The sequence below is a fragment of the Eubalaena glacialis genome, chromosome 3, assembly GCF_028564815.1.
Source record: "Eubalaena glacialis isolate mEubGla1 chromosome 3, mEubGla1.1.hap2.+ XY, whole genome shotgun sequence".
Taxonomy (NCBI): Eukaryota; Metazoa; Chordata; class Mammalia; order Artiodactyla; family Balaenidae; genus Eubalaena; species Eubalaena glacialis.
The window spans coordinates 35,293,817-35,437,477 of NC_083718.1; the positions used below are offsets into that span (position 1 = coordinate 35,293,817).

At 47.4% G+C, this 143,661-nt stretch overlaps 1 protein-coding gene across 2 annotated transcripts; it reads right to left on the reverse strand.

Annotated features, from left to right (window-relative positions):
* Positions 1–6,239: 6,239 nt before the first annotated feature.
* Positions 6,240–97,431, reverse strand: ATP2B4 (ATPase plasma membrane Ca2+ transporting 4). 2 transcript variants are annotated; one of them, XM_061187476.1, is made up of 22 exons: positions 97,340–97,431; positions 54,292–54,953; positions 42,540–42,737; positions 41,662–41,919; positions 41,070–41,195; positions 40,503–40,628; positions 39,334–39,369; positions 37,599–37,760; positions 34,635–34,849; positions 34,070–34,312; positions 33,090–33,331; positions 31,868–32,099; positions 30,746–30,925; positions 29,945–30,032; positions 29,188–29,294; positions 24,442–24,633; positions 23,772–23,985; positions 22,551–22,762; positions 21,445–21,552; positions 19,275–19,451; positions 15,483–15,590; positions 6,240–10,772 (listed from the first exon to the last, which is right to left on the reverse strand). In XM_061187476.1, the coding sequence occupies exons 2-22, from the start codon at positions 54,482–54,484 to the stop codon at positions 10,458–10,460; spliced, it is 3,732 nt and encodes a 1,243-aa protein (XP_061043459.1). In that variant the 5' UTR covers positions 54,485–54,953; positions 97,340–97,431; the 3' UTR covers positions 6,240–10,457. The 2 variants fall into 2 exon arrangements, with proteins under 2 accessions (XP_061043459.1, XP_061043458.1); XM_061187475.1 differs by lacking the exon at positions 15,483–15,590.
* Positions 97,432–143,661: the final 46,230 nt, after the last annotated feature.

Below are 143,661 nucleotides of genomic sequence, written 5' to 3' on the forward strand. Positions count from 1 at the left end.
CCTTCTCCAGTCCAGGCATGTCTGAAACAGAACAAAGGCAGAGAATACCTTCCTTTTAAGTTAACGTTGTGAGAAAGCAGGATTAGGACAAAACGATTTAGAAAGTACAGAAATATTTCTTTCACCTCTCTGCTCCCTGCCCCCACTCAACCAAAGGTCCTTGGGAAGAGTGAGGAGAATTTGGAAGCAAGGAGTGTGACCAGACTAGGGGATAGCTTCTGTCCCCTCCGCTAAGCCCCAGTGGAGGAGGTGGGTGGGCACTGCCGACAGGTAAGCGAGCCCTTTCCTTAAGCCTGGTGTCCTGAGAGAAGGCCGACCTCGGCCAGCTTGGTCCTTCTGGAGTTCTTCGTTTGGCAGCCTGCCCCTGAGTCCTGGCAGCTGGAGAGCCACGGAGCATAGATAGCTGTGAGGCTGACAGCCCGGTCTTCCCTCAGCCCCAGAGCTGTGAGAGAGCTGGCTTCCATCCCCTGAGCCCATACAGGCAGAGAGGCTCTGGCAGGAGGGTGATGACTCCTCAGCAGAGGGAGCAGGGTGGGTAGTCACATCAAGAATCAGATTAGAGCACAGCGCAGGTCAGAGGAGGTGCTGAGAGCAGAGGGCCTGCCTGGGGACCAGGCAGCAGCATGACAACAGGACTGGGAAGCTGGAATGGGGAAGGCACAGGTCAAGATGGTTTTCTTTGTTTCCTTCTTGTGTGAGTGAATAAAATGTTATTTCAATCATTTCATTAACTAGGGCATCCTGAACAAGCTGGGGTGGCAAGTTTTTCTGAACAAGCATTTTCTTTTCACTATTTTGTGTGTCATAGGACAACAGCATGACAGTGGGGCTTGAATTTACCTGTATCCCTTAGTATTAGCCTAGGCCCATGTGTGGCATGTGTGCTAGCTAAAGCTGCATTACTGTCCTTCCATTTTCCCTTGATTGCAGCCACACAATAGCCAAAGTGATCCCCTTAAACTGTAAGATAGATCATTGGAATCCTCAGTTAAAACCCTCCAATGAATTCCTGTTTCATGAAAGCCAACCTTATACTGGCTTATAGGTTCTTGCGTCCACTTCCAGCCCTCCATCTCCGAACTTATCTCTTCACTTTCCCACTTGGTCACTCAGTGCCAATCCCTGGCTTCCCTGCATGTCCTCAAACAAAGCAAGAGCACCTGCCTCAGGGCCTTTGCACTTGCTATGCCCTTTGTTTTGAATCTCTTTCCTCTCCATATTTACCTAGCTCACCCTTTTACTTCCTTCGCTTCTCTTCACAGTCTCCTTTGTCAGAGAGGGCTTCCCTGACCACTCTACAAAAGAGCAACCCTCATGCCCTGTGCTCCCTATTTTCCTTACACCACTTTACTTTTCTCCTTGGTCCTTGTTACCATTCCATATGCTCTGTATTTACTTGTTTGTTTTGGCTCTCTCCACAAGACTAAATTCAAAAAGGTCAGGGTCTTTGTTTTGTTCCTGTTGTATCCCCAGTGCATACATTGGTATCTGGCATAATAAATACTTGATGAATGAATGAGTGGACCAATATTCAAGTGGAGGAGATGAGACCATAAAAAATGACTAGCAGGGCTTCCCTGGTGGCGCAGTGGTTGAGAATCTGCCTGCCAATGCAGGGGACACGGGTTCGAGCCCTGGTCTGGGAAGATCCCACATGCCGCGGAGCAACTAGGCCCGTGAGCCACAACTACTGAGCCTGCGCGTCTGGAGCCTGTGCTCCGCAACAAGAGAGGCCGCGACAATGCAAGGCCCGTGCAACGCGATGAAGAGTGGCCCCTGCTTGCCGCAACTAGAGAAAGCCCTCGCACAGAAACGAAGACCCAACACAGCCAAAAATAAATAAATAAATTAAAAAAAAAAAAAAATGACTAGCAGAGGCCGCTCACAGGCCTTGGCCAGTGCTAGCTAGTTTGGTGCTAGATTTGACTTGATTTAGAAAAGAAGAGAAACAGATTTCTTGTACTTTAGGGGCTATGGAACAATTTGTCTTTGTTGCAGGTGTGAGTGTCTGAGCCCCAAGTGAAGCCTGCAGGTACTGTCCCGGTATGCAGTAGTGCTCAATGCACACACAGTGCCGCATTTCAGGGAAGATAAAGCAATGCAGAAACACCATCTAGACGTTCTCTTATGGTTATTAATAGCAATTTTAGACACCAGAGCAAGAAAGAGTGTCACAGTTGGAGAGACCCTTAGGTCACACAGCAAATTAGCAGCAGGGTTGGGATTATAACACAGGCCTTCTAATTCCCAGGCCAGCTCTTTCCACCAAAGCTCAAATGAGCTACTTTGCTTCTCTAATTTTATGCCATTCCATTGGGTTAGATCTCTGGATTCCCGAACTACTGTTCTTCTTCACAGCAAATTCCAAAGCAGAACAGCCAGATAACAATCTCTGCAGAATGGACTATAATCACTAAGTTTTACTCTATATTATTTATGCTTACGTTGATAATTATAATGGGAGACAATGAAGACAGGAACCCAATTATGCTTGCTTGTGTGTTTAATCACACAACTTGTGACATTGTCACCTAAGTTTGGATCATTTCAGCACTGATTATTTGATTTGTTAATTAGAACCTTAGCATTCCAGAGCTGGAGGACCTTAGAGATAACTAGTTCATAGTGCTTTTAAGTCATTTTTTAAAGCTACAGCTGACCTGGAAGCCAAACACTTAAAAAAAAGAAAAAATGAACACCGTGGGCTCTGAATCATTGCTGAGGAATCCCTTTCAGGTCTTCAAAGTATAACTGGAAAATGATTCATGTAGTTCCACTTTCTCATTGTAGAGATGGAAAATCAAGCCAGTCAAGAAGCAGACTTCACATCAGGATTTTACTCTATCTAATTTTTCTGTTTAAGCTCCTCCACCAAAGGGTGAGCAGAAGAACATTCCAACCCCTTTTCTCTCCTACCTGATTAGCAGCAGTTTCAATTCAAAGGTTTAATGCAAAAGGTGCAGGAATGCTTGACTCAAATGAAGGGTTTGGATAACCGTGGCTGAAGGCAATCACTAGTTTCCAGACCTTCCCTCCTCACCTTCACGTTCTCTTTCAAAAGTTTTCATATATATTTACTTTATTTTTTTAATTTAATTGTTTTGGCCACGCCAAGCGGCTTGTGAGATCTTAGTTCCCAGACCAGGGACTGAACCCACGCCCTCGGTAGTGAAAGCATGGAGTCCTCACCACTGGACTGCCAGGGAATTCCCTATATTTGCTTTAAATAAGGCCAGGATATGAAGATCTGGAATTAAAACAAGAAACTTAACCTAATCAACTGTGCTGTTTGGAGGATGGTCTGCATGGCCATTAGTACAGGGGACATCAGAGAAACCAAGTGGGGCCTGAGCCTGAACTCAGGGGCCAGGTCTATCCGAGTAGGGACGGTGCAACTGGCTCTGAATGTGATGGCGCCAGCCACTCAGACAGCTCAAGTACTCCATGAGCATCAGTTAAACTTCTGATTCTAATTTGGGTTTCCAAATACGTGGGTCATTTAAATTCTCATTGTAAGTAAGTGTGAAGTGGCATTTTGGTTTTGACACCAGCCTCCCAGGAGGTGACACTGGGAGGACATTCCAAAGAGACCACTCCCTTCTATGTGTGTATTTACTGAGGATTGGGAGGTGTTCTTTGAAATAAATTTCAGAGAAGATTTACGATTAGTTCCAACAAGATATGGGCAAGCCCAGAACCCAGAAGTCACTGCCTAAAAGGCTAAGGGTCAAGGCTAAAAGTATTCTGGTCTATGAATCTAGCTAGTTATTACTTCTCGGGGCTTAGGTGCATGTTGGGGACAACTGGATGTTAACAACATAACACAGAGATAGTAATAGGTGTGTTTTATTTACAACAGGGTTTCAAAGTTTGCTGGTAAAGGACATAGCGTTTTTATCCTGCTTGCAGTGACATGGACCCAGGTCAGGGGTTGGTAACCAGCATACTGGTTGGTAACCAGCTTACTCACTCAAATCCAGTGAGTAATCCTTGGATTTGTGCAGAGTTCAAGTCAGGGAGTTCCTAGTTGTGTGTATATACTTGGGGTGGGGGAATCAGTCAGTCTTGATGGAGAGTTTCAAACAAACCCGATGACCACAGGGAGAGGATATGGTAGCTGAGAAAGAGGAGATTCACAAGCCATTATTAAAGATGGAGGGCAAAGAAACTACTTTTTTTACAAGCAGGGGTAGGGAAAAGATGGAAGGAAAGAGCATGCTTTTTTTCCATATGGTAATTTAGGCCTAAGGAGCTGAGCTGGCTTTACACCCCATGAAACCAATGTCTTAGGAAACACTGGTCTCTGCCAGAAAGCTACTTTGTAGCTCTTCTTCATGCCTCACCACACAGTGGGGTTAGGAGGTATGGATCCTTAAGATCCTGTTTGGCGAACTTCTCTGGTGGCGCAGTGGTTAAGAATCCGCCTGCCAATGCAGGGGACACGGGTTCGAGCCCTGGCCTGGGAAGGTCCCACATGCCGTGGAGCAACTAAGCCCGTGAGCCACAACTACTGAGCCTGCGCTCTAGAGCCCGTGAGCCACAACTACTGAGCCCGCGTGCCACAACTACTGAAGCCCATGCGCCTAGAGCCCGTGCTGCACCACAAGAGAAGCCACCGCAATGAGAAGCCCATGCACTGCAATGAAGAGTAGCCCCCGCTCGCCACAACTAGAGAAAGCCCGCGTGCAGCAATGAAGACCCAATGCAGCCAAAAAATAAATTAAAAAAAAAAAAAATCCTGTTTGGCGTAGCAGAGAGGCACAGTTCTAGGGCCCAACGAAGACAAGGTGAGAGTAAGAGGGGAAATATAGGGCCAAGCTTTAGAAAGGACTCTAGTTTTGTGTGTGTGTGTGTGTATTTTGTGTATTTTGCACCCCTTTTAAGCAAGGGTATTTGGGATGGAAGCTACAGTGCAAAGAAAGAGACTTTAGTTCTGTTTTGTGAATGATTTGTTATCAAATAAGTCCCAGCCCGTTTGTTTGGTTGGTTATTAATTATTTTCTCCCCAACATGTTTCAAAGAAACTAAGGCAGTGTGGCTGTGCCTGTGGAGAGCAACCTGGGACAGGCAGGAAAAGTGGGGATAAGACTTCTCACTACAGAAGACTCTTTCAAGGGCTCATTCCTCCTTCGGAACCAGCCTGTTCAAACAGCCAGTAGAGTTGGGCTATTCTTCAACATCACACTTTTCCTAAAATACCTTGGGGAGCCAACAAAGTCCTTTCCTTCCTTGCTGTTCTATTTATTTATTTTATTTTAAAAAAATTTATTTATTTTTAATTTATTTTTGGCTGCGTTGGGTCTTCGTTGAGGCGCGTGGGCTTATTGTGGTAGCTTCTCTTTGTTGCGGAGCACGGGCTCTAGAGTGCAGGCTCAGTAGTTGTGGCATGTGGGCTCAGTAGTTGTGGCACGTGGGCTCAGCAGTTGTGGCTTGCAGGCTCTAGAGCGCAGGCTCAGTAGTTGTGGCTCATGGGCTTAGTTGCTCCGCGGCATGTGGGATCTTCCCGGACCAGGGATTGAACCCGTGTCCCCTGCACTGGCAGGCGGATTCTTAACCACTGCGCCACCAGGGAAATCCTCCTTGCTGTTTTAAAAGAGAGAAGGGGACTTGATTGTGTGCCTGGATGAGAGTTGCTGGAAGGAGTTCTGTGTTCTCAGATATGAGAGCTCAGAACTTAAATGACCTGCCAGGAAGCTGTTTTGACCTGAAACTAAGGCCTACTATTAGTCATGCTAGAGACCCAGTGAATGGAACAGCTAAAACAAACAACAAACAAACTCCCAACCTCTCCAAAAGCCTTTGGGAAGGTGGGAACTGGAGAACCCCAGAAGGAAGACAGGGAATGCTGCTATACGGGAAACTAATTTTCCCGATAGGTGTTTTGTTAAAAACAAAAAAAATAAAACAAAGAAAAGAAAGAAAGGACTGCCAAGCCTGACTCTTTTTCATCCTTCCAAATTCATCCTTTCTTCAAAAGCTTCAGCTTCACAGTTCTCTGACTGCAGATTCTAACCAAGGTGGGCAGAGCAAAGCTTGTACTCCAAGGGAATGAAACTGGCAACCAGGGCTGCGAGTCACCAGAGGCAAGCGTTGGCAGAGAAGCATGTCAGGGTCCAGTGACAGGCTAAGTTCTGGGCTTGCACAGGTGAGCTCTCCATGTAGCCATGGCAGACCCCTTCTCAACTTTGACAACCATTGACATTACCCAAAAGTGGATACACATTGAGCACAGCACAGTCTCAAGTGGGCATGGGTTTTTATTCTCAGTGCACAACAGTTTGGTTTCTGCTCGTCAGCAACAGCTTTATTGGTTCCAAAAAAATTATCCTTTTTTTCCCCTTCTTTTAAAACTCCCCTTCTATTCTTCCTTTCTCAATGGAACAACATATTTGAATTTCAGATTTGCCAGTTTATAGCATTTTTTTCCTAAGAACCCTATAAATACATGCAAAACATTGTACAGAGAGCTTAAATAATATCAAAATGCAAATACAGATTGGGCACACGGTTTAGCTGAACTGCAGATTACGGCAACACACACTGGGGTACACATTGCTTTGATATCACCATTTGTTTGTTTATGTCATGCAGATCACAATAGTCAATCTTTTGTTTTGTTTTTTTTTCCTTTTATACAAAAATACCAGTGCCTGTTATACTAGTTACTGAAAAAAAAAAAAAAAAAAAAAAGAAGAAACTCAAAATTCCTATCTGCTGATTTGAAAAGAACAACACAGATAGGTTTGTTGGCACATATATATGGCATATTCACATATGGCATATATACATATGGGGAGAAACATGAACGAAAGGCCAATTCAGCCATGGGGAGCTCACTTCCCTCCATCTCTCCTAATCAGGAGGAAAGGGGACAGCAGGCCCAACAGCAGGGCTGGGAAGGCAAAGGACAGCACTGAGCTAAATGGAAGGGTGTCTGGTCTTTTCTGAGGAAAAGCCTGGAATGGCTTAAGAAGAGCAGACATTTATAAGTGCCCCACCCCCACCACAGTAGTGGGGTGGTCCTCAGATACGGAGAGCGAGGAAGAGTGAGGAAGTACGCACTTCGTGATGGCATCATGGACTGCTTCAATCACTAGGCAGGGAAAGGAAGAAAGAAAGGAAGTGACGTGTTCAGAGGTTTCAGGGCACATGTGAGCTTGCCACACCCCTCTGGTTTTTGGCAGTAAGGTCATCACTCAGATTTAAGTGTGCAGACTCCCCCCTCTGAAGCTCAACGGGAAGAAGGAACGCAAACTCTAAAGAACTCACAAGTGCTGGCGGGATTTCTCGGTGGTCTCTCTACAACCTTTAGAGTTGGAGAGTCATTTCAGAGGGCAGAGGGCACCTGTGGGAAGGATCTACTCAAGACTGTCACCCAGGCTAGAACCAGCCTTTATTTTTCCACTTAGAGCTCTACCTCCCAACTAATATATTACGTGAAACTTTTCTAGGGGAGGGAAGGAAGTCTCAAATCAAATCCTTGCACAAAAAGTCGCTAATGGAAAACTCCAGGGGAAACAGGAGGTGAAAAGAACCATAAAAAATGCAAACCCCAAATCAGAGAGAGTATCCTTGCAGCCCAGCGTCTTGGGTACCACTCTGCCAGCTGTTCTTCAAGAAATATAAATCTATCTGAGGTCCCTGATCCTGATCACGAGTTCCTGGTACCCATTTCCATGGGGGTGCACACTCATTTCCTGCTGGCTGTCCCTTCTTCCTGGATGCCTTCCTTCCCATCCGTAATCCACTGCCCATTCTTCTAGGTTTATCAAGAGAGGAATCTAGGAAAATATTTCCCCCTTTTCCCCATCAGACCCTTTTCAAATCCAAAGCACCATTTTTGGGGAAAGCTTTATTAACTTATGCCATATTTATTCACTGCCAGTTGGATCACTGAAACTGAACAGGAAAAAAAAATTATATAAAAAATATATGCACGTAAACACTCAAACTTAATTCCATATCAACAAATTTATATTAAAAACATTCTAGAACCCAACAAATTTTTTTCCCCTAAGTATAAAGATGGCTGTTTGGAGAAAGGAAGTTTGGTGCATTGGTTTTAAAACCAATTGCAAATATACTATAAGTCACCTGCCATGTCTAACAGCTGGTTATGTGCTCCCTTCCACAGGGTTACATGACAGCACTTTATTTTAAATCCTTTAAACAAAATACATATGGCTGACTCAAAAAATATCAGTTTCTCATCTAAAGAAAACTATATTTTTTTGCATAATATGTCTATATTTTCTCTCCTACTATGGAAACTAGAATACACACAAAATCCCCATTGACTTTAAACAAGTAGACACAAGCCCTCACAAGTAACCTGTCAGGCACCATGAGAGTCTTTTGGGAGCAGGAATGATAAAATAGCCTCCAAAGTTTGTTTTAAAAACTGATCTGAGGTAATAAAAAGACTCGACAGAACTAAATCTTCCACTGTACTTAATAAATATATATGTGAACACCTAACGCCTCGGGTGAGCTATTTTTCCCCCCATTAGTATTGAAGACAGAGAAAAGATCACTGAAACATGTAACCTTTACAAAACCAAAATCAGATCGGTAGCTGATGTAGTAATAGGGATGTGCAGGGGATACTGTTTCTTTATTCTTCCTTCCTAGGGCAGCTCAGGTGAAAGGGTGAGGGAGGAGGGATCCAGAAGAAAAGGCCGGAGAGGAGAGGTTCGGGTCACCTGACTCCCAAATGGAAATTTGGCAGTTCCTAACAGCCTCAAGCCCCTTCTCCCTACTCCCATCACTCTAGAAAGAGGGGGTAGGCTTCATTTACCCAGTGGGAGATGGGAATTGGCAGACATGAGCTGACCCCTACACTGAAGAGCTTACAGCAGCATGGTAGGGATAGAAATGGAGATCCTGCAAACGCGGCTCCACCCTGTTGCATTAAGGAACACTTAACAAATCTCCTAGCCAAGTCCCTGGCTCCTGAGAGACAGGTGGGAAGGGGACGCTTTGGGCAGTGTTCAGGGAGAGAAGGCACAGGGCTTAACTGTGCAGCATTGAGCACATTCTGGAGGGGGCTTGAGTGGGGTGTGCAAGAGGGAGGGTGGAAGGAGGCGAGCTTTTCAGGGTGGGTCTTTTGCTCCTTTAAGTCGGCAAAGCGTCACTGAAGCCTCCCACTTTGGATACATGTTTTCAAAATCAGAATATTTGAGAAAGGCTGGGGCCTTTTCAGAGACTGATGTTAGCGGACATGGCAAAGAGTAGAATTAGAAAACTAAAGGGCATGTCAAAGCTGGTCCCCAGCCATCTAAGCTCAAGGTTTCTGGTTTCTGACAGGAAGGTTTGCTCAGATGCTGCTGGAATGGCACTTTGGTCTCTCCCAAGGCTGCTCAGTACTCACTCTCCCAACAGTCAGGTCCTGCCCTGGAAGAGCCTTGGTGGATGGCTTTGAAAGCAGTAGTGGTCACCCCGAGGAGGACTCCACAGAGTTGACTTTGATGGTCTGTTTTCCAAGTCCAGTTAGGAGGCAAGGTCATTCTTAATTCATTCCTTTGCCACCACTTTAGGAACAGGAGAAAGCTCAGGCTTCAGGTAAAAACTACAAACCGCATATATGCAAGCTTCACGTCAATGCTGATCTCCCTGGCACTTAGAAACCACACACACCTGACAAGATGGCATTTAGAAGTAGATAACCTGGCAACAACAGGAATATATTTTTACCAGCTCTCAATTGTTTCCAAAGGACCCTGTTAGCAAAGAAACCTATCTGCCTCTAGAACTAAGTCAAGGGCTCCACTGGGGCCAGAAGGGAGAATGGTCAAAGTCGACTTAACTCATCCATGTCCTTTCCATTTTCTAATCATCACAACTTAAAAAAAAAAAAATAGTGAAGCTAAGGAAGACAATGGTCACAAAAGACCAAGAGACCATGGGGAGGCTTGACTGGAAGGGCAGAAAGAGGTAAAGGGCTTTAGGTATAAGTTTTCAAAATGGAAAAATTGTTTTAAAACAATCACTCTATAGGCTGATTCTATACCTTCCATTCTTACCTCAACACATTTCATTTGAGGATATTTGTCACTCTGAACTTTTAACTGAGCTTGTAAACAGCACAGACTCATAGGGTAAAAATCCAGAAGTGAGGAGATGGATGACACAGGTATGAATACTGGTAAGAATTTGGGTTGGGGTAAATGCCAAAAGGATTCTTGTCATTTCTTTAAAAATGACAACTGATACAGGCAAGGAGTAGACCTACCATTCATTACTTGCCTGGGGTCTAACTGGGTCCTGCTACAAACCCCAACTCAGGTTTCAGCTTAAGTCCTCGTAGGTCTGTGCTCTTGCCTCTTCATGGCCAGGTGGGGGTTCACACATACTTGGGAGCAGCTGACATGACAGTGAAAAGTCCCATCATCCCCTTAGTGACGGGGTAGATGAAAAGGGAAATAAGGAAGGCAGGAATGGGAGTCAGAGAATGAAGTTCAAACTGATGTCTCCAGGCTGTGTAGAGGGCTGTCTGAGTGGCAGGCAACAATTTGCACTTGGCAGCAATCCACTGCATTGTTGTTTTTGTTGGCTTGTGGAGTGACCTCACCATCCAACGGGAGCATCCTAGTCCCAGGCTTAGAGACCTTTTCAAAATTTTCCTCTTCTTGCTCATCCAGGAGTGGTGTTCGTGGCCCCTCCTCATCTATGGCGAATTCAGGGTGGGTCATGAAGTTGTGGATGGAGTTTTGGTTCTTGGGTTTCTGAATGCTTTCGTGGAGGGAACTATGGAATGCTTTGACCACTTTGATCTACACCAGGGGAAGGAAAAGGAGGATGAGAAAATACGGAGGCAAGAATTGGTTAGTAGAACAAGGAACTGGGGGGTTTGAGGACAGAAACAAAACCCAAACTACAAAACACTACTGGCTCAACAACCAAAACCAAACATATGAGAGGAGATCATGAAACACTAGAAACATCACGTGGCTCAAATTTCAAGCATTGAGGTGGGGTGGGGAGAGTGAGTAATGGCAAACAACTGGAATATTTCAAAAGCTGCATAAAAAAAAAGAAGAAAACCCAAAGCAAAGTTAGCATTCCCAAACAATCCACTCTTAAAATGAAACAGGAAACAAAAAGATTCATTAGTTCTTTTGGATGGAGGGCAAGGACGTTGGAACTAGGTGCAAATTAATAGCCGAACTTAAAAGATAATTCAGACATGTGGATTTTTGTGTTGAAGCCAAACATTTTGTGAATGTGGAATGGAAAATTACACACTGAAGTTTAGTTATCTGTTTAAAACCCTCAAAGAGCCAAACACATATCAATTCACACACAATACACGTTGGGTGATAAGTGACCATGAATACCATTCAGCAAGGCAGACAAACCAATCTTCATTTGTGTCAGCAGCATGCAAGAAATGAAAACTCTTATACTCTCCAATTTAATAATTGCTCTTTCAGTCAGGAAACATGCATATATTTATATTCCACAGCCTCCACCATGTCCTCTTCCCCCAAAGAAAGTAGAACTCCATTCCTTCAGTCCCTCCCCTGGAAGAGGTGAATGAATACAGGCATCAAAAGATGCCTCCCCCTGACGCTGACAGAAGGCCCGCTCCCTCAGATCAGATGAGGCCGGACACGCATGGTCATGTCTCTGACACACAGCAGCTGTGTCCAGTCATGCAGCTTTCTCCAGCTGTTTGTAAATTATGAAGAGGAATGTGATCTTATGTGGAGAAGGGAAAGGATGGGACCAGGACAGAAAACACCCCATCCAGGAGGCAGTGCTACAAACAAGAGGCTTTTCTGATGGGGTGGACCAAGAGGATGGGGGAAAGGAAACAATTTGCAGTTTGACTGGGCAAAGGGAAATGCACTGCCCTATAAGTGTCAAAGTCTTTGTTCTACTGCACAACAAAGGAAGGGATTCAGTTTAGAGAAGAGGAAAAATCGACAATAATTGATCCCTGGGCCTAGCCTTCACCTTATCCACAGGGAGCAGCTCCTTTGGCAGCTGCTTTTCTGAACTGGGGGCCTCGCTGAGGGATGCTTTGCAACTTGGGTTGGTAGAATTGGAGGAGGGGAGAAGGTTGGATCCTGAGAGTTTGGAGAGAGAGGCCAGGGGAAAAGAAAGTGGTCCTAGGACAGTTTTAGTTGTTGGGAGGTGGCTGATCCTAGTCTTGTCCCAAAGTTCTTTCCTCAGAAAAGAAATGGAAGTAATGCAGGAGAAATTGTTGAGGTAGGGAGGGGGATAAGGAGAAATGATGGGGGTTGGGGTAGGGCACATCTTTCGCTACTCTGCTCTTTACGCAAAGAATATGTTCCTGGAAAAGAGGCAAGAATATGGAGACATCAGAGCACCCAAAGAGGCAGGCAAATAAACTGGTTGGATTGCTTGCCTCCATGTTTCCTATCACTGTACAGAACCTTCAAAAGTAATGCACAAAGAAGGTTCATTAAAGTTGTGTTTCTGCCGGCTAAGGTTTTCCTTACCTTGCCTCACTCCACAACAGACTGGCAGACTCACCCAGGATGGAAGGTGCTCAGAGCTCAGAAGGCAAAGGACTCTGTCACTCAATGGAATCCGCTCAACGCTTCAGCCAAGAAGAATCAAGGAACCTGGGCACACATTCACCATGCTGCACAGAAAGTTAGGACCTACATTTCCATCTTTAGGTGAGATCAGATGGAATATAGGTTCCATCTGGCTTTCAGGAAATCCCAAGTTTTAATGGATCTATGTCAAACATCTTAGAGCAAGGCAACTTGGATTAAGTGAGTGCAAACCCAGTGCCTTCTCCCCTGGCCCTAGTCAAGAAATGGGCTCAAAGCCATACCACCCCCTGTAGGAGTGATAATATAGCCCATACTTTTCACTCACTCTTCAGATCTCAACATTTCTAACAAGTGCTACAGGAGAACAGGTACCTTTATACCATGAGTTGATCATCTTCAATATCTGTGATTTCCAAACTTCCTGCTTCTATTCTTTTTTTTGAAGCAATTGAATACAGGTACCTTTATACCATGAGTTGATCGTCTTCAATATCAGTGATTTCCAAACTTCCTGCTTCTATTTTTTTTTTGAAGCAATTGACTACTTTGTTAAAATAATTATATGTGAAGTCCTATCTAGAAAACAGATTTTTAAAAATAGGAGTTGGAATGGGGGTCTGGAGCCCTGTTTGCTGGCTTTTCCTCTCACCTGTTGGGGTGATCAATCACTGTTACAGGTAAACAATAAGGGAGATAAGAGTGAATTGGGGATGGGTAGATGGAAAAGATAGGGACAATTTCTCTTTTGGGGGAGCAAGGAACAGTCATCCAGCTAGATAACAGGACTTCTGGAATCTAAAGGGAAAGCAGCCACCTGTAAGGGAAGCTCAAGAGAAGAGGAGTCAGAGAGCTAGGAAGCACCATCTTGTGGCCTGGCAGGTGGAGAGAAGGGTGGGGCTGCGTCAGAATGCTCCTCAACTCCAACACTGGCCTCAGAGACTATATAGTACGTGCCGATGAACAATCACACAGCTGCATCATCACCAATCCACCCCAAGTGGTGGCATCTTCCTTTCTTGATGCATGGTGCCTCGTGCATGAGCAGTGTATGGGGAATAAGACACAGATAGTGAGGCGGGTGCTGTGAAAGCTTCAGGTCCTCTCCACTCGGTCAATCAACCCTTCCTTCCCCAGTCATCATCTCTCAAAGTCTCTGGGAAGTGTCTCTTCTGTGGCCCCTATCCTACAGGTGAAAGTGAATGACTGAAGGACAACCCTTTCTCATGGCTCAGAAGCCCAAACCAGGCTGGACCTTAGGTTAGGTATGAGCACTAAAGACCACTCTCTGGAGCTCAATGAATGGGCAGATGAAGACTCCATTTCCTCAGCTGGTATTCTGTAGGTTTCTGCTCCTTTGTCAGAAACCAGGGGAAGAGAAGGGATTAGGACCTTCTTACAGAGAGAAATCTTAGAGATTTATCTACTTGAAGGTTAGATAAATAAATGAATTCATTTGGAACTCTGGAATGGGAAATGGGTTTTAAAATGCATGACTATAACTTCTAGGCCCCCCAAGAGGAAGGTACAGCTGGAGAAAGAGCAGGTGCGGCCTGACTCTCCTGAGTTTCTAGTCTTTGAGGGTTTGCACCATATCCTCCACCAGCAACTCTACTACATGAGCCCAGTGGGCTCTGTCTTTTCCTTAGTCTTCTTCTACCTTCAAGTTACCAGGGCAGCTGACACTACCCTTCCTAACAGAGAGGCATGATTTAAGAAAGAACAGTAACTAGTTAGAAGGACATGACAAAACTAGAAGAAAAAAGGAAATGAGAGGAATATGGAAGGACTAGAATGAGAGGCTCTTGCATATTTGTGGGGTAAGACTTACTTAGTTCTTTGACTGCCTTTGAGCCTAAAGAATATGCATCTATAGAAACCTCCTCTCCCCCTGCCCCTCATATCTCACACGAGAACACTTAGAGTTGGCTAGAAAGAAAAATAGATAAGCTAAGTCTGATCAGCCTACACACTCACAATCAAGTGAACCACAGATAGTGCAATTGTTCTTTCTTTAACCCCCATCCCAGGGTTACGGTGGTGGTGACTGGGAGTGGGGGAGGAAGAAACAGACTAAACACTCAGATATTTGAAGCCCACAATATACTTAACACAGAGAGACTCCTTCCCCACCAAATACCTTAATAGCATTATCAGCAAAGAGCCTTCCATTTCCTCTCTGTGTCCCACTTGGGGAAGGCAAAAAGGTCAGGAATAGGAAGGCATAAGCATTAGCAAGAATCCAATAATCTACCAATAATCCACCAGATCTTAGGTTGAGCCTTCACAGCTTTCCGGTTGATAGGCTGGCTGAGAAAGGGGTTCCTAAAACTTTACATGCAAAGTAAGATATGAAGTGCTGGCTATAAGTAAAACAAACTAGAGGAAAGGAGAAGAAAAAAAAAAAAGTTTGCTCTTCAGAAATTCCTAAAAGAAAACAAAAGACTTCCTGAGTCTTCATTTGGCTTAACCTTACACCTAACCTTGGGAGATAGAGTTGAGACTCAGAGGAGCAGGAGGAGAGAAGAGGAACAACAACATATTCAAACAAAGCAACAAACAAACAAAGTAAAGTAAAACAAACAAACAAAACTCAAGGAAGGACCAGGCAATGCAGAGGAACAATCAGAAAACAGGATTACTGTCTTTAAAATGGTTACGGTTTAATAGCTTTTCAACGTTAAAAAAAATTAATAAAATTAAATAAAATGGCACACAGCCCGGTTCTGGAGTGGAATTTTTGCCCTGCTTTTCTTCCCTTAAGTCAAAGATCAAAGGGAAAAACCAAAAGGAAAAGATAACCACAGCTGGTTAAAGTGAATGCCACGTGCTCTCTTGTGGTCATTTTAGCAAGTCATGCATCATAATAGACCATCACTCACTGCCCAGAGTAGGAGATGAAACAGCAGCAGCAACAGAAGTGGTGGGGGGAGATTTGACTGGTGCAACTGTTACATAGGATGAGCTAGGAACATGTTTTACATCAAGGTGTTGACCCATGGTCTGGCGCTTTAGGACTCCCTTAAAAGAGGCTCCCGTCTGGAATGTGTTAATTACGTCGATCTGCAAAGAATCAGAAAGTGAGACAGCTTTGCTCCACAGTCAGAAACAAGTGAAGAAAGAGGAAGGGAGGGTCCAAGAGGGTTAGGGAGGGGGATGGAAAGAGCTGGGAAAAGGGGACAGGAGACGGAGAGCAAGAGAGAGAGTCCCTTACACACAAAACAATGGTGAAGAGAAGGGGGAAAAACATTAATTGCACATCACACTTCATTTAAGGAACAATTTGCCATGGAGTCTAAATACCCAGCCAGAATCCAGTCTTCTCTTCCCTTTTAGCCTATGATGGACATTTTAGGTGTGCTGGTATCCAAAAGTATCTAAAAATTTAAATGGACTTTCCCACTCATGATTCCTGACAGAGAGTGACAGCTTATTCATTGCTCTGACCTGTACTGTCTTCTTTTTTTTGACCTGTACTCTTAAAAAAATAAGGAATGCAATTTAAGATAGTAGGCAAAGTGTATATATTACTGAATTTTGAGGCTCAGGAACCTCTAAACCAATTAAACTGACTACCTATTTTTGCAGATTTTCCAGGAAAACAATCATGTGTTTAAACAGAGGCATGTAGTAGTCCATACACAGGTGCCATGGTGGAAAGGCTCCTGGACCATGAGTTGCTGGGCTCACCCTCTTCTGGGTTCTTCTCTGAGACTCCCTGTCCTTGGGCAGAAGTGGACAAGGCCCCTGAAAGTGGAGCTCAGGAACCCAGTGGCCAGGCTCTGTGGAGAGAATGCCACTAGCAGCATTCGCGCACTGGAGATCCTGAGAGACTGGCACAAGTGCAGACGAGAACTCAGCAGTTAGACGGGGTGGGGGGAGGAAGATTTGGTTGGCGGTGGTGGCAGCGGTCAGCAGCTGCAAGTCTAGCCCCATACAAGTTTTCTCTGGTTTTCAGTGTCCTACTCCTCAGAGACAGAGGCAATGAATGCCATTTGTTTTCCGACAGCGGTCTTGATCTAGGGCCTCAGTCAAACCTACCATCCTCATCCCTGACCTCTGCCTGACCAAGGGCCAGTTGACCAGGGATGTAGGAAAGGTGCTGATTTCACTCATCTAACTTTACTTCCCCAGGTGAGAAGGTGGGAAAGCAGGTACCTTGTGAGTCAGATAGTTGTTCTTACTTATAAAGCTTCCTGAGAAGCCATGAAATGTTTAGGGCTAGTTTCTGGACTCAGACCAAGTTTGAGCTAAAATACCACTCTTCATCACATGATACAGTTTTCAGTTCCAGGGGACCAAGGAGCCTGATGCTGTAAGAGGAAAAGGTCTGCATGTGGGGAGGGTTCAGCCACACGGAAGAAGGGGCTGGAGAGTCACCTTCCTCAGTGCTTATTAGGGTCACAAGGTCCCAACCTCCACAATGAAACTGGACCCCAGATTTACCTTCCCAAGATTCTAGACCTCAAGTTTCCCAACCTTCTGCTTTCTAGTGCTTTTAGCTCTCCCAAAGCTAAAGGGACCAGGATGGGACAATAGCCTGGCAACACTTCCCACCCATACGTGTTGCAAGAATGACAACAAGGAACAACAATCGGATGGCAGGGAATTTCGTTAGAACCCTTTTGAGGTGAAGAGCTGATGCCAGGAGAGAGCTTTAGGATCCAGGATGCAGGTTAGCACCGTCATCTGCTTATGGAGTCAGGTGGGATGGCATAGATATGCTCATCATGGCATCTTTAACAGGTTGCCTTTGCTGCCTAAGTTTAGGCTTTAACGTCATTCTGGTCCAACCGCCTTTTGCTCCAACAGAGAAAGGTAGTATACCTAAAGCTATGTAGACAGCGAAACCAGAGAGGTATATAGTCGAGGGAACGGAAATTGGTAGTGGAGGGGAAGGAAGATCCATGAATCTCAGCCCCGGGAGAGAAGATTGGGAAGGAGCCAGGAGACACTGGAACGAGGGCATTCTGGCTAGGAAAAAAATTACATAGTAGAAGAGGAGGCAGATGATCCTGAAGGGAAGAAAAGCAGACAGGTTATTCTGAAAAGAGCAGACCTACAGGGAAGCACCGAGGCCTTAGAGACATGAGCCAAAGATGCCAAGTTCTCTGGGCACGTGAGGCCCTTGCTCGTGATGGACTTGGCAGCCTGGAGGGTGGGGTGCGTGTGGAAACTCTGGACATGCTGAGGTAGTGTTTGCAGGTCCCATGCGGATTTCCCTCTCTGGGAGGGGGAACTCAAGAGAGGGGAAAGGAGCCCCAGTGCTTCCCTCCCCAGCCCTGCTTTCCCATTTCCATCTGTTGTGTTGTCTATAGGAGACAAATTCCCAGCTGCTACAGTAGTCCTCCCTTATCCATGGGGGATATGTTCCAAGACCCGCAGTGGATGCTTGAAACTGCAGAGAGTGCTGAACCCTGTATATACTATGTTTTTTTCCTAGAGTAATGGGTGGGTAGTGTATACAGCGAGGACGTGATAGGCAATGGGATGACTTATGTCCAGGGCAGGACAGAGTGGGGGGCGTGAGATTTCATCAGCTACTCAGAACGGCATGCAATTTAAAACTTAAGAGCAATTTATTTCTGGAATTTTTCATTTAATATTTTCAGACTGTGGTTTACCACGGGTAACTAAAACCAAGGAAAGCAAAGCCACGGATAAGCGGGGGACTACTGTATTTAGCTTAGACTACTCATTTCACCTCTTCCCTAGGAAGTGGTGGGCTCCACTAGGGAACTTTTGAAACCATCTGCAAGGCTAATTTTAGAGAGTGAAATTTACTTCTGGGATCTCTAGCCAATCAGCAAAGAGGGATAGGCCTGTTCTCTGGTGAACACCTTTGAGAACTTGGGGATTTACAATTCCTTGAGATGGGAAATCTCAGGACTAACACAATAGAGGTATGTGGGGTAAGAACAGGGAAAGTGATAGGATTATCAATGTCTAGACCAGCCCATTTACCCAGGAGAACGTAGTTACAGTTGCTGCGCAGGAAGTGGGGAAAAAAAGTTACTGTAGGGCTATAGGAAGGGACTTAATAGCAGCAGGAGCAGCTTCTATCCCATTTTAGAAATTGCAGGAAGGGAAAAGGTTTGAAGAAATTATAGCTTCTTCCTTTCTGGGAAGCAAGTCTGAATCCTGTAAAAGATACTCAGGCACTGAGAGACTATTGTCGTTTATATACACTTAGCCATCAGATTCCCCATCATGGCCTTAAATTTTGAGTGGGGAAGACATAAGAGAGCGAGTTTCTTTTACAAAGATCAATCCAGATAACACCTACATTCCCCGAATAGCAGCTTGAGGATATACAGTAAATGTCTGCTGGGGATGCTGGCATAGAGATATTGTCTAAATCCTTCCCTCTGCAGGGTCAGGAAAGACTCTGAACATTTCCCACCCTGAGGTTAGGCCTAGTGCTTACAAGAGACCTTATGCAGGAAGATGGCCCACCCGACAGAGGGTGGGAAGTGGGCTTCAGACGAACCCAAAGCTAGAGGATGATGCTAGCACTTAGTGTCCCATGTTCTCGGCCCCCCATGATCACTCTCCTCTCAGAGGAGCCCATACCACTGCCTCTGCCTGTCTGTCCTGAAGCAAGGGAGCTCGGGCCGCCCACCAGTGAGAGGGCCTTAGGAAGGGGAGAGACGTTGGCCAGCAAGAACTGCTGCCCTCCCAACACCTCTCAAGAAAGATGGTGGAGATTCCTTCTCCCAGGGCGAGGACAGGCCACTATCACAGTACCTGAGTCTGGATACGGTTCAGGCCCCGGAACCAGAGGATCTGGCCTCGGCGCAGCTCCATCTCTGCATGGTCGATCTCGTCCAGCCCCTCAGCATCCTTGGTGATCTCCTCTTTGGTGGTGCCATGCCCAGCCTCCTTTAGGAACTTCAGGGATTGGGTAGGTATTGTGGAGATGACCTGAGAACAGGTGCAGCAAAAGGGTAGACACCAGAATCACGGCGAGAAGAGCTGTCACTCAACTTTATGGGTCAGGCCCTTGGGTAGGTCACTCTTTGCCCTATCAACCTTCCCACTGGGAAAGCAGTGGGAAAAGTGCCAACCCATTCAGGCAAGCGTTTGCCAAGTGCCTACCAGCTGTCAGGCCCTCAGGAAGATTTTCTGTATTTGTGGACGTACAAAGGAGAACTTATATTCTAGTATTTGACCAGCCATCTGCCTTGTTATATACTTCATTCTCTTTCTCCTGTCTCAGTTCTTTCTTTGCATTTTGCCATCTGTCTCTTAAAGGAAGTAGAACCATAATGCATGATACACAGTAGGAAGAGACAGAGACAGACCTGGGAGAAAACAAATCTGGAGACAGGATGGTCAAAATGTATGTGTATGGGCAAGGGGAAAAGAAGGGTGTTGGAGGGGAATGACCCTCTTCTTAGTTACCATATGCTAAGTAATTCCTCTTTTATAAAACTATAGTGAGAGGATACTAAAAGTTTTCTTGGGCTTGAGGTGAGGAACTGGGTGGGATAGCCCATAGAAGAAGGGACATATGAGTATTTTCAGAAGACATGGAGCAGTAGGTTGGGGCTTGCAATTCAAAATAAATCACTCTATAAGCTGTCAGTCAGTTCTCCTTTACAAATAAGACAAGGGCTCAGCTGGGAAAGGGGGACTGTGTGAGTAGTCCAACATGGAGTCAAGTGTTTGAAATAGAAAGAATGTCCACGTTCTGCTTTTAGATGTTAGAAGGAGCTGTTGTGATACAGAAGGAAGGCTGTTGTTACCTGGCATCAAGGCCACATGGCCACATGTGAGACTAGACCCAGGTGAGAGTTTCAAACAGTACGTGAAATAATCAAGCTCCACCCAAGTGTAGAAGTGCTTTAGGGACCCACTGGTAAATAAACTTCAGCAAACAGAGCAGGGTGGAAGGACCTGTTAGGAACGGGGTTAGGGATTAATCAGGGAGGCACCTAGGAGCTATGAAAGAAACAACTAGCAGGTCTATGGGGGAAAGCCTGCAGCTCTAGGGAGGGATCTTTGGGGCCAGTTAGAGCAAAGCCTCCATTACCCAGGTGGCTGGGCACCAATCAGTAGAGACCTGGGGTCTGCAAGCAGAGGTAAAGGCCAGGCCAGAGCTGAGGATGAGAGGGACTCACAAAGTGGTATTAGAGAAGGAATGAAACTCTTATCAAACCTGATTATATTACTATAATATTACTAGCTAACATTTATTGAGTACTTACAGGGTACTAGACATTGTTCTAAGTCATTTCTGTATTGAAACTGATTTGCTGATTAACAATGATTCACAATGATCCTGTTATCCGGAGTTGAGGAAACTGAGGCAGAGTTGCTAATAAACTTGCTCACTATGATGCAGCTTGTAAAAAGAAGAACCGGGATTCAAACCTAGATAGTCGGTTCCAAAGTCCGTGCTTTGAACCATATGCTATACTGCTTCTCTAGAGACCTTGTGAGTCTGGATTTATCTTAGATGACAGTCAGGCACCCATCCTGGATAAGGCGATGGTGAGAAACAGAAGAGGCAAGGGAGCCCTACATTATGACAGCACAGCAGCTCACGGCCAGACTGCGGCTTCATTGAAGACATATGCTTTGCAAACTCTTCTACTTCTAAGACCCTTAATTTTTTTTTAGCAAAATTCCATTGAAAATTTCCACTTCCATCTCAGAGAAGCTAAGGGATTTGTCTGTCTCCAGGCATGATTAGAGAAGAGATCAGAAGCCTCTGAAGTGGTGGGCACTGATCATTCTGCTTTGGGATCCTACAAGATGGAAAGAACTTGCAAACCTGGTGGTAGAGAGAAGAGGGAAGAAGAATATGAAGGCGAGGAGCTGGGCGTCTCCACAGTTGCTCGTTCCATCTCATCTAGGGGAGGGGGGGTCTGCCGGCCATGTGACTGCACGGGGAGGGTGTGCCCGTACTCACCTGGCCCCACAGCAATTCTCCAATACCGATGAAGAGACACCAGAACCACTGGGACAGGGTGAGGTTCGTACAGCTGAAGGGTTTCCCCCCAAATTCCACAATGATAATCTAGAACAGAGAAAGAGGCAGCCCATCATTGGGAGGTAACAGGTAGCCAGCCCTCCAGTCAAGGCCATCAAAGCCACGTCAGCCCCCTACCCCAGGATCCCTGTGGTATAAACCCTGATCTGCTTGTTGGGAAAGGAGAGAGAAGATATCCAGGTGGGGAGAAGGGAAGACAGACACAGTCTTTATAGAGCACTCTGATGGGGAGACAGATACAGCTACTATGAACATTATTAATGCAAAGGCTGGGGGATCAAGGGGAGCTGGAGGCTTCTTGTGACTAAAGCCAGTAGGTGACAAAGAGAAGGCACAGTGATGGAGAAGAGGAATTTAGGAGCTGGCAAATAAGAGTGAGGCAGGAGCTCTTTTGTTACAGGGCAGGCTCATAATCTCTTGTATTGGCAGATGTCTTAGTGTACCTCTGACTGGGGCAAGAAGGAAGGGGCTCAATCCTTTCACCACCAGGGCAGCCATGCCCTTGACCCCACTTCCCAAAGAAGGAGCCTACGTCAGGCCTATCTGTCAACTACATATGGCAACATTCCATGTCTTCTCCTTTTCTCTGAACTGCGTACCATTTTCTACCATGAGCCCTTTCAGAACAAAGGGGCAAGGAGGGACAGGGAGAGATCCCATATAGCACTTGCATGCACATTTCAAGTATGCTGGCAGGAGGCATGGAAAGGGGTTAGAAGACAGTGATCTTCCTCCTGGTCACTATGTGAAATTGCGGTGTTTTAGAAAGATAAGGAAAGGATTCCACAAATTTTATTTTATTCGCTACCAACATGCTGCCTTGCACTGGAGCACTTGACACAGCAGGATCCAATTCTAGAGCAATGAGCAAACAGAAGCATTTGGGAACCCCAAAGTGTTCAACCCACAGCCTGAGTCCCCATCACTCCCTTACTCCTTTCCCCGGGCGCTCAGGGAATCCTGGCTCCCAGCTTCTGGCCTTTGTCCTCCCAGACCTCCTATCCCAACTCCAGCTAGAATCCCACCTGGCTGATGAATGTGCCCAAGACCACAGAGCAGAAGATGAGGTTGCGGAAGATGCCCGAAAAGACATTCCTCTCTCCATGGATCTTGCGGGAGTTAATTTCATTGAAGAGCTGCATCAGCACGAAGGTGTTGAAAATAATGGTGTAGTGCTGGCTGGGTGGTGAATGCAGAGGTGCTCTCCTCCCACTATCAATGTCAAAGAATTTCTCACCTAGTTGGGAGAAGGGATGCATCGGAGGATAAGTATGCTCTCAAGGAGGGTTCAGGGTGAGTCAGAACACTTGAGTATGGCCTCACTGGTTGCTTATGACTGGTGTCCATTCTAACTGGTCAGTATCCGAACCACAACAGTCATCAAATATTTTCAGTGTTAGCCCTGGTCTCAACATTTCTTTTTTTTTTTTTAATAAATTTATTTTATTTATTTATTTATTTTTGGCTGTGTTGGGTCTTTGTTGTTGTGTGTGGGCCTTCCCTAGTTGTGTTGAGCTGGGGCTATGCTTCGTTGTGGTCCGTGGGCTTCTCATTGTGGTGGCTTCTCTTGCTGCGGAGCACACGCTCTAGGCACGCGGGCTTCAGTAGTTGTGGCGCATGGGCTTAGTTGCTCTGCGGCATGTGGGATCTTCCCGGACCAGGGCTCGAACCCGTGTCCCCTGCATTGGCAGGCGGATTCTTAACCACTGTGCCACCAGGGAAGCCCCCCTTTTTTTTAAAAATTTTTTTGGCTGTGCCATGTGGCATGTGGGATCCTAGTTCCCCGACCAGGGATCGAACCTGTGCCCCCTGTATTAGAGGGTGGATTCTTACCCACTGGACCACCAGGGAAGTCCCTCAACATTTCTGACCCTCTCTCTCAGTTTGCTCCATCACTATTTGCCTTCTCGTAGTGCTGCATTGCGGTAGAACTATGTGCACGAGAGTCTGGAAGACATAGGTCTGAATCTTCGTGCCACTATTTACTCAATATGTGACTTAAGCTTCAGTTTTATGATCTAAAAAAAAGGTAACATAAAGCCACCCTTTGGAGATTCTTAAAAGGAGTAATAAAATGGCACAATGCACCACGTAGCGGGAACAGAGGATGCTCTCAGTAAGCGAAGCTGCTATCATTCCCGTCTTGTGCTCAGCTTGCTCCCTGCTACTTTCTTTCCTTGGGCTGCTCTCTGCCCCCATCTCCCTGTAGCACTCCAAACGCCGACGCCCACCCCGCCTCGGCTCACCGGCAAAGACAAGGAAAAAGATGACAGTGAGCTGATAGACGGCGTGACCCAAGATGTTCTTCATCATAGTGCGTGAGATCAGAGGCTTATTTCGGCCATAGGGGCGACGCTTCAACAGAGAGTCTGTAGGAGGCTCTGTGGCCAGGGCCAATGAGGCAAAAGTGTCCATGATGAGATTAACCCACAACATCTGCACGGCTTTCAGTGGGGAATCCTGGTGGAAAGAAGAACCACTCCTTTTAGCTCTCCTTGGAGACCACCCCCCACCTCACTCATCAGCCTCATCTTTGCCCTTGAAATGGCCTACCTCCTGCTATCCACCATTTATTAGCTGAGTGACATTGAGAAACTTATTTAATCTCTTTGAGCCTTGGGTTCTTCACCTGTAAAATGGGGATAATACCTACTTTGCAAGGTTGTTTTTGAAGAACAGAGAAACTACATATAAGTGCTCATCACACTGGCTAACATGTAAGTGCTACATTAATGGTAGATAAATTATCATCATCCCACATGAGCAGATGGAGACCTAGTAGAGCTAATTCTTGCCCCAGCACCCCTTCGGAAACTCTGGTCCTTACTCCTCAGTCGACATACTGTACCCCGCACCCCCTGTTCCTTAGCCCCAGCCTCATCCCTCCCATCTCAGCTCACCCCACATTCCCTTCACCTGGGTGATACAGGCTCCAGTGAAGGCCACAATCACAGCCACCACGTTGACAGTGAGCTGGAACTGCAGGAACTTGGAGATGCTATCGTAGACGTTTCGTCCCCACATCACTGCCTTCACGATGCTGGTGAAGTTGTCATCTGTTAGGATGATGTCAGAGGCCTCCTTTGCCACATCCGTGCCTGCAATACCCTGAGGTAAGAAGGGGAAGGAAAACAGTGAGGAACTGGACAAAATTCATGTACATTCTGAACTCATATCTTGACCTCCAAGAAGCTTCAGAACTCAGCATAAACACTAGAGGGCACACTAGCCACACAAATCCTACAGACTAAACCACCATATTTTGAGCGGTCTTCTCTCCCAAAGAAAATAAAGGGAAAATATGTCACTGTCACTCTGTGGGAAAGGGGACTGGGCCATGATGCCACCACCTTACTCCTGAACTCAGACTGGAAATTACAGTTATCTCTGATATTCCTTTCTCCCATCCCTCCTACTTCCCCATCTTAGAAAATAATTAGAAGATAGGGAAAAAGTCCTATCTGTTCTACCTCTAAATTTTAAAATTTCTTTTGCCACTGCCAATATCTAATTTAAATCCTTATCTCCCCCGCACCTTGAAGTTACTCTACATTTTTTCCCAGGAGGAGTAGTCTGGCAGTACAGTTCAGATGTCCTGTCCTTATTCAAAATCCTGTCACTGGGGAACCACTAAAGGTTTCTAAATAGACAGATCAGTGGTTGAAAGCAGTGTTTCAGAAACAATAAACTTTCTAGTCTGGTAGTCAAAGCCCTCAACAAGTGAACTCTGGTTCATTTTCCAACCTGCTATATCTTTCTGCTCAAAACCTACTGCTTTATTCACAATTCCCTGAATCTCTCATTCACTTCTAGAGTCCAGTCTTCTACTTACACCCTTTTCTCCAAGCCTGGAACATCCTCTTTCCCCATCTATTTAAATCCTATCTGTCCTTAAGGTTCCATTCAATTAATTAAGCCCTGCTTGCTTGGCAAAGCTGTCCCTAACATCCCCAGCCTATTCTTCTATTCCATGTCTTACCACCCGTATAACCTACAGAGGGGCTTGTTTGTGAATCTGCCCTGCACTAGTAGATTATTTGTACCGTTTACCTGGTAGTATTATTTTCCTATCCAGATTGCAACAAATGAATATCTGTCAGATAAGACTATACAATTCAATTTCCCCATCAAAAAGTTCTCTAACACATCCACACAATGCTGTACCATGCACTGTAAAGAGAAAGGACAGAAAGAAAGAAAGAAAAAAAGAAAGAAAGAAAATCTTTATATATGTACTACTGCAGAATAATCTCTAAGTTAGGTTGTTAAATGAAAAGAAGCAAGGTGGAAAAAAGAGTATATGGTGTGTATATAGATAAATATAGATAAGTATCACTTATCTAAGAGAGTGGGATATAAATAAACTACACATTTGATTGTATTTTAAAGGAGCAAACAGAAAGATAAACCAAAAATCAAAGAAGTAAGTTATCTGTGGGATTAAGAAGGAGGCAACAGGGTAGAGGTGATAGGGATAGAAGCTAGACTTCTATGAATAGACCTTGTTGGTATATTTTACTTTAGAATTATGTAACTACTTTATACAAGTATAAAACAAAATTAAGTTTAAAATAAGCAATCTCAAAAATGGAAGAAAAAAAAAACCATGATATAAATGAACTGGTATATAACGAGTTGGTAGCACAACCATACCAAGGGAAAAGTTCCAAATGACTTTTTGAAAAACACAGTAACTTGATGTTAGGATACAGTAGGATATACCTACAGGATAAAAAGAACTACAAGAAAAATCTTTAACTGTTTTTAGTAGAGTAATTTTATTATTATTGCTATTTTGAGACTATTACATATATTTTAGGATAAAGCAAATAATAATTATGTTAATGCCGTTAGGAATCAAACTTTTCAGCTTAAGAGATAAATATAAAATCAGGGAAGTAAAATAGGAAGTTAGAGTTCTAGAATTCTAAATTTGAATTGGAAATGCCAATATGAATTCATGAAGTATTTATCTTTAAAACAAAGAAACACAAAAACAAAAAGAGACATAAAAGACATATTTCCTAGCTTTGTCCACTGAAAAGTTCTAGAAACAATAATTTACTCAGAAGTAAGGAACATCCTGACATTCAGATTGTGTTCTCTAAATATCATTTCTCACTGAAATGAAGCAGAACTCCTTTGAGAAGTGGATGATTCTAGATCTAGGACAAGAAATATGCATGATGAATCTGGAACATCTTATCATGCAAGAGACCAAGAAAGCTATTAAAGACAGCTGAGGTTGTACCCAAAGGACTTAGCAGTGTTGAAGAGGCTAATGATGGGTCAGTATAAACATCAAAATAATAATAAGGGCAATGGATCAAAACATATCACATATACTTAAAACCATGAGCTCATAATGATATTTTAAAAAAATAGACAATTAACTTTTAGTAGAATAGTTTAGTAAATTTTAAAAAGTGAACAATTCATTGGTCACCTTTGGAGGATCCTAAAAAGTCAACTCATTATTTTGAAAACTGGTAAATAAAGGGAAAAAAATCAAGCATTTAACCTGTCTTTCATGTAGGAACTGAACCGCACAGTAACCAAATAGTCGACGAGGGCAAATTTCTTTTTACAGAAGTATTCAAGTTAATAAATAAAGAAAATCAGAACATTGTCATTTTGCAGCCCCTAATGAAAGATGGGATGTAGAATCTGATTGCTCATAGAACTAAGTACTAGTTTATAGGAAATACAAGGGCTAAAAGAACAGGTTAAAGGACACTATAGGGATACAATCAACAAAATCCCTGCCATGGTATATTCTATGTAGAAAAACAACCTTATTCCTTCAAAACTAAGTAGCTAGAAAAAAAGATGGAAAGGGATTGTGCATTAAAGAGTTAACATAGCAGGCCTGAGACTGCTTTCTTGAGAAAGTCCTGTTTGCAAGGTTGGCCCTCGGCTAGCACCTGGAAACTTGGCCCTCAGTCAACAATTAACTGAAAATTAATTAGTGATTCACTGTGCCTACACTGTGCCCAAACATATGGTTTCCACTGAAAACCTGCTTCCTTCTGGAAGTCTGGAATCTTAGCACGTGCTAGGCAGAAGGTGCCTATACGACCAACCCCAATAAAAACCTACGACACCAAGTCTCTGGTGGGTTTCTCTGGGCAGAAACATCACATGTATTGCTGCATTTTCATTGCTGGGGGAAGAAGGTGCTCTCTGTGACCCCTCACGGGAGGAAGAGATCATAAGGGACCTTGCGTGTGGATTCCAGACTCTACCTGTGACTTTCTGCCTTACTAGATTCTTACTGTACCAATGGACTAAATCTTAACCATGAGGACAACTATATGCTGAGTCCCCTGAGTCCTTCCAGTGAATGCACAAATGTAAATGGTGGTCTTGGGGACCCCTAACACATAGATCCTATAGGGTCAGTGGCTGCTGAACTTTAGGATGTGTCAGAATCACCCAGAGGGACTGTTAAAACATGGACTGCTGGGCCCCAACTCCAAGCTTTCTGATTCAGTAGCTCCGGGGTGAGGCCTGAGAATCTGCATTTCTATAGGTTTCCAGGTAGAGTTGGAAGGAAGAGCACACTTCAGGAAATACTGTTATAGATTAATAGATTCAAGAGATATATCAACCAATTGCAATGTATGGATCTTGTTTGCATTCTGATTTAGACAAATAATCTATAAAAACAACATTTATGAAGCATTTGGGGAAATGTGAACACTGACTAGGTATCTGATGATAGTAAGGAATCAATTTTGTTGTGAGACAATGGTACTATGATTCATTTAGATATATTTTATTGATACATATTTATTTTTCAGAGACACATACTGGATGAAATGACATAATATCTTGGATATGCTTCAGAGTAATTCAGGTGGAGATGGGGAAATGTGTATGTGTGGGCCAAGATTGGCCAAGTGTTGATATTTGATGCTGGGTGACAGATACATGAGGATTCAATAAACTATTCTAGTTTTGTATATTCTTGAAATTTCCTAGAGTAAAAACTTTTTAAATTTATCTTTTGGTTAAAGAGAGCACCCTAAAGACAGATTTCTTCTTGAATCTTCTTCCCCTGCTTAAAAATCACCAACAGTGCAATGCGTATGGGAAGCTTACAATCATAAGTTACTTGAGTGTGAGAATGTACTTTGCAATCCGGGGACTTCTAAATGTTCCTGAGCATTAGAATCAATAAGTGTGCCTGTTCAGAAAATCCAAACACTTCCGGGACCCAGCTCAGATGCTACTGAATCAAGATAGCCGACTGTGGAACCTTAGAATATATGATTTAAAATGAACTTTCCAAGTGACTCTGATGCTCCGGGCCTCACAAGTGAAAAGCAGAGTGACGAACTATAGAGTGCACATTTTCCATATAGAATGTGAATTTTCTAGTGTGCCTAGGCAGACAATATCATCATGTTCTTGGGCAAGTTTCAGTTGGTCTTGCTTTGCTGGGTAATGATACCTCATGATTTCCCTGCCTTTATACTTGATGGGTCCCTCATTATACATATTATTATTGGCCAGGTAGGTAGGTGAGATGGAGTTAGAGAAAGAGCACAAAGGGGGATGTGAAGGTACAGGAAGCATCAGGTTACCAGAAGCCTGTCCTGGCTTCCCACTGGAGGAGGCAGCTTGCAGCAGAGAGAGACACTACGCTGAGCTGCTTACCATGGCAAAACCAACATCTGCTTTCTTCAGAGCCGGCCCATCATTTGTGCCATCCCCAGTGACAGCCACCACCTGCCGCTGTTCCCCAACAGTGCTGTCGATGATGCCTGGGAAAGACAGACACACTACAGTGAGTTCCACATGTGCCATCTGAGGCCATTTCCCCATGAAAGGCAGTTTTTTGGTCTTCCTCTCCGGTCCCTGCCACCACCTCCCTTTCTACGCTCTTTCCTTCATTTTTTCCCTATGCTAGAGGTTCTATAGTGTCACCCGATGGCAGTAAATTGTTTCACGGGTAGCACTCTAAGCTAAGAAAGTCTGACCTTGTCCAATATCCTGTCCAGTGCCCCAAGGCAGCTATTATGTGGTGGAAAAAGCACTGGATGATTTGAAGGCAGAGACCCAGGGATTGAATGGTAACACTTCGACTTACCAGTTGGGCAATTTGGATAGGTTACTTGTTGTCTCAGCCTCAAACTTCCTTATTTGCAAAATGGGACTAGCTTAACCTGTACTGCTTAATTCACAGTACTATCAACAAACAAGATAGGATAATGTTTAAAAACAACTTTATTATATTATATATCTTATACTCACCAGGGCCTCAGATGTTTGCTAAACTGTCCCATGAGCGGGGAAGCTCTCCTAGGACCTCCCTACTCAGGACGGGAGAGTTGCTTTGGTTGATGGCTCTTATCTGTGCTCATCCCGGCCTGCCTTCCTCTATCCTAGGCACCTACTCAGGAACCAACCTCACCTTTCACCAGTGTGTGCTTGTCAGTGGGGGAAGATCGCGCCAGCACCCGGAGCTTAGGCCAGATCTTGTCCAGCTTTTCTTGCTCTACCTGCCAACACCAGACCACACCTGGGTCAGTCAAGCTCAGAACAGCCATCTGGGAAAATCTTACTTCTTTACCCATGCTGAGCTTCTGGGAGAACTGGTATTCCATGGCCCCCGGGGGAGTGTTATCCTGGCCTCCAGTGGAGGTGAAGCAGCCAACTCAGGCTCCAGGGCGGATTCATGGATGGTGACCATTCAGGCCCTGCTTGTCTTCTTTTTCCTACCAATTCCCTACCTGGGAGCCAATTCCGTATTTCTTAGACCCTTGACAGAGGTGGGCCAGGGTTAGCTGTTGGCTCAGGTGGCTGAAGTAGTGCTTCTGAGGTCTTAGGTTCAATTTCTACATTGACCAGGAAGCTTTGGCCTGCTCCACACCCAGACCATGTCCTCTTACCAACCTGTGCCACTGTCAGTCACAAGGCAGTGACATAGGAGGGGTGAGGTAGAAGGAAATCAGTACAAAATCATCCCACAATTGAAAAAAATGGAAAGACATGAAAAGTTAGTGACACTGTCTCAAAAGATAGCTTGTGAATGAAGATAGAAGAAAAAAATCCAATTTTACTGTCTGAACAGCTTTGGTAAGCTATTCATAACACTATGAATAGATTTTAGTTTAAAAACCACCCACTTTCTCCCACCTGTCCCAGATGCCTTACACATGAACCAGCCCTCCCCTAATAAAAGAGGCCCTGATTCCTCCCACCCAAGACCCACCTCGCCCTTCTCGTTTCGGATGAGTCGATTGAATTCTTTGCCTTCTAAGCACAGAAAGTCATCCCCAGGTGTCACAATGCCACATTTGGTGGCGATGGCCCGGGCTGTGTTGATGTTGTCACCTGTCACCATTCTGACAGTGATGCCAGCTCGTTTGCATTTGGCAATAGCTTCCGGTACCTGTGGAGAGTGAGGCAAGAGGAATGGAGTAGGTGGGGGTGGTGAGGCCTGGTAAGCTGCTCCTGTTCAGTTGTCCCTTCATTGTGGACAGGGGAGAGGCACCCTGAAAGCAGAACCATGGGGCATGGGCTAAGTCTGGTCATTTTTATATTGCTTGGTGCCACCTCACTTCTGTCCTATCCATGATACTCACATTTGAATTTGCCTTATTGTACCATGAGTTGAAGGGGAAATTTGCTTCAGAAGCCAGGTGTAAAAGCTTACTCTCCCACTTACAATCTAGATTTCTTAGCAGGGCACGCCTGGCCTTTTGAGATTTTGCCACTGCCTTCCTTTCTAGCAGAAGTTTTAACCACCTTCCACCCCCCTGGCACATACTCCAATAATATCAATTCTTTTAAGTTTCCCAAATGCATGACACACTGTCATGCCTCTGGGTCTTGATGGTTGATAGCCCATTGGTCTGAACTCCTTAGAAGCAGAGACTTTTTCAATGCCCTAGAATTGAGAGTAACGCTCAGCTATTCTAGGGGTGCTCGACAAGAATGTGTTGCTTGAAAGAAGGTGGCTAGAGACAAAGTTGGTGTTCCAGTTAATTCCATCTCCTGACGATTCTTGAGTACCAAACAATAAGCCCAGTAAAACCTATGCTTCTTACCCGTCAGACAGCATGAACCGTAGGAATGCCACTTTCTATTAGTTCAGTACTCTACAGCAGTTCTGTGAAGCAGGAAGCACAGAAACATCTATCCCAGCAAATGAGAAACAGTTAGGTAACTTGCCTAAGTTTCCTAAGTTACAACTAGAAATGGAGCTAGTACCCCAGTTCCTGCGACTCCTGGGTGGCCTCGCGTTAGGTCACCCTGGGCCGGCGCATGGACCGGGGCCACTGGAAGACTTCCATTCATGTTTCCTAGCCCTTTTTTCAAGTCAAAGCCTCACCTCTGGGCGCACAGGATCCTCAATGCCCACCACTGCGATACAGGTCAGTTCAGTGAGGATTTCGCTCTCGTTGTCCCATGGGGGCTCTCCGTCATTGAAATCCCGGTAAGCTATGCAGATAGTCCGGAGTCCCTCACTGGCCATGGGCTCGATGACGGTGTGGACCATCTCATCTCGGTCCTTATTCTTGAATGGCACTGCTTCCCCTTTCTTGTCCAGGATTCGATTACACCTGGCGGGGCACACAGTCAGAAAGCAGCATCCCCCCTATGTGCTTGCATAGTCATTTACAGACATTCTGGCCACTCTGCATTACTCCTAAAGACACTGTTCTGTGGCCATAAATCTCCACTCATAACCCAAAGCTGAGCCCCTTTTTCCAAAGTGGGGTGGCCAGTAGGTGGGTAATGTCTAGGTGGGCAGAGCATTTGATTCTCCCATGTTGTCTGCTCCTACTCATATGTGAATACAATATCAAGGCTCATTTGTGGATCGCCTGCTCTTCTGAGCTTCGCAAAGGTAGAGACACTTCCTCAATCCTCAGTATCTAGAGTGCTCAGTGCAGAGGGTGTTCTCAACAAGATCGTGTCACTCGAAAGGGGGTGGCGAAAGCCAAGCTGGGGCACTGGTTTTTAGCTACTGGCCCTATATCCACGTAGGTGATCCACGTAGGTCACCTTTTAATGACCTATGGATCATCTAGCCACTTTGATTATGCAACTTCCTGTGATCAGAATTGAGAATAAAAAGGAAAAGGGAACACAGAACTAACATTTCTAGTATCAATACTTGCTATGTGCAAGGCATTTTACATACATTGAATCATTTAATCAGAGTAACCCTGTGAGATGGGTGGGTATTATTATCTATTTTCAGAATAGGAAATGGAAGTTTGGATTGCCTAGGTCTGAACCGTGGCTGTGCCACTAAGAGCTGTATCACTTCCAGCAAGTTACTGAACTTCCCAGCACCTCTGAATTCTCATCCGTAAAACAGGGATAATGACAGCATCTACCTCGCTGAGCTGTGAAGAGTAAGTACAGTATCCAAAGTACTTAACAGCAAGGCTTGGCCTGAACCAAGCTCAGATGTTAGTCACGATGTCACCGCCTGGAAGGAGGGTTTGCTCATCATCCAGGTGGATTCAGCGTGAGGCCTGGCACCCTGACCTCCCTGAGGGGAGGATCCTGAAGGGAGGAAGAAGCGGGGTAGGGGCGCTCACTTGCGCAAGATGATCTCAGAAGCACCCTTGCTGTACATGCGGTAGCCACTGCGGGGCTTCTCGATGACGGTGCTCATGGACTTGCGCACCGAGTTGAAGGTGTACACCTTGTAGAGCTTCTCCTCGGGCACCTCACTGCGCACGGCGTGGTAATCCTGCTTCAGGTCCGTGACGAAGCCCAGCAGGGCGCACTCGGTCTTGTTGCCCACCTGCCGCGGCAGGCCGCCCTCCTTCTCTGGAGGCTGAGAGGAAAAACACACGTGGGAGTGTTGGATGAGGTGCCGAAGCTGGGGAGAGAACCTAGGAAGGGAAGGACTCCGCTTGAGGCTTTCACACATGTACCCAGGGCCCGTGGGGGTGCTGACTGTGGTCCCTGAGCCACCCAGGGCTTGGGGATTTTTTAGTTGCCCTGGGGGTGGTGCTGGTGTCTCACCCTGTGTGGGTCTTATTCTAACACTCTCTCTTAGTTTCTAGAAACTGAGTAATTTACTCCTGACCAGCATGAGGTCTCTTTTTATTTATTTATTTATTTATTTAAAGATTTTTTGATGTGGACCATTTTAAAAGTCTTTATTGAATTTGTTACAATATTGATTCTGTTTTTTGTTTTGGTTTTTGGGCCCCGAGGCATGTGGGAGGGATCTTAGCTCCCCAACCAGGGATCGAACACACACCCCCTTCATTGGAAGGCGAAGTCTTGACCAGTGGACCGCCAGAGAAGTCCCAAGATCTTTTTAGAGATACTGCCTTTACCTGGTGATTGGAGGTCATTTCATAGCCATAGATTCCTACCTGCCTCCCCCTTTCCCTCCCATCTCCCAATCTACTCCCACGGATTATTTCCTAGTTTCACCCCAAACATGTTCACTGGGGAGTGGGAAATGGGATGTAGGATGGCAATTCAGGCAGAATAAACAAGAAAAAATTAATGGTTCCCTCCACCTACCCATTTTAAGTGTCCTGGCAAAGGAAACGCTTACCAGAACCTTGGAGGTGTAGGCGCTGTTGATAGAAATACCATTGACAATAAGGTCCAGGACCTTGGGCACGAGGACATCAGGGCTTGGGATTTGATGGTAATGGGTTTCTCCGATATAAGCCTGCACCACAGTCATGCGGTTCATGGTCAATGTGCCTGTCTTATCAGAGCAGATGGCTGTGGCATTGCCCATTGTTTCACAAGCATCCAAGTGCCGTACCAGGTTATTGTCTTTCATCATTTTCTACAAAGGAGAAGAGAAAAGACTTCCCAAATATAGGTCAAAGGCCATTTCCTAGCCAGCATCTCTCCACATTTCATTCTCTGGCCCCACACAAAAATGCAGGATACCATTTTTGTAAATACTCTTAAGATTCTACTGGGTTACTTAAACGTTGATGCAACTGATCCAGACGGTCCTTCCAAAGTGCCAGTGGCTTCTGCTCCTGAAGGCATCACCCAGAGTTTATGAAGACAGAGTGGCCCATCCTTTCACCAGAGGCTACACGGTACCCTCCCCTCCGGTCTCTGTTCTGAAAGAAGACACAGTTTCATTCCAGTCTCACCTTCACAGAGTAAGCCAGTGAAATGGTGACTGCCAGTGGCAGCCCCTCTGGCACAGCCACCACCAGCACAGTGATGCCAATGATGAAGAACTTGACAAAGTACTGGACGTAGATGGGAGTACACTCAGCCAGCCATGGTCTGCGCTGTATCACAAAGTTGTCGATCACAAAGTACAGAATCAGGATGAGAACTGTGATTGCAGACATGATCAGACCTGTCCAGGAAACAAGTCAAATGAACCCAGGCTTCAGGGTATTCCTAGGGCCCTAGCCAGAGATGGACTGGCATAAATTGTAGCCTTTGCTACCCATTTTTAAAATGACTATCTAAGTCATACCCAAAGCCCCTATCCATTCTCTGGTGCTTGTACATTACAGTGTAGGGGAAAGAGGTGGCTTTGCATTCTAAAGACATGGGTGCTATTCTCAGCACTGCACCAACTTGACTCGTGGCTTCGGACTGGTCTTGACCCTTTCTGGGCCTATTATTTCCTCATTCATAAATAAGAGGATTGGTCTAGTTTTCTAAAATAGTATTCTATGATTCTATCTCAGACCTACTCTCTTCCTACAAATCATAATGTAGTGACTACAGGTGCCTATTTCCTAGTAGTTTATCAATTTTAACTTCTTCCCTGGTAGCCTGAGAATGTCAGGCAATTCACAACTTGTTCACAGTGTTGCCCCTATGGTGTTAGCACATCACCTACATAACTATCCCTTAGAGCGGTGCTTCCCAACCTTTCTCCTGACATGGCATAGACAGAAGATGACAATAATAACAACTATTAATATAGTGCTTACGATGAGTCAGGCAAGCACTTCACAGGTATTAACTCATTTAATCCTCACAACAATCCTGTGAGATGTTACTATTATCATCCCCTTTTATGTGTCTCTCTAAGGCACAGAGAGGTTTTGGTATGGCACACTGGAGGGGGACCAACCATCCTGGTTTGCCTGAGACTGAGCAGTTTCCTGGGCTGCGGGACTTTCAGTGCTAAAACTGAGAAAGTCTCAAGCAAACTGGGATAGTTGGTCATCCTACATATCCTACAATGGAAGAATCTGCTCAAGATCAGAAAACAACTGGTCTAGGGGCTCCAATTGCCTTGGGTGCTGCCTGGCTACTCTGAGGGCTGAGGGGATCAGTATTTGGGCATCTGTATCTACCTGTGGCACAATATCTGGGAAAAGTTCCACTTCAAATCATAGTTTGATTTGTGTCTTTGCTTTTCCTGAGGGCCCAGTGATTCAGAGGAATCAGAACAAGGCTAGAGGTGATTGTATCACTGAAAGCATATTCTTTTGTACTTTGCTGCATCAGGGTCAGGCCTAAGAGGTGAGGCAAGCAAGGCACCTAGGCTGCAAAATTTAAGGAGGCATTCACTCTCAGGGTGGTGCAAGGCACCTCACTCGCTTCCCCCTGGTCCTTGGTCTAGATAATATGTGAAATTAATAAACAGAGGAGACCAGTGGCTAGCCCTCAGGTAGCTTGTACTCCCTAAAGAATAAGGTAGGGATTAGGAGCACAACAGTAGGATCTGTTTAATGTTTCAAACCCGTGTGCCAGGCTCAGCAATTTGATTCCACACTTGCAATTTATCTCATCTGTGTATTGTTTTTTTAAAAATTAATTAATTTATTTATTTTTGGCTGTGTTAGGTCTTTGTTGCTGCACGTGGGCTTTCTCTAGTTGCGGCGAGTGGGGGCTACTCTTTGTTGCGGTGCGCGGGCTTCTCATTGCGGTGGCTTCTCTTGTGGAGCACGGGCTCTAGGTGCGCGGGCTTCAGTAGTTGTGGCACGAGGGCTCTAGAGCACAGGCTCAGTAGTCGTGGCGCACGGGCTTAGTTGCTCCGCGGCATGTGGGATCTTCCTGGACCAGGGCTTGAACCCATTTCCCCTGCATTTGCAGGCGGATTCTTAACCACTGCGCCACCAGGGAAGTCCCTCATCTGTGTATTGTTTATATGCAAGAGACTTCATGGTGGTCAAAATTAGCTAGGTACTAGAACTGGATGAATAGGCCAGACTGACGCTCTATAAAACTCTCTGTGGTGCTTAAAATGTTCTCTATTTGCACTGTCCAATATGGCAGCCACTAGCCACATGTGGTTATTGACTAACTGAAATAGGTTAATGTGACTGAGGAGCTGAATGTTTAACTATATCTAATTCTCACTAATTTCATTAATTTTCATTAATTTAAATGGAAACAGCCACACATGGTTAGTGGCTGCAGTAGTGGACAGCATAGATTCTTGCTATTCAATGTGTGCTTAGCAGCACTGGCGTCACCTGGGGGATTGTTAGAAATGCAGACTCTCAGGCCCCACACAGAAATGTACTGGACTAGACTCTGACTGTAGTAAACAGAGAGGTGAGGTCAGCAAATAAACTGTGGGAAAAGACTGTAGTTTAAGGGATATGTACGCTGAAGGAGCAATCTTCCTTTGTTCCCTCCTCCAAATCCCCTGCCCCACCCCACCACTGAAAGAAGGCAGGAGAGAGGAGAGTGCAGAGGCAAGCGATGGAGAAGCTGCTTCCTCTCACGATGCACAGGAGTGCCTTTACTGACCTCTGCTCTGCAAAGCGCCTCTTTAATCACTGTCTTCCTTTTCGCTCCAGTCCTTATTCTGAACTGATTGCTCTATGCCTGGCCATTCCTATGTAAGGAGTTTATAAGCCAATACACAAGCAGGTGAGTAGCTATTAAAGTCTTCCTTCTTGCTAATGTAAATCTCCCATTTGTTTGCGCCTTTAACCCTAACACACAGGAAAACATCTCTCTCTGCAAAAGCTAAACAGTCGCAGAGAGAGACACAGCTACCTGGACTGCACTAGCCACTTGGAATTTTTAGCTTCTTTCTGCCAGACCTGGTTGGTGTAGAAAGAAGGCAATCAAAGTAGCCAGGATCCAGAATAGCACTGATAAACAAACCAAGAAGGCTCCACCCTACTCACCAGCTTTCCCAATCTGAACAGCCAAGCGCGTCAGCTTGCCCTGCAGCACCGACTTCTCCTTTTTGGGCAGCTTGGCTGCCTTTTTCTCCTTTTCCTCATTGTCGATCCCCTCCTGGCTGTTGAGTGGCTGGATTTCCAAGGCCACTCCATCCTGAGTCTTTGCTAGGGTGTACACACAAATAGGACAGGTAAGCAGGCAAGGTAGTAGCACTGAGTAGCAGGCAAGTGGAAACTAACAAATCCTTCTGTCTTATTCCTGGAATATACCTTGGACCCCTGACATCAGATCTGACCACCCTCACCCCATGCCAGACAGGGAACTTGACTTTGACCCTCTGTTAGGGCTTTTGGAATGATATCTTAACAACTGGAGGTGAAATCTGGTGCTTTTAGGGTATGGATTTCCACTTCAGTGGCAGCTTCCTGGCACTACCTCAGAGCCCCAAGCCATGTTTATTCCAGCAAGAGGATTAGTCAAGCCACTAAGTGCTATTACCAACAACCATCCTTCCTGGAATTCAGTGCTTAATATAGTGAATCTTTACTGCAGAAAGGGGCTGAAGGGGAAGGCTGGTAGATATTCCTAGAGCATAAGGGTCCTAGTCAGCTCTTTGAAAGGTTCATCTCTCTCTCACTATATCTATAGCTATATCTATCTATATATATATAGACTGTCAAGGAAGAAACACAGACCCCAGACACAGGGTATTTTCCAGTTCCCTCTCGTATTAGTTGAACGATAAGGGAAGGAAATCTCTTTTCTCCCCTGTCTGATGAAGGTAGGGAGGTACAGAGTGGGACCTAGGGGAAAAGGGAAGAAGCTGGTGTGAGGGACTCCCTGGAATAAGAGAAAGCCAGGATAAAGACAGACATATAAATCCACTTTGCTTTAAAAAGAAGAGTTAAAGAAATCTAAAATTAAAGAATTATTTTTGTGGAGTCCTGGTTCTCCGACATGATGCCTTTATTTCTAAAAACTACTATGATGTGGGTTACAAAAGGAAAAAATCTCTAGGAGCTGTCTCAAGAGAGCAGTTCTTGCTGGTTCCTGGCAGCCCTCCAATTTCACCCCTGCAGAGCTCGACCCCTTTGGTTAGATGCCCTTCCTGAGATACTGTCTCTGCTGTCAGACTCACAAACAAGACAGAGACAGGATGTAAACACAGCCACCAAAAAAGCAACACACATCAGATTAGGAGGAAGAAAACAGACTGTGGAGAGAACAAAGAAAGAGGTGGAGAGCGAGGTTATGGAGAAAGGGCTCTCTCCAGCCCCGAGAAGACTAGCTGAGAAGGAATCCAGATCAGAAGAGGACACCGATGAGGAAGCCAACAAGAGGAGGGTGCAGGGACTGCCCATCCCAACTCCTTCCACCATAAGGACCCTGAAGTCTTCCAATCCAGAAACTGATGACCGTTGTTGTTTACATCTGGCCTAGGGCAGTGAAGCAAAGAGTTCAGCACCCTGGGAAGAGCAGATCAATCTCACAGGCTCTCCAAGATTGATATGAGGTTCCTTGAGCCAACAGCAGAGGATGCTGTTGTCCCATCTTAGATTGGGTTTGAGAGCTTGAGACCACCCCCAAATCTCTGCACCTTCCTCAGGATAAGGCATCTGGGCCACAGCAGCAGATAACAAATTTATGGAGAGGAAAAGGGAGGAGGCAGATGGCCTGGGAAGGCCTGGTTTGAGTGTGGGCAGGTAGAGATGGCAAATGAGTGGGTGGAAAGGTTACCTTTGTTGCGATTTTCAGGGACTCCTTGTTTTTTACCTGTTTGAACAAGAAAGAAAAAAATGGGGTGGAGACCCAAAGTGACTATTAAGAGATCAGATATCCAATGTTTCGGTCCTGCTCAGAGCCCAAAAGGGCAACAGCAAAGGGGATGAGTTGCAGGAAAGGGAATGTAAAGGAAGCTCACATCTGTTTACCTCCATTTTCATTAGGGGCTCTCATGAATCCTTGGGGTATGGACCAGGCCACTCATGCAGGTGAGTGCACACCCACTTCTGAGTTGCTTTCTTCTGGAGCACAGTTGTTGTTGGGAGGGTGCTCCCAGCCTGAGTCACACCACTTGGAGAAATGGGGTGGGGGTTAGGAAGCGAGAGGTTTGAACTGTTTCTGCCTGGTGGCAAAGGCCCTGCAAGGTGCCTCCATGTCAGTTTACCAGCGCCAAGCAAGCGTCCTCCTTATTCACTTGCAGGCAGCTGCAGAAACGGATAGTCTAGTTCCTGAGTGAATGTGTTTTGTCTCCTTCTCATTAACTGCCCTTCCCTAAACAGCCCAAGATGGTCCTCCAGCCAACTGGTAGAAATCCTTCTCTCCTCCAAGGGAAGAAGGAATGCTTAGGGAAAGGTGTAGATATGGTTTGGTATCTTTTTTTGCCTTCTGTTTTCCCTTCTTTCAGGAACAAGTGAATGGCAAAGACAGGGCTAACTTCGGGGTAGACATTCCCTCTCTGTTCCCACTCTCCTGGCCGTGTCTCTCTTCCACCGACAGCCCATAGTTTCAGCAGGAATCCAGTTTCTTCTCCTGGACAGTTTTCCCTTAGCCTTCATGATTCATATAATCCCCCATGTCTGAGGCAAAAACGGGCAAGGGTTGGAGGACTACGCAGAGGGGAGTTGAGCACCTCGCCAGCTCATTTGGGGCAGGCTTTCTACCTCATCCCTTTACAATCCACCAATAGACACAGGAATCAATGCAACCTGACTGGGGAGCCTAGAGCCAGGATCTGGTTTTCATTAGAGCACCGTGGGGAGCCAGGGATGATACCCTTAGCTCAACAAGGGGTTTGGATATCTGCACTCATCATCCTGCAGATTCTTCCAACCAGGTACTGCATCCTTTCCTAGTTTGTCCATGGGGGTGGGAGGGAAAAGACTCTCGTCCCGAAAGCCCTTTACCTTTCTTCTTCTTCTCTTCCTCTTCCCCCTCACTGGCCCCCAAGAGGGTAAAGATGATTCCAGTCTGAGAGTTGATACCCACAGCAGTCACTACCATTCGGCCAGAACCTTCCATGACATGGGTCCCTAAATGAGAAAGAAGACGAGAGATGTGTTGTTTTTTTATACCTGGCCATTCTTTGGTGTGAAACATAAACCTGGAAAAAAGCAATCCCTCTTTCTTCCTCTCCCATGGATAGTGATATACTCAGCAGATAGTAGGAAAAGATCAAGAACAAGCAAACTGGGGGGTAAGGAAAACAATGTGTCTAACTGCTTTAGGGTAAGGCTCCTTTCCCACCACCCATCCCCAGCCAGCAGAGCCCTTCCAAGGTCCCTATAGCACCTGCTTCATAGGCAACCTCTTTTAGGTTGCTTGATATCCTTGTATTCAACCCACTAATACGCTACTGCCTCAGTTGAACCTTGGGGCAGGGCCAGAAGGGAGAGCAAGGTCTGGATATGGTCTCTGTGGCTGACTGTCTGGGGGGGAGGTAGAATAGGAACTGGTGTAGCCAGAGGCCATACCTGAGAGCAACATGGGGTCTCTTTCCAGGGACTTTTTGACATGGTCCGATTCCCCAGTCAGAGAGCTCTCATCAATCTTGAGATCATTGCCCTGGATCAGGATTCCGTCTGCAGGCAGCAGGTCACCTAGTACACAGAGGTGAAGGGGCAACAGGGAAAGAGGGTAGGTAAGGACCATCCAACCCCATCTCAGGGCTGCTCCCATGGGCCCTGCCTGTAGGGCAAAGGCCCAGGGAGAATCTGGAGAGCCTTTGAAAGACAACTTCAGCTCTGACAACCTGGGATAAGACTCCATTCCGGGTATTATAAATTCAAACAGTTACTGATCCCCAAACACCTTCCCATGGACTGAATATTATATACTTTTAATCTAAGACACACAGGGTACAGTCTAACAGTCTTTGGGAGTTTCAGTTACTGCTTTCTGTGAATTTCTCTCCCATAACCTCCTTAAACTCTAACCTAGAAGCTAACACAATTTGGGGTCTTATCTTTTTGGGTCCTCAGCAATTCCAAGCAGCCCCCTTATGCCAAAGGACCTAGCCTTCAAATAGGGAGGGTGGCACAGGTACAAGAAACACAGAGCTCTCACCGTATTTGATTTGGGCAATGTCACCCACCACGATCTCAGCCACAGGGAGCTGAATGATGTGACCATTTCGGATAACGGAGAATTTCTGTTCCTTTTCAATGCGGTTCTGCAGCCCCCGGAATTGCTTCTCTTTGCTCCAATCATTGAAGGCAGTCACTAGCACCACGATGATCACTGAGAATAAGATGGCTGCCCCCTCAATCCAGCCGGCTTCTGCCTCCCCTTCATCTTCTGGGCTAGTTACGGCTAGACCACACTCTAGCCCAGGGAAAGTAGAGAAAAGAAGGGTCACCTAGGGGCTTTTGTTGACATTAAAAATGGGGGTTGTGCTTCTGCAACCGCCCAGAATAGAAAGTCAGGGAAAGAGAATAACAGCTATTCTCTTGGGTAGAATAGCTCTCCTCTGAGGATGCTGGAGGACAGCAGGATTGGGCGTCATCTCACCACCAATATAACTGTTTATGTTTACCCAAAAGAAGCAAATGACTAAATAGCATGAAACATGTCAATACAAATTACAGGCAAGTCACATATAAAGAACTTGTGACCGCCAACATGGTAGCTCCCACTACTACTTCCTAAGATGCTCACACAACTGGGGGAACTCTGAGATGCAGGGCTTTGTTGGTTGAGTGAGCATAGAGGATTTAAGACATTCTGAATAAGGATTTGATGGGAAAAGGGGGACAAGACCCTGGAATCAGGATAGGTTGGAAGAATAGCTTACTAGCTACTTGTTAGTTTCCTTTGGAGAACCCACTCTGGATAATGGGGGGGCATTTTTAAGCTATAATCTGTCAATGTGAATACTAAGTGCTTTTCGGTGGTGCTGGAAAGAACCCAGATCAGAGTCATGCTGGTCTGTTCAAGATACTCACGTTCATTTTCTTCCCCAGGGGGGCGATAGAAGGACAGGACCAGGGAGATGATGGCTGCGATCTCCAGGATGATGAGTGTGACATCTTGAAGGGCTTCCCACACTAATTCTAAAAAGGTCTTGGGCTTTTTGGGGGGAATCAAGTTTTGTCCAAATACTTGTTTACGTTTCTCCAGATCTGCAGGGTTTCCAGATAGGCCTGAAAAAGACATAAGAGTGGAGCAAATGAGCAAGAAAAAAGGGGTAGGGATGAATGGCAGAAGAAGGCAGTTAAAAGATCCCTTTAAAAAAGATCCCTTGCTTCCCGATCTGCCCAAGTATGAGATCCAGTTAGGGTGACTGGTCTCTGTGGCTGACAGACATTTTGCTCAGACTCAGGGGGTGTGAAACTTTCAGTCTAAAAATGGGGGCAAACCAAGACAAGTTGGTCACAAGTTGGTTACCTCCTCTTGGTCTCCAGGGTAAACTAACCTAGACCTAAAACTTCATCTCTTCCTCATGGAGTTTGCTCCAGGCTCCAGCTCTAAGAGCACAAACATTAAAATGTTTCCTGAGACTCACACAGAACTTTCCTCTCACATTAACATGTAAATGCTGGTCATGATTTAAAAACAGAGCTGGAACTTCCCTGGTGGCGCAGTGGTTAAGAATCCACCTGCCAATGCAGGGGACATGCGTTCGATCCCTGGTCTCGGAAGATCCCACATGCCGTGGAGCAATTAAGCCCGTGCGCCACAACTACTGAGCCTGTGTTCTAGAGCCTGTGAGCCACAAATACTGAGCCCACGTGCCACAACTACAGAAGCCCACACGCCCTAGAGCCTGCACACCGCAACTACTGAGCCCACGCACCACAACTACTGAAGCCCGCGCGCCTAGAGCCCATGCTCTGCAACAAGAGAAGCCACTGCAATGAGAAGCCCATGCACCGCAACGAAGAGTAGCCCCTGCTTGTCGCAACTAGAGAAAGCCCGTGCACAGCAATGAAGACCCAACACAGTCAAAAATTTAAAAATGAAATAAAATAAAATAAAATGTTATAAAAAAATAAAAACAGAGCTGGCTTCCACCCACTGGCTCATACACAAAAGCCAGAAAGAATAAGCTATCTGCCCAAGGTCATGCTAGGAGGCTAGGAGACAGAGCCCAACCAGTTGTCCTGTCCAAGTTTCAGTGGTTTCAGGAGATCAACAGAGTAGAGGCTTTGAGACTCCAACTTTGGGTATCCCCGTTTTGCACACAGCCATCCTTTTCTGTCACACACAGAGGCGTACATGCATAGACACACACACATCACTAAGAGGTACTACTGTTCTGCTAAGTACTATGTACTTAGAGATGTACTAGGTGCTAAGAGAAGTACTACTTAGACAAAGTACTAGGAGAAGCACTATTATTCAGGTTGAATAAAAAGAGAACAATGAAGGTGAAGCCACTGAGTTAGTACTCAGTCCTTGATTATCAGCATGCTCCCCACTAACACACGTGTGCTTACATACCTGTGTGAGTGTGCACACATAGTCCAGGCATGTTGCCAGAGAGAAGAAGAGTGAGGCAGAATTATTCCCAGTGTCTTCCTTATATTTAGGCCCTTCTCCTGGGCCCCAGGGGTGTTATACTTTAAGGGAAGAGGAGACAGCTTCTAACTTTAATTAATGCCAGGTGACATTTATCAAGTTGTTTACACAACTTGATTAGCAAATTAGCCCTGGTTTTGGCACTGGACATTGTTGGCTATACTGTGGGTTCCCCACAGGCAGGGTGAGGCAACCTTTGTCTTGAAAAAAGATCAGCAGCTGAGGAGGGTTAGAATCAAAGGATGGGGACACTTAACACAGCTTCACACAGAGGTGCAAGAAAAGCAGATGACCGGAAGCTGCAAGGAGAAAATGGGGATACTGATGCCAGAGGACTTCTTCACACTTTGGTCAACGTGAAGGGCTACTCCACTGGTGGGGAATGGGGGCTTAGCAGGAGGGCAGACATCTATTCTCCATCTCCACTGAATAGGATGCAAGAGTGTTACTTTAAATGGCAAGGAGAGAGATTTGGGTTAGAACTAAGGAAGACAGAGCAAGATTTTGAAAATGGGAAAATAGGTACCCAAGGGAGTATTGTTTGCAGGGTCCATTTCTCCACCCTAAAAACAAAAACCATCAGGAGAGGTACTTGAAATCTACCTGGGGACCCTGCCTGGAGGTAAAGTGGGGGTGTGCACTGGCACCCACGATTGTGGAGTGGGGACTGCAGACCACTTCCTCTTGCCAGTGCTCAGGAGAGGGAAACAGGGGAAGTGGCACCTGATGCTCTTATCCAGGGCCTCCTGCCTCCTTGGACCCAAAAGCACCACCTTGGCTGGAAATCTGAGAGGCACAGCAGAGCTCTGCAGGGGAGCAGTTTTGGCCAAAGCACTAGAAGCAAGCTGGGCTGCTTACCAGAGAATCCCTGCCTCCACCACTCTGAGGAGTCAGTTCTCAGCAGGAAAGAAAATCCAGGGCCTGGGAAAGGAGTGTTTCTGGGCAGGGCATCTTGATCCCCAGGCAGGCAGAGGCAGAGGTGCCAGGGGACAGGGCCTTGCTGCTTCTCTCTCTCAGGGACCTGAGATAGCAAGTCTGTGCCAACCTGGAACTGCTGTGCTGGACGGCCAGGCTTGCTGGAGGGAAATAGGAGTTCTGCTAATTTGTTAATCTACCTAGGATGTTTCTCAAGAAAACAGGATTCACAATGTAAAGGAAGGAGATGTTATTCCCTCCTTAACAAAGGTGAGTAGATGACCATGAGGGCAAATCAAGACATCAGATATTAGAGGTTATCATCAACGGACATCCCAATAAGTCTAATGAAGGCCAAAATGACATCAACAACAACAAGAACGGTCTAGCTAAAAGCACCCCATCTGAGGTAGCCCTGCCTCTCCCTGCTCTCATATTAATGCCTTGTAATCACCCTTGACTCCTCTCTCTCCCTCTCATCCACTATATCCATTTAGTCAGGGAATCTGTCAGCTCTACCTTCAAAATATATCCAAGTTCCCCTCACTTCTCATTTTCCACAGCTCCCATCCTGGTCTAAGCCATGGTTATCCCTCGCCTGGACCACTGCGACTGTCTAACTGGCCTGCTGCTTCCACCCTTGCCTTTCTGTTCTCAGTCTCTTCTCTTTCCAGAATGATCTCTTACAGCCCAACCCATGACACTCATCTACCCAGAATCCTCTGGTGCCTTTTACTTGGAATGAAACTGGGTACAGAAGACCTTACGATGGCCTATAAGCCCCCTTTATGAGCCCCCAGCCCCCCACTCCTTAACTCCTACCATTTTCCCCTTGTTCATTGAGATGCCGTCAAGTTAGCCTTCCTGCCATTCTCTGCATGCACTAGACACGTTTCTATTTCAGGGCCCCTGCACACGTTTCCTTTCTCAGATTCCTCTTCACTAGGTAGGGCTCATCCTTTCACCTCCTTCAGGTCTTTGCACAAATGCCACCTTCCTCATGAGGCCCACCCTGACCACCGTATTTAACACAGACTTTTCTGCCCCTAGCACGTTTGATCCCGTTATCCTGCTTAACTGTTTCCCTCTACAGGTCTTCTCTCAGAACAGATTATATACTTATCCTACATTTGTCTATCCCCCTCCACAAGGGCAGGATTTTTGTCTTTGTTCCTTAGGTCTAGAACAGTGCTTGACACATAGTATGCACACAAATTTATTGACTGAACTGCATGAATGAGTAATAAATAAGACTGTGAACATTTAAGCGATTACAATTGTGCCAGATGCTTCACCAGGCACATTTGTGTCTTCTCACTGAAACGCTGCAAAGCCCTATGTAGTAGCTGCTATTAACCCCACCTCACATATAAGCAAACTATGGCCTGGAGAGGTTTTGTAACTACTCAAGTAAGTACGCGGCAGTCTATACCGCTCTACAGGAAGCAGCTGGATGCCAACCTACACACAGTGGGGCTGGGGTGTGGAGGCAGCTGCACTCAGCTGAGGCTTCATTCTGGTGTGACTAACTTGTCCTGGTTTGTCTAGGGCTTTCCAGGTTTTAGCACTGGAGCTCCTGCCTCCTGGGACGGCCCCTCAGCCCAAGGCAAACAGGGATGGTTGGTCACCCACCCTCCTTTATTTACCTCAGGGCAGGCCCACATGCTGCTTTTCTCTACACCTCTAGGCAAATCAGTCCTGTTCCCCCTCTTTATTTACAACCGGGGTGAATTAGTCCCATCTTTTCCTGTCCTCAGGGATGGTGACACCAGGTCTGTCAGAGTCTAACCTATGAATTTTGTATTCAATAAAAGGTTCATTATTGGCCTTTTTTGGTCCCAAGCAAATGAAACAAGACAGGTTATGGAAAACAAAAAAGGTCAGGCCTTGCTCTTACCTAGATGCCCTCAAAGTCACACATTTACTTCCCTTTTGCCATTTTCTCTCATCTCTCTGCTCCACCTTAAGTCACCCTACGCTCTTACAATAGCTACCTTAAGAAGTCAAGTGGCTGCCCAAGTTCCCAGCATGCCGTGTGGCAGGGAGGGGCAGTTTGGGGCTGTCAGCTAGTAGCCTTGGGAATCCTCTCTGACATGTGGCATGGCACAGGAAAGCCATGTGGGACCGGGAGCTCAGCCAATCCCCAGTTTTGGGCTTTCCATTCCCATTCTTCCTGCCCCCAAGAGGCTCTCAGGCCTTGATCTCAGCAGCTGTGATTTCACATAAATACTTGTCCAGCCCAGGAGGGGGTTTTAGTCCCTTATCTCCACAGTTGCTTCTAAAATATACCGCTTCCCGAAGAGGGGAAGGAAGACTTGGCAGGGAGAAAATGCTGGAAACACTGGAAAAGGGTTTCCCCTAAAAATACATCAAGAAAATGAGAAGAAACCTTGTCCCCAAGAACATAAGAGAGAAAATCCACCCAAATCGGGAGTACATCTGGCCCCAAGAACCAGACTTAACACATGAGCTAGGAGAGGTGACAAGAATGTCAGTCTGTGAAGTCATCGCCCCCACCCCACGCTGGGGAATTACACAGCCCTGCCCAGGCTGGCGGGAGACGGAATAAGCAGCAGTGGAAAATCTGTGTCTGCTATGAGCCTGTGCGGGGACTCAGGGCTTGGGAAGAGAAGCGGCAGCCCAGCCCTCAGTGGCCTGGCTCCAGCAGGGAAGGACCAGGGCCAGCTTCCCTAGGAGGCCGAGGACTGTCGGCAGGGGCACCCCTTATCAGAGCCAGCTCAGGCCCAGAAAGGGTGGGGCTAGGTTAGACATCATGAGGGACTTCCCAGCTGTCTGCCAATGGGAGAGCAGAATCTTCTCCTACAAAAATAGTATAAGGGAGAGGTTTCTCTGGATTGATTTGAAGGCAATCCTATTTGGTATATAAGAACAGACATCAGAATACCTTTCAAGTCCTACCTTAAAAACCCTGGATTAGGGGGCAAAAGGGAAGAGTAGCCTAAAATCAACATAAGGACTGACAGCTCCTGCTGCTAACCCATTGCCACTCCTCCGAGGATTCAGAGCAGTTTCCCTGCTTCTGCATCTCTAGCTTAACACACCCAAAGCTTGGAGATGTGCTCTGTACCTGCTGGCCTTCTAGCCCCCAGAGAGAAGGCAGTCTCCCTAAGGTCACAAGAGGATGTTGGACTTAGAGAAGAATGCCCCTTTCTCACTCTCAATCCTAAAGCCCTGCCCTAGGTGGACAGCTTCCTCAGGGAATGTCTCCCCTTATCTGGCCCTCTGCTGTATGCCTTTTTTGAACACTCCAACTCCGGCATAGAGAAGAGACAGCTCCCCGGAGTGCCCTCCTCACCCTCTGCTCGGGCGCCCTCTCCCACGCTGCATGCACACACTCCCCTCCGGTGTCACACCTCCCAGTACTCACACCTCAGAGCTAAATAAAAAGAGCGAAAGCTCCACTTCCAAGGGTGGATGCAACATCTGCCTCAGCCAAGGAGGGAATGCTATCTTTCTTCCCTCCCCTAGCTGACGGTTCAGTGCAACGCAATGACAAGAAGGTTTAAAGCAAAACAAAACACGCAAGAGTTTCTGCTGAGCTGCCAAAGGAATGTGGCACAAAAGGTTCTAGGCCTGGTGGAAGGGGAGAAAGCAGGGAGGGCTCTCAGGTTCAGGAGATGTTAACTATTCTCCCTGCCTCCAGACTTCTCTACCCCCTGCTTGGTAGCATTATGCCAGCTAAGCCAGAAGCCCAACTCTGGGCAAGGAGGAGCTGGATAGAAAAGAATTCACAGAGCCTGGGGTTGGCCTGGGAAAGAGCAGGCCCATAGCTGTCATGCACGGTTGGCTTAATTCAGCCCTAGGCATATAACTCAAACCAGACAGGGAACTCCCAGGATGCAACGTGGAATTCCCTGCAGCGGGAGGAGGGACTGAGGGAGGGCGCTTTTTCTCTCCTGTCTTTCTCAATCATCTACCATCCCACTGTTGATGCTGCTTCCCCCAGGTTTTGTGAAAACCTTTCCCACCCCTCTGCCAAGTACTAAATATTTCACAGCTACTCACATCACAGCTTAGCTGCTCTCTGGCTGTTTGAGCTGGTCTGCCCATCTCTACCCCTTCTCCTCCCTCTAAGATATTCTTTTGGCATGAGTTTCTGTCATACCTTAAACTTAATATGTCTGCCCAAAGTGTGATGGGCAGAGAGGACCACAGATTGTTATTCTCAGCAGTCATGCCCACATGAATTGTTTTTAGAATAATTTATTTGGCATCTTCCAGGTGATGGCTATGGGGCAGAGGGCATGAGGAAAGAGAGGTAGCTTGGCTATGCTTCTAAGTTGAAATTGATGGACTCCTAAAAGTGGATTTTCTAAAACAGACTATAAGCCCTACAGATACGGAGGAAAATCTCAGAGAAGCCAGTTGCCCATCTTCTTCTCATATCCGTTCCATCCCATATCCAACTGCCCATTTCTTTACATCCCCTGCAACATCAACATTCTCTAAAGCAGTGGTCTCTAAATGGGGGGCATGCATTCATCTGTTAGAGCGTGGGAAATGTACTGGAACTTTTTGTATTACTTCATCCATTTCTATTTCTTGTAGATCCCATTATGTAAAGAATATTAGTGTTAGAAGTACTGTAGGTGAACATTTATTGGGGCTACGTGTGCAATTTTCTTTCAGATTGACAATGCTACTAGAAATTTCAATCTCCCACACTGAGGAAGAGCCCAGTCCCAGTATGTCCCAGCGTATGGGAAAATGGATAGTTCTTGGTAGAACATGCCACTGACCTCAAAAGGCATGGCAACAGGAACACAGCTAAACCCCAGAGACCTTAAGGTGGCAGGAGATATTAACCTAAATCCTGCAGTTAATGAACCAAAATCAAAGTTTGGGCTGTCTTAAAACAGATTCTTTCCCCCTCCTGCTGTTTACTCCCCAAAGAATCTCAGCTCCCAAAACCTAGTAGGTGCTCAGTAATTAGGCAAGGCAAAGATGCTTGCATCTTATGCCAGGAACATTTAGTAAGTGGTAGCAATTACCACAGAGCATGGCCAGGCCAGAGCTTCCCTAGGCAATCACATGATGGAGGAGTCCTATCTCTGACTCCTAGGCCCCCTTTTCCTTCCCTACAATCCCCTCAGCTTAGGTCCCTGTACTATGTGCTCCCATAATACCATCATAGCACTATGACAATATTTCTGAAGTTGCCTTAATTTTTGTGTATCCTGTTATTGCCTGTAAGCTCTATGGAAGGAAGAACTGTCCCTGTCGTGTTCACCATTGTGTCCCCAGCACCTGCTGGACATTAAATATTTGTTTAATGTGGTTGAAAAGAAATTAGAAACCCTCTGTATCCCACTGTCACACCCTCAACTCTGCAGAGGAGAAAAGGAATAGCAGGGTACAGAGGGAACATGAAACAGAAATTCCCACCAACATTCTTCTAGATCCAAATTCAACATAAATAGTCTTTAGCTTTCTGAAAGAAGCCCACAGGTAATGATTCATTGTTTAGTCAAGGCTCCCCTTCTCTGCCCTTTCTCATCTGGGCCCAGACCTCCCCCCTAACTGCTGGCCTAGCTCCTCCTCAGAAAACATCATTCTTCCTCCTAAAAAGGGTAACACAGCTGAGGACCAATGTGGAAAAGTTCTATGGGGAAGAAGAATTCATACAACTTTCTATCTAGACCAAAGAATCTCTCAACTAGGATTCTCTCTTCTTCCTGCACACAAAGGGAGACTGAGACTAAGGAAAATACCTCTCCTTTCTTCCCCTTAAGCCACGGGTAATTCTCATTCCAGATTCACAAAGGTTTCTCTTGCTCTTGCAAGCCAGGAGATAGCATGCAAAACTGATCAGAAGATAATAGGCTATCTTCTAGCGGGTATCATCCAAAATGCTCAGCTCTTTGGGGATTGGAGAGATTGGTTGGGGCTGGGATGTAATGGGGAAAGAAGAGGCAATAGAAAGAGGGGGGATAAAGAAATTGGAATGAGGAAAGAAGCAAGCAAACTAAAAAGATTCCATTGGCGCAAAATGCTCAGGTTTTCCCTACTGATAAACCTCAGGCAACACAACAACCACTTATCCAGGAACTAGAGCCTCACCTCTGCCTCTCTGCTTCTCTTTAACCTGGCCATGAAGGCTGAACTCTTTAGTGGCTTAGACGAAAGCATGTGTCGTCTTTCACGTCTCCCCCACCCCTTTTTGTTTCCCCAACTTTCCTTCCCTTTTTTGCTTTCACACTCAGCCTTGTGTCTGGTCGTTGCTGAATGCCATGGAGGCTGAGCACCTCCACGTCGTCTCGAATGTAACCAACTCTTGGCCACTGGGGCACCTCCTCTTGTTCCAACTAGCCATTGTACTCGAGGAACACAAGCCAACATTAAATTCACATTAGCATTGGGTCACGGTTAGACATTTTATCAGGCATTGGAATACAAAACAAATTGTAAAATTATCTGTGATTCTGAGATTCTCCGTGTTGCTGCTCTAGCCAAAGGGGCAGCAGAACATTAATGGACTGTGAATCAGAAAACATGAATTATTCCATCGAGTTCTACCCTGTGGTAAGACTTTAGGCAAGTCATTTAAACCTTTTGGTCTGTTATGAGCAAGAGAGAGAGAGAGAGACAGAATAAAAAAAACATGTTAGTGTTTGAAATGTTATAAACTCCAAGTTCCATAAGACCACTTAGTAGCTATGGTTTAAAACAATCTACCAATCTATACTAAAGATACTATCAATCCAACAGAAAATTAAGGGGAAGAGTCACATTCTAGGAACCAATTCCCCCTATCTTACTTCACCTTGGTTTCCAATCAGCAGAATTCTAACACCGGAAAAATTTCTTTATTCTTATTATTAGCCTGCAGGGGCCTCCCACAGCTATGCTAGGCTGTCAGGCACCTCAGTGGTCTTCTGTGAACAGGCTGTTTTTTTATGGCACCTGGATATTGATGCTCTTTTCTCAGCCTGTCCAACCAAACTGCTCAGCACCATCCCTGTCTGGGGAGAGACTTCTGTGTCATAGCTCTTCTGTGTCTCCTTTGCCTATCCCTTTACTCTTCTCACATATGAGGGGGTCATTGTTGGCACTGGGGGCTAAAAATTACTCACAGAAAAGTTATTTTCTGACACCCTGCCTCAGCAGCTCCAGGACCAGCCCTATGGGTAAGTCGTAATATTGAAATAAATCAGGATACATATCTGTGATCTAAGGAAGCAGGAGAATGGCAGTGGACAACTGTGACAATGGTAGGGGTACTGGGATATAGGCATGGCCAGGGTCTGTAGCAACAGAGGCACCTGACATCAGAAGGGTGACTTTCAACTACAGGTCTGAAACCAGGACTGGGAAAGAATCTAAGCATTTGATATCTGATGTTGAGATTAAAGTACAATATATATGCTGGCCTTTGGGAATGGAAGCTCTCTGGGAATCAGGAAGTTAACAATAACAGCTATGAGAAAGGGTTTGGAAAATCGGGAGGAAAGTCTGGACCCTGCTCTTAGGAGTTTCTTAGGTTCCAGCTTATTTGCACTTCTGAGTTTCACTTTGTGAGAGAAACAACTGACCCAAGGGATAAGAACAGAAGAGGAAGGGGAAAAGAAAGATCCTGCTTAAATTCTGATGAATGTTTCGAAAGTATTGCAGTATCTCAGTTAAACATAATAGAATACCCTCTCTTTAAGGTCAATGCTACTGTGAAAGTGGCAGAATAAAGAAATCTAGCTGACAAGAAGCAGGCATTATCCAAAGGGCAGTCATTAGATACTAAACAGAAGGCCTTTGCTAAGCCACATGAAAGCAACTAAGCACTGCCATCTTAAACAGCTTTTTGACATCAACAAGTGAATGGAGAAAATGGACAGTGGTTGCAAGTAGACTGCAGCAGCCTCTCCAGATGTAATAACACATTGCACTCCATAGGCACTCATATTCTGGCAAATATCTTCAGACACATGGACTCCATTTTAATGTGAGACGACTAATTTATTGAACACCCATTATAAGCATAAGCATTGTACATAACATTACATTATTTAATTCCAATAACTCTACAGGCTAGATACTAACATCATTTTCAAAGAAGAAAATGATGTTTACTTAGGGAGGCTGAGCAAACTGTTCAATGCTATTCAGCTAGTAAATGGTAAAGCTAATATTTGAACTTAGAGCCTATGAGATAAGAAACTGAATTCTAGAAGTACAGAGAACGTGTAGGGCAGCTCTCTTTGATTGCAAAAAATAAAATAAAATAAAATAAAATAAAATAAGACATGGGCAATGTACAGATATCTAGATAAAAATCTCTTCCTTTTTTTAATCCTAGAGAGTCTGGACTCCAAGTCACTAACTTATAACATTGGCTAGGGGTCAAAACTTCTTAGAATTGGCAAGAAGTATGATGTGGCCTCCAAGGAAGGGTCAGAAATTATATATCTCAAGAGGCTGAAGGCATCTAAAGGACAAGATCTTTGCTCTATCTCAAGCTACTCAACCGTGGCCTGCCTGACTGATAGGACCAAGCAAGGACCTGTAACAGATGCTGAAACCAGGCAAAGGAGAAAATAAGATTCCTCTGGTGCTCTCTCCATTTCAATGAGGCAAAATTACCATGGCTCACTGGGCAACTGGGCTGAGCCAGGTAAGCATGAAGCTGGATTTTTCATTCTCTTTTAAGAATAGATTAAGAACAACTATACTAAAAGTGCATAGGACAGGGTTGAAAAAGTCATCAATAATTCCCTGAAAGAAAACAGAGTGAGTAATCCAAAGATATGGTGGGTACAACTCTCTACGTTATGACTTACCATCCCGTTTGTAACTGTGTACCATAGAGAAGTGCTACATTAGGTAGATGGACTCACCCACTTTTCTTCATATTACAATGTAAGATCAGTGTGGGGAAGAATTATATCTTCAACCCTTTGCAATCAAAGACTGATACAGAATAAGGGACTTGATCACTGATAAACGCATCTCTAACATAAACATTTATAAAATAGAGATCTTCTGCCTTCTGTACATTGATACAGAAAAAGGAGGAAAGAATGATCTTCAGAGAATACCACAGTCACTCAACATCATCTCTGGGAAAGAAATGACATTTCTCTCCATAGCCGCACCTCCTTTCAGCTCTTCAGATACTATACTTTACCCACGAGACACAGATATACCAGCAAGGTCTCCAGAAATGTTTCTTCTCTAGAAGTTGGGAAAATAATATATTTTAACACTAGCCACCTTCCTCCAATTCCCCACCCCTGGTATGGCCTTTACCTTCCACAGGGTTGGTTTTCAGTCTATTGCAGAGATTCATTACTCCTCCATAGTGGACATTGATCTGGTTTATTGCATCAGTTGAACGCAGCTCCATGAGCTTCCTCAGGTCCATTACTGTGCAGCCAAATTCCCCTTCATGGCTCTCAATTATCGAGTTGGCTGGCAAGGCGTGTTCTGTTGGGTTCGTCATTTTGCCTGCTGTTACCAAGCCCCTCAACCAGAGAAAATGTGAAATTTCCCTTCCACTGATCAGGGTCTCTTGCCTCTCTGCCTCACTTCTTCTTACTTTTTGCTTCACTGGGAGCCCAGATGGGAAATAGATCGACTATATCTTGTGCAATAAGCTTCAGAGTAGCAACCCGTAGCCCAGATCCTTTTCTGAGTATGAAGCTTGGCAGTGGGAGGAGGAAGAGGATGGGGGAACTGGGTGGAACCGGACCACGTGTCACGATGATTGGTGTCCCCAGGTGGTGATGGAAGTGGTTGTCCAGGGTAGGTAGGTTCCTAGCTTAGACCAACTTGCCCAGATGGAGGTGTAAACAGGATGTGCATGTTACCATGGAGGCAACCTTAGCAACAACCAGCGACTGCAGTGGTAGAGAGGCGGCAGGAGGAGGAGGAAGAGGAGGGTTCCCTGGATACCGATGACAACGGGATCTCTGGAATAAAGATTCAAAGATAGACAAAAAGAAACAATTAGAGCAGCATGGAGATCCAGCATCTGCAAGGGCAAGAGGTACTCATTCTAGCACAGGGTTTAGGTGACAGTTGATGTCTGAGCTGAACTGATAGCTGAGGCCTGAGCTGAGGCCCCTTCCTCCCTGGGAGGCCCCAGCAGCCTGTAGACTCCAACGATTTCAGATACACCCCAGTCTTCATACCTCACCTCTTCCAAACCAAGCAACACACATCCTACAACTTCAGAAACTTGGAAATAAAAGGTTATGACCTCTAATTGTTCTAATGCACTCCCTGTCTATTTGAGGGACCTGCTATAGAATCTTTTAGTCTGACCTTACTTCTAAGAGGTGAGAAGAGGTCAGAAAAGGAGTCCAGACCAGAGTGATCTGGAGGGTGGCCTGCCAGTCTGCCACCCTCCCCCATACCCTGCACCATCTTCTACTCCTAATACACACATTTACAAACCAGGAGGACAACCTGGTAGAAGATGCCCAATCCTCTGCAGCCCCTCAGAATACTCAGCCTGATGCTGTATAGAAATTCTTCAGGATGCCGCAGTTGTCCATAGATCAGGAGCTAAGCCCCCCACTGCTCCAAAAAGCTTTTGGGGGGAAAGGATGAGTAAAATGCTCTGTCAGTAGGCGATACAGGGTGGAACCTTTTTACATAAAGGGGACAGAAGGACCTCTGAGGAGGAAAGATAGTGAGTTTGAAGCCTATGAGTGTTAAAGTTCCTCTGGGGTGGCAGGAATACGACAGCTACTGATTCAGATAGAGCCTAGGGCCACAACAGGGTGAGTAGGGGAGCAAAGTTAGTCTGCGTGTGAGTGACACCGGAGGGTCTCAAACCAGCATTTCTCCCCTCAGGAAGGCATGTGTTACCTCTTACACGTGCTCACTAGGGAGAGAGGGTCAGGAGTATGTACAGGTGAGAACAGGGAGGATGAAGGTGAAAAGGCTTATCCTGAGCCCCGTTCTCAGCGTCAGAAAGGGGCTGCTGTGTGGCATGCAGGAGGACTGCCACACATTGGCTATTTAAATGTGAAGGGGCTCTTCCTGAACACAGCACCCAAACACTGGGGGCCCAGCCCCTCTCTAATAAATGGATGACATCCTTGCTTCTAGAAGGTGAACAAAGGAGCACAAGGACCATCAGATAAGGACTTGACTCTTTTATCAATTAATTTTCCAAAAATCACATGTGGCCAAAGTTCCTGCTAATTATAATCAATCCTGTTCCTGGCAGGTTCCACTGGGATGGAGGTGGTTAAACCCCTCCCTCTCCCAGTCTGCCCTCTGCCTCCTCCTTCTACTATAAATTTTTAGAGCTACTCTGACTTACAAAGGGTTACGCAAGCAGGGTTTTGTTTTGTTGTTGTTGCTATTGTTTTTTAAACATCATATTCCTTTTCTTTTTAGATGTCATCAGAGAATCCTGGGGAACAAGGAGGTCTGGAGAGAACCTGAGGCAGAGTGTCAAACTCCCTTCAATCATACTGGCATAGGGATAGGCAGTACCACAGACTTTTCTCTCCAATTCACCTTCTTCTCCAAGTCTGGAAGCAGTGGGAAGGGCTATAGCAGCAAGAAGCCCAGCTGACCCTTAAGTTGAACTCCTTAACCTTTTAAGAGGATGTTGAGGACAGTGCTGATTGAGAGCTTAACTGGAAATCAGAAGATTTTACTTTTTTTTACTCTCTACCCACTGCCATGTTTGTTCTATGAAGGCAGAGATTTTTCATGTGTCTTGTTCACTGCTTTCTCCCCAGTGCCTAGATGAGCACCTGCATGGAGCGGGCATTCAGCTAATTTTTTTGGTTGAATAACCAGTAGTAGATTCAGAACCAGATTCACCATCTTCCCAGGTACCCCTCCGGCAAGTCACTTGGCCTTCTTAGTGCTCAGTTTTCTTAGGGCTCAGCTCCTCCCATCTTTATCTGGGGGAAGAATCAGCCCTACCTTTTCACACCATCCTAAGAAAGTGGTAAAGGAAAGGGATTATAAATAGAAATAGCGCTTTGAAATCTTAGATGAAAGATGACCAGTGTCCAGTATAGGACACTCAAGTGATGCGAAAAAGCTTAATTTGATCTTAATGAACTTTTTTTATCTAGCCCTTAAAGCAGAAGAGCAATAATTTCCACGTGCCCCTCCATCTTTCCTTGCCAGGGGGAACTCCCACACCCCCAAAAGAATGGAAAATTCCAAGGCAGCTTCATTAGCAGTAACCATTAGCTAGGTTAGAACCATTAGCTATAACCACTAGGCAATGTGGCCTGGGATCTCTAGAGAAGTAGGGGCAGTCTGAAGAGATCAAAGAGGAGAGATTCTTCCACTCACGTAGACAACCAATGAGAAAAGGTCACTTAAGATTAGAACACATGGGACAAGTAGAAAGGAATGAGGTTTGTCTGCTTCAGGTTGCTCTAGAGACACATATGTAGGTCAAGCACTAAGCTGCTGGCACAAAGTCACAGGGACAGTGCCCATTTGGGACCCTTTCTTAAGTTGGGCTCTCCGTGAAAGTTCTTCCGGAATTCAGAGGCATAGCTGGTGCCAATACTTCTCTCTGAGCTCTTAGAATAAGAGCTCTCTGCAACTGCTGAGCTTGCCTAGCCCCTAACCTTATTAGGCAACTGGCAAAGAATAGTATGTAAATGCTCACACAGGCTCAGCCTCAGATGCAATGCTCAGATGCCTAGGAGGTACCACCTCTTGTCAGGTCAGGATTAGTCATTCGGCTCAGGGCCTCCTGGGTTAGGTATGTTCTCACTCTCCGTTTCTAGCATTTTGCCAGCTTAATGATGATGGGATGGAAGAGCAAACTCTCATCTCTTCCTGCGGGGGCAAGAAATCATACTAGTTATATGATCATTAAATCATTTTAATTTTTTTCCTCTTAAAGTTCTGTAACATCTGTTCTACAACTTGCAGTGACATGTAAAAGGATTGTCATATCAATTTTAGGTAGGACAGCTGTGACTCCCACCTTACAGATGAAGACACTGAGGTCCAAAGACATAAAAAGTGATTTGTTCTTTGGCAAGTCAGTGGCCTTGACTGCCTGGTCCTCTTTTTGTTATACCTTACTCCTTCCCTCAAGTCTGGACCTCCCCATTTTCTGACAAATATAAGTCCTTTAAAAAGTAGGCAGCTTTGGGGTACAGAGAATACACATAACCACGTAGAGGAAATGCTGACTCTTACACTTGCTCTTTCTCTTTCAGAATCAACTACATCACATCACAGGCAATGAGGGTGAGAGAGACCCCCTCCTGTTCCTACACATACCTGAGAAGCAGACCACCCTATATTTCCTGATGACTCAATGTGCAGCTGAGCTCCCTAGCAAGTTCTAAACTGAGGCGCTGCCAGAGACAAAAACCTCATGCCTTAAGTCACCAAACCATAAACAACAGTCAGACACTGTTTCCTCCAATTTTGTCAAGAAATCCCTTACTCTTAACTTTCCTGGGGTGCATCCCCAGGCTATGAGGAAAAAGGGTAGGGAGTAGGGTATTCTGAGAATCTGAAAGGAACCCACCCCCTGAATCTCCCCTGCCAAAGGCTCCTAATGAATCTGGCATGATGCATGGGAAATGAAGTATGAACGGAAAGAGGAGAAAGGAAACAGGAGGGGCCAGGGGCCTAGGGCTTCAGGCTGGTGCAGCACTGCAGCCAGATCTGCCTGGAATAATAAGTAGCTATGCTCAACTCTGGCTTCTGGGCTGCAGGCAGGGGCTGTTGAGTGGAGCGGACTCTCATGCCCTGCCCTCTTCGCTGGGCTGGGAGCCTCTGCTTAGAAGTGAGTTGGTAGCACTTGGAGATGCTGTGGTTGGAGCGTCAGTGCCAAGAAGGGAAGACCTTGTGCGGGTGGGGAGGGGGGTGGCACAGGAGTAGGCTGGTCCCACCTTAGAATGCACCAAACTGAAATATGAAACCTGCTTCAAGCCCACACTTCCCCGAGAGAAATCATATATGTAAACACACACACATGCGCACACACGTGTGTACTGTAGAGGCAGCAGCCTAGCATAGCAGCTGATATGTAGTGGCTGGTCTATAAATAGTAGTTATTTATCATTATTCTACATATTGCTTCACTGAATCTTCACTAACAGCCTTATAAGGAGGGCACCCCATTTTATAGCAGGGAAATAGAGATTCAGAGAACCAGGATTTGTGTCCTAGTCTGAATCCAAAGCCACCCTGCATCAAGTACAAGGACAATCCTGTAAGAAAAATGGAAACAAAGCTACAGATTTACTTTCTAAAGCTTGATCAGAAGGCCCATATAAACCTATCTATCTGTCCCTGGCCCACAACCCCTGAAGTCTCTACAACACATCAGGGCAGGCGTAGGGGCAGAGCTACAGCTTGTGAGGGGCAGACACTCCCCACTCCATCCCCACCCCCACACATACGTATCCCCCCAGCCAGAATGCACTTAGCTCTGGATTGGCATGATTCCAAGTATATCCAGTTCCCACCTAGAGACTGAAGGAGTGGAGCTGAGGGCTCCCTCCACTCCTCATCTCACACCCAGGGACTGGCAGCCTGTAGGGACTGGGGAGAGGCACAGAGAGCCCCGGCTCTAGATTCTCTCCCTCCTTTCTCCAGCAGGGGCAGTTCCTCAGCCATTACCTACAGTGTTTTAAGCTTCACTCCTTTTCTCGGCACTGTCATACCTCTTAGAGGGGCTTTCAAGAAAGCTGGCAAGCACCTGAACATGGCAGGCTGCCCAGCATGAAACATCCCTGGTTGGCCCTTCTCTCTGAAGGTCTAAATTCTACACGAAGGCTGCTCTGCTCCCTCCTCATTACAGGCCCCTTATTCCCATAACCCAGAGTCTAGCCCACCTGTGCTAGTTCCCACCATTTGGGTGTAGCAGCCATCCTCATCGTGGTCCCAGGTTCTCTTTCCCTCCCCATGCCCGCCCTGCCCTAATTGCTCCCCTAATGCCTGCTGACTTGCAGAGCAGACCTGCGCACATACCCTCCTTCAGTCTACTGAGGCCCTTTGGAGGCATATGGGAAGAAGGTCAGAGGCAGAGGATGTTGGCTAAAGTTCAGGTAGTGGGCGGCACCACCTGTCATCATCAGCAATAGCCATGCCGGTGCCAGGAAGCCAAGTGAGGGCTGAGGCACCAAAACCACGCCTCTGTACTGACTACAGCATGGCACACTGTAGCCTGTGGTTCTGGTCCTGGTCTTGGAACTCGATGCTAATTCTCAGCCAGCCCCTAGGATTTGGGTTCTGGTGGGTACTCCCTTCCTAAAGAGAAAACATCACTTGCTGGTTAGGAGGTGGTATACATGAGGCTCCCTCCCTTACCCTCCCCCTCCCCAAGTCTGCTACCCTGAGAGTGTCTTCTTAAACTCAGCAGCAGAAATGCAGTGCTAGAATCAAAGCATCTATCTGGAGAAAATGTCTTGCCCTCAACCCCTGGGTCTCAGGGATCCAGAATGTCCCCTCGTCCTTGGAGCCACCTCGTACTTGACCGAACTAAGTCTATGCATACCCTGGATCCAGTCATCAAGTGGGTACATCTCCCAAAGAAATTCTCACACAGGTTCAGAAAGGGGCATGTGTAAGGATGTTCACTGGGACATTATTTGTGGTGACGGAGAGTTGAAGGCAACCTGGGATCCCCTCTCCCAGTGATGGACAGGTAAAATATATGAGCTAGATAAGAGGGGATATTATGCCACAGTTAGAAAGACAGATCAGATATACACACAACAATATTGCTATCTTAAAAATAGTGCTTAGTGGGGGTAAAAAAGGTGCTTTAACAAAAGTTAAAAACACATGCATCTAAAGCAAAACTATACATTTTAAGGGATGTATTTAAAGAAAAAGATACATATTAACACATTAGAATGCTGCTCCTAGGCAAGGAAGGGAAAAGACATGGGATACGGGGAAACAGTGAGCACAGGAAGGGCCTTGCATGGACCAACGATAATACTGGGCCATGAATCCATAGTATGATTGACTCAATAGTCTGTACCTGAGGTCTGAAAAAAATAAAACATACTATGATGCTGAAGCCTGGAGGGGCTGTACCGTCTAAGATATGCTATGACAATGAGGACAAAACTTATCAGTTCTGGCCAGATGCCTTCAGAGGGCAGGGAGAAGGTCAGGCGCATAGATAGCACAGCCTTCTCTAAACAGTGATACCAAGAGTTGACCCAAGGCTGATGACAGTCTCTTCCTGATCATCTGGCCTGTTGATCCGGCCCCTCTCAGAGACTCCAGGAACCATCAAGATGAAGACAGGAAGCTTCACAGCATGGGTTGGGAAACTGAAGCTGGCATGTGCCTAGTGGGGCATTGTCACCCCCCTGCATTCATCCTAATAATAGCATCAATAGATCAAGATGAAAACGGGCAGTCCCTTGAGCCTAGAGCCATAGGGAATATACCCTCTTTTCCAAATATTATGAGTCATACTGGCCCGGGTCACCTCCGTGGCCTCCTGTGACTCAGGGGTGTTGAGGGAATGTTCACAGCAAGCTAGAGCTCAAAAAAATGTAGAGGATGGAAGAGCAACCTCCCACTCCTTCAGCTGATTAAGGAGGACAAGAGCTGACTTCAGCTGGGAGCAACAGTGCCATCCAGAAGGTCTGTTGTCTAATGAAGGGAGTGCTGGCCAGATTGTGGGAAATGCTCAGGATATGGGTTAGAAGGGTACCTGCCTCTAACACTAAGGTGCAGCTGCTCGAAACTGGGACGGTTAGAGGCAGACCCTTGGGCAGCAGCATTCAAATATCCAGTACACACACTCTCCTGGGCAACACAGATTGCCTTTCTTGGGGCTGCGGTGGTTTTTCCACATTTTCGTCCCAAGGGAAGCAAGGGGCTTTTTAGCAGCTGGATTGGATCCTGTGTTATTTTTAGAAACAAATTTCAGCAGAATCACGCCATGCTCGTGGAGGCGAGGGGAGGGCCAATCTCCCTTGACTACTGGAGTCAGTCAGGATCTCGCTGCTCCCGGGCCGCAGGCTCTGGGGAGGCCTCGGGGTGAGAGGGAAGTTGCCTGGCCTCAGACTGAGGAGGCCACATGGCATCTACCAAAAGAGACTGCCGGGGCAGCTGTCCCAGGGGCTCAGCAGGAGAGGAAGCAAAATAACATTCCCGTGGGACCCAGACACTAGCCAGAGTACCACCCCCTGGACACCGTGCCTGCCGGCGTCCCATCGCCTCCCCCGCTCCACGGCAGTCTTGCCGGTACAGCGTACAGAGAGCCAGCCCCCGCCGCTGCCTCTTCCAGCCTCTCTCAGCCCAGCTGCTTCCCGGAATTCCCAGGCGAATGGACAAGGGCTCCATGCTGAGAAGATGGAGTTCACCAGGAAAAAGAGCCGGGAGCATTCCCGAATAGCTGTCGCCTCACTCCCCAGCTTCACTCTTCCTTCTTCACACAGGAGGCGCTAAGTCAGTTCTGGTCTTTAGAAAGTGGGCAGACCATACTCTCTTGCACTTCTGTTGTGCCTTGGAGCAGTGATCCTGAAACTTGAGTGAGCCTCAGGACTCCCAGGAGGGTTCCCAGAGTTGCTGGTTCAGGAAGTCTGGGGTGGGGCCTGGGAATGTGCATTTATAACAAGCTCCCTAACAAGGGGATGCTGATGCTGGTCTGGGTACCACACTTGAGAACGATGCAGAATTTCCAACGTCGTGAGAATCTCCAGCCAACACCAGGCTAAAGCAGTTTGAGAGCCTCGATTGGGGGCCCAGTCCCGACACTGTCCTCAGATCCAGCCTGACAGGGGATGCACAGGAGGCTCTCGTCACATCTCGCCCTCCTTTAGTCCTTCCAGAATGTTGATCTCTGCTTCCATTCATCTTGGGGCAGCCCCCTTTCCCAGAGAGACCCATGATCCTCCCAAGGAAAGCTCCTCTCCTGTGAGTCCTTGAGAAAATCAGACTTGAGAGGACCTCCCTGAACAGGCTGCAACTGAAGCCAAGATTTATTCAGAAAGTTAAAACAAGATACCTGGTGAGAGTCAGAGGAAAACCCAGACCCCTTTTGGGTTCTGGTGCAGCTACGCACCCTCTGCACTCCTGTTTCCTACTCGGCAGGAGATGAGAGACGGTGTGGTACCCAGGGGTGGGGAAAAACGGACACAAAAGAGACCCACCACTCACTTCAGGCTCCCCAAATATTACTGCCCCCCAGCACATCTGAACCCCATGCTGCTTTTTTTTTTTTTTTTTTTAATTTATTTATTTTTGGCTGCGTTGGGTCTTCGTTGCTGCACGCGGGCTTTCTCTAGTTCTGGTGAGCGGGAGCTACTCTTTGTTGCAGTGCGCAGGCTTCTCATTGTTGTGGCTTCTCTTGTTGCGGAGCACGGGCTCCAGGTGCGCGGGCTTCAGTAGTTGCGGCATGAAGGCTCAGTAGTTGTGGCATGAAGGCTCAGTAGTTGTGGCTCGTGGGCTCTAGAGTGCAGGCTCAGTAGTTGTGGCGCACGGGTCCAGCTGCTCCGTGGCATGTGGGATCTTCCCGGACCAGGGCTCAAACCTGTGTCCCCTGCATTGGCAGGAGGACTCTTAACCACTGAGCCACCAGGGAAGCCCCCCATACTGCTTTTGCTCTGTCAGTTCCCACGGCCCCTGCAGAAGGGCTGGCCTGTGGCCCTTGCAACACCTCTCGGGGGGTGCCTGCCTGCTGTGCTGAGGCCAAGGCAGCTGCTATTTTCCAGCTGGGGCGACAGGCTGCTATAAACACTCGCCGAGGTTGCTATGGCAAAGTGAGTCTGCAGCCTGGCTATGGTGCAGCTATTTATGTGCCTGTAATGGCAGAGTGGTCTGTTTTGTATTATTTTACTTTTAAAGTTTTCCTTTCCCAACCCCCTAAAACAGCTTAAAAAAAAAAAAAAAAAAAAGAGCACAACTTTCTCAGGAACAAAAAGAGTATGGCCAGACTATAGAGCATGCGGTTTGAGCCAGCAAGGGGAACACCGAAGTGAGGAGTACAGTAAGTAAGTTCCTTTAAAGAAGGGGATGTATGGCTTCTTGCCCCTACATGCCTCTGCCTCAGCTCATCAAGGAGAAAGGCCCAAACTCAGGGTTTTCTCACCTCTGCACCACTCACACTGAGAAGAGACAAAGGCGCTTTGTCCTCTTCCTTCCTGTCAAAGGCTGGCTCCAGCCAGCAGCATTCCTCGCAGCCCCTTACTCCCCACCAGGCCCCACTGGATGCCTGTATCATCAGGATGAAGATACGGAGACTTCCACCAGGGGTCGTGGGAAGAGAGCCTCAAAGCAAGCCCCACCCCCTACAACCTGGGTGCAGTGCCACCCAGCATGGAGCCTGGTCACTCCTGGCTGGAGGGCTGCAGGAAATGACCTCTGAGGTACCTCTGAAGGGACACATGTTTCCGCCACTTGTACAGAGAACTTTCATCCAATTCTTACACCTCAGGGAGCTCTGGGGTGAAGGGATACTCCTGCACAACAAGATTCAAGGTTCTAGTCAGGGTGGTGAGGACCTCTCACCAGCACCAAGGAGTCAGATGCTGAAGGATGACCAAAAGCGAGGTTGATTTATCCTTGGACACATATGTCTCCAGGGCACTAGGCACTTGGGAAAAGATTTTGGTAGAAATAGTGAGTACCTCCTACCTCCGGCTACTGGATGGGGCACTATAGCCTCCTACCTTCTCCACTTGCCCAGTCAAACATAGAGTAACAAATGAGAACAAAGAAATGGGCCATCAGGCATAGGCAGCTCAAGAGGGGCAAGAGAGTGGAAGATTACCATGTGGTAATCTCACACACACACATATACACACCCACACACATACACAACTGAGCTGAAAGTGTGTGCTGACTGATAAATATGCCAGCCACTAAATGATATCTAAGGAATAGAGAGACACCTTCCAGAAACAGCTGCTTGGAATACAAAAGATGCTGCAGGATTTTTACCATTCTTCTTTCTCCACCTTTTGGATTGTTATACACTTAGTAGGAGAAAAAATCCCACTGCTGATGGACATATTAATCAGATTAAAAAATAAAGTTAGGGCAGTGTTAAGAAGAGCAAATCTCACAGACTGTTCAATTCTGTCCATCTCAGATTATAACTGAATGTCTTGCAGATACCACTACGGCTCAGAAAGGCTATCAATGAGAACAGCTCCCAAGGGGAAGAGAGAGGAAGAAGGGGGAAGCTGCTGCTGATTCCACAAGGGAAGCACCCTCTGCTGCCCCAGGAGAGGTCAAAGTCCTAACTGACAGCCGGGTGAGCTGATATCTTGCTGGGAAAATCAGAACTTGGGACACAAATCAGTCTTGGCAGCACCTTGAGGTCAAAAGAGCAGAGCAGGCATGGTTTCTAGGCTTGTCAAACCAACTGTCATCAGCATCCCGTTGTTCCTGTAGGGTAGGAAGGGAGCAGGGAGGAGGTAAGGAAAGGGCCCAATATGGGGCACCGTCCTGGATTGTCGGGAGTAGGCTGATAGCATCATAGACACCAGTGTTTCTGTTCCTAAGTCTCAGGGTATTTACTCAGGCTGAGTGGCCGTTACTTGGGAATACATAAAAGACAAAGAAACAGACATGTCTCCGAACCCCCAAGGTAGAGTAAGCTTCCAAAAATCATGGTTAGAAAGAGCATCTATTCAAAAGGGCTCAGATCCACAGTGATGGACACAGGGCCCATTGTTGAAAGAAACAACGGGCAGGCAGAGAGGTGACTCAGCCCCAGCTGGTGGCTGTTTATGGAAATCTCACGGGAGAGAAAGAGGAAGGTACTGTGTATTCTTCTGAGCGAGCAGAAAGGTTGTATCACCTCTCTCTCCCAGTGTCTGTCCCAGTGTCCAACCTAACATGTGGAGTTCATGAATGAACCACCCTTCTCTGCTCCAGTATGCTTTTGTTTCTAAGGGAAGGAGAAAGATGGAAGGCCCAGAAGGGGACCCAATCTGCACAGAGAATCAGTTGTCTGTAAGTCCCAAGAAACACCCCCTCAGCACAGGCCCCATCTCCCCCTCTTGCCTCTGGGGCTATATCGTGTTGGTGTATTGGAGGCACATCACCTTTGTTCTCCAAGACACAGTCACGGGGCTTTTCTGGTGCAGACAGAAGGGAAACCAGCCATCACTGTAGGAATCATCCGCTCTCTAGGCAGAAGCAAAGGTAAACTATAAAGAATTCAAGTTCTCCTAACACCCATTTGATTCTAAACTCCCACACACAGCATTTTGAACATCACTGCCATACCTCCAAGGAAAAACCTGGGAGAACTATGATGATGGTGGTTGGGGGGAGGTCTGTAGGAAGTGGCAAAAAAGGATGTTTTCTGGATTATTTTTGAAGCACTGAGCTACCAGAAATCATGGGAAAAATACCCAGTACCAATCTCTTTCCACCTCCTCATTTTTCTCTCTATACCTCATTTCCAAGCCTCTCACTTTGTTTTTTCACATCTCTGTATATCCCTTTCCCCATCTCTCCCTCTCTTCTTGCCTCCTTCCTTCTCTCTCTCTCTTCCTCTCACCTCCTCTATCTATCTATCTATCTATCTATCTATCTATCTATCTATCTATCTATCTATCTATCTATCTATCTATCTCATTCTCAAAATCTCTCTCATTCTCTCTTTTCCACATCTCCGGGGACAACCTAATTGGACAGAATTCCATTCTCCTTACCTGGGTAATTTCTGAAACCAATCAGCCCTGTCAAGTCCACATTGGCTCAAATAGTGAAAGAGTATGGAAGTGCTGAGAGGCAAGCCGGGCACTCATGGGGCTGCCAGAGCTAGCGCCAACACAGGGCTGATCTGTATCATGGGTCATGGATGACGGGCCCAAAGGCACACAGGATGAACTCTATGAACCAATCTGCATTCTCCCAAATCTACCTGGAGCTTGCCTGGATAAGTCGAATATGTAGTATCTAACCATGCTTGAAGCAGAGGCAAACACTGAGGACTCAGAAGTGAGAAGCCCTTACAGAGATGGGGGGAGAGGAAGGATATGAGACTATTCATATGGATTAAAAAGTAAAGTCAGGATTTAGTATGCTCAGCCAAGTTCCCAATCCAGTATAAATAGGAAGTGGCCTGATGGAGGAAGAGGCTGGGAGATCAGACAGATGTAAAATACAACTTGTGCTACAACTGGACTCTGGCTCCTTTCAGTACTCCCACAGAAGGTGAAAATTCAGAACTGAACATGATAAACTAGTCTTACCCAACCACAAGCTGCAAGGTGGCTCCACTATTCCACCTGAATTCCACTCTGAACCTATAAAACTGGGGCTGGGAATAGACAGATGGAGGCAAACGTTCAGCTCCCTGGTGACATGGCCACCTTCTCCTAGCTCTCCCCACCACCGTGCAAGGATTCAAGGATTTGCAGAGGGGACCAGAGGAGGAGCAGCAGAAGGCATCCTAACCCAGCAGAGCCAGAACTCTGTAGGCATCTCACACTATTTACCTAACATTTGCTTCTGCAAAGGTTTGTGGGAGCTCCAGTCTCACATGCCCTGGCCAGCTGTTCCAAATCAGTTAAGACCTCTATCTCCAGAGAAAATCCTTTTCAGCATGGGGGGAGGGCTCAGTGCCCTCCCTTCAAGGCTTCAGCCACTAAACCCTCCCATGGCAAGCCTCCAAGTCCAAAGAGAAGCCAAGGACAGGCCAGCCCACTCTCCCCCCTCCCACCTCCAGTGGCCAACTCAAGAAAGAGGACTCCTTTGTGGGGGAAGTCCCTCGGCAGTGAGGCTATGGAAACTTTGCCGTCTAAGGCTGTGGAATTCTTCTACCGGGCTCCTGCAGTTAATCATCACAGCTCCCTGGATTCCCTACTTGGGGCTTTAAAAGGTAGCACCAGAGCAAGAAGTACAAACATGTCAAGAAGAAAAAGAAAAAAAAGTTGGTATAAGCTAAAAGATAAGCACCTCCAACAGAGTTTTCTAAGCAACCGAGTAATTGTGAGAAGGGAAAGGAGAAAAGAGCGTAAGAAAAATAAGTGTGGACCAGACGCTCCAGAATACGCTTCAGGATTCCCAGCTAATGCTGCCTATATTCATACTCTGGATCTCACAGGGAACGTTGCTCCCATTCCTAACCAACTTGTAAAAGGATTATATAGGGGTTGGTTTGTTTGAAACTTTCTTCCTTTAGCAGAACTGAAAATTCAGAGGCTCCTGTCCCACTTTGGAAAAACGTGTTAGAGACCTCGCAGCTGTGAGTACAAGGCTTTGGAGCATTAACTTCCAAGGTGGTAGAAGTGGCCTCTTAGGCCAAGTTGCCATGGTTTCCAAGAGAACAAACAGAATATGGCCCTAAAGAGGGGTAGGAGGGTGAACTGCCTTTTTCTTCCAATGGGAGTAGTTTCAAGAGCCAAGATAGTAGGGGGATATTGTAAAATGAAGAGAAGTTTACAGAAGGTTACAGGGGACAGAAAATGGACTTGATAGTCCCCATTCTTCCTGGGGATGCTAGGGTGAAGGCCCCATTTTTAGGATGGTAAGGCACTATGTAGGGGGTGAAATAAACCTAGGAATTACATAGGAAGATGAGCAACTTCTCTTCTATATCAAATGCCCAGCCAACCTAACCTAGGAGGCAAGGAGAACAGAGGCTGAAACTGAGTCGCTTTGGGAAAGGCAAGGACCTCCAAAGCCTCTGAGTTTTGCCTGCAAGAGGACAGGTGAGACAACTATCCCCAGAAGTGATGCGTAGAGGTGCTGTTCCCCAGAACTGAGGCCCACCCCACTGGCCGCTCCCTACACCAGCATCAGCGTACTGCCTCTCCAGGTCCCCTGGTCAGGACTCTTTACTCTAGTTCCAAAAGGAGCCAGATGGGGCAAAATAGTGTCAAGTGCCAAAATGCTACCATGTCTTTCCAGCAGGAGCTGGCAGGTGAATGGGGCCACCTGGCCTAGGAATTCCCTTTCATGCTCATGGGCAGCTCTCTGCATTGTACAAGAACCCCCTGGATGCCTCCTCTAGAGCTGCTGCCAGCTTGACCCACACTGGAGAGATGGAAAGGAGACAGACCTGCTCAGGACTCCACTACACCCAGAAGCAGTGATTGCAGCACCTTTGTAGGTTAAGTACCATGTATGCCCCACTACCTTCTCAAAGCAGAGTGGGACCAGGGGTTGACTGGCCACAAGCTAGGAGGCAGGCCAGACCTAATCACAACTTCATTATTAGTAACTGCACTCAAGAGTAAGTTCCTCGGCTTTTCAGGCAGCAGATCCTCTGCTCTTCCTACCAGCTACAGCAAACACCTCACAGAATCCCAGAATCACAGCCCGGCAGGGAACTTTGGGGAAAGCCTAATACAAATCCCCTCATTTTACACTGAAGCCTCTATGAGTCAAACACTGTGCTGGGCACTAGGACAAAAAGACTATACAATCTAGATGGGGGACTTCCCTAGTGGTCCAGTGGTTAAGACTCTGTGCTCCCAATGCAGGGGGCCTGGGTTCAGGGAACTAGATCCTGCATGCTGCAACTAAGAGCCCACATGCCACAACTAAAACATCCCGCATGCTGCAACGAAGATCCCACGTGCCGCAACTAAGACCCTGCCGCAGCCAAATAAGTAAATATTAAAAAAAAAAAAAAAATCTAGGGGCTTCCCTGGTGGCGCAGAGGTTAAGAATCCGCCTGCCAATGCCGGGGACACAGGTTTGAGCCCTGGTCGAGGAAGATCCCACATGCCTCGGAGCAACAAAGCCCGTGCGCAACAACTACTGAGCCTGTGCTCTAGAGCCCGCGAGCCACAACTACTGAGCCCATGCACCTAGAGCCCGTGCTCCGCAACAAGAGAAGCCACTGCAATGAGAAGCCCAGGCACTGCAAAGAAGAGTAGCCCCCGCTCGCTGCAACTAGAGAAAGCCCGCGCGCAGCAACGAAGACCCAACGCAGCCAAAAATAAAATAAATTTTTAAAATAATTAATTAATTAATTTAAAAAAATCTAGATGGGAAAGCGGGGGGCAGATGATGCAAAGAAATCTGTCTTAGGTGTCAAATGAAGGGCGGAAATACCTCACTTACCCATTCACCTGTGTGTATCCAACACCTCCAGGGTCTGCTCTGCAGGCCAGCTTGCAGCCATCACGTGACTGCCAGGGAGAGCTCACTCACAGCACCCCCACCCCCCAACTCTGGGCTCAGCCCACACCCTGAGCAAAGCAGAGGTTTCTTACAGCTTTCCAGAGCTGCTACATACAGGTGTGCAGAGTGTGCCCTGAATATGATGAGCCATGGTAAGGAGGGGGTTGGGAGATGAGACATGCTAAGTTTTGCCAGGTAGGCTATGCACCCATGTGCTGCGTTCATCTGAAGGGAGCATCTTGCTAACATCTTTATAAAGGTGTCTTATGGGCTGGCAGTTGCACTTAACCGTCAACCTGGCACATTGCCTTGGGTCAGTAGACCCTAAGAAATATCTAAAGAAGAAAACCAGAAGTGAATCCAGTGTGACCAGAGGATACACCAGAAGCAGCCAGTCCCGTGGGCCCAGGCCCTGATGGAGCTCTGCCTGGGGGCCAGATCCGCCCACTGTTGGCCAGGCTCCTGCCCCTCACAGCTCACAGGCTTTCCCTTAACAGTTCTTCCCAAGTAGCACTAGGCTTGCCTTCCCCTCAGCACACTCTCCTCCAAATCCATTCTGCCTAGGCCTTAATTTCCTCATCTGAAAAAAGGAGATAATGAGAGTAACTGGCCTCATATGAAGTTGAGAGGGTTATTACTTCTTTTGTATCCAAAGGCCCATTGCCTTTGGATGAAGATCAGTTGCATTAAGGAGCTTTTGCAGAATGGAGGCAACCAAGGCTGCCCCTTTGTCAGAGGCTCACAGTGCCTCTGGCCACCTTGTTCCTATACCTCCCAGTACTGGGTCTGGATCCTGGCTCTGTGTGCCAGGAAGACATTGATACTCTCCATTCACGGACCTCTCCATAATCTCCAACTTTTGCAGCTTTATCTTGGGAATCTGTCTGCCTGAGGTTTTCTGTTAAGTGGTGTCAGGAAAACTGAGGAGAAAGGCAAAAAAGTTCATGAGAGTCAAAGAAGATTGTGGTAAGAACTCACATCCGGGTACTGCCTCGTAGTTTCAAAGCACTTTGATGTGTGATCTGAAAGCAGCCTTTTAAGATAAACAGGACTGATGATATTATTCCTTCTACAGACTTTATAACACATGGTCTTAAAGGTGACATGACTCAGTTAAGGCCATGCAACCACAGGAAGAGCCTAGAAGCTAAGACATACTACATGCTACAAGTTCCTATAAAGAAAGTGGAGAGAAACAGGAATAAGAGATAAGAGAGCAGCCTATATAAAACAGTCAGATGATTTTAGGCCCAACCCAGGATGTTGAAGCTGGGAGATTCCTGTCCTGATGAGCTCAGAGGATTAGTATAGGTTCTCCCACTTCCCCTGAGAAGTAACTGTGAGACATGCTGAGGGTATGTGTGATGACGGTGTGTGTCATCATCTTAGCCACGGACACCTTGAGGGTACAGATTGTGGTCCACATAAAGGCTATGCAGCTCTGGTGCATTGAGGGGGTGTGAAAGGGAGAGAAGCAGAGAAGGGAGAACAAAAAAGGGTGGAGGAAGATTCAGAGAAAGGAAGAGAGCCCTTCCCGTAAGGGAACTCCCAGATACAGAAGTCTAAATAAAGAAGACAGGACACGTCTCTATTAGTAAACCCTACGATTATAGTATAGTACACACAGAAATACTGACGTGCCAAGCAGGAGACCAGAAATGACAGAGATTGATGAGAAGAAATATAAAAAACAAAAACATACAAACAAAAACTTAAAAATATAAACAGGAAAACCAAAGTTGCTCTAGAGTCTCTAGACCCTTTGCCTACAGCACTGAAAACAGAGCATCCCTGGGGCAGCAGTAGGCTCTGGACCCAAGAATGCAGGCAAAGGCAAGCTTGTAGCCCCAGATAATCCCTTCTCTCCTTTGCCACTAGCATTTCTGTGTTCAGGTGACGTCAGCACATTATGTACCTGTTGGGAAGAGACCTCTGGAAAGGTGAAACCCCAGTAGAGGCTTCAGAGCAGAGTTTACAAACAGCACACTTGGCTGCACCCTCTCCCACCATCTAGGACAGTGACACCCCTCCGTGTTCTGCTGCAAGAGGCTGTTCTCTCCATATTATTGCAAATTATGATATGCCCAAAGAAATTCGATTAAAGGAAAGAGAGCAGGGACTTCCCTGGTGGCGCAGTGGTTAAGAATCCGCCTGCCAATGCAGGGGACACGGGTTCGAGCCCTGCTCCGGGAAGATCCCACATGGCGCGGAGCAACTAAGCCCGCGTGCCACAAATACTGAAGCCCGCGTACTTAGAGCCAGTGCTCTGCAACAAGAGAAGCCACCACAATGAGAAGCCCGCGCACTGAAACGAAGAGTAGCCCCTGCTCACCGCAACTAGAGAAAGCCCGCGTGCAGCAACAAAGACCCAACGCAGCCAAAAATAAATTAATTAATTATTAAAAAAAGAGAGCATTCATCAACAGATGAATGGATAAACAAAATGTTCTATATCCATACAATGAAAGGAATGAAATTCTGATACATACTACAACATGGATGAAGTTTGAAAAAAATTATGCTAAGTAAAAGAAGCCAGAAACAAAAGGACAAGTATTGTACAGTTCCACTTATGTGAAGTGCCTACTCTGGACACAAATTCATAGAGACAGGAAGTAGCATAGAGGTTGCCCAGGCTTGAGGGGAAAAGTGTATGGGGGCTACTGTTTAATGGGTACAGTTTTTATTTGGGGTGATGAACAAGTTCTTGAAATGGATAGCAGTGATGGTAGCACAACAATGTGAATGTAATTAATGCCACTGAATTGTATACTTAAAAATGGTTAAAAAGGATACATTTTATGTTCTGTGTATTTTACCACAATAAAATTAAAAAAAAAAAAAAAGAAGACAGGAAAGCAAATGGAATAGTGCTGGTACAAACAGGTGAGAAGGGAAGAACAGAGTCTAGTCCAGGACTGTGGAATTCAGCTGCTGCTGTCACCAGGAGCTCAGCCTCGTCTTGGTAGTGGAGATAGATGGAGGCCCAGTGGCGCAGAGGTCAGTTATCGCAGACTTGCCCAGAGCTGAGAGCCCATGGAGGGCCTAGCACAACATCAAACAACTCAACAGGGGACCTGGCAAGGCTGAGTGGCAAGGCCAGGAGGAGGGGAAGCAGACTGGGGCTTTCTTTCTTTCTTTCTTTCTTTTTTAATATAAATTTATTTATTTATGGCTGCGTTGGGTCTTCGTTGCTGCATACGGGCTTTCTCTAGTCGCGGTGAGCAGGGGCTACTCTTCATTGTGGTGCGCGGGCTTCTCATTGCGGTGGCTTCTCTTGTTGCGGAGCACGGGCTCTAGGCGCGTAGGCTTCAGTAGTTGTGGCACGTGGGCTTCCGTAGTTGTAGTTCGTGGGCTCTAGAGCGTAGGCTCAGTAGTTGTGGCACACGGGCTTAGTTGCTCTGTGGCATGTGGGATCTTCCCAGACCAGGGCTCAAACCTGTGTCCCCTGCATTGGCAGGCAGATTCTTAACCACTGCGCCACCTGGGAAGTCCTGACTGGGGCTTTCTGAATACCATGCTCTGTGTGTATGTGGTGTGTATGTGTGGTGGGGGGGTGGGGACGGGGATGTAGAAGGGTTGAGGGCAATGGATAAATCATCTTTTAAAGGAGCAGAGAAAAAAGTCAGCTTTCATCTACTCACTCTCCCAAAGTCACCCCATCATCAGCTCAGAGCACATAGGCATCTGCTTAGAACAGGTACAGCTAAGGCCTTCCTGACCCATGATGGAAATACAGGGTCTCCAGTCTTTCTAAGGACCTCATATACGATCTCATTTGATCCAACAAACTAAGTGGATACTACCACCCTTATTTTACAGAGAAGAAAACTGGTTAAATACTTTGTCTAGGGCCACACAGTAAAGCAGAGCCAGAATCCAAACCCGAGTTTGGCAAAGGCCATACTTTTCCCACATTATTGCCTTGAAGGTGCTTTCCAGACATGAGGGTTCTTTTTCTCAGGGACCAGTCACCTTTTAAGGTATAGTGCAGTGATCAAGAGCACAGGCTCTGTGGGCAGGTGGGCCCAAACCCCAGATCCACCATCACTACCTGTTTGACCTTGGGAAAGTTAGTTAATGTCTCTGTTCTTCCATTTTGGCACTGATAAAATGGGGATGATAATAGTAACCCCACTTAAAATATTTCAAAAGATTTTGAGATAATTGAATAATCCATGTAAAAGCACACAGTGCTGCCACACAGTAAGCACTCAAATATAATTATTGTGGTTATTATTTAACACTATCAATCAGCCCATTTCAACTGTTGGGTCTGGAGTCACTAGAGACCTGCTCACCTTCAGAAGGTGAGTGGAGAAGCACTGCAGTATTTCCCTTGCTTCTGCTTAAGGAAGAAATGAACACCTTAAGGTCATCCAGACTAATCTCTTTTCCAGTGTTAGAAACCATTCTCTTCTTACTGCTCCCTAAAGCTCTTACTCTCTCTTATATTAAACTGGGATCTAATTTGTGATCTCCACCATCAAAGTGATTGGCATGTAGTCTCACAATCTTACAACCACCTTTTTTAATAGCTTTTTTTTTTTTTATCCCCTTTCAACAGTTGCAGAAGTTGAGGCCCAAAGTCCTATAGTTAACTAAAGTCCTATAGTGGTCAAGCCCGGCCATGGACCCAGGTCTGCCTGAATCCAAAGCTCCTGCTCTCAGCTATTATATGGATACTTCTGCATCAGAGAAGAGAGGGAAAGTCTACTACATGGTAGAGGGGAAAGTAGGTGTGGTTGAATTCCAAATACCTGGATTGGAATCCAAGCTCTGTGACTTTGCACAAGTTCCCTACCAATAGCATCTATCATTTAGTGAGCACTAAGCATTTAATGAGCATTGCCATGTGTCAATCACTGTTTGACTTATTTTCACAGATAAGAAAATTGAGGGGAATTTATGCTCAAAACCACAAAGCTCCTAAGTAGAAGAGCCGCCGAGTTTCATTCTCATGCTGCCTGATGCTTTTCTTTTTATCGTGTTTCTCAGAGACTCAGTTTGTTCATCTTTAGATAGGGATCAATATTCACTCCCATTTAATTAATTTTTCAATAAATGAGTGCTTACTAAGTTCCAGATCTTGTTTTAAGCACAGACATATAGTAATAATAGAAACTGACATTTTAATGCCTACTTTGTGCCTGGTACTCTTTTGTATATTACATGAAATTATGAAGATTAATGATTCACAATGACTAACATGACATCTACTCAATAAATGGTAACAGTTATTATTTTCTTCCATATCATAGCCTTAACCTTTTTAAACTGTCACATTTCCTATTGTCTTCATTCTTTTCTTTCTTTCCATTTTCTTCCCCTCCACTAGTTTGGAAGTTATATTATTCCTAGTTTTTTAGTGTTAGCCTAGAAATCTTAAGAATCCTAGAATGTATATTTAACTTAAAAACTTCTGATAATCAATATCTTTAACCTCTTCTCAAACAATACTCGGACCTTAGAACACTTAAACTCTACTTATCTTCCAATTTATATGCTATTGTTACTGGCAATTTTAATTACAGCTTCACTTTATTGCTATAAATTAGACACTGTTATCTTTATTTTCTTTGTGAGTAATATTTAGATTTAGCACCATGTTTACAATTTTCTTTGCTTATCATTCTTCCTTGTACCTTCCTTGTGGGTAAATTTTCTTCTTCTTGAACTATTTCCCTTAGAAGTTGCTTTTGTGGAAGGCCTATTGGTAGAAACCTGGTTTTGTTTGTCTACAAAGGGCCTTATTTTGCCCTCATTCTTGGAAGATTTTCACTGATGACAGAATATTGTGTTAGCAGCTTTTTGCTTCAGAACTTTGAAGATATTATTCCACTATCTTCTCGCTTTTACTGTTGAGGTTGAAAAATCTGTTGTCAGTCTAATTGTCATTCCCTTGAAGATAATTTATCTTTTGGGTTACTTTAAAATTATCTCTGGTGTTTTGTAGTTTCATTATTGTGTGTCTAATGGTGAATTTTATTTATCCCTCTTGGGATTCATTAGGCCTCACAAATATAATGATTATACTTCATCAATTCTTGACCACTGCTGCTTTAAACATTGTCATACTCTTATTTTCTCTATTATCTCATTATGGAGCATTAATTAAGTGTATATTGGGATCTTTTTTACTCTATTCCTGGGGTGGGGAAACTATACAACCTGGGCCAAATCTGGCTTGCTGCCTGTTTTTGTAAATAAAGCTTCATTGGCACACAGCCACATCCATTCATTTATATATTGTCTGTGACTGATTTCATGTTACAACAGCAGAGTTGAGTAGTTATGACAGAGACCATATGGGCCACAAAGCCTAAAATATTTACTATGTGGCCAATCTCTGATCTATTTTCTATGCCTCTATACCTCTTCCACATTTTCCATCTTCATCTCTTCCATCTTCCATTGTCTATAATTACTCAGAAATATCTTATAACTCGTTCATTTTATCTTTAGCTGCAAAATACTACTTTAAGCTATTCATTGAAATTTTAATTTCTTTTATTGTATTTTTTTCATTTTTAGAAGTTCTCTCTGGATATCTGCCTGGTCAATTGAGTTTCCTGTCCCTGCATCATTCTTTCAATACCCTCCTATTTCTTTTAACATATTAAATATATTTTAAATTTTTCTATATCCAATAACTTCAATGTCTGCAATTTTTGTGGGTCTGATCTGTGAAGTGTTATTTCTGCTGTTCAACTTCATTGGTAATCAGAGCAATGCCAATCAAGACCACTAAGAGACACTATTTACACCATTCAGTTGGCAAAAATTTGAAAGTCTGATGATACCAGGCACTTGAGAGGACATGGACCAACAGCATCTCTTATACTTTACTGGTAGAGGCAGAACCACTACAAACATATTGGGAACAATCTGTCATTATCTTATAAAGCTGAATATTCACATACTAAGACCTAGCAATTCCCTTCTGAGACTGATACCTAGGAGTGACTTGCAGAGAAAAACATGAACAGGAAAGTTTGTGGTAGTACTTTTCATTATGGTGAAAAAGGGTGATAGCTTCGCTAATGGAATATTACATAACAGTGAAAACGAATGAACTGCAGCTACACTCAACAGGGATGAATCTTAGTATTATAATATTGAATGAAAACAAGCAAGCCCCAGAAGACTGTACACAGTATATATTTTTAATAAAGAATATGAAGATTAAATAATATATTTGTTTAGGCATACGTATGTTTATCCAAAGAATGGTAAACACAAAATTCTGGATAGTGGTTGGGATGGGTGATGAGGTAGGCGGATAGCATAGAAAGGGCTTACAGGTGGATGCAAAATATGGGAGTGATCTCATTTTTGGATTGGGTGGTGAGTTCAGGCGTCTTTAACAGGTTATTAAAATACATTAATAACCTATATAAATAAGTAGCAAAAGAGAGACATGCATAAACCAGTGAAGAAAATGTATCATGAACCATCCATTTTTGTGCACCAGAGAAATAAAAGGAAGAAAAAGATAGAGCTAGAGATCAGAGAGAGAAGAAAAATATGTTTCCAGTATTTCCGCCAGCAACATTTTTTAATCTGCGTGATCAAAGTCATGGATCTACCAAAAGTTAAGTTAGCAAGACTCTTCTAGATAAGACTTTCTGTTGTCGATTTCACGGTCTAAAGTTGCCATTTAACAACACAGTCAATATACTGCATTTGACCATGTTAGCTAGTAACATATCAACCAATTTAGAAATTCTGATTTTGGGCGTGGTGGGGGGGGGGGCGGGCGCGGTGTCGGGTAGAGGTGGGAGTAAAGGGAAGCAGGGCAGAGGGCTGATTTGCATTATTCCTCTAGAGACCAGAGAGCCAGAAGGCGGGAGGGGCACAGAAGGAAGGTGGGAGGGAGAAGTCGGCAGTGACCTGGTCCCCCGCTTTGGGTGGGGAGAGGTGGAAGAGAGGCATTTCATTTCACAATGGAGGGAGACAGCAACTGGGGGCAGAGGCCTAAGCGCCCGTCTCCTCTTGGATCCAAAGTAAAGTAGCTCGGGGAGAACCCCCACCCCTTCCCGCCGAGACTTCCTGGGTCCTCTTGCTGCCACCAACCCCACCCAGACAGGGAGCTCTATGCAGGCTCTGGGCGCGGGAGGCCAGCGATGAGCTCCCGAGCCTCCGGCCAGCACGAAATCCCCGGCCCAGCCTCCACACGCTGCCGCGCCGGCCTCTGTAGGGTAGGCGGGCGGAGCCCCAGGGTAGCAGCTGGGCCGCCGTAGTTCCCCGGGCCTCCCCTTCCGCTCGCTGGGCCGGTCTAGCCCTCGCCCTCGCCCTGACCCGCGGTGGCCGGGTTCCGACGTGTCGCAGCTCGGCTCCCAACGCGCCCGGGCCCGGCCCCGGCAGCAGCTGGGGCAGCAAATGCCTCGGCCCTTTCCAAGTCTGGCTCTGCACCAAAGCCCGGGAGAAGGCGGGCGCCTCCACCCCTCCGCCCGGGATTGCTCAGAGGAGGCAGTGACTCATCGCGCCGTCAGGCCGGGCAGCCCCCGGTCCTCCCCCAGGACTCTTGTCCTCCCCGTGCCACACCCCGGGGAGGAATCTCCACCCTTCAGCCTCGGGAACCCTTCCAGGTCTCACCCCGCCCTTCACCTAGCCTTCCTAAACACTCGAGAGCTCAACCCTGCGGTTTCAATGGCTCAGCGGGCTGCTCAGCAGAGTTTCCTCCAGAGAGCCCTGTCCCGGCGCTGCTGTGACCGCTGGGCGCAGGGCCGAGCTCCCCACTCTGCCCAGCACGCGCTCTTCACGAATGTTGATTTTCAGCGGCTGCATGATGTCAGAGGGCAGGGACAAATACTGGGGTGATTCTAGATGTTAGCATCCCAGTGGAAGGGAAGGCTGTGTTAAATCTGAGAGCCTGTGACACAGGACACTATGGTGTGTATGCAGAGTGCGTGATCTCCAGTGCTCACTCCTCCACGCTGGGATGAGGGAGAGGTCAAACTGGAGGGCACCGCGCTCATGTGGGGAACCTGGGCCCTAGAGTAGAGTGTGACCTGGTCAGGGTACAAGTGGGGACTGTGTGGATTCCCTGCACTCAATTTTTCTCGTCTGTAAAATTGAGGGAGTTGAGTGATAGCCCCTTCCAGTTCTGATATAATAGGATTCTAGGATTTGTAGTCTTAAACACTGGTTCATCTTGACATCCTCAGGAACACCTCTGAGCTCTAACAGTGTACTTTCACACATGTATAGTGCTTTTAACTTCTCAGAACACTTCTATTTAGATTCTACACTCTCCCCCTAGATTATCTATTAACAATTCTCATGGTTAGAAACAAATGACAAATGAAGAAACTGAGGTTCAGAGGTTAAGGGGTTTGCTCAAGGTCACGCTGTTAGCTAGTGGCATGGTCGAGTGGAACTCCATTAAGGGGCTCTTTTTAGTGCCTCTAGAGTTCCAGCTTTTTTACCTACTTTGAGCAAACCACTCACACTTGCTGGGTCTCACCCTCCATCTACAGCATGGAGAGAACCCACCCTACCTAAGAAAGAGAGCTCAAATTTTAGATGAGCTGGAGAAAAGGCCTTCCAAACCTCAGAGGAGTCACATGAGTGAGGAGGGGCTTCCCCACTCAAGAATCTTCGTTGTACAAAGTACTTTTACATCCATTGTCTCATATGATTCTTGTAATGATCCTGTAAGGTATTCAGAATTATATTATCTGATATTTTAAGGAGAATGAAAAGGCTGAAGTTTAGCAGTTGGGTGACACCTGCAATGATAACACCCAGTCTGTTATCTTCCTGTGTTATGGCAGAAGGTTCTGGAGTAACTAGTATAATAACAAAGATTCCTCTATTTCATAATGGAAACCACAGCATCTCCCTCCATCTTCCTCATCTATCTCCCTAAGATGGCCTAGGAAGGAGGAAGATACAGGGATGAAACCTCCCTAGGAAGGAGGGAAGTGCAAAGGTGAAACCTCCCTGTGGGCCAGGGGACAAAGTGGTGGAAGGCTTCCCCAGAGTCACGTAGGGAGGTGGCACCAGCTCGTGGATGAACCCAAGACTTCGTGTCCCAGCCCTTGAGCCTGCACTGAACAAGTGCCAACATTCTTCGGATAAGCCTATATCCATCATGGTGGTCACCAAGACTCTTTGTCACTCTCAAATGTATAATTGCTGGTTCGTGCAACCTCTAAGAGGCTGACATCTTAGGCTTTCATTCCAAAGCATCCTAACTGTTGAGGGGTGTTGAGCTGCCTACCAAAAGCACAGGGACTTTGTCTCCATCATATGCACTCGACCTTGTCTTTGTCCCCAGCCCTACGTTTGCTAATTTTGGTGGTGGTGACAACAGCCTCTTGCTCTTCCTAACTCCTTTCTCTCTGCCCCTCCCTGATCTAGTCCTCGATGATTATTTAAAAGACAAAAACAAAAAAACCCATTTCTTTTCTTTAAAAATATAGCCCAAGATGGGACTTCCCTGGTGGCACAGTGGTTAAGAATCTGCCTGCCAATGCAGGGGACACAGGTTGGATCCCTGGTCCAGGAAGCTCCCACATGCCGTGGAGCAACTAAGCCCTTGCGCCACAACTACTGAGTCTGTGCTCTGGAGCCCGTGAGCCACAACTACTGAGCCCTCGTGCCACAACTACTGAAGCCTGCACACCCTAGAGCCCACGTGCCGCAACTACTGAGCCCGCGTGCCTAGAGCCCATGCTCCGCAGCAAGAGAAGCCACCACAATGAGAAGCCCGCGCAGCGCAACTAGAGAAAGCCCGTGCACAGCAATGAAGACCCAACACAGCCAAAAATAAATAAAATTTTTTAAAATAATTGAAAAAATAATAATTAAAAAATATATACAGCCCAAGATAAAATATACTCAGCCTCTTTCACACATACCCATTTAAGAGAAAGAAGGCAGGAAAGCCATGTGGTTCTTTCCAACCAGGGGCTAGTGTGAGAGCAGGAGGAGCCAGCCTCTCTGCCATTAATGAGTAATTCCACTCACAGGTTTATACGGGGCTTGATTTAGGGTGTTCCACATCTTCTTCCCGAGAGCCCGGCCCTTAACGGAGCCTGTGTAAAAGGCACTTTACATTTTTAACTCTCACTTCAAACACAAGTTGGCCTGGACCCTCATGTGGGATCCAGACATACAGAGGGAAAGAATTTTCAAAGGCAGTTCAAGAATTCCAAGCTTTCTCCCCTCTCTGATCTCTTCATCCCAGGTTCAGACCCCTGTGCCCCACCCAGGTTGGCTCCAGACTGTCAACTTTCAAGGCAAAGGGTGCAGGCAACAGTATCTTTATTTCCCTTCCAAAATCACATCAACCTTTTGCCTCAGGTTGCCTGCTATTATTTGATTCCATGGACCATATTTTTAACTGACTTGTGGCCAGTTTCTTAGGATGTAGGAAAATGCTCATGACTTAGTATTGGGTAAGAAAAAATTTGAATCAGAAACTTGATATTCAATGTAGTCCCAATTTTGTTTTAAAAATGTTTAGAGTCACCTACATATATAAAAGAATAAAAGAGAATACACCAAAATGTTAACAATTATCTCTGGACTTATGGAAGTCTTACTTATCCCTTAAGAAAAGCATGCAAACCAGAAAGTACGAAAAACAGATTCTGTGAGTGGGTATGCAGGGGATGTTCTGCCTGCTTAGGGTAAGAGAGAGGCAGAGTTGCCTAGGGCTTAGACAGGATAACTAAGGAACTGAGTGAGAAACAGCCCTGACTTACACTGGGGCACAAGTTAGCTTCCAGTTAGACAAGGGACTTTGGGATTGGCCAGCCCTGGGGAGCTCTGAAGTGCAGCTGTTTACAGCAACAGGTGCATGAGATAAGCTGAGTAAGTTAACAGGAGAACGTGCACTTCACCAATCTGAATACAGCTGGGATCCTGGGTTGCCTCATGTTGTATTTATTCCAATGGTCTGATCTGTTTGTGCCCAAAACACTAGTGGAGGTTGGACAACAGAAAGAAGTGAAAAGGGAATTACCACCATTGCCACGGTTCTAAGATGGAGCCCCAGCCCTCCTCCCCACCTTGTAGTGGCCATGTAAAGTTATACAGAGGCAGCCCCAGGGAGCCTCACAATCTCCCAGCAGGGGTCCGAGGAAAAGGAAACAGGTGAAGTGGGGACAGCTTCCTCAGACAGGCTTAACAATTCTTGGAGGCCAAGTCCCTAAGCAAAGTCTCCTGGGGCACTGGCTACTGTTTCTTTTCACAACCCAGTCACCAACCTCCCAGGAAGATCCCCCAGTCTCTGCCACCAAGCCCAGCTGAGCTGTTACCCCCTCCTAGGTGCCCTTGCCTCCACCCTTAGAAGTTTTGCTTTCCCCATTCTAGGTTTGCAAATTCAAATGCCTACACAGACCAGGCAGGCACAGAAATGAGTGAAGCAGGCTCAGCGTTAGGCAGTAGGCAGCAGGGAGAGGAGGAGTCCGTGGCAAACTAGAAAGCGTACGCGTGTCTGAATGGGGCGGCAGGTACTCAGTTCCTGCTAACTGTTGCCATGGAAAAAAGGCAGGATTTTTGTCAGACTTCCACTTTTGGAGAAGAGGCAAGAAATTTGGATTTCTATGGGAAATCTTATTTTTAAAATTTGCTAACCAGCTCTAAGTAATCTGCAGGGTTGTTTGGGTATGAGGAGAATTGGGAGTTAAAACATCCCTGCAGTATACTTAGGCCAGACTATTCATTTTGCACCTGAACAAACAGCAGCCCCGATCTATCCCCAAAGTAACAGAACAACTTAAAGGGTTCAAATTCCACATCTCGAAACTTCTAATCTAGAACTCGTTCCTCTAGACCACCCTGCTCGTCATTAGGAGTCCTTCGCAATTATTCAGCATGAGATGATGAAGTGTTGAACAGGGATGGTGACCCTGGGAAGAAAAAAGGTAAACTCTGCTGTGATCTTGACTCTAGTTTACAGAAAAATTTCTATTTGTTTATTCAGTCATTCATCCATCCAGCGTTTACTGATGATCATTCCTTGAACCAAGAACTGTGCTAAACACTGGCTAAACAGAGCTAAGGAAGGCACCACTCCTCCCTTCAAGCAGCTCACAGGCTGTGTGTGGGCTAGGCTGATGCTGTAGCCAGAGCTGAAAAAGTTGACACTTCCCAGCAACCACACTGCCATAGGCCTGCTCACACGAACTTGGTTAATACTCACATGCTCACTTCTTCTGAAAGCATCTCCTGTCACTGGATGCCATCCCTGAGAGACTGGGAGGGGGCTGGAGAATCTCCTCCACTCCAAGAGAGCCTGGAGCACTTAAGTAATCCATAGGAAGCAGGAGTAAGAACCCAGCCTCTCACTGCCAAGCCCCTTCCAGCTCAGGGAGGGCAAGTTCTGGTTCATGCATTACCTTGGCCAAGCTGCCACTTCATACCAGCTAAAGTTTGTGTGGGTGCGTAGTGGGCAGAGAGGAGGAGATCCCAGACTGGGACTCTCCGGCCTGTTTAATTTTTAAAATTTATTTATTTATTCATTTATTTTTTGCTGCATTGGGTCTTTGTTGCTGTGCGCGGGCTTTCTCTAGTTGCAGTGAGCGGGGGCTACTCTTTGTTGCGGTGCGTGGGCTTCTCATGGCGGTGGCTTCTCTTGTTGTGGAGCACGGGATGTAGGCTCACGGGCTTCAGTAGTTGTGGCTCACGGGCTTTAAAGCGCAGGCTCAGCAGCTGTGGCACACGGGCTTAGTTGCTCTGTGGCATGTGGGATCTTCCCGGACCAGGGCTCGAACCCGTGTCCCCTGCCTTGGCCGGCGGATTCTTAACCACTGCGCCACCAGGGAAGTCTCCTGGCCTGTTTATTAAGTAGCCTGCTTGGCAGCTGGCAGATGATCTGCATGATAGCAATGGCATCCTTGGGCCACAGCTTCTACAACCAAGTAGAGCACTGTCACCCAGTCTGGCTCCCTGCATCAACAAGAGATTTCCCGGCATGGCTCTTACAGTATCTACCTCCCAGGGGAGGAATGCAAGGCAGGAGCAAACAAGGTGAGGTGACTGTAGCTCTCCACCTGCCACTCTGCCTTATTTTGCCAGAACTCTTGCTGTGCAAGGATCAAGCACAATCTTGGAACTGGCACTGAGAGGGTAACCTGCCATGTGGAAACGATGGGAGTCCCCAGTCAGCCCCTAAAGTCCTTTGGTGGAGAGTTGCAGGAAGCTGGGGCCTTCTGGGCCTTTCAGTTACCTGGAGACAATGGGCTATGACCCTTTTATAAAGGTACTCAGCCCAAAAGTTAGCAGGGAGCAGGTGGGCAGGCTTGTGGGATCCATGGAGAAGGAAGGGAGAACTGGAGGGATGGAAGAGGAAAAACTGAAATTCAACAAGGACCTACTATGGGCCAGGCCCTCAGAACATGTAGCACTATTTATTAATATGTTATCCTCTTTTTTCAGAGAAAGTTGAGTCCAGTCACATGGAAAAATTTGTCCGTGGTCACAAGGATGGCAAGGCAGACTTGAACCCAGTTCCGTTTGACTCTCCCAAATCTGGGATTGGGAAGGTTGTCTGGGTGATTGAAGACAGAGAGCATTGCTATAGAGAAGGGCATGGGAAGAGATTCAGGATTTAGTAAACTCTGGACCCTGGGGCTGAAAACCCAATGGAAATTAGCATTATTTTCTCTAGGGATAGAGGAGCTTGGCATCCTATTTCCTGTTCCAGTAAGTGAATTTTCCAGTGTTTGGGAAATCTCCTTTCACCTGCTCCCTTCACAGGGCTAAGTGTCTTAGGTCAGATGTACAGGACAGGAGACACAGATGGATATAGGGCCATACTTTCCTTTAGACTCCTCCATGTTGAGGGACTGTTCCTAATGTCTCCCATCAAAGTAGAGTTGAGTAGGGATCAGAGGCACACCCAGAGGGTTACCCCAGTTATTTCAGTGGCCCATCCTCCAACAGTTAGAATATTACCCTTTTCCCTCTGACCATGGGAAGCCCAGGAGTACAGAAGATACTAAAACAAAATCCACTCAACGATTTTTTTAATTGAGCACTTACTATACGCCACATACTATTTTAGGTGGGATACATAAGTGAACAAAAAGAATAAGATCTTTGCCCTCATGGAACATACATTACAGCAGGATCAACATAAAATATCTTTTTTTTGGTGAGTCTTGGTTAATAGAAAGGGTCTTAGTGTCAGACAGGCCTGGGTCAAATATCAGCCTAGCCCTAACTTAGCTTGCTGAGTCTTAGCTTTCTTATCTATAAAATGAAACAATGACACATTGTAGGGATGTTGTAAGGATAAAAGATAACGTACATAAAATGCCTGGCATATGGCAGAGTTCAAAAATGGTATTCTTATTTTTCCAGGTCCACCTGAACATGCAGATTCTGGGACAACTCACATGCTCTCTTCTTTAGGGGCTGCATGCAGGGCATCATCTCCATGATGTCCTTAGTGACAGTCCGGTGTGGTAAAGAGCATACTTGGGTTTGCATTTACCTAAGGTCAAGGATTTCCCCTCTAGAAACATCTGCTCCCACCCATAGCCCCTGTTGAAGGGATAGACCTGGGTGGTCATGATTTGATTAGTCCACACTCTCCTCAAGCAGGCCACGGATAATTAGCAGGGGTGGACATTGGACCTGAGCTGGAAATCAGCATCTCTTGACATTTGGATGGAGAAACTGAGTTAATTTACTTTGGAGAGTTAGGCAGGAAGGTCATATTGGAGAAACTGAGTTAATTTACTTTGGAGAGCTAAGCAGGAAGGTCATATCAATTTGGAGATTGAACCTGTTGCTTGGTGAACCACAATGGGTGCTGCGCATGTGGACCAGGAGGCAGAGAAGAGAGTGCTAGCAGCTCCAGAGAAAAGACGCGGTCCACCGGGCGCTGCACTGCCTGATGCTAATCCTGTGATATTTCTCTGTAACCTCCTAAAGCCCCCTTTTACTTGTACTTCTTTGGGTTGGTTCTGTTCTGCAACCAGATGATGTCTAAGACAAATCCAGTACCTGTCTCAGACGGTGGTTACTGTGACATAATTTGAAATCAGCGTAGTCGACATTCAGTAAATGCTGTCGAATCTCTCCCTATTCTTGTCAACCACTCAGTCATTCAGCAATGGAAAGAGGAAATTCAGAAATGGCCTACACTTGGGTTGCACCTCAGCCTGTGTTTTATGAACATCTTTACTAATCTGTAAAATGAAGATAATACTAGTATTACTTTATTGTCTGCTAAGAATATTAAATGATGGGACTTCCCTGGTGGCACAGTGGTTAAGAATCCACCTGCCAATGCAGGGGACACGGGTTCGAGCCCTGGTCCAGGAAGCTCCCACATGCCGTGGAGCAACTAAGCGCCTGAGCCACAACTACTGAGCCCACGTGCCACAACTACTGAAGCCCACATGCTTAGAGCCCATGCTCTGCAACAAAGAGTAGCCACCACAATGAGAAGCCCGCGTGCTGCAACTAGAGAAAGCCCGTGCACAGCAACGAAGACCCAACGCAGCCAAAATAAATAAATTAATTAATTAATTTAAAAAAAGAATATTAAATGAGGTAATCCAAATTTAATACCTAGCACATAATTAATGGATGTTAGCTCAGACTATTACTTCTACTGTGGTTATTATTTAAGATGCAACAAGTGTTGTTTTAGATCTTGATCTAGGCAAGGAGAGAAGACACGGTAAGAGCAGAATCTGGAGTGGACAGTGAGAGATCAGAGAAGGATGTGCTGGCAAGTGGCGTCAAACGACTGGGCAGTAGAGGGGACCGAAATGCGAACTGGAAAATGAGAAGGGGGGCACTGGAATAATAAGCCTTACATACATCCAGCACTTCAGCATTTACCCAATGCTGTCATCTACCGTATCTCATTTGTCCATCACAACGCTCTATAGGGTAGATAAGGAAAGGTGATATTATATACACGTTATAGATGGGAAAACTGAGGTTCAATAAAGATGTGTATAACATGTATCAACTGAATCTAAATCCACTCTTTTATCCTTCAATATCACACTGCCAAGTAGGGTGGAAGGGCTGAAATGAGAAGTAAGGATTGGAGGAGAAACTGGAGGGTTTCTCTTGAAGTTTATTTTTTCATTCCGAGGTTCCATTCAGATGGAACCCTGCATATCCCAGCAACAGAATGTCTCTGCCCCATCAGATTCTGAGAACATAAGCAGGGGGTTACAAAGTCAGATGACACTGGGATGCCAGCCCAAGGACTGGGTATACCAGGCTGGACCAACACCCAGCTCCAGCACCAGGCCCTGGCCCAGAAGGCAAAGGACAAGGGCAAGTCCTTCATCATCAGGCCACAGTCTCATTGGTAACACAGGGCTGCCTCTCCCAGCTCAATCCTTCATGGAATCTAGGCCTTATCTTCCTGAGTTCGGGGGTTAAAGGTATTCTCCAAGAACACAAATGCAAGTTTTCTGGAACACTGCTACAATCAGAGCTTGCTGTGGGCGCCCAGGCTCAGGATACTTGCCCTTGAGCTGAAAGTAGGTGATTTTTAGTCCTTCCCTGACTTCTGGACGCCACTTCTCTCCAAATACTAGCATAGCACCTGGCACACAGTTTGTGCTTACTTTGTGTTTGTTGAATGAACAAATAAATAAACAAGCAAATGAATGACAGATTGGCTCTGGCAATAAAATCGATCTGTGCTGTCCCATTACAGTGGCTCAACCCTGCTGATTCTTAGCCCCAAAATCAGAGCTCCCAGCCAACCTGGGTTAGTCAGCTGCCAAGGAAGAAGTGAAGGTCAGAGCGCTTCCCCTCCACACTCCTTCCGAGAGGCCACATCCTGAGAAAAGGGCTGGGCTGGGGACACCCAGGCAGAAGGAGGTCCTTTTCCAGGACTTGTGCTTCCCCTCTCCATTATCCTGCCTCTCCCAGCTCAAGGCCCAGCTGCCTGGGAGGGGCTGTGGAAGAAAACCAGGTCCATCAGGAGCTACACAGTGATAAGGGTGGTGCCAAAAGTGCTTCTCCTTTGCATATTCTCTAGTCCTAATGACCTTAATTGTTAATAATAGCAGCAGCAATAGCAATCACAGCACAGCACTTTTATGGTTTCTAGCATCTTTCTTCCAAAAAGCTTCTAGCACATGACTTCATCGTGTCACACGTCATCCTAAGAGGGGCTGGAATAATTCTCCCAGTTACACGGGTAGAGAAATTGGGTTCCAACACGGTTTGGTATTGATCTGGCTCACGCAGTGATGCACTGAGGGGCTCAGGGGCCCAGTCACAGACTTGGAGTGGGGAGAACTGGGCTTGGCCTCCAACTAGTCTGGTGTCCTTGGGCAAGTCTCTAGTTTTCAGTTTTCTCACTTGGGATAAAGGGAAATTGGACCATCTCTCCAACTCTATCCATCTCAAATGCCTGGCTCAATAAAATGAGCTATCCCCCCACCCAAAGCCTGGTGACTGACCTCCCCTGTACCAAGGTCAGAAAGACCCTGGAAGTTTGGATGCCAGCTCTGCCTATCCTAGCATCCTAATCGATGTCCTATGAGTGCTCCCCACAAAGAAGGTTGTAGTACAGACAGTGGGGAGAAAACATCAAAAAATCATCCTAATGGTCCACGAGCACCAGGAGAGCAGACAGGCAGCAGGCTGCTGCTGAGGCCAGATGCCATCCTGCTTGAGACCCAGGTGCTGGCTCAGACAGAGGGCTGGAGGCATTTCAGCAGGAGGGAGCAGACAGCCTCCCTCACCTGCCAGAGCGTCTGACTCTCCACGATGCTGAGTGTCCTCAGCCAGATGCAGCAGCACCACCCTTCCTCCCAATCTACGCCCACCCCCATCGTCTCCTTCATCAAAGCTATTTTCTCTCCTCATTCAAATCCTGTTTGGCAATCACCTCCCCCAAGAATAATTTTCAGGTGAGCCCTGCCAAATTCTGGTCCCCACATTCCCACTAATACCCCTTCAGCTCCTGTATCACTGTGCCAGATGAGGCTTCAAGTGTGTGTCCCCGCTGTTGTCTGCCACTAGAGGGGGGAAATATTAGATGGATATTTCCTATTTCTTCCTTTCTTAGTTTCCTCCATTCTCAATTCCCAAGATATGAAGCAGGGCATTCAGGGCACAGGAATAGTGGACTATAGATGGACAGCACTCTCCTCTCTACCCATGGGCAGCTGCCCTGGCCAGTTACCAGAAATGCTAATGATGAAATCTCAACCAGAGTCTGGACAAGGGCTCGGCCAATGTGTCTACCTCCAGGGCCGAAAGTCTGGATTGAGAGGTAGGATAGGCCGGCCTAGCAACTGGTGGCTTTACCCAAATTTCTCCAAACCCGATCCATTGTTCAGATGAAAATCTCATCTCTCCATCCCACGGCACTGACTGTAGTTCCTGATTTCCAATATCTAATAATATTAATATTATGTTGAATCATATTAAATTGCCTTTTATAGGTTAAAAGCGGTTGCAAACTGGCAATTTCATATGGTTGAACCTAATAACTCTTTGGGGGGATCACGTTCCTTAGGAGATAGTAAACTACCTGAAGGCTTGGATTTCTGTATCTCTAGCTAATCTTTCTTTCTCTAGCTTAGGACGTAGCAGAATCGTGGCCTTAGAAGGTGTTGAGTAGGTACTCAATTGAACTTACAGACAGGTGGAGATGAGGACTCTAAGAACCTGTTCTAGTCCCAAAACTTGAGGGTGTGGCTGTCCACAAGGCAGATCTTTTTAGGTCTCCTTATGTCTGGTCATCCTGGGAAGAAGGACGGAACTTAGCTACAGGCTGTTACATTGTGCTAGACTATGATAAAGAGCTTGGTTTGGGTGTTGAGAGTTTTGCCTCTTTGTAGAAAAAGAGAATCTTGAATCAGAAATGCCTGTTTGGGACTTCCCTGGTGGTGCGGTGGTTAAGAATCCACCTGCCAATGCAGGAGACACGGGTTTGAGCCCTGGTCCGGGAAGATCCCACATGCCTCGGAGCAACTAAGCCTGTGTGCCACAACTACTGAGCCTGCGCTCTAGAGCCCTCGAGCCACAACTACTGAAGCCCACGTGCCTAGAGCCCGTGCTCCACAACAAGAGAAGCCACGGTGATGAGAAGCCCGCGCACCACAACGAAGAGTAGCCCCCGCGCACCACAACGAAGAGTAGCCCCCGCTCACCACAACAAGAGAAAGCACGCACGCAGCAACAAAGACCTAACACAGCCAAAAACATAAAAAATAAGAAATAAATTAATTAAAAAAAAAAAAAATGAAATGCCTGTTTGTCCAAGCTTGGTTTCAATTTATAGTGGGGGAGACGAAGGCCCAGAGACATCACCTGCCTCTGTCAAGGTCACACAGTAGTCAAAAGCCCAGATCACCAGTTTTCTTTTTATTTTAAATAAATAAATTTATTTTATTTATTCATTGGCTGCGTTGGGTTTTCATTGCTGCGTGCGGGCTTTCTCTAGCAGCGGGGGCTACACTTCGTTGCGGCGCGCGGGCTTCTCATTGCGGTGGCTTCTCTTATTGTGGAGCACAGGCTCTAGGTGCGTGGGCTTCAGTAGTTGTGGCACGCGGGCTCAGTAGTTGTAGCTCGCGGGCTCTAGAGCGCAGGCTCAGTACTTGTGGCGCACGGGCTTAGTTGCTCCGTGTCATGTGGGATCTTCCCGGACCAGGGCTCGAACCTGTGTTCCCTGCATTGGCAGGCGGATTCTTAACCACCGCGCCACCAGGGAAGTCCCACGATCACCAGTTTTCTGACTCCCAGTCCCATGTTCTTCTGGCAGGCCTGGCAGCGCATGAGAACAAACTCCTCCCTGTCTGCCCCCTTTCAACTTCCTGGCTTCTGCTCTTTCAGCCTCCCTAAGCAAGACAGAAGGTGAATTGACTAAAGGATCAAGAGCCCTCTCCTACATGAAAAAAACCCTGAGTCACACAGGGCCTTAGTCCCAGGGTTTTCAGGGAGAAAAGAGAGGGGGAGTGAGAGATACGCCTCCTGGAAACCTGATATCTCTCCAGAGCTAGGACCAGGCTGAAAAGGCAGTGGTGAACAGCACAGTAATTTGCGTCAGTGACAGTGCAGCCGCTATGCAGGCTCCAGCAAGGGAGGATCTAGAAGCCCTTGCTTAGCCCACACATGAAGGCTCAGGGCAGGCACAGCTGGCTTCTCTCAGAAGCACCTCATTATAGAATTCAGAAGGGATGTGAAAGGTTGGTCAGAAACAACTTCTGGACTGTTGGTGGATTCCTCCTCTTACAATTGGGGACTCTCCTCAAAAGGCAGGTGGGTGATTCTGGAAGCCCTCAGTCCGCAGACTTCCTCAGCTGGCCCATGGCATTGTGGGGAAGTGCCTGCTTCCACCCGTTGCTCCTGGCCCGCCCAGCTGCCCAGCCCATTGTGCCCCAGCTGCTCCCACCCAGAAAGAAAAGCCTGATGTTGACAGCAGTGAGAGTGAAAACAAAGACTCCCCGGGGAGGGTGGCAAGTGGGGGCTAGAGAGCTGAGAAAAGATGCCCCGTTTGGTCCGTTGGTCCAGAGTCAGGGCGATGAGTGAGGGCAGTCTAGGAATCTCGGAGTCCTTCCTAGCATGTACTTCTCTCCATACCTTGGTATTAGGAAACATTTCAAATTTGAAACGTTGAAAAAAATAGTACAATAAACAACTCCAGACCCTTCACTTAGATTCACCAGTTGTTAGCATCTTGTATGCCCTGTCTTGAGGTATATATATACATTTTTTGCTGAACCATTTGAAAACCACTTGCAGACACTGTGCCCTTGAATGCTTTTTCATAAAGATATTCTCCTATAAAACCATTGTCATGACCACTAGCACACCTTTAAAGATTAACAAAAATTACATGTCATCTAATATCTATATTAAAAATTCCCCAATTGTCCCAGAATGTCTTTTATGGTCTTTTTTATTTTGACCCAAGATCCAATTAAGGTTTCTGCATTGCATTTGGCTATAATATCTCTTTAGTTTCTTTAAATCTAGACTGGTTTCCGCCTCCCCACCCTTCTCCCCAAACACATAATTTTAATGATTTTTTTTAAAGAATTCACTTTTTTGAAGTCTCAGTTGTCATGTAGGATGGCTCTCATTCTACCCCAGCAGATGCTTTTTTTGCTTTTTTTTTGTTTTTTGGTTGATAACATCCAGAGATGCCTGTTTTATTTCTTACTAGGTGATTGCGTTTCAGGCTGATGACATCAAATAAGTCTAATTACCAACTAATTTTGTACCTCTGAACACCTATGAGATTAGCTAAATCACTACCCAAAAAAAAAAAAAAAGTGACCATACTAAGTGCTTGTAAGGATGTAGAGCAAATGGAATTCTCATACAGTGTTGGTTCAAAATGGTACAGCCACTTTGGAAAAGTTTGGCAGTTTCTTATAAATTATAACCCTAAAGAAGTGAATGATGTTCCCACAAAAACCTGAATCCAAAGTTTATAGCGAATTTATTCACAATCTCCAAAAATTTGGACACAACCCAAATGTCCTTCAACTAGTGAATGGATAAACAAACTGAAACAATGGACGACTACTCAGTAATAAAAAGGAACATACTCCTGAGACACACAAGAACATGGGAAGATCTGAACTGTGTCATGCTGAGTGCAAGTCAGACACAATAAGACCACATCCTGTGCAATTCCATCGATAGGACGTTCGGGAAAGGCAAACACCGTGGTTCAGTATCTCATGGTGGTGGTGATTATATGATGATCACTTTTGTCCAAACTCATAGAACTGGACACCAAAACGTGTGACTTTTACCACACAGGAATGGTTAAAAAGTGAATAAATTTGTTAGAAGGGTATTTAAAGAAAAATATTGTAAGGCTATTACAAATATGTTTTAAAGAATGTGCACACATCTTTTTGTATTTGTGAATGTGCATTTTCTGGATAAATTTCTAGAAATAGGATTGCTGGGTAAATGCATATGTTGTTTTGTTAGATGTTGCTAACTTGCTCTCCATAGGGGCCGTACTAATTTGTACTCCTGACATTGATTTTGCAACCTAGGTGGAAGATCATAGCAAGATGCTAGGAAGTGTTCTGAGCTGAGAGTTACCCTGAACTTACCTGAGAGTCCTTAACCTCCCCACCAATAAACACACTACCCCAAGCTCCCTCTGCCCTAGCGATCCGGCAAGAAGGTAAAAGCAAAGGAATCTCACTGATTTCATTGCAGTCTATCTCCCTAAGTTATCCCAAAGATTTCTCTACTTAACTTGGGAAAACAGAGCAGAGAGAAATGATGAGGCTGAAGGCTGTAGCCAGAGAAGAACTAGAGTGAGGAGAGTCCAAATAGAGGGAGGGACCCTCGCCCCTTGACACCTATGTTCTCACCTCCCTTTTCTCTCCTTTGGCCTCTCTGCTACCCCCTCTCCCAACACAAATTGCCTCCAAAAGCTCCTCCCCTGACTGGGAGTCCTTGGCTCTGGTTCTAACTAGGTCCTGCCTGGTTTCCCTCCTCAGCCCGCCTTTATGTGGGCTGAACACAGAGGACTGGCTTAAGGTGGAGGCAGAAGTCCCCGTCATTTCTGTTTTAACACGTGCAGAGGAAATAAGTCAGTGGAACAAGAATGGCTCATACAAGGGAAAGAGGAAAGAGGAGACAAAGAGAGATGCTGGGAGAGGAAGCAGAGTACAAAACATTCCACACAAGCCTTTTGGACTCCAGCCCCAGGGCCAGCTTTATTCCTCTGACCCATTCTACAGAAGGGGGAAATGAGTGGGGAAAGGATGTCATCCCAGTTGACTCTGCCCAGGTGTTCTCCTTCCTTGTGACCCAGAGACCTTGCCTTTCTCACCCCTCCCTCCTTCTCACCTCTACCCACCAAATACCAATAAGAGATGACAGAAGTCAATGCATGCATGTCTGAGGAGCAAGGAACTGGCTGGGAAGAGAGCCCTGTCTCAGGGTAGGCTGGGGGGAAGAGGTCAGAGGGCAGGAAGAATTACTCCGGGAAGGCAGCGAGGCCTAGGGTAGGGCACTCCTCTTCAAAGTCAAACCAAATACCTGGGTCAACCTAAGCCAAACATGATTCTTAAGGTCCTGGGACCAAGAATGAACAACCTCCTTTCCTCCCTCCAAGGCTTTGGTGGATCTGGAATGCCCTAGATGGGCAGGCCTTATCCCTCTCTCTGGGTGCTGGGTCCAAGGCCAGGAGAATAGAAAAAGAGAGAAAAGGGCCCATGGGGGTTGCTGAGAGAAGCTAAATTCTTGAATAAGAGGCAGTTTCCTGTGTAATATTTGAATTGCTGGGTCAGTGCTGGGCTGAGTGGCCCAGGACCCCTCTTCTTTTCAAGAGGCTGCAGTCAGAGTGGGAAAGAGTAAGGCTCCCCCTTACCCTTGCTCAGGGACCTCTGCCCCTCCCCCACACCACCTGACTTCTGGCGCTCACACCTCAGGCAAACTGCGCCAGTTCTGCCCCTAACTGCGCTCTCCCATTTTGACTTTCTTCTGACACCAAAAGCCGTAGAAATCCCACAAATCTGACTCAGCACTCCCTCCCACCATTACTGCGGAAGCAGGCTTTCCACCGTGCAGGGGGTAAAACGAAGACGACAGGGCAAGCTAGGAGTCAGCCCGGATGAGGTTGATCCCCAGATCTGCTGATTCCCAGACTCCCCCAAAATGCCACCTCCTTCTTCCAACATTGACCAAGCGCCTAGGTGCTAGGAATCCCAGAGGTAAAAACGAGCTGTGTTCCTTCGAGTTGACCTTGAATCTAGCCAGGGACACGGAGATGGTAACTGGGAGTGGAAGGAACCCAGGCTCAGCGCGGCCCCAGAGGCAGGAAACCTCCGCTCCAGCTCCGAGCGCCCGGTGCAAGGAGTACTCAGATTCCCGCAGAGCCCGAGGGTGGAGCGGCGCTGCAGAAGTGGCTGCGACCGGGCGTGGCCGCAGAGCCGCCGAGGGGAGGGGGCCGAGGGTGTGAGGCAGCACCGACCCCGCCCCGCGGCCCCGGCGGGAAGGGAGGGGGCTGTGGGGAGTTCCCCCCCGCCGCCCCACCCACCCACGACTCAAGGCCACGGGACAGGCGCCTCGGTGCGCGCCCTGCTTCTCAAGGAGAAGTCCTCCCGAGCCTACCAGAATCTACCCCTAGTCAGAGCACTGAAAACGGGAAGGTCGGCTGCAGGAACGGTGGGATTATGGGCCCCCAGAATGGGAGGGCGCAAGCAGCGGGGTGGCGGGCGGTGTGATTTCGGGGTTGTACCTCTGCAAGATGGTGGCAGGGACGATGGGGCTCCCGGGCAGAAGCAAAGAAATGGGTTCTCCTCCCTGGCTTTCTACAGAACCAAGGCATGGATCCTGCCATGGGTCCCCTGCCCACTGGGTAAGGGCCTCATTCCCTTCTCCAGCAGAATCTAGGGAGAGAGGAGCTGTCTGTCCTTGGGTGCAGGCGGACCAGTCATCCAAAACCTCAGGATGAAAACTGGTTCCTGTTGCTTCCCGGCCCGCATTCTGCTATCCTCCAATTCTTTTGCTTCCTTCTTTCCAGTTTCTAATCTCTTGCCTTTACCACTCTTCCAGCCAAACTAGCTGGGGCAGGGGGCAGGTGCTTCTTTTCCACGCACACTCCCGCCTCCCCAGCTTTGGTACAGGACCCACCTCATAGAGCACCCTTTACCAGCTCCCAGAGTCAGCTTCCCAGGCCACCACCCCTAGCCAACCAGCGAGGGAACCCAGCTCCACAACCCTTCCTGGCCTCCTCCTTCTCTTAAACCTTCCCCCACCCAGCTCCTCCTAACCCCTTAGGTCCCTCTCCGTGGCCTGTCGCAGCCTAGGGTGACCCAGGTCTCTTCCCTTCCTTCCTCGTAAAGAGGGCCTGGAGCTGAGGGAGAAGAAGTGGGGGGGGGGGCTCCAAATAGGAAGGACCAGAAGGGGCAGCTCTGGGGAGAGGCTCAAGGAGGGAGAAGAGGATCTTGAGACTGCCTGCCAGACACCCCACCCAGAGGAGGAGGTAGCCTGGTAGAGTGGGATTTTACTTCCCCTCCCCCAGCGTTGCCAGTTGAGTGCCCGCCTATTTCTTCAGCTGAGCTTCCCCCCTACCAGGCTGGCTGGCACCGACTGCAAGTTATTGTAAGTCCGGCAGGAATGCCCACGAGGGTACTGTCTCTGGCCAGCACAGTGCCCACTCTCTCCCAGGATGTGGTTAGCCACTCTCACATCCCCCACACCCAGCAAGAGAAGAGTGGTGGATCCTTCAGTGAGATGGAAGAGTGTGCGAGGCTGGACTCGTCTGGAAAGGATGCCAGCCTGCCTCTTCCACACCAAGAGCAAGCCAAGTGTTTCAGTGAGTATGTTTGTGGATGAAAGCAGGAGGGACAATCCCAGCCTTAATTTATAGCTCTTCAGCAAGACAGCGCAGTGGCCCAGGATGCTCAGGGACCCTCCCAAGGATGCCTGTGACCAACCCCCAACCACTCACCAGCCCCACAGTCACCAGCCTTGAAATTGCAAACTTTCCAACTTCACCTCTTCTCCCCTTTGGGAACAGCTATATATGGGGCGGTGCCCTCAGAGACACTCATACAGTTGGTTCTTGACTCTCCGCACACACTCAAACAACAACCAAACAACAACCAAACAACAACGGTACGAGGGAACTCCCAGCTTTTTCCACGACTAATTATAGACGTGAAAGTCTGAGGATGTTTTGTAAGCGGTAGAGAGAAATTGCGAGGTTCCTCTACAAAGCCAAGGAAATTTAATTTGTACATTCCCCTTCCCTACCCCCAACTTCTCCTAGCTCCTACCTCCAGCCATCCCCCCAGTGAGCCCCTCTCTCAGTCCCCACTGGTGTCCCTCCTTCCTGTTGAAGATTTCATACTCATTTTTTTTTTTCCGTTTATCTTTGGTGCTTTCAAGAAAGGGAACAGACCCGGAAAATATTTTTGCAACAGTTTTCCATTCTGCGTCTCATTCCCAAGCCAAGGGGGAGGGGGAGGGCAGGAACGAATGGGGGAAAACAAATGCTTTTTCCAAAAGCTCAATTTGGGTATGAAGAATACAGTCCCTCCACTTCCCTACCCCCACAGCCCAGGAATGACAAAAACCAGGGGGGAAAAAAGGAGAAATCACTTGTTTGATTATATGGTTTCTAAGAGCTGAATCTAGGAAGGAAATACAGTATTTGACAAATCTGTGCACACACACACACACACACATATACACACCCTAAACCCAGTCGCAAGAAATATGCTAGTCAGAGGAAATTCAGGGAGTTTTAGAAGCCATTCAGGGAGTTTTAGAGCCATTGAGAGGAAAGAAAGAAACTAAGTTTACAAATCAAGATTCAATTCATTTTCTGCAAGCCTACCTCTCTTTCTAGCAAAGATCCAGGCTTCTCCACGCGGGAATCTCCCTCTGGCTTTCCATGCACAGGGGTAGGGTGGGGGTGACCACCCACCGGTCCAATGTGGCAACCACGCCGGAGATGCTGGCTGGTCTCTTCGGCCTTTCCAGCCACGACCAGGGAGTGGGCTGGGTCTCCTCCCCCGGCCCTCCCAAAGGGAAGGACCTCTTAGGTTTCTGGAAGGAAAGGGTGCAGGGGAGCTGGGCGGGTGTCTCTGGTCTTACTCTCCTCGGAGGGATGGTTCCCCAGGAAGTTCGTGCCCCCTTTCAACCCCCAGCTTTAGACGGTTTCAACAGCAGAGCTTTCTTGAGAAAATGCTTGTCATGGCAACAGCTCCAGCCAACTCGGGCAGACTCTGGCTCACCAGCCCGGCCGGAGCGGGAGGAGAAAGGGGCGGAGCGAGAAACGGAACGGGGGTGGGACTTGGCGAGAAGCCAGACCATTACTCCACTGTTAAGGTGGCTCGATTGTGAGCTGCGGCTGCTTCCTGGTTTGTTTTAAGGCGGAATGGGGAAAGAAGGGGAGGAATACTCTTTCCTGTGGAGTTTCCTCCCCGCCCTTTCTCTCCCTTGTTGAAAGCAAAGTAGGGTGTGGGTGGAGCGGGAGTGGATGTGGGTGGCGGTATTCAACTGTTGCTGGGTGGAGGGAAAAAAGGAAGCTTCTGCAGGCGGTTGGCTTCCTGCAGCTCCTCTCAACCTCTTACTCACTTAGACCCAGGACCCAGAAACCCAAGGTGTCTGCGAAAACTTGGACCGTCCCCTGCCACCCTCCTGCCCCTGTCTGAGTAGGGGGCCCACTGGAGAAGGCGAAGGCATTGCTTTGGATGCACACACCTGTACACTGCTTTGCTTATACACACACATTAGTACACAGTCCTCACCCAGATTTCATACACACACTCCCAGGTCACATTTTGCTCCCTCTTGCCTCTGTACCCACATCCACAGTGCATGATAATAGCTGCCTACTTTTTTTTTTTTAACTTAATATTTATTTATTTGGCTGCTTCAGGTCTTAGTTGCGGCACGTGGGATCTTCGTTGGGGCAGGTGGGCTTCTCTAGTTGTGGCGCGCAGGCCCCAGAGTGCGTGGGCTCAGGAGTTGTGGTGCACGGGCTTAGTTGCTCTGCGGCATGTGGAATCTTAGCTCCCCACAGTTCCCCCGACCAGGGATCAAACCCGCATACCCTGCACTGGAAGGCGGATTCTTAACCACTGGACCACCAGGGAAGTCCCAATAGCTGCCTACTTTTGAGTTCAACTATGTGTGGGCTATGGCGCCAAAAGCTTTGTATATATGGTTTCTAATGATCATGGCAATCTTGAAAGGTCTTATTATCTTCATTTCAGAGTTGAGGAGATTGAGGATCAGTGACTCGCCCAAGATTACACACCTGGTAAATAACAGACCAAGGATGCAAGGCCAAGTCAGACTGAGTCCAAAGCCTGTGTACTCTCCTGCACTTGTATCATGTTCTGGCACACATTTCCATTTTAGTTTGCACACACTCAGACATCCATGCACACTTATACATAGACTAGAAACTGTTAATCACACCCAGCAGCCTCACACCCACCAGCATTGTGCAACAGTGCCACTCCTAAATTTTGCCTGAAAAATTCCGGCTTTCAGGTGCAAACATGCACCATCAACTGGTTCTCGCTGCATGTCTTCATTGACTGATATATCCCCACACCTACCTCAGCAGGCGCATACACACACACACACCCCCCCACACACACACCTTCATATGCTAATGGAAGGCAGGTTAGCACACACCTCAGAGGTTAGAGTTGTAAACTATGCTGAGAGAAGGTGACTGGCCACAACTTCAGGGTTTGGGAAGAGACCTCTTTGATCCTCCCATCCTAACTCAACACCTCACACCACACCTGTCCTCCTTTGCCATCCGACCTCCCTACCCTGGGATGAAGAACCATGTGCACATGGAGAAACAGAGTTGTGAATTAGACACAACTGGTTTCCCTCTGCCTATTAACACCCTTCCCCGTGTCCTAACATTGGGGTCCTTTCTTTCCTCTCTTTATTTTTCTATTCTAATATTTCTCAATCACTCATCTATGTCCTATTTCTGAGCCAGGGAAAGTTAAAGAGACAAAAGTAAAGAAACTTTTTAGAGTGGTTGGGCTGGGCTCGGAACTCAGAGTTTCCTAATGTGGTGCTAGAGATTGCCTACTGCCATCTATTTTGGGAGCTGAATCCAAAATAAGCCCCTGCCTATCCTTGTGCCTCTCCTTTCCAGCCCAGCCCAGCAGATGGAAGGTTCCAGGGGTGTGGAGGGGAGTTTAGGGTCACCCTCTTTGAAAGCCATCATGGATTGTTTTCCAAGCAGTCCTTTTTTCCTAGGGATTGAAAGTCTCCTCCTCTTTGGCATTTAGAGGACACCAAAGGTGAGGTGTGCTCTCATTCACTCCCCACCTCTCTCCCAACTCCTCTGGTCCATCCCACTCCACTCCCCAGGGCATTTCAGTGGAAGAACTGATGGCAGGGATAGAGATGGTACCTTGTTAGAGTTTGGAAGCATGTCAGTTTCAGGAGCCCAGATCAATTGTTGGGGAAGACAGGGGAATGAAAGGAAAGGAATCAGCAGAACAGAGCTTCGGATTTAATGGCGTGTCAGGCTCCCTGCCGGATTGCAACAACTTGACATTTTAGTCCCCAGTGAGTGTCAGTTGCATCTTTATCATGAGAAAGGCAGTCTCTGAAATGGTGCTTTAAATGTATTAAAGTGTATTTTAAGCTTGTCTGCAGTGGCTGTGCGTGGAGGCCTTGCCTAACTGTTCTGTAAACTTGTCTTGGAGGAGTAACAATTTAGGCCAGATGTGTGGCCCCATTAAAGGAAGAGTCTGCTTTGGCCGCCTGGCATGTGGGGGCCGGGAAATGATGCCTGGTTAGTATTTGAAAGGCTAGATCCTCTCCTCAAACTCCTTGGGTTCCAGGGAGGCAGGCTGTGCAGGGCAGGTGCTGCCAAAAGGGGCTCTGAAGTCTGTCCTACCTCTGGCTGGCTGGGGTCCCTGGGCCAGTGTCAGGTAGATCTGCCCAGTGTCTCCTTCACTGGTGGGGGGTTGTGGGATGAGGGAAGAACCCCCCCACCCCATCCCAACTCCAGCCCCCTTGTAGACAGGAGGGAGAATGTGGGAGTGGGGTGGCTGCCACCTACCTGATCTCTATAACTGAGCCAGCCCCTGAAGCCTGTGTTTTCTGGAAACCCAGAAGCCTTGGTGCCTTGTTTCTTTTAGCAGTGGGCTTGAAATCTAGAATGGATAAAGATAAATAAAGATAAATCTACACATAAAAGTAACCGCCAAGTGTGGGAGAGTAGATTTGTGCCCCTTCCCCCACCATGGCAAGAGGGGGGTTACTGTCTCTAGCATCGAAAGTTCCTGGTTGGGCTTCTGTGTATGGCTGGCTGACTAGCCTCTGACTAGACCCTTTTCCTTCTTATCCCTGCCATGCCCTTGACTTTGCATGTTCTCTACTTCTTGAGCTCTAGCCCCGCTCTCCTCATCCAGTTGTCATGGCCTCCCCAGAGCAGGTCAGTCTAGTGGGCTTCCGTCACTGTGGACCCTGTCCTTGAGCTGACTCTTACTTGAAGAAAATGCAGTCAGCCTTGTCTCTCCCTTAGCTGTTTAACAGAGTGTGTTCCTCTGGCCTCTTGAGAGTCCCACTTTGAGTTCCCCAAATCACCTGTGTCATTTCTCGCCAGCTTTCTTGGATGCAGACTATACCTCTCCTTACTGTGAATATCTACTGTTTTATCTGTCTAGAACAGCAAATATGCTCCCCACGCCCAGACCCAGGTCTTCTTTAAGGTGGCCTTTCTCCTCATTGTTAATATGGGAACTGTCATTTTATTAGAGGCCCCATCTCTACCTGACCCAAACTGAGCCAATTATATTCTTTCCTGAGATTTTTGAGTTTAAGGCCAAAAAGAAAATGAGGCTTGATTCTCTCCAGCAGTGGACACTCTGAAGAGTGAAGCTCTCGAAGTATGAGGGACTATATTCCCTGACACATGAAAGAAGCCTGCCATAGGAAAGAATAAAGCTTACCTGCAGAGAGAGACAGAGAAGAAAGCTAAAGAGGAAGTTCTGGAAGCATTTGAATCAACTCTACCTCATATCCTACTGTACGCTTGCTGTTCCTACCAATGAGTTAGTTACATGACTCATTGTGAATGTATAATCTAGACGAAACTGGGTTTTTTGGTCACTTGTAGTAAGTATTATAGAAATGTAATATAGAAACCTTTTAAGCTGGTACCTACTACTTAGATACACTCATTTCAGTGAATTTTATTCATTCATTTTATTCATTACTGAATATCTACTATTCAATTCAGTACACATATATTGAATGTCTACTGTTTCAACATCTATTGGGCCCAGATGAGGCATACAGAGATAATAAAGCTTATAGTTTAGTGGAGGAAAAAGAGATATTCATAGCATAAATAACCACAATAGAAGGTGTTTAGTTATTTTAAACATATTTATTGAGTGCTTACTATGTGCTAGACAGTATATGTTGAAATATGAAGTATGAAAATACTTCTCTGGAAATTCCAGGGAGTGATTACTTCTGACAAAAACATTAGAAGGCTCTAGAAAAGAGATGGTATTTGGAGGTACCTGGAAAATCATGAAGAGTAAGCTTTAGCCTGTTTTTTGGCGTGCGGGGGGTTGGGTTGGGGTGGAGCTGTGAGCGAAGGTCCAGAGGCAGAAAGTGTAGAGAGTGGAGGCTGGGAGATGGGCTGGGAATGGACTGTCCAGAGCCCTGAGTGGCTACTTCAGGTCTATGTTTAGCAAGCTGGCTGTGGCAGCATCGTGTCTGGTAGCTTGGAAACCTAGGTGGCAGGCAGGGATAATCCCCGCCCAGTGCAATGCTGGGCAATTTTGTATAATGTAGTTATATTTAACATAGTCCATATTTTCTAGAAGTTTCTGATCAGTTGTGGAGACACATAAAACAGATCACAAAACAAAGTGTGTGATTAAGTCAAACTTGGATCCAGGTGAAAAATCCAGTGAAGGTCTAGTGAAGGGAAAGCTAAAGATGGGCTGGAGCCTTTGGGGAAGGCTTTTTAGAGTTGGTGGGACTCCAGCTGGACTTTGAAATTCTTCCTAGTGTCTCTCCTCCCACTACCCTGCAGAACAATTCTGGTGATGGCTGAAGGCAGGATAGACAGAGGCATTTATCCAAGCAACATCTGCCTCCATGCCCTTTGTTTGTCCTTATACATAACCCAGGACAAGACTACTGATGGGGAGGAAACTGGAAGACAGAACTTAGGAAATTAATTTGGCCACAGGCTGGTCTCAACGGTTGGGGGACAAGAGTACCTGCTAGCAACTGGGGGTCAGAGTGCTAGGCAGAGAGATCAAGACAGAAGTCCACAGAATTAGCCTGGGCCAAGATGACAGGAGATAAAAGAAGGCTGCAACTAGATAAGAACACAGATAGCCAAGACAAGCTCATCTGCACTCAGACAACTAACTCTCAAGTCTGTGGTGAGGTTTGTTCCAGGAACCAGATAGGGAGGACTCTCTCCTGGAAGGCAATAGTGATTTCAACTGGGAGGGTCCAAGGACGATAAAAGGATGGATAGCTCTGGCTGTTAGTATGAAAGAGAAGCAAATCACAGCAGCTGTCTCAGCAGCAGTAGCAGCAGCAAGCCAGGGCTATTTTTCCACTGCAGGAACCTTGCTGGGCCCTCCACAGGAGGCCTGGCTTCCAGCTCACCCCCTTGCTGAGTGTGGGTGGTCGTCTACCCTAGACAAGCAACAATTTCATTTTTTTCCACTTTCTGGGATTCCTTTGGAGAGGACTGGATGGGACAGTCTTTACTGAGATCGTTAGAAATCATGTCTGAGCTGCAAGGGTATGATGCAGAATTAAATCAAAGGATGCTTTCTCTGCTGGCTGGGAAGGGCTGGTCTCAGGATCATCTCACCACAGAGGCCTTTGGGGCTCAACTTTTATTTGTTGGGTTTTTGGTGTTTTGTTTTATGGCTGGTTTCATGCTCTGATTCTGGCAATAATGAGGCTTTGTGGAGGTGCCGAGAGTTCCGTCTCGCCCTGTGATCTCAGGCAGAAGAGGGTTTAGAGTGGGGAGGCAGTTGAGATGGGCAGTGGGAGCATATTTGAATAGGAAAAACCTGTGTGTTGGGCCATAGGCTCCTGGAGGGAAGGGATTGTCTCTTCCTTATCTTTGCATCCTTGGTGACTTAGCACATCTGGGACATCTGGGGCATCCTGTTAAATGAAGGAGTGCAGAATCTGAGGTGGGAAAGCGTGGACCAGCAGAGGTGAGGGCCAGAAGCGCTTTTTGGACCCAGGGCCTTTGATGATATGTAGAATCAGTTTGATTTACTTGGGAGCATATTTTGCTGTTCCAATTTTATTCTGGTTCAGTTGTTTTGGAAGCTGCAGTGGCTTGGCTTTAATTTCATTTTGAACTCATTAACTAGGTTTTTTTGTTTTTTTTAAACTCAAGTTTGGTTCATAATCTGTTTTTCTAACAAAATATTTGTCTTTCATTTGTTTCAGTCTACATCAAATTAGTGACAGTTAAAAATAGTTTTTGGTTAATGGTTGTGCTCAATAGAGCTGAGGAAGTGAGCGTGGAAAGAAGGGAACAAGTGATGACTTTTAAATTTAATTTTTTAAAATAAATTTGTTTATTTATTTATTTATTTATGGCTGCGGTGGGTCTTTGTTGCTGCGCGCAGGCTTTCTCTAGTTGTGGTGAGCGGGGGCTACTCTTCGTTGCAGTGCGCGGGCTTCTCATTGCGGTGGCTTCTCTTGTTGCGGAGCATGGGCTCTAGGCACGTGGGCTTCAGTAGTTGTGACACATGGGCTCAGTAGTTGTGACGCATGGGCTTAGTTGCTCCGAGGCATGTGGGATCTTCCCCGACCAGGGCTCGAACCCGTGTCCCCTTCATTGGCAGGTGGATTCTTAACCACCGTGCCACCAGGGAAGTCCCTAATTTTTAAACTTAGAGTGTCAGCAATGCCTTAAGTGCTCATTAAGTTTCAAATGAAGATCAAAGAAAAACCAATTGGAAGGATTCTTTCTGGTCCCCCTGCCAGACAGGAAGAATTTACAATCTGTCCCATCTCACATGTCCTCTGTTCCAGAGCCTTTAATAGCTCTTCCGTGTTTGCACAGTACTTGCAGTTTACAAAGCCCTTTTTCTGCATAGAATAATTGGATCTTTGCAGTAGTTCTATATGGTAGGGAGAATAGGGTGTGAGCTATTATTCCCATTTTCCAGTTGGGGAACCGAGGCTCAGACAGGATTGCATGAGATCACACAGTTCATGTGGCAGGACTGTAACGAGGTCCTCTGCCTGCTGACCTAGGCTCTTGTCCCCTACCTTGAGTTGACAGGCTTTCTCACCCTGCACACCTCGGGCCAGTTCTTCAGGCTTCAGGCTTTCTAGGCTTGGGTGGTACCAGGGAGACCTGGGGAGAGCAGCCCTGGCTGGGAAAGGCTGCAGCAAAGGGGAGGCAGCAGTAGTTCTGCCTCCATCCCAGGAAATGAATTCTAGCCCCTCTGGTTTGTTCTCAAGCTGACACTGGATCCTGGATTCCAGAAATCCTCCTTCCTTCATGTTTTCACCTGGGATAGACCACAAGAGGTGGACCCTCACAGAAACCCAGGGTGGAATTTGCTCTGCAGAGGAGGCTCAGGCTTTTTACTCCGGGATCTAGGGCCCTTCAGTCTCTCCCCTTATTTAGGCAGCTCCTTAGGCCCTATCTTCATGACCCCTTCCAAACACAGAGTGAACTGAAGTGTTCCCACTGGGGCCTGGGCAAATCCTTAGGTTGGACACTTACCTTTCAGTCATTCATCCAACTAATATTTATGTGCCAGACAATGGGCAAGCCACCTCACTTGCCTTATCTCCTTTCACTCTGGTGGTCCTAAGAAGTAGGTGGCATTATGCTCATTTCATGGGAAATGAAGCTCAGAGAGAGCTGCTAACCAGTAAGTCACAGAGGTGGGACCAGCTCTAGACATTCTGACCAAGCCTGCTGTGCCCTCACCCTACTGTGCTACTTAAAAGAAACAATGGACATATGAGTACAGTGCCCAGACCAACCCAGAGTGGCCAGGGCAGGGAGGAAAGAGAGGTTTTAAATGTCTGGCTAGTCTGCTTGTCCATCTCAGTTTTGTTTTTTTTTTAATGTTTATTTATTTATTTTCTTTATTTTATTTTTTTTGGCTGCGTCGGGTCTTCGTTGCGGTGCGCGGGCTTCTCTCTAGTTGTGGCGTGTGGGTTTTCTCTCTCGTTGAGGTGTGCAAGCTCAGTAGCTGTGGCTCGCAGGCTCAGTTGCCCCGCGGCATGTGGGATCTTAGTTCCCCGACCAGGGATCCAACACGCGTCCCCTGCATGGGAAGGCGGACTCTTAACCACTGGACCACCAGGGAAGTCCCTCCATCTCAGTTTAACAGCCTCCAGAAAGCAGGGACTGAGGATGGTGAACATTTCTGTGAAAAGGACACCTACTCCCTGTATTTAACCTGGGCGTGGGGAGGGTTGGGGAGAGGGAGAGTAGGCAGATGGAGGGCAGCCCCAGGTGAAGGGAGGGTCCTGAGGGCTGGGGTGGTGTCCCTCCCCAACGACTGTCTGCCCCGCTCTGCCCCGGAGCCCTTGGGGTCTCAGCCTGACCTCTGGAGGAGCCACGCCCTGTGCTCCTGGGAAGTCCCTTAGTCCACACCCCTGCCTCCGAACAGACCCTTCTAAGGCTCACCAGGTAGAGCGCCCTCTTCCTCAAAATCCCCCTGAGAAGGAAACTCTGCTGCCTCCTTGGGTTATTACACATTCCTCTTTTATCTATTAGAAGTAAGTAAATTCTTCGGAAGGTCTAATCTGAATCCTTCTTATTCAGATTCTGACAGGCACACACCAGAAACAGAGGACGATAACTGAGATAGGGGGCATTTTAAGACTTGCTGAGTCTCCCCAGCACCCCGTGCCACACTGACATTTGGGGTCCGCAGTTCTGCCTTAGAGGCACCCTCATCTGCTGGAGCTGAAAGTGAGGGTGCCGGAGAGAGTGCGTCCACCAGAGCCAAGGACAGGCGCATAGGGGCTGCTTCAGCCGGTGGCTCTAGGCTGGCTTCATATATCTGCTTAGTTTCTTCTGGGATTTGGTGGTTGGGGGTGGAGAGAAGGTGTGTAGGCAGGAAAAGCTATTTTTCTTTGCATTGTGTGGAGGGGTGTGGCTTACCTGACCGATTGGAGTGGCCACAGACAATGTTCTATTTTTGGTTCCCTGAGTGGCCTTTTGCAAAGTGCTCAACTTCTGCAGGCCTCTGTGGGCTCCCCACACCTGCGGCATGGAAGCATGGGAGTGGGATGCATGGATGCCTTTCCTATGGTGGTGTGAAACCTGGCTAATTAGTCTGAGGGAAAGACCAATGGCAGCACTTTGAGGCAAGATCCTTGGGATAAGTTAGAAATAAAGAGCCAAATTCTGAAACTTCTTATCAGAGGAACCTCCAGAGGTCATCTGGTTCTTCCCTTCTACATTCCAGGCCGGATGGTCCTTATCACCATCCCATCTAGCTGATTCTTCATGAAGAGAAAATGATTCCACACCCTTCCCCAGTGGGCCACCACGCCCAATCTCTGTGAGGACCAGGCCTCCATTCCTGCACCTTCCATTGAACATGGAGGCTGCAGCAACCCCTGTGGTGCATTCCAACGGGACCACCTGCTTCTAGGACCTTAGGGCATCATTCACCATAAGAGTCCATGGTGCCCAAGTTGTCATCACCCTGGAATCACACGCATTGGGCTGTAACTTCTGCTTGGTAATTACCCCAGTGCCTTCAGCGTGATATCATCTCCATGAGATAATCAGCCTGACAGTAACCAATTGTTAGGCTTCTTGTGTGATAAAGGCTGAGAAATAGTTCTCAAAGTAACTGTTGCTCAGATCTGCTTGCTCAGCAGTCTCTTAAGACTCAGCTCAAGTGTCACCTCCTCTGAGATGCCTTCCCTGAGTTCTCGCTCCCAAACCCAGGTTAGGTGCCCCTCGGGGCTTCCAAAGTGTTCAAAGGTGACCTCTGTTGAGGCACTTACTGTGTACTATGATGATGGTCTATTGCTGTGTCTCCTTCCCACTAGACTCCAGGCTCCTTGAGGGCAAAGCATCTTATTCATTTTGTATTTCCAGCAGCTGGCATGGTGCCTGGCACAACAGGTGCCCAGTAGTTTATTATAGCAAAAAATGAATCAACAGCTGAATGAATACTTGAATGAATATAAACTTTGGTTGGTGCTGGAGGGTTTGGAGTTAGTCACAAGAGCATCCTAACTAACAGATTCCAGAGGCAGGCAGGCCGAGAAGTCTGCCACCTGGAGGTCTTTAAGAAGGAGCAACATGCCATCTGCCTGGTCTGGGCTAATTTTGGTTTTGCCAGGCCTAGGAACAGGGATATAGGTCTCTGACCTCCTTGCAAGCCACAGATATTAAGTGAGGAGGTGAAGAGTAGGGTCAATGGTTCTCCCTTTGGGAACTCACCCTCTTCTCCCTCATCTGTTTCTGAGGCTGCCTGTGGCAGAACAATGTTGAAATGCTCAAAAACCTTTGAAATGGAAAGTCTTGGGTGGGGTCTATACCCACCATTGATCAGACACTTCTGAATTTCCAAGGTGATAAAGGTTTTAGTTAGGCTACTGTATTTGAGTTTATGAAAACTCATTATCCTCATTTTATTGAAGAGGAAAGTGAAGGTCAGAGAGGTTAAGTAACTTATCCAAGGTCACACAGTTGGTATGTAGCAGTACTAGTTTTCAAACCTAGTTTCCTTACTCTAAAGCCCATATTTTCTCTTCCAAAGCCTGGGGCCCATGGCTCCTGGACTTCTGACTTTCCTCCATCCCTATCCCTCTGCCTTTACTTGCCCTCTCTTAACATTTAGTCAGAAGTTTAGAGTTCACAAAATAGTTTATTACTGGGTCTGGCATCTTGGTGTATAAACTCAACCCCAATGAGGTAACTGATGCAGTCTCTGCCCTCTAGGACGGGTTGGCAGGGGCTCCCTTACACACCAGCTATCACAGCCGCATTTCCAGTTCCCTTTCCTGGATTCCCATTCCTTCCAACCCAGTCCACGGCCAGGGATATTTCTCTTACCTTCTCCTGTCACACAGGAAGCAAAACATCCTCTGTCTGGGCTCTGAATTATCTCGGCTTTCGTCACAGCTCTCTCAATCTGAAGTCATTGCATCCCCTGAATTACGAAAACCAGAATTTTACAAGTGGTTTCTGCCTCTACTGGACACCCAGGAGAGATGAAATTTTTGCTAAACATTCTTCATTTTTCTTGAACTCACAGTTTTTTAAAAATACCTTGGAGGTATTAAGTCAAATGCACTGACCTCTGTTTTAAGACCGAAGAAACAAAGGTCGGTAAGACTGACTCTGGCTCTTGAGGGGCCAGGAGTTTGTCAGAAGTTCCTCATGGCATCCATTTGTTTAAATGCTTCGCCTAACCCTGAAACATACTTTAGTAGTTAAATTGGATGTCTTCATATTAAGGAAACTTGACCCACTGATTAAAGATAGGGTCAGTAGTGGTTATTTGTATGTTTGTCTGCTTCTGGTAATAGCACTTTGATTTTTCTTTGAAAAATCACTGCTTCCTCACACTAAAATCTTGCAGTTTGGGAACAGTTGACCCCACTCCTGACTCCAAACCTGGCAATGAGACTCAATTCTGGGACTTTGGTCAAAATCCCTTCAGGTAGAATCGAAGCTAGTAGGATTAACACCTGGAGTTGTGGGGCCATCTTGTCAATGCTTCCAGGAGAGTGGAGCCAATGTAGAAAGTCCAGCTGCAAATGGGAAAGAAACCAGTCCTGACCATGTCATGAGATCTCTGTACGCAGCCAGGCCTGATATACTCATGGATTTTGCTCAGGCCAGGTATAGTTGGGTTCTTTTCATTGCAATGGAAAAAATCCTGACTAATGTTGGACCTGAGGCCCATATTCATTAAAAAAAAAAAAAAAAGTTGCCTTTTCCCACTAGCCTCAGGGAACAGGAGTGAATTCTTCTTCCTCCTACATCTCCTGCTATGCACTGACGTTTTCTTACTTCCTTTCCCCTTCCAGGCTGTCCCTGGAGTTTGGTTTAACCTGACTTCATCAGGATAAGCATGTTAGAGTGTATAGATGATGGAGGAAGGGGCAAGCCTCCAGACACTACTGTCCTGATGGGGCAGGTGAGGCCATGGAGGGACTCAGAAGCAAAGTCCTCAGTTTGGGGTGGCCCCAGCTGCACTGACTTCCAGGAACAGCCCTAAGGATGGTAGGTTACTAAGACTGGGTGAGGGAGTAGCAGTCTGTCAATGGGCAATTGTACAGCCTCTTGAGATGTTGTCCACCCTGCACCTTCTGACCCCTGATACTGAAATAACTGTATTGTTTGCCTCAAAACTCCACAATACCTGGAGGTCTTGCTTCTATCCTTTTCTATCCAAGACCCCACCATTCAGGGAATCATCTGGGGGTGGTTTTACCCACAAGAGCAAAGGGACCTGAAATTTTGCAGGTATGCATTATCACATCTAAAGGTCACATTTTGGACAGGTCACCCTATTAGGGGATTTCTCTACATACGAGGTATTGTTTTAATGCATTAGACTAACAGGACTCTTTGGTGTATTGCAGACAGATTTGTCAGTCACTCCTTTTGTTTATTCCTTCCCTCTGTCTTCCCTGGTTCCTGTACCTATCTTGGCTTCTGGCCATATCCAGTTTTTGAATCACCGTTGAGAGAAGCAGGACTTGTATTAATTATCTCCACAATATTCTTCCCCTCTGGCCTGTGCTGAGATGAAAGGAAGAATATCCTAGCTAGAAATGCCTGAGGGAGGGAAGCTGAAGAATGTTCCAACCTAGGACTAATGAGTCAGCCACACCCACCAGGCTCCTGTGTCCCTGCTGGGAGCCCTTTCCAATCAGATAGGGAACCAGTGCCTTTCTGTCTTCAGCTTGATTGTGGCCCAGTCCACAGGTGCCTCCCCAGGCCTGGATGCTACCTTGGCTGGGGTCCTTCTGTATTTCAACTGCTCTCCCAGTGGCCACCACCTTCGTGGACTCCAAATAATTGGCTGCCCCCTGCATTACCTGCTGCTGTGCCCTATCAGGCTGATTAGATACCCAGCACCATCTACTTTCACATTAGCACAGAGACCCTTGTTCTTTTGGACTCTAGTCCTAGCCTGCCTGAGTTTTTCTCCAGCCCTAGTCTGTGCAGCAGCATCTGCATTGCTGTCTCAATCCGGTTCCATCTGGTCGTTTCCTCTCCTACAAGGTCCCAGTCACTTTGAACTAGATCAGTATCACAGAAAGCAGTAAGGTGAAGGAGGAAAAGGCTCTGCGCCCCCTCTGCAGGGCAGGTGCCTTTGTTCTGGCTGTGGTGGTGGGAGGTGGTGGAAGGTTCATTCATGCTCACTTGTCCCATCCTTGACTGACCAGCAGCACAGAACAGCCTGGGTGGCCTGGACTCTGAGAACCATCTATAGCCTGGACCCTAAGCCCTGATCTCATTAGCCTAATGCTCTAACTAAGCTCAGCTCCTTCGCTCATTCAAAATAGCTTTAGCATCAAGTATGTGACTAGTTTTGTTGTAGCTGCAGGAAGAGTTATGAAAAGGCTATGGTGTATCTGGCTGTAAAAACTTACACCCATGAAAATTACCCAACAGCATAATAAAATGAGATGTGAATGACACAAGAATGTCCCAGAATGGTCTGTGAGTTGTTGTTGCTTGAATCAGAAAGGAAGTGCTGTGGGTGTTCCGAGGATGGCAAGATGCCTGGCACTGGGATTGTCAGGGAAAGTCTGTCTCGATTGATGTAGGTCTTGAAGTTTTGAAGGATCTGGACCAAGTGGGTCTGACCTTCCAGGGAGTGGCTGGAACTCAGGGAGGCCCAAACTTCGGGGAGGCATACCTCTGAAGAATATCAGAGTTGAGGTCCGTCTAATTGAAGCCAAGGATTCTTGTCAGGGGCAGTGGAAGATGAGGAGAGAATGTGACCCTTCTTTCTCTAACTTTGGGGAAAATTAAGAACTCAGCTGTCAAAATAAGTAACATTTATTGCTAAAGGCTTTTGCACAGATTAATTCATTTAATCCCTAAAACAATGCTGTGCAATGGGCATTTAGGTTATCCCGGGTTTTTAAAGATCAGGAAGCTGAGGCGCAGAGAGTTTAAGGCCCCAAAGCTCTGTCAATATTTGAACCTGTGTGTCCTCAAAATACTTGCTTTTCTTACCATGTCATGCTGCCTACCCCACCCCACCCCGGGCCCTCCTTCCTGTGGGTCCTGGTGACTCATACTCCTTCTTGGCAGACGTGGTTTTTGATAACTCAGTAAATGAAGTCATCTTGATGTTGCTGCGCCCACTGGCCCCACGTCCGCGGGCTCCTCAGGGCTCTTGGCTGCTGGAGCAGGAACTCTGCAGCTAATATTGCCTGTTTTTTTTTTGTTTTGTTCATTTGTTTTGGTTTTTGGTTTTAGTTTCTTCTTTGAAAGAACATGGACCAGGTTCCCCAAGGGCTGAGCCAAGGCCATTTAAGTGATGTGCTCAGTTACCTAAAAAAGCCTTTCTTCTACATCAAGCACAGGAGTTCTCATCTCAGGTGAGTTTCTTGCCTTTCCGGAGCTCCCCATGCTCACAGTACTTGGAACAGACTTTATCTTCCCTTTTCGTTTGAAGCCTTAAGCCTGATGTGCCAGAAGCCTGCTCGTTATCCCAAAGCCCTTTACCTTCTTCTCAGTGCCCCTCTCCTGGCCCTTGTAAACATGGTGTATTGGTTGTGTCCCAGAATTCCCAGGGTGCGGGTGCAGTTAGGTGCACTCTGTGCGTCTCGTGGAGGGGTGTGGAGGGAAGTAATAGCGAGGAAAGCAGAAGGGGGCTAATGCATACAGAGTGACTTCTATGGGCTAGGCACAGTACCTTATATATATTTTAAAGTTGAATCACAGTAGTAGAATATCAGTACTATTGGCCTCATTTGGCAGTTGAGGAAACTGACACTCAGAGAGTTTGCAGTAACCTTCCCGTCAAGGGCAGAGCCAGGATTCTCTTGGTTCTGAAGTTGTTTTTCCCTCGATGTCAGACCTCATCCAGCTTGAACTTTATCCTTTAGGCAATGGGGATCCTGGTGCCAAGCAGGAAACCAAGAGGCTACAGGAGTATTTTAGGAAGATTAATTCGACAGCAGTGAGTGGGATGGATGGGAGAAAAGTGAGGCCAAAGCTGTGAGGACCAGTTAGGAGGTTACTGCCACAATGTCACCTTGAGACACCTCCAGGAGGACAGCAGAAGTGGAAAGGACATTGAGAAGGAGAGGTCAGTAGCTCTCCACAGCAGAGAGGACCCAGATATGATGAGGAAACCCTTCCTTCTTTCTGACCATTTAGGGTCTCACTGGCTTTGGTGGCCTGTGCCAGGGGAGAGACCCAGTTGTCATTTCTGCTCAGGTCAGTCATCCAGCAGCAGAGGCACATGTGTGGTGAGAAGGTACCTTGCTGTGCTCCTTGGCAGGGCTGGGCCAGTTTGGCTGCTGTTCCTGGGCAAGGCCTAGACCTTTGAAAGATCTGTTTATCCAGCCCAGGAGACTGCATCTGTGTGCTCAATAAACTGTAATTGACAGTGGTGAGCTCAGAAGTGTCTCTGAAATAGACTGAGTAACACTGTTTATGAGCAACTCACCTCCTCAGCTAGGGACGCAAATGGGTCTAATGACTCCTCCTTTCCTGATGGGGAAACCGAGGCTCAGAGGTTATGCCACTTTCCCAGGGTCGCCAGGAAAGCCAGAGGACAGAGTTCCAATTCAGATGCATTGACCTGGAGTTCTGATGCTTTCCCAGCTCCTCTCTCTGTGGTGTCCGACAAACAGGGGCAATTAATGATAAGCGTTCACACGAGTATGGCAGTTTACAGTTTACAAACCTGCTTCCCATTCATTATCTCATTTGATCCTCACAGCAACTGGGTATTATTATACTCATTTTTACAGAGGAAGAAACTGAGGCTCAAAGAATTGAAGGCTATGGTCATTCCACTGTGAGTGACAGAGCTGGAATTCAAAATGAGGTTTTCTGACTTGAAGTCCACAGCTCTGTCCCGGAGCCATGAGAATGAGGAAACAAATGAAAACCAGGGCAGCAAAGAGGAGAAATGGAAGAGTCAGGGAGGCAGTGAACACAGCTTAGATGGTACTGGAGGCCTTCAGGTTCAACATAATAAAAGCTTCTGGGCAACAAAGATTATTCACTATAGGTGTGAGCTACCTGGGGAAATCAGTCTATCTGCTGAAGAAATGACCTCTAAAAAGTCTCCTGCTTCCTACACGCAGATCTCGTGAAGAGAAAGAAGCCAGAGAAAGAGGAAAAATGGACGTCAGCTTTTGTCTGTTAGGTGTCCAGTAAATTAGGTTGAGTGGATGGATGGATGGATGAGACTTAGGGAAACTGCACATCCACTCAGGCAATGCACCGCATGGTCCTTCTTACAAGTCCTGAACAACTCTCCCGGCTCCACGGTCCTTTAACCCATCCACAAGATCTCACGTTATAAACAACAGCGACGTTCCCAGCCAAGGAGGAAGAAATAGGTGTGGCACTGAGAGAGAAGCTGGGAAGTAACTTGCTCTGTCGCAGAAAGGTGGAGGAATAGATGGAATGGATTCCCCCCCGCCCCACGCCTCTTCTCATTTGCTGAAGCCCTGCTCTGAACTGAGTCAGGATTTCTTCCCACCCGGCCTCCCGTGGGGTGGTCAGTATGGCATTTGTGGTTGGGCTTAGAAAGGTAAAGTACCTACAAAGGCCCAAGGAGCCAAGAATTCTGCTGGCTCAGGCTCTCTTTCCTCTTGTTCTTTGCCCACCTGTCAGAGAAACTCTGCAGTGGGGCCCCTCTCAAGCCAGGGAGGGGAAAGGCCAAAGGGTTGGAGATGTTCCATATAGGGCTGTGCCTTTGCTTACTGCTCAGGCTCAACCACCACTTACCAGTTGAACCAATAACTCTGTCCTGAAGGCTGCATTGTGGTTTCGTCATAGAGAACTCATGGGCCTGTGTATCCTGACCCTGGGTTCCTGTTCTAGCTGTCACTGAGTATGCCCAGTATATGACATGACATCTGTAGGTAGTAGGTGCTCACTAAATATCTGATGGAGTGAGTAAATGAATGAAATAATTAGCTGTGACCTTGGGCAGATTACTTCTCCCTCTGGATCTTGATTTCCACATCTGTAAAAGGGGCATTATAATGCTGGCCCTACCTCTCACTCCAAGCCATCCCCCAAACCTCAGGAGGAAATGAATGGATGGATGTTTATGCACAGTAAGGTCTGGGCACACACCAGTAGTTGACATTTGAGCCACTTCCCCTCAGGTCACATTACTGCTTGCTCTGTGGTTAGGATGGGCCCTATCCTTAGGCTCCTGAAAGTCCTAACCCATGGCAGAGTCTTAAATTTTTTTTTAAATTACTTAATTTATTTATTTTTGGCTGCACTGGGTCTTCGTTGCTGCATGCGGGCTTTCTCTAGTTGCGGAGTGCGGGGGCTACTCTTCGTTGCGGTGCATGAGCTTCTCATTGCGGTGGCTTCTCTTGTTGCGGAGCACGGGCTCTAGGCCTCTGGGCTTCAGTAGTTGTGGCACGCAGGCTCAGTATTTGTGGCTTGTGGGCTCTAGAGCGCAGGCTCAGTAGTTGTGGCGCACGGGCTTAGTTGCTCCGGGGCATGTGGGGTCTTCTCAGACCAGGGCTCGAACCTGTGTCTCCTGCATTGGAAGGCGGACTGGCAGAGTCCTAATTTGCCTGGTCACCTGGGCACCTGGTCACTGCCCTCCAAATTAACCTGCAGTTTCTTTCTCTCCTGAAGAGCTTACCCACCTCTGGGGAGAACGCTTCAATGTACTTGGAGGCCTCCTCCCCGCCCTCACTCAGTCCAGGACTTGGTGCTGGTAAGGAAAGGAAACAGCTCACTTATGAACTCATTCCAGCTGAGCCTCTTATGGAAACACTGACAGACCCTTCAAGACTAGACGCCAGCTCCTGAGGCGCCTTTGTAAAACCCCCGCCTCTGAGCTAAATATAGTCACAGGAGGCAAGGTGGTGCTGGTTTGGGAGGTGGGGAGGGACTAAGGAGAGGGGGGAATGAAGCCTGGAGGAGAGTGGGAGGAGGGAAGAAAGGAGGGAGAAAGAAGAGGCAGCAGGGGTCTGAGGGAGAGAGAGAGAGAAGGGGAGAGGCAGAAAAGAAATGGAAGAAATGGGGAGAAAATACGAAGAGATGCAGAAAAGAGTTGCAGGGAAAGAGATGAGAAAGAGAGGTGGAGAGATAGAGATCAGTCAGTCGCTGGGAATGACAGTAAATCTCAGCAGTCCCGACTGTGGTGAAGCGTGCTAGCTTGGTGGAGGGAGCGCAGGGGGAACAACAGAGGTCGCCTGGGATAGGGATAGGTTGGGACGGCCCGGGTCTGGGGTCTGGCCACCTGCTGAAAGCCCTTGCTAATTGATTATCTGCTGCAGTGATGACTAGCACAGAGACAGTGTGCTTCTCCAGACCCCTGCCTGCCTCCCCACATCTTCATTAGGAGCCAGACCTGACATTACCTTAACCCCAAGGCAGTACTTAACAGGCCTAGGGTCCCAGCCAGTCTGCCTTTGGCCTTGGGTGGGGGTAGGGTGGTAATGATGGTGGAGGTGTGCCCTTCAGGATGGCCTGTCCCGAATGAGGGTAGGATTAAGCTATAGTATAGTGAAAGAGTGCAGCCTCAGAAATCTTCTTCCATGGCTTCAAACCCCTCCCTGTGGAGGCCATGGACGTAACAGGCAGGTGGAAGCAATGACCTGGCAGCACTGATGTGGAAATGAGTCGGGGTAGACCAGCTGAGCTGAAGCCAACTGTGAGCTGGCTGAACTGGTGGGTTGTGGAGAGCCCAATGTGGGGGAGTTCTGTGGGGAGAGAAGGGGGTGCTGAGGCACATGGGAGGAGAAGAAGGAACTGGAAGACTGTCAGAGGGGTTTGGAGAATCCACTGCATTTTGGTCTAAAACCTAAAATCGCGTGAACATCATACGCAACTAAGTTTGCTTTCACAGCAAGTGCTCTGGCCCCTTGGGGTGTGGGGTAGGCTCTGACCACGGCCGCTGGCTCTGTGGGGTGGAAGGTGAGTGTGGGGATCTGGAGGGAGGGTGGGTGTGTCGGCTGCTCTGAGGCTGCTCTGGAATCAGTTTGGGGCGGTGGTGAAGGGTGGGCATATCCAAAGCCTCAGGGAAGCAGGAGACTAGCGCTTTTCTCTTCCTCATCCCATTCCTTTTTTCTCACAGATTCTGGGAGGGAGAACCGGGCAAGGAAATAGGGGAAAGTGGCTTGTTCTCTCACTGGTGTGTGAGCACAGGAGGAGATAGATAAATTAGCCTTGTCACCCTTTCCCCAGGCTCCACAAGAGCAGAACGGTTCCTGTCCGCCGAGGGAAGATCAGCCATTATTTATGAGCTCCTCTGAACGGGGCACTGCGGGAATATCCATCTTTGCTCCCCTCCCCCTAGCTGGGGAAGGGGGAGGGGAGGAGCTGGTGGTGCCTGCAGACTCCTGCTTTCTTTTTTTTTCCTTTTTTAAAATTATTTATTTTTGGCTGCATTGGGTCTTCGTTGCTGTGCACAGGCTTTCTCTAGTTGCGGAGAGCTTCGTTGCAGTGCGCGGGCTTCTCATTGCGGTGGCTTCTCGTTGAGGAGCACGGGCTCTAGAGCACAGGCTCAGTAGTTGTGGCACATGGGCTCAGTAGTTGTGGCACATGGGCTCAGTAGTTGTGGCACGTGGGATCTTCTGGGAGCAGGGCTCGAACCTGTGTCCCCCTGCATTGGCAGGCGGATTCTTAACCACTGCGCCACCAGAGGAGCCCCAGGCTCCTGCTTTCTTAAAGGCACAGGAGACCCTTGCTGGAGAGACTGGGTCCGGCCCACACTGGAACCCGGGGCATCTTCCAGTTAAAATAGAGAGGTGCAACTGAGACCTACTGCAGGAGAAGCCGCTGATGGCACAGGATAAGAGACACCCGTGTGAGTGATGCAGGGAGCGTGGGGGTTTTCTACACCTGGCATCCTCAGGAGCAGCTTCCCTGGGTACTGCTAGCTTTGGCCCCAAACACAGCCAGCAGGATAGACAGAAGTTCAGTGGACCGACTGGCACAAACCAAAGATTAAAGGCTGGGAATCTGGGGAATGGGTAGAGGCCTAGGTACAATCGGAGGATGGAAATAAAATTTTTCCAATCCTAAGTTTGGGGGTCAGGAAACACCACATGATAGCCTGGCCTTTCTCCTTGTTGGTAAGGGTCCAAGACCCCCAAAAAAGGAGCCCAGGCAGAAAAGGGAGAGAATGAGGGGCTAAGAGAAAGTAAGAACGCAGTGGTTAGAGGAGCTGGAATGGGAAAGAAGGGAGGAGAGAGAATAAAGCAATGGCTGAATGGCAGGAACTTAGGTGGGCCGGGGATCTACAGCAGGGTGAGGAGAAGCAAGACGTGAGGTTGGAGAACCTGAAGACAGGCTAAGGGAAGAGGCAGAGGGTGAGAGTGACAGAGCTACTGCAAGGCAGGCAGAGGGACAGACAGAAAGTCAGGAACGCTGGGGAAAAGGAAAGGAGGCAGGTGTGGAGGAGAGAGATGGGGGGTGTGGAGAAAGAGGCCTCTGAGCTCTGAGGAGTGGGCCGTCTCAGGCCCCAGGGAAGAAGGTAGGTGGGAGGGCAGGGGAGGGAGGGCAGTGAGCCAGCAAAGGAGAGATTGCTGCTTTTTTCCGTCTCTTTCATTTCAATCGCTATCAATAATACATTCCCAAGGAGCCGCCTTTGACAGCAATTAAAAAAGCATTTATGCTTCCAGAGAGAAATCGAAATGATTTCCTCCCACCTCCCTGCGCTCTCTGGGCAACGGTCCCTAGCGATGATCTTCCTGGTGGTGTGCGGTCCAAACCTGGGACACACTAGGGAAGGGATGGACAGGGGCCAGGGAGGATCCTCCACCCCCTTCCCAGGGGTGGAATATCTGAATGCTTTACACCGAGCTCTGGGTGTGGGGGTGGCGTGGGAGATGGGGTGGGGTGCAGAAGCAGGGATTTTAAATATGGCACCTTTGGAAAACCTTTCCTGATTACCAAACCTCAGAGAGCGGCACAGGGAGGCTGGTGGCCTCTTCAGCCTGACGGCTGGAGGTGACACCTGTCTTTGCTAAAGTACCAAGAATCCAGGAGGCTGCACCGTGAGGAGTAATTTCCAGAGCTGATTTCAGTTCAGTAGACTTTTACCAAGCTTCTACTGTGTGCCAGGACCTCTGACAGGTGGTGAGGGTGTTTCAGAAAGAGTAAGAGGGTCTTGGTCCTCTAGGAACTTATTCTCTGACGGGCAAGAGACATATTGAACTACACAAAGAACTGTGGTACCAGGCAGATGGTGCCAGGAGGCACTGGGAGCACCACAGATTGATACAGAGGGGGATAGAGAAGGCGAGAAGGACAAGTCGATGGGAGAAGCTCTTTCCCAGGATGGGGAATGGGGCGGGAGGGGGGCAGGGATGATCATTGCTCCATCGCCTCCTTACCCCCGTGAGCCAGGCTTTGTGCCTGGCACTTTATATACATTACCTTTTACTTGACCCCTCATAGCTACCCTACAAGGAAGCAAATATTTTAACAGACTAGGGAACCAAGGATTAGTGAGGTCATATAGCTTGCTGGAGGTCACCCAGCTGCTTAGTGACAGAGCCAGGCTGAAAGATAGCAGTCTATTCCTCACCATTCTGTTCTGCTTCCCATTGGGAATGTTTAATTCCAGAGCCTGCCACTCAGCAATTTCATGTCTAGGAATTTATCCTACAGATGTCCTTGCACATGAGCACAATGACCTTGTATACAGAGTTGCTCACTGTAACATCCTTTTTCATAGCAAAGGGTTGGAAACGACCTAGTGTCCATCATAGGGGACTGGTTAAATGGATTTGTAGACAATGGAACACCCTGCAATCATCAAGAGAAGTGGAGAGGTACTTCCCTGGTGGCGCAGTGGTTAAGAATCCACCTGCCAATGCAGGGAACACGGGTTCTATCCCTGTTCTAGGAAGATCCCACATGCCGTAGAGCAACTAAGCCCGTGTGCCACTACTGAAGCCCGCGTGCCTAGAGCCCGTGCTCCGCAACAAGAGAAGCCACTGCAATGAGAAACCCGCATACTGCAATGAAGACCCAATGCAACCAAAAATAAATAAATAAAATTGATTCTTAAAAAAAAAAAAAAAAAGAGAAGTGGAGAACACTTTATGTATGGATATGGAATAATTACAGGAACACATTGTTTAGTAAAAAAAAATATACAAGCACAGAGCAATGTGTTTAATATTCGATCATTTGTTTTAAAAGGGTGGGGGAAAGAATATTTATACATAATTACTTCTTTTGCACAATGTATCCATGGAAGGAGATACAGAAAACAGGTAACAGTAGTTGCTTCTGGGAAGAGTAACTACATGTTTGGGGATCAAGAGTGGAGGAAGACTTTTCATGTATGTTCTTTTGTAACATATGAGTTTTGGGCTTTTTCAATATATGACCTATTACAAATAAAGAAATAGAATTAAAAACAAATGTCCTGGCCTAGGCGAGGTGCAGTCTTAATGAGCAGGGAAGTGGAGATGACAGTTTATGGAAGCAGTGGAGAGGTTGTTGATATTGGCTTTAGAAAAACCTGGATTTGGATCTGCACACTGACACAGCTCCAGGTCTTCACACAAGTTACTTCACCTCATTGAATCCCAGTTGACACATGTAACTAGGGACTCTCCCTCCTCGTGGGGAAGATGGGTGACGGTGCAGGCAGGCACTTAGAGTGCCTCTCTGTGCTGAATACTCAGAAAGTGGCAGCTGTGACCACCATGGGCCCTGGAAAAAACAAAGAGAAGGAGAGCCTGGGTGCTGTTCATGTCTGGTCAAGACTAAGATCACCTCGCTGCTTCTCGATGCCTCACTGGTTCAGAGCATCCCTGAGCATCCCTGTGCTGCTTGAAAACCTGGCGTCCTCTGAGTTGCTGGGGCAGGAGGAAGTATGGAGTTCATCACGCTGGCCGTGCTGGCCCAGTAGCAGCGCCCTCTGGCCTGGGCAGAGCTGGCCTCCACCGGGAACTGCTGGGCCCCACCAAAAGTCTCCGTCTGGCCAGAAACCCTGAGGGCAACCCCAGCCTTGTTCCAACTTGAAGGCTATGTCTATCTTCTTTTTTGCAAGGAGCTTTCAGTTGTCTTCAAAGACTTTCTCTCCAGCCCAAAGGCGATGCCTTTCTGGAGGTTGCACTTTGTGTGACCCCATATCAGGTGGGGAGAGAGGCAGAGGGCTGTCAGGTGACCTGGCAGACTGGAGTCAGAAGATCTCTGTCCAAACTGTAAGCTCCAGGTCCTTCACTCCATCTCCCTAAGCCTCAGTTTCCTCATCTGTAGAATGGAGATGCACCTGTGATGATCAAATATACAGTAAAAGCACTGTGTTAGCAGGAAATCTGCCTGAAGCACACTTTCTTTTTCTTAGGATGGTTGTGTTACAGACAGTTGTGGAGACTGAAATGGGCCTCAAGTCAAGTCAAACCAAAACAGGATCAGCCAGGGGTTTCAAAGGAACATGATGAGGCTGTGCTAGTTCTGCTCCTGCTGCTTGGGAGGGACCTATGGGTGGGCAGGTGAGCATTGGGTAGGGAAGAGAGGCTGAGTGGGCTAGCTGCAGAGACTTTTCTGGGGTTTTTCTCTACTCACTCAACAACCAGGAATGGGTATCCCTTTATTGGTTCTATTGGGAGATTCTAAGAAAAGATAAGACATGGGTGGCCCCATCCTTGAGAAACCCTCAGGCAAATGTGGGGGCAGAGATCATTCAGTCATTCAACAAACACTTATGGAGCCACTTGTGAAAATGGTTGTGAAAGATGCACAGGATGGATCAGCCATGGTCCCTGCTTTCTAGAAGCTTATAGTGTGGCAGGGAAGATCATTCATGGCACATAAGGCTGTATTTTCATAAGAGGAATTACCACTGTGCCAACTAATTTTGTGAGAACTGAACGAACATGGGGCATGAGTGCTCAAGGCCAGGGAGGCTCAACTAAGAAAGGCTTCCTGAGGAGGCTGGACCTAGGCTAGTGGGACCAGAACCAAGAGGCCACACTGAGGGGAGGCGGGGTGTCCCTTCAGGAGAGTGATGTGTGACGAGCTAAGAGGGCTGCTGGTAGGTGGACTGGGGCCCTGGGGCAGTATGGGCCCCTCTCCAAAACTCCCGTCAGCCATGCAGCTGTATTGCTGCCTTGCTCTGTAGGGGGGAATAAACTGCTTATTATTTTCCCCTCAGCCTCACCCAGGCATCTCACCATGCTAAACACCAGAGTGAAAAGGAGCTGTAAATGTCTGGCAGGGGCACACATCAGATCTGGCCACTGGAGTGGCAGGGCCTGGTTGGCTCCTGGCTCATGCTGACCTCAGTCTAGCCAGAGGCACCAGGCACCTGGGTCACCTGCTTTGTGTCTGAGTTAAAACCCGCCCATGTTGGGGATGGCGACTCTGCCTCTGTCTGCTGGGTCTCTCTGTCCAGCTGGCCTGGTGGATTCACATAAATATTGATTGTCTGCTCAGCCATCTGGGAAGGGAGAGAGAGAGAGAGAGAGCGAAGCCGGGCAGTGGGGAGAGCCCTATCAGGCAGCCTTGGATGAACAGAGTGCTCATGCTGAAGGCTGACCAAGGCCCTCTTTGGCCTTCTCCCCATAGAAGAGACAGGAATCCTAGGGTGGAGAACACTCTGGAGGTTGGTACGCACCAAATTCAGAAGAGTGCTAACCTCGGAGCACTCATGATGAGAAGCATGTCAGCAGAGAGAACAAGGGGGTCTACGGTGGTATTCGTGGTGGTTTTTTTATTAAGCTAAGAAAGGCTACACACGTGTTCCTGATCTTGTTCTTTGTATCTTTCTCTATGTCTGAATAGTTCATAATACATTTTGTTTAGTGACCTTGAGAGTTCACTGACTCCTTCCTCAAGCCTCTAGGCAAGACTTCAGCAATCTACTGGAAATTGGTGATGTTCTAGCCTAAGTTTAAAGCTTTGAAGAAGGAATTCCCAAGACCCCAACACAACCCAGGCCGCGTCCTGCTACCTGCTCTTCCTCCAGCTTGGTCAGGGGATGTTGTTCCTTCTCTGGGCTCTGGGCAGCAGCCCTATAGCATTCCTTAAGTCCCCCAGTCAGACTGTAAACTCTGTGGGGGCAGAGACCCCTCCTGTGATGGTGCTGGGCACACAGCAGGCACTTAATTAGTGCTTGTTGAAACGCTGGGAAAAAATCAGCCCAGGTGAGAGTGCTTTCATAGCTGGGGAAGCGTGACACAAAGATCAGAAGCTTTGGAGTCAGACTTGGATTTGAACCTGAGCCCTGATGCATATCAGCTGTGGGACAGGGGGTGTCACTTCACCTCTCTACTCTGGGGTTCCCTGATCTGTAAAAAGGCAATAATGATAGTGCCTACCTCATGGGGCATTACACGGTTAAACGATCTAATGTACAGAATGCAGCTGGTCCATAATAGGTGCTAAAATCCTAAAATCCCCAGCCCCCATCTTGAGCAGTTCAATTCCCGAGAACCTTCTTGAAGCTCCTGATGGAGATGTTCTTATAACTTTGTCCTTGTCTTAGTCTGTTTCTGTGTCGTCTCGTTTCTGATTCTGTCATAGCTCTTTTTTTTTTTTGGTCAGTTTTTCTTTCTCCCCTTTCTGTTTCTCTCCTTATTACCTTTCCCCCCAACCCACTTTCTTAATTATCTTCCTCTCCACCCCTTCCCTTCCTCCTTCTTTCCCTCCTCCTTTCTCCTGATTCCTACCCTCCAGGCCCTCTGTGTGACTGTACTTCTCACCTTGCTGGCTCTGTTTCACATTCCTCTATTCAAGGCATAGGATGACTCTCCTTAGGGCATTCAAGGAAATGAGCGAGAAGAAACCAGACAAGGAGCTGCTCTCCACGGAGGCCATGTTTGATAATCAGTCATTTCTGGGAAAAGCTCTTAACTCTTGGAACCCAAATGGCTCCTATCCCATGGTTATTGCTCCTACTTCCCAAGGGCCCCAGTCTCCATCAGGATCCTCTGCAAACCAACAGCAAGGCCTTGAAAATCGTGTCGTCCAGGCAATGGACTCCTTCTCTGAGTCCACTCCCAGGTCAGGATTCTGCAGGACCCTGGAGGGAGGGGACGTTTGGAGGATCAGGAAGCTCTCATCTAATGGGCGAGTCAGCACTCTCATGAGTCAGACCTGACACAAGCTCAGAAAACAAGCAATAAATAGAAAGCAATTTTCTTCCTGAGCGCTGAAGAGCCGTGCCATTTAGAGCAAAACAGATTTAATCAGAGAAGACTTCTTGGAGGAGGTGAGTATGGGGCAGGGACTGAAAAGAGGTACTGGGGGGGCGGACACCAAGATAGAGGATAATGGCCCAGGTCCTCTCAGAGGGCAGGTGAGGGTACCCAGGTTGTGTTGTGTTCAGGAACTGTGCATTTAGTTTCACAGGTTGGAGCCAAGAACCATCATAATGAAGTTAGATTGGTAGGGAAGGGACAGCGGGAAGACAGGTCTCCCCAGAGCAACTGGGTCAAATCCAAGGATGTCAGGCTGTCAGTCTCTGGGACATGCAGATGCTTGGGCTGCTGGTGCCACTCCCCTCCTGGAAAAAATGCAGATGGTGCAGTTACTCCCCTAACCCTGAGCCCCCTAGACTGCTTTTTGGGAGAAGCCCACCCTGCAGGAGGGAGGGGCAAGGTGAGGTGGGGTAGAAGGTGAGTGATTTCATTTGACTTTCTAGTGTGTGGGGGTGGGGGGGAGGGTACATCAGGATCTTAAAGTATGCATCTCTGCTTTTATGAGTCTATGTGTGAACTAAGATCCCACATGCCGCCAGCATGGCCAAAAAGAAAACAAAAGTTAAAAATTAAATTATACCTGAAAAAGACATGTTTTTGTAAATCTGTGTAAATGGGAGCATATGTGTATGTATATACATGAGATCCAGGGCCATACCCCGACTGTTTTTTTTTTTGTTTTTTTTTTTAATTTTATTTATTTATTATTTATTTATTTTTATTTATTTATTTATCTATCTATCTATCTATCTATCTATTTATTTATTTATTTATTTATTTATGGCTGTGTTGGGTCTTCGTTTCTGCGCGAGGGCTTTCTCTAGTTGTGGCAAGTGGGGGCCACTCTTCATCGCGGTGCGCGGGCCTCTCACTATCGCGGCCTCTCCTGTTGCAGAGCACAGGCTCCAGACGCGCAGGCTCGGCAATTGTGGCTCACGGGCCTAGTCGCTCCGCAGCATGTGGGATCTTCCCAGACCAGGGCTCGAACCCGTGTCCCCTGCATTGGCAGGCAGATTCCCAACCACTGCGCCACCAGGGAAGCCCACCCCGACTGTTTTTATTAACAAACCCTTTTGGTCCTACTGAGGTTTCTCTCTTTTGTGGCCTGAGGGCCCATCTAGCTCTCCTGCTGATCAGGGGATGGGATCTGGGACCTTGGATCTGGCTGAGTCCAGTTGCATTGTTTTGCACTGTGATGCTGCAAATTGGCTGCGGAGAGACCCAGGCCCAGATGGAATCAAATGGGGAGAAGCTCTGCTTTCCTCTCTGATGAGGCTGGTAACAGCCCGGCCTGCAGGGAGGAGGGGCAGAAGGATGGGTAGTTGTTTAGGAACTGATTCACCAAAGCTCACCCAACATGTGTTTTAATGAGGTTCTTTTTTGCTGGGTTCTGTGGGGAGAGTTGTGACAGAGCAGGGGATTCCTTACATCCAAAGTTTCCCTGGCTTTCTCCTGAAATTCTCCTTTTCCAGGGAAGCTCAGCAGCTAGAACTGGAATCACCAGGTTGGCATCTTCCCACCTTCTTGCCATTCTTCTCTCCTTGTCCCTCCTCCCTCCAACTGCAGCAGCCCAGGCTGGGCCGGGCAGAACAGAGTGGGCCCTCAGCCCCTTGAAGCACTTTGGAATGGGAGCGGTTGGGCCAGCCTGCAGCAAGCTGGGCCAGCACACACCAGCATCCAGGTCTTCCCCTCTGACTGTCAGAGAAGCCTTGGTTGCCTCAGATGAGAATAATCTGGGCAGGCTTCTGGCCCTTTGCCCTCAGGTAGCCCTTGGTTCTCTGCAGGTAGCCGTCTCAGAAAGCAGGGATCAGAGATCTGAGGCTGTTGTCATGAATTTTTCATCTGTTCCCTTGGGAGGGGGGACTGTGGCCCAGGGGACTGCTATTTGTGGGCTCTTATCAGTAAAACCAGACAGGGCTGGCGGTCGGTGCCCAGGAGCAGTGTGGGCCAGGTGAACAGGGCTGTGTACTCACATCTACCCCCATCCTCTGCATTTGTCTCTATCACTGTCCTATACATTCTCCCTGGAAGAAGAAGACGTGTTACCACATTTTACTTGCTGTTTCTGGGTCTTTGTGTCGTTATTGTTTTGAGAATGTGCCCTTCTCTGTACTTGTCCACCCTCTCAGACTGGAAATTTCCAGGGCAGAGACCATATGTCCCCAGCATGGAGCCCCTTAAGGGCTCCTTACCTTTTCCCTATAGCCTGCCTTCTGGGCATGTAGGGTGCCCAGTGGGGTGGGGTGGGGATGGGGGTTGAGCATGGTTTTGACTGATTGGGAAACTTGCCTCCTGCTGGGAGTCCTGGACTGGAAGGAAGGTGGTGGGAGCCTGGAGCAAATTCATCAGCTTCTTCTTCCAAAAACCTCCAAAGAAACCTCCAAAGCACTTTATGAAGATCTATATGTCCTCCTACGACGTCTGGGAAACCAGAGGACAAAATCACTACTTTTCTCTATCAGAGTAGGGAACCCCTGAGAAACCTAGCATTTTAGCCAGACAAACACATCTGGGAGTAACAAAGTCAGAGTTCAAATGCAGAGCCCTTCTGTCTCCAGTCCTCAGCTTGGCCCCCCTACCCCTATCTGGTGGGATTTTAGTAAGTTGGAAAATTAGCTCATTGGCCTCAGTAAGAGCTATTGAAACAGCTCACCAACCCTCGGTGGTTTTATGCAGTCAGTCCATTCACTTGCTCCTGATAATGGATCATTCTGTCTGGCTGTATAGTGAGACTGGTCAGACGAGGGGCTGCGTGCATACAGAAGAGAACCACTGGTCTGACTGAAAGCAGGTTTCCAAACACCATAAAGGGAGACGAAGAAATAGAATAAAAGAAGAGGGGAGTGAGGCTTAGCAGCAGGCAAGGAATGCTGTGGAAGGGCCTGTCTGCAAGGCTGACCTGGGGGCTGCAAGGGGAAGGCAGCTGAGCCTAAGGATGGACAGATCACTTCCTGCTGAGACCAAGAGCCAGATAATAAAGCAAGCTGGCCAGAGCAGCAGGCTGACAGAGGAGGGCCCGGCTCGGAGAGATGGATGGGGCCAATCCAAGAAAGAAACTAAGACTTGGCTGAAGAGGGCAAGGAGGGCTGGTAGGGAAGGGACCAAGTTGTCCTTGGTCACCCCGTCTCCAGCTTCTAAGAGTGACACCCCTCAAGCTTTTAAGAGTATGGCTGAGAAGGGGAGAAGTAAATTGGTACTGAAGAGGATGGGGAGGTGTGGCAGGGAAGAGACAGAGGCAGGCAGGAAACCACTGGAAGCCTGGAGGGTGCAGGAGAGTGTGGGAGAGGTTTGCACCCACATCTTCTGGGTACCCAGCCCAGGCCTGACGATAGCCAAGATTGCCATGGGCAGGGGGTGGGGGAGGTCTGCTTTCCTCTTCTCACCGTGTGTCTGCCTGCCCCAGGAGGAAGAATGGAAAAAGATGCATTTACCGATTGCTTCCAAATGTTAACGCCTCTCTCCCACCCTCTCAAATAAGCACACCCCACCCCACCCCCTTGTCACCCTGCTTCCGCAAACAAACATTGGCTTCACTTTGTCTTACTTTCCCGGGACTGGGGGCAACAGTCGTGTGCACAGAGAAGAACTTGGTAAGTGCTCAGAATTCCTTTGGGAGGTTGGTGTGTTTTGTGATCTGGAGCTATTGTTATATCACATTAGAGTTTAAGCTTGCTCCTGTTGGTATCTTTAAAATCAATGGCAATACATAAAGGTTTTATCCAAATCAAGGCATATATCTGCAGGTGCTAAGAATTCACGCGGGAGAGATCCATTAGCAGTGCATGAACAGCAGAAAAGGGGCAGAGAGGAGGCCAGGGCCTGAGATCAGAGGCTAGGACCCAGCATGGACACAGAGGTCCTTGGCATTTTGTCTGACACTGGCCAAGTGGGGGCCTTGGAACTGCAGCCAGAGGAAAGCAAGCATTAGGGAGGCTGGGCATGGTCACCTGTTCATCCGTATCTCAGCCACATTCTGGGCAGATGAGACACTCGCGTTTCTTGAGGACATCCAAAGGAGTGAGATAATCTGAATGGAAAGCCTAAATGGGGGTGAGAGAATTCCAAGGGCTAGTGCTCCCTCTTCCCCAACAGAAGGTGGGCTGTGTAGCTCTCTGATCTGAAGCCAGAAGGGTGGGGCAAAGCTCCTACAATTTGAGGTTTTTTTTTTTTTTTTTTTTACAATTTGAGTTTTTATGGATCTTATTACTATCAGTGATGTTGTAAATGATTAATAAGGCATTTGAAATGGAGGCTTGTCCAGTGGAGATGAGGAAGGAAGGAAGGAAGAAAGGGAGGGAGGGAAGGAAGGAGGAAGATTAGTATTTATTGAGCGCTGACATATCAGGCGCTCTGCTTGGAGCTTTCACACACCTTATCTCTGTAGTTTAACCTAGGCAGCTGCAGTCTGAGGGTAACTCCTTGCCTCCCACAGCTTCTCCCTGTTTACCTTTCCTCCATCTGGGCCTTTGGAACTCAGGTCCACATTCCCTCTGAGTTTCTGTCCCCAGGGGCTGTCTTGGAGTTGTTGCATCAAGGAAACAGTTTACAGGGCCTCCTGGCTGTCACTGACTCAAGACTCCAAGCCAGGAATGGAGCAGACAGTCAGCTGGAGACTTGTGGAACAGGCTTGGAGGGGGAGGAGGGGGAGGAGGAGGGAGGGAGGAGGGCTCTCAACACTACTCTTCATCTTCCCCAATCAGCACAGTAACCCTTGCCCTTGACAGGCGCTCTGGGAAGGATACTGGACTGGGGTCACAGCCTATGTCCATCCTCTCCTCTCCTGCTGCTGATTGGGAGGCTGGGGCTTACTCCTCACTCACTTTTCCTCTCAAGGCTTCAATTCCTCCTTGGTGGGAGCTCAGGAGCTATTTCTCAAGGCCTGGCACAATTCTGACCTCCCAGAATCGAACCTGCAGTAGAATGTAAGCTCCATGAGGCAGGGACTTTGCCTGTTTTGTGCACAGTTGTTCCGGAACAGTGCCTGGTGCATAGTAGACCCTCAAAAGATATTTGTTGAATGAGTCTCCTATCCTTTCTTCCCTCAGAGAGACATCCTTTCCTAGGAAGCCCACATCTCTCTGCCCTTGCACTTGCTCCTGGCAGCAGTGTGGGCAGCACAGGGAGAGATGCAGGTTCTGGCTGTTCTCACACAGCTTCCTTGAGGTCCTGGCTTCCCAGCAGGCTCAGTAACCTGCTGTGGAAATACCAGCCTGTCCCTTCCTCTGGTGGAGCAAAGCACAGTGGAGGCCAGGGTTCTTCTTGGCAAACTCCAGACACGGCCGCTCGAGGCTTTGCCACTGCAGAGTAAATGACTACAAACAGGTGTTTCCTCTCAACCCCACAAACTGTTCAGAGATGGCTGGGCTGGGGTGGAGGGAACCTCTCCCAGAGGCTCAGTTACCAGGTGCGGAGAGAATACTGTTTCCTCACCCTCCCGGCCCAGGTCATGTTTGTGAAGCACCTTGAGCACCTTGGGCAGGAAGAGTCCTCCAGAGGTCATTCCTCTGCCGCAGGCACCCTGGGTGCCTCCCGACTGGCAAACTGGTCAGAAAGGGAGATCAGTGTCCTCTGGGTCATTCAATCTTCCTGCTTCCCTTGCAAAGAATTCCCATCCCTACATAACCCCTTTCCAGCCAGCTTAGGACCTGAGCAAGGTTACAAGTCCATCCCACTGTGGAGGGGCGAGCACATCCTTGGGCTCCAGGCGGCCACAGGCTCTTCATTCAGTGGGTGTGCCTGCAGTCTGCGCCCTAGGCTTCAGTGCCAATAGTCTGTGGGGCCCAGTGCCAGCACCATGGCAGAGGCTGGAACCTGGGCAGCCTCTTGCCGACGGCAGGCTGGACTCCCCGACAGATATAGAGTGAGCCCTCCTGTAGGTGGGAAGAAAACATGGCTGCCGTTCTACATGGTCTCCTGGAATCGCTGCCTGAGAAGGAAAATGGGGGTAGATTTGCTTCTCCCTACCTGCCACCCATTTCATACCAGAACTCAGGGAACTAATTCTGGGTCTTGCAATCTCCCTGTTCATTGTTAGCCTCTTCCTCCCATGGTCTCCCGGGTCACCCAGCTCATCCAGCTCAGAGGAACTCCAGGTGGGGAGGCTCTCCTTAGAGGCTGGGAGAGGTGGCTGGGTGCTTCCACCACGCTAGCCATCTGGTCTCTGGATCGGCCCCCCAAGGGCGCCGCAAGTTGGAAGCTGCTCTCTGCCTGTTCGGAATCTTTGCTTGGGTTCCAGAAGGACAATGGTGTCATTTTCATAAGCTTTGGCACATTGCTGCACACTCCCTGCTCCTTCTAGGGTGCTCCCTCTCCTTCCTCCTCCTTGTACCTCTCTTCTTGGTTATTAGCAAGGCCTGGGGGGGCATCCTGCCAAGAGACGGCCAAAAGGCAGAGCAGGCAGCCGTGGCAGTGGCCGTGCCAGCAAAAGGACGGGCGATTAAAACAAAATGATTCATCTTGGGAATGAGTGCAATTCGCTTTCCACTTACAGGAACTGGGGCTGGGCTCCAAACAGCCTCTGTGGACTCTGAGGGGAGATGGGAGTCTAGGCCATTGGCTGTTAAGTAATGAACTCCACGGAGTGCTCCCTGATGACTATGTGGACTAGCGTGGGTGGGTGAGCCAGAGAATGGGCAGGGGAGGCCAGAGGCTGTACAGTTCAGTCAGGACACAGGGGAGAGTGGGGGCAGTGCTTCTGCAGGTGCCCTGGAGGATCCAGAGCAGTCCTGGGCACCATCATTGTTGGAGACCTCCAAAAACAGTCAGGCTGGGGCCACCTCACCCTTTGCTTTGTCACCAGTGCCTCAGGAATCCACAGGCTATTTAAAGAGTATTTGCTGAGTGTGCCAGGCATTAAAGAGCTGGAGATTAATAAGGCGTGGATCTTGTCCTCAAGGCATTTATAGTCCAGGGGCGGGCAGTCAGCAGGTCAGCAGAGGAGTGCAAAGGATAAAAGCACTGTGATGGAGACAAATAGAGGACATCATGGGGCCCAAAGTGTGGCGATGCCAATCCTATCTGGTGGGGGTGGGGGAAGTGAGGAAAGGCACCTAGGTGACTCGAGCTGTATCCTGAAGATGACTAAGTGTTCTTCATGTAGATTGGGGCGGGGGTGGGGTGGGGCAGCAGGATGGAGTGAGGAATTAATCTAGCTAGAGAGATGAGCCTGAGGAAAGGACATGTGAGAAAGCCTGTTTAAAAAATGCGGACTTCCATGGTGGCGCAGTGGTTAAGAATCCGCCTGCCAATGCAGGGCACACGGGTTCGAGCCCTGGTCCGGGAAGATCCCACATGCCGCGGAGCAGCTAAGCCCGTGCGCCACAACTCCTGAGCCTGCGCTCTAGAGCCCGCGAGCTACAACTCCTGAGCCCACGTGCCACAACTACTGAAGCCCACGTGCCTAGAGCTCCTGCTCTGCAACAAGAGAAGCCACCGCAATGAGAAGCCCGCGCAGTGCAACGAAAAGTAGCCCCCACTCGAGGCAACTAGAGAAAGCCTGTGCTCAGCAACAAAGACCCAACGCAACCAAAAATAAATTAAAAAAAAAAAAAAAAAAGAGAATAGTTAAAAAAAAAAAATGCTGGAATTTGAACAGCCTGACCCGGCTGCCGTTGGGGAGGGGATGCAAGCAGAGATGGACCTAGGGTTCAAGAGGGCCTGGGAACACCATGCTGTGGGGCCTGCCTTGATCCCAGCCACTGAAAAGTTTAAATCAGGGATGTAATGAGGTCAAGTTTGCATTTTTAGGCAACTTTCAGCCACCTTGGGTTTTTTCAATCACGTCTCATCCAAGCCCACTATATTCTAAAAAAGAATCTGAAACATGTATGTCAAACTGTTAGCATTTATTTTAAAAGGGCAGTGGGTACGTGACTATATGTTATTTTATTCTCTGTACTTTGAGTTTTCAAATTTCAAAATTAATAATGAATTTTTGTGCATCCATATGATAGAATACTGTGCAGTATTGAAGAATGAAAGTGAAATACGTATTCTGTCACGACAAAATGCTTGTAATATTTTTTTTTTTTAAGAATTTTTTAAAATTAATTAATTTATTTTTGGCCGTGTTGGGTCTTCATTGCTGCGCATGGGCTTTTCTCTAGTTGCGGCGATCGGGGGTTACTCTGTTGCGGTGCGCGGGCTTCTCATTGTGGTGGCTTCTCTTGTTAAGGAGCACGAGCTCAAGGTGCGTGGGCTTCAGTAGTTGTGGCACACGGGCTCAGTAGTTGTGGCTTGTGGGCTCTAAAGTACAGGCTTAGTAGTTGTGGCGCAGGGGCTTAGTTGCTCCGCGGCATGTGGGATCTTCCCAGACCAGGGCTCGAACCTGTGTCCCCTGCATTGGCAGGAGGATTCTTAACCACTGCGCCACCAGGGAAGTCCCTACTTGTGATATGTTTTTAAGTTGCTAAACAGGATGTATATAGTATGATTCTATTTTTGTAACAATAATAGCAACAAGTAAATAAATAAAATGGATCTGGAAGGAAGCTATTGAACTATTAACAATAGTGAAGTTACGTTTGAGGGGTGGAATTTGGATATAGATAGAGAGAAGGCAGAATTTTCTTTTTCTATTTTATGCCTTTTAGAGTTGTTTGATCTTTAAAACGAACCTGTATTATTTCAAACAAAAGCCTCCTTTTTTAATTGCTAACTCTTTATTTTGATGCAATTTCAAACCCAGAGACAAGTTGCAAGAATAGTAAAGGCATTCAACTATACTTCAATTAAAAAAAAAAAAGAATAGTAGAGGAACTCATACTTTTTACCCAGGCTCATCACTGGCTTCCATCTTGCCCCACACAACACACATTTGTGAAAAGATTACCTCCATTTTGCAAACTCCAGTGGCCACTTTACAGTCTTTACCTTCTAGACCTCTCTCCTGCTTCTGACCCTGCTGTCCTCATAGCTTCCTGAAAGGCCTGCTGTCCCTCAGCCTAAATCTCCTCTGCTTCTCCTCCTACTTCTCCAGCTCTCCTTTTGTGTTCTCCTTCTCAGGGCCCTCCTTTCCAGCACCCCTTAAACACTGGGGTTTCTCAGAGTTCCAGCCTGGGCCCACGACTTGGCTGTGTGTATTTTCTCTTTGGGAGAGCTCATCCACTTTCATTTACTAAAACTACTGTCTCTATGCTGATGAAGCCCACATCATATCTGCAGCCACCATCTCTCCCTTTAGTTTCAGATGCCCGTATTCAAATGCCTGTTAGACACATATGCCCTTAGATGGTCTACAAACATTCTGAACTCAACAGTCTCAAACGCATCATCATCTCCCCTCCCTCCTGCTAACTGTTCTCTTCTGTGTGTCCTTCATTTCAGGTAATAGCACCATCATCTTTCACTTTGACAACTGTAATCAACTCCTAATTGGTCTCCCAGACTACAGTCTTCTGCCAGATAATCCCCCTCTGTCAAAGTGACAATCCTTAAATGCAAATCTTATTGTGTCTTGCCCTGTCAATGGCTCTCATCCCCTGCAGGTCCAAGAACCTTAGGCTGGCACATGTGGCTCCTCCCAGCCTCTCCAGCGTATCTCGCGCCCCTGCCCGCCCCATCCCCAAGAGCCCATGCCTCCATGTGTCTGATGAAGTTGTTTTCCTGGCAGGGACCACCTCTCACCTTTCTTTCCTTGGTTAACCCATCCTTCAACACTGAGCTCAATGGGCATCTCCTGTAGGTTAGGAGGAGTGTCCCTTTAATGTGTAATTGCATTCTTTTTCTTTCTTGTATCTATCCATCTACCAAACAATTTTTAAAATCTTGGTTTTTGTGTTTGTCTCCCTCACTGCTCTGTAAACGCTGGAAGGTAAGGGGTTTGCGTATCTTTATATACAATTATATACCTTTATATCCTTAGTGCCTTAGCACAGTGCCTGGCACATGGCAGACACTAATAAATGTTTGCTCAACTGAGGTGGGCATTCGCTCTGGCCTTCTCCACATCTCTCCCCCCTCCTCCTGGCTGCAGTACTCTTGACCACATGTCTCCTCTTTCTCTGTCCCAGCCCTTGGCTCCAGCTCCTGCTCCACCGTCCCCCTCTGTCCCTATCCTCGGGCTTTGCTCCTACGTGCTCCTTCTCCTGCTGCTTTCCTCCCTCACGTTCTCTTCTGCTTCTTCCCTTCTATTTTCAGCAGCTCTTGCTACCCTCTCATATCTTTCCAGATGCTTCTCTCCCACTATTCTCCCCTGTGGGGGCCACTCAGGGCAGTTCCAGCCCACTCCTGGCCCAGGGGTCTGGTGTGGGACTTTATATAATTACTTCACAATGGGGCTTAATGATTGTGAAGCATTTTCATCTCAACCCACACAATTCCAGATTTACAGCAACTAAGACTTTATGCTTACAATTGAACTCACACCCCACTAGGCCCCTAACTGGAGTGTCTTACAGAAAATGTATCTTCACAGCCCTTTAGGGAAGAGGGTAACTTGCTAACAGGCTTTTCTCTCTAATACCTGTAAGCGTAAGAACCTAACTTTGCTCTTTAGTTCTCCTTGGCACCCCATCTCTGTAAGGATCCCATTCATCACATGCATCCAGGCATTTACCGTGTTATAAGCTCATCTGCTACCATGTGAGGGGTCTTGGGGGTACACATTCATTCCGTCATTCACTTGTAAACTTAACTGAGCTCCCACTAATGGCACCCACTGGATACAGACAAGGGGTCATGGATGAGTATGCCCTGCTCAAAGATCCAAAGGAACTCATGGTCTGGAGTGGAAGACAAATATGCAAAAATTTTTAATAAAATAAGAAGGATGTGGTGGAGGTACCAGGTGCTATGGGAACATGGAAGGAGCACCTGAGCATGCCTGGGTTGGAGGAAGGTTTTAGAGAAATGACATTTGAGGAATGAACGGGAATTGATGAGGCAGACAAGGAGACAGTGAAGCGGACATTTGTCATGTGTTTGATTGCCCAGTGTCTGAGCGCCCTTCTTATTTCAGAGGGATTCCCTATCGCATGAGTCTCGGTGCCGGCAGGATTCCACCTTCTACTCCATATGGTGGGTAGGGACGGGGGGAGCATGGTGGTGCAGATTTTTTCTCTCCCTGTTTCCCCCACAGCATGGGTGTGGGCAGAGTAAGGGTAGAGGGAGGGTGAGCCCTGGAACCTGAGCTCAGCCAATCTGATGCCCCCACAGGGTCTTTGGGACTTTGACAGGAAGGGCAGGAACAATTGGGAATCATCACAGCAAAGATATCTAGCCTGGGGGGTGTCAGTTGGGCGTGGATGGGAAGGGGGCAGAACTAGCAGCAGTGTCTAACCAGATGCCCTTGTCACTGACCTTGGAGTGTTCTCTGCCATCTAGCCTCCCTTTGTTCCTGCTTGTGGTGGGAGCTGCCGCTCCAGCCTACCCATCAACTCTTGAGCCACCAGAATTTCTCTTTCCAGAATACTCCTTATCTGCTTAATTTTTGATAGTTGGTTTCTGTCGTTTGCAGCCAAGTTTCCTGTCTGGTCTAGGCTGGGAAGAGTCTTGAGGAAGCTAAGAAGAGCAGAGTGCAGTGTCTGGGGAAAGGTGGGCAGGGTGATATAGCTGGAGTACAGGAGAATGTAGAGAAAAAGGGTTCACAAGACTGGGAGGAGGGGCAGAGGCTCATGATGAAGGGTCTTGTCAACCAGGCTAAGACATTTGCCTTTTTCCTCATAGGAGATGAGCAGCCATCGAAGAGTTTAAGTGAGGAGGGTCATGGTGAGACTTGGACTTTAGGAAGATCACAGGAGATCAATACAGGGATCGATTGGAGCAGGGCCACTGCTGCCCCTGGGGGAGATTTAGCAAAAAGGTGCCTCTTCCAGGCAGCCTCTTTCCTGTGGGTTGTATTGCTTGGCTAGCAGAACGTGACTGGATTTCAACCCCAGTTTGCTCGCTCTGTTGTGCAGAGCACAGGTGGTACAACAGTTCTCAATAGCCTGGAATTTAGGACACAACACTATCCCTGACCCTAAGGAGCTTACAGTGTCACCTCTACTTTGCTTTCTTCTGACACAAACCTCCTTCTATTCTCACCAGAGAGACTGCCTCTCTGTCCCTGATTTCTGAGGAAATGAAGCCAATTTTTTAAAAAAAATTTCTATTGGAGTAGAGTTGATTTACAATGTTGTGTTACTTTCTGCTGTACAGCAAAATGAATCAGTTATACATATACATATATCCACTCTTTTTTAGATTCTTTTCCCATATAGATCATTACAGAGTACTGAGTAGAGTTCCTTGTGCTATATAGTAGGTCCTTATTAGTTATCTATTTTATGTATAGTAGTGTGTATATGTCAATCCCAATTTCCCAATTTATCACCCCCCCGCCCCCGCTAACCACAAGATTGTTTTCTACATCTGTGACTCTATTTCTGTTTTGTAAATAAGTTCATTTGTACCATTTTTTTAGATTGCACATATAAGCAATAACATGGTATTTGTCTTTCTCTTTCTCTGTCTGACTTAGTTCACTCAGTATGACAACCTCTAAGTTCATCCATGTTGCTGCAAATGCCATTATTTTGTTCTTTTTTATGGCTGAGTAATATTCCATTGTACATATGTTCCCTGGTTGTCTAGTGCTTAGGATTCAGTGCTTTCACTGCTGTGGCCCAGGTTCAGTTTCTGGTTGGGGAACAGAGATCCCACAAGACACGTGGCATGGCCAAAATAAAAAAATTAAAAAACAAACAACCAAAAAACCCCCCCAAAACCAAGCCACTTTCTTTGCTGGTTCTCAAGACACAACCCTTCATTTCAAGTAGAAATTGGCTTTATAGTCAGGGCCTCTACCCCACGTGGTTGTGGTTCTCTAATTGCTACACCCAGAAATCTTCCACTGGGTTTTTCCTTAGGCATCTTCTCTTCAGTCTATTCAAGTCCTCCAGGAAAAACAGTGGCCAGGTCACTTGGCTGATCAGTGGGAAGGTCAGCTGCACTGGTGAATGCCAGTGTATGGAAGGAAGGGTTGGCCCCCTGCCCTCAGCCATCATGCACTGAGAGGACCTGTTTCATGCAAAGACTCTGAACCATGGACTCTGGACTCTTCCTGCCACCAGAATCTCAGAGGTCATTTGGCCTAAGCTGCCACTCATAGTAGCCTTGTCAGTGGGCACCCAGCCTCTGCTTCCATACCTCCTGTGATGAAAAACTCAGTACTCATTGTAGCAGCTTGTGTCTTGGCTGGACAGCTCAAATCACTGGAAAGGCCCTTGTTTCATGGTGACCTTGGTCTGAGTGCTGGGATTTAGGAGCTGTAGAAAGATGCTAAACATGGTCCACTTTACAACCAGTTGCCTTTCACCATGCTTTTTTAGCCCATCTCCCTGCCTCATAGTATCTCAGTTCACTTTTGGAACATCTGGAGAGGCTGAGGTCCGTGTCCCCTGTCACAGAGGGTGATGTATTTGGGTGACCTTCTCAAGGTCAGACTCCACTCTGACTCCCACTGTGGAGCTTCTGGGTCATTCCTGCACATTCCTTTCTCTGCTTGGTGCCTCTTCCTGTTCCTAAGGACTCATCCCCTCAGGTAGTCTGACTTGTTAGCTCTCTCTGGACTGACCAGCCTGAGGTGGCAGGGTGCTACCCGAGTGGGTGGGCTGCCTGGGGCACCCAGACCTCGCCAACTCCGCAGGGCTCAGAGGAGAGGAGGATGGAGGTAATTGGGGCATGCAGCTCCACCGGGAGGCTGGCAGGGCAGATTTTTTTCCTGTTTGGTTTTCATTCTCTCTCCTCCTATTAGGTTCGGCTGGGCGATTGAAACTGCTGGTGTGTGTGTGGGCAGCACAAGCCTGTGTGTGTGCTTGCACGTGTGCGTGTGCGTGCGTGTGCACAGCTGTGTGGGAGGACATCCGTGCGGGAGGCTTCAAGAGGGAGCGGCCTCTCCTTGCCGACCAACTCAGGCTCTGACAGCGCTCCCACTGAATTGGCCTTAGAAAGTTTCCTGGGTTTGACAGGAACAGAACAGAAGCTGCAGATAGGCTGTGCAGTTTCCTTGACAACCCCAAAACATGGATGGGAGAGGGAATGGTGGGAACCAGAGAGAAGGGAGTGATTTGGCTCCACCACCAGCTTCAGCCCCTGTCTTTCCCCCTCACAATAGCTTAGGATAAAATGTTGACCTGGGGCTTCCCTGGTGGCGCAGTGGTTGAGAGTCTGCCTGCTAATGCAGGGGACACGGGTTCGAGCCCTGGTCTGGGAAGATCCCACATGCCACGGAGCAACTAGGCCCGTGAGCCACAACTACTGAGCCTGGGCATCTGGAGCCTGTGCTCTGCAACAAGAGAGGCCACGATAGTGAGAGGCCCGCGCACCGCGATGAAGAGTGGCCCCCGCTTGCCGCAACTGGAGAAAGCCCTAGCACAGAAACGAAGACCCAACGTAGCAATCAATCAATCAATCAATCAATAAATCTTAAAAAAAAAAAATGTTGACCTGGTCCCAACGTTCTCCTGGGAAACGGGGAGGGAGGACAGACAGCAGTGAGGGAACAGAGGTGCCCCTCAGATAAGGGAAGCAAGAGCCGGGCTCCAGAATCAATTTCTGGAGGAATCTGGCACCCTCGGTTCTCCTTTCTTACAAAGGTGACTTCTCTCCCTCTACCATTCACGTCCCTCACTTTCTTATCCTGACAGCTTTGAGGACCCCTCCCCTTCCAAACTAACCCAAGACAGACCAGAACCCTGGACTCTCTCTACCTGAGAGGAGCGGGAGGGGCAGCGAGGGGCGGGTGTCTCTCCTGATCCCACCCGCTGAACTTTGGGACCACTTCACTCCTAGAAAGCAGGAGGCGGAAAACTGAGACTGTTCACTAGGAACATAAGTCATTTCTTAGTAGTTAGTAAAGCTGCCTCCCCTACTGCAAGGTCCCCTCCCAAGTGAATGTGCTCATAGCGTCTCCCCAGAACCAACTCCCGGGAAGACCTGTGCCTGGCAATTCTTGACAGCCCTCTGGTCTTTCCCAACATGGAGGCCTCTAGATCAAATTAGCCCTGTCCTTGATCCCTGGTCCCTTGTCTTGGGCACTAGAGTTCCTTTACTTGAGAATTATGGAGGCTCTGAAGGCATTTTTGCATGAAATTTTAAAACCAAGCAACCCTGATGCTGCACTAGTCCTGCAATTAAACCTTAGTGCTGGTTGCCCAGCCCGGCCTTGGTGCAGAGCAGACACCAGTCTTTGGGTTCCTTTGGGCACTCAGAGAAGCCCTGCCTTGTTGAGGTGTCAAATGTATTTAGCGAGCAGGTAGAAGGCAGGAGGAGACACTCACAGTCTCCCCTGATGGGTTGGTCTGGGGCTTGAATGGAGGAAGGGGTGCTGGGCAGGGAGTGACAAGGCCAGGGTTCCAGTCTGGCCCAGGCTCCAACCAGCTGACTGGTTGGAGGAAGACAGCCACACTTCTGGTGGCCACAGTCCCGAGCCAAACATTGGAACACAGTCTGACACACATGTGGGGGTGGGCAGGTCAATGAAGCAGAAGATTTGCAATGAAACAGACGGTTGCTATGACCGTGATCCCTTTCTGAGTCTGGCCTTTCTGTCTCTCTCCATGCCTGCTGGGCCCATAACTCTCAGGATGTGTTTGTCAAGATCTGCCTGGCTTTCTGCCTCCAGGGAGTCCAGGGTTCCAGGGCATGTTCCCTCTGCCTCCTCCCTATCTGCTGCCCCTTCCTCTCAGCTCCCTCACCCTCAGCAAGGCATCGTGGCCCAGGCCCCCCATCTCCCGCCCCAGCCCAAGCCCAGGCGAAGAGAAGCCAGTGCCCACCTCCTCCTCCTGGCTCCCAGGAGAGCAGCAGAGCTGGAAGCCCACCCAGGAGAACAGAGAAGACTGAGTCTTGAGAGTTGCCAACCCCCACGGCTCTAGGAGGGCAAGACAGCTTTGAGACTGATAATTTTAGGACACTCAAGTAGGTGGCTGAGAACTGCTTATGAGGAGGGCAGTGTCTAACAAGAAAGAGCACAGTATGGGGAGGGAGGGAGAATGACTCAGGAGATCAGGCTCCTTCCTAAGTAGTAGTGTAACCACGTGGGTTGCCAGTAGAGAGGCCTCAGTGTTGGGCCCTTTGTCCACTCTGGAATGTTCTTCCCAAACATCATATATGCACATACACCCCATTAAAAGGGAAGAATCTTTCTCAGGTACCTTTATGGGAGGAACTGGGGACAATGGCTAAAAGAGTGTCTTCTTTTGGGGGTTCTCTGTGGTCCCTTCTTTGAGTGCTGGAATCTTGGTTTCCACCGGCTTTGACCTCCCTTAACCTTATACCTATGGGTTTGCTGCTTCCCCCAGGCCAAAGAGACCCCTGTGACTGGCAGCCCTGGCTGAGACTGAGACGAGAGCTGCTGGAGGTCAGGCAGGTGAGAGATCCATGATGGACAGTCACTATTTGGCCTCACCTCCCATCCTGAGCCTCTGAGAAATCTGTATGGGGGAGGACTGAGCAAACTGAGGCCAGAAGCTGTGAGCAGATGTGGTGGTACAGAGAGGAGGTGGCAATCCTCAGGCTTGGCCTGAAGCCCACACTGAGTGGTGCAGAGGGCAGTTCAAGGTGGGGTTCATATGTGCCTGGAGTGGCTATGAGGGAGCAGGAATTGGGGGGACTATGTAATAGAATCTCTAACTTCTGAAGATGCTCTACTGAGAGATGCTGCAGACACTAAAGTGTAGGCCATTAAACTAGGTGATACTCCAGGGTACTTTGGGGCCCTTGGGGCACCTCTGGAACCCTTCTGCCCAATTCCCTTGTATTAGTTTCCTGGGGCTGATGAAACAATTTACCACAAACGTGGAGTTTAAAATAACAGAAATTTATTCTTTCACAGTTCTGGAGGACAAAAGTCAGAAATCAAGGTGTCCGCAGGGTTGGTTCCTTCTGGAGGCTCTGAGGGAGCCTCCATTCCATGCCTCTCTCCTGGCTTCTGGTTGTTGCTGGCAATCTTGGGCTTGTAGATGCATCACTCTAATCTCTGCCTCCATCTTCACATGGTGTTCTCTGTATGTCTTCTCCTCATTTTATAAGGATATCTGATGTAGAGCCTACCCTGAACCCAGGATGGCTTCATCTTGAGATTCTTAACTAATTATACCTGCAAAGATCTTATTTCCAAATAAAGTCACAGTCTGAGGTTTCTGAGTGGTCATGAATGTTGGGGAGACACTCCTCAACCCAAAACATCCCCTAATTGCACCCTTACACCACAGCTCAGGAGGAGCTGAGAAGACCTCCACAGGTTTGTTCACCACCTGCTTGTTGGGGTGTCACAGGTCAGGGTGGTCAGAGGACACTGGGACCTGAAACTGAGACCCACCTTCCCCGCCTCCTTGTTACCCTGAGCCTCCCAGAAAGTTGCAAAGAAAAAGCTATTGAACCCCACCCCCATCTTGGGCAGGAATGTTCCTCCTCCATCCAAAAGAAAGACAAATGTCCAGAATGTTTCCTTGGAAAATAAAAGTGTACCTTGAACTGCTTCTTGTTTGAACTGCTTCTTGTTAACTAGACAAGTGCCTTTCTCAAGCCTCCCTTAATCCACCTTGCAGCAGCTCAGCCATGTTTCCTCTTGGTCTGTCCGTGAGGTTGGAGTAGAGCAACTTCCTCCTGATCTACCACTCTGCTAATGCTGAGGAAGCATTTATCATCATGTCTTTCCCTGTCTCGGTATCCACCTGGAGAGGATACAGCAGAGGCATTCAGATGAAACAACCCACCTAAACGCACAGATTTTGAATTTTCTCTATGAGCCATCTTGGCTGACTGTTATTTTTGTACCCCTCCCTTTGTCCCTCCCACCCCAGGGTTGGTAACAAGCTGAGCCATGACTGTCTACTTGCCTCAAAGCAATTAGCCACCCCCACCCAGCACCACTCCACACAATTTCTCTCTAGTGAAAGAGAAAGCCAGGAAGGCAAGTGTGAGGTAGCATGGCTGTCAGTCACCCTGATGCTCTAGAATCAGCAATCATTACTATGATAAATTTCTTTGGAGTTCCCATCACGAATAGTGCCTCAGAAGGGAGAAATCATATTTAGACACGAGGCCCCGCTGAGTTCATCTCCTTTCGGCATTTTAAGGAGAAAAAGAGCCAGCGCTGCAGTGTTAGGCTTTCTTCTACAGCACATGAGGGCGGCAAAGGGTCAGGGGAAGGGGATACTGTAGTCTGAGGATTGAGCAGCTCTCACTGCGGTCTTTTTAATCCTATAAACTCTAGAGCGTTTGGGAGTCTGGTGATAAGAGCAGATCCTGCTCAGGCAGAACCCAGGGATGGGTGAAAACAGAAGAGACTGGAGCAGGGCCTGGGGAAAAGGAAGAGAGTGGGGCCAAGTGTTGCACCATAGATTAGTGTGTAGGCTGGGATGAGGACCCAGACCCCAGCTGCTGTGTGTCCCTTCCAGAACCATGAATTTCACCTACAGATAAACAAAGGAACTACCACTGTTTTGTGCTTTATACATTATCTGATTTAATCCTTACAACCCCACTGTGAGGTAAGTGTAATTATGTATATTTTACTGATTGGAGAAATGAAGCTCAGAGAGGTTAAGTAATTTGCTCAAGGTCACACAGTAAGTGGCGGGAGTCTGGATTTGAACTCAGGTTTGTCTCACCTCAAGAGTCCGTAAGTACTCGCAAGCACCTTGCAGTCCAGCCTCTTTTTCTCCTTAAGGGCTAAGCTGAGGAACTCTGGAGCTGTGAGGTGGAAAGAGGGGAGACTGTACAGGTGGCGCACAGGAGCCACTGCAATAGGGCAGTGTGTAGGTTTGCTGATACAGAAGAGGAGGCGTCCAGTGACTGGTCCTGGGTACCCATGGGAGAGAAGTCTGGCTAAGTCACTGGAATCAGAAACTGGCAGATACTAGAAATATAGGTTTTGTCAAGGAAATATGAGGTGGTGATTGACTGGGTCAGGATCTATCTCCTTCATGGAACTCTCTGCCCAAGCTTCTCCTCAAGCAAGACTTCTTACTTCTCTTAAATGACTTTATTTTTACCCGTCGGAAGCACAGAGTTAATCACGTCCCTTAAGTCACTGGCCTGTTCTAAGCCTGTGTTGTATGCTATTTTATTATTTTCTACCCTCACTCCTGTTAACTCCATAGACACTCACTTCAGTGCATTAAATACATATCTCTCCAGTCTGCCTTTCATATGCTGATAGAGATATATGTGTATTCTTGAAAAAAGATTCATGATATTATTGTGTGTGTGTGTGTGTGTGTGTGTGTGTGTTCTTAATTTGCATCATTGGTTTTGTGCTCTAAATCTCACTGTTTCTTCGTTCACTCAATGGTAATGACTTAAGATCTATGCATGTTATCATGCGTACTTTTTACAGCATAATAGTCCATCACATGCAAATACCATGGTTACTATCCAGCTCCTAGGCACTAGCAACAGTGCTGCAATGAGAATCTCTACACATCTCTTATCAGCCCGGGGCAGTGTTTTTCCCACAGTGGGAATGGGAACGCTAGGCCATAGGGCAAATAGATGCACCCCAGTCACCTCAACCTCTCCTTGCACGAACTCCCTGTAACCCACATTCATCATTATGTTCTGCTTTTTAATTGCTGGTTGTATCTTCACTTGTACATGTCTTGTCTCTCCTGCTAGATCATCTCTTGAGGTCAGAGACCATGTTTCACTCATTTTCGTATTCTTAACAGTTCCTAATATACATCTTATACATAGTGGGTGCTTAATAAAACATTTTTTAATAGACTGAATGAATATCCCCTTTCCCACTGGGATGTTACTTTCTTTTTTATTATTATTATTTTATTTAATTAATTTATTTATTTTGGGTGTGTTGGGTCTTCGTTGCTG

Excerpts from the sequence above, each read along its gene's own strand:
- ATP2B4 (XM_061187476.1), bottom strand. The coding sequence starts at position 54,484 with ATGACGAACCCAACAGAACACGCCTTGCCAGCCAACTCGATAATTGAG. Across the intron at positions 39,370-40,502 it reads GGAAGAGAAGAAGAAGAAAG|GTAAAAAACAAGGAGTCCCT; the intron begins GTAAAGGGCTTT and ends TTGTTCAAACAG. Across the intron at positions 34,850-37,598 it reads TGTTCAGATTGGGAAAGCTG|GTCTGATCATGTCTGCAATC; the intron begins GTGAGTAGGGTG and ends TTTCCTGGACAG.